The sequence below is a fragment of the Pinus tabuliformis genome, chromosome 8 (assembly GCF_031772625.1).
Source record: "Pinus tabuliformis cultivar Carrire ecotype Pingquan chromosome 8, CPIR1, whole genome shotgun sequence".
NCBI classification, from domain to species: domain Eukaryota; kingdom Viridiplantae; phylum Streptophyta; class Pinopsida; order Pinales; family Pinaceae; genus Pinus; species Pinus tabuliformis.
Genome location: NC_142294.1, coordinates 349,168,688 through 349,312,866, shown reverse-complemented (window position 1 = coordinate 349,312,866; position 144,179 = coordinate 349,168,688).

Genomic DNA, 144,179 nt, shown 5'->3' with positions numbered 1-144,179 from the left:
ATGCAGAAGGTTACAACCTTCTCTCGTTCTCCAACTTCTACTAGAAGGGAGCTACAACCCCCTAGCTCTTGTGCTAGCCAATATGTTTACTAGTACGTAGGTGCCAACCTACAGAAAACTCTTCTCTTCCACCAGGGACCATGTTTCATGAATTTTTAGACTGGATGCTCCTGGCACATATCAAGACATATGAAGACCTTGACTCATCAATAACCCATCATAAATTTAGAAACTCAAACTTCATCAACCAACATGCAGTTAACCTGAAACAATCAGATCACTATCATCAGAACATTGTGCTAAACCCAAAAACCTGTATCAACAATGAGAACCAACTGAAACCTCAAAAATTCATGTGTCAGATTGTATATGCTACTTCAATGAAGAAAAACTTGTGTGTATACGCTACTTCAATGAAGAAAAACCTGTGCGTATATGCTACTTCAATGAAGAAAAACCTATGTGTATACAACCAATCAAGTATCAACCTCCTTATGCATTAAGATTTACATTCAGATCTAAGAATACTTCATTGACAGACAACAGTAAAATAGAAGCATCAATAAATCAGCAATACTGATCTGATAGATCAGTCATCTATGATCATCAAGCCTTTCTTTTGTATATGCTACTTGAAAGAACATAACCTGCATGTATACGCTCTTTTGCCGAGAGAAACTTGCGTACAGATCTGCAAATATTGACTCAGAACTTTGCTGCAATTCCAGACTTAAGACAAACCCAGATCATGATAGATAATGTAAAACATCAAATCTAGCCTCAACCAATATCAGATCATTGAAGAATAAGTCGTTTCAGGTCTCATGATCCTGATCAAATATTGAACTCAAGGTGCACATAAATATTTCAGATCTAGTCCCAAACATAACCCTACAACATAAAATATACTTTAGATTGAAGTATTTCTTAGAATCTTTTTCTCTTGCATGTCTGGCCTTATGACCCTCTCTTCTTTATATAGTTTTTGGCCTTTCTCAATACCATGGACTGAATCCACTTAGGACCAATACCTTGGATCAAATACCACAGACCGAATACCTCGAACTAAATACCTAGGGTCAATATCATGGTCCAAAGATACCTTGGACCAAATACCTCAGACCAAAACCATGGTTTTCAACATGTACGTGCTTTGCCTTCTGTGGGAGTGCATGTGTACATTATACGCTATTTCTGTTCTAAGTACCTGCGTGTATATGCTGCTTGGACTAAGTGAACCTGTGTGTATCTCTTAAACTTCTCTTACATCATCTTCTTCCTTCAACTTCTTTATTCTGATCAATAGACCTTAGTTCCATCTTCCTGATCCTCTGTACCACTACCCTATTGCCTCTGAATATTCCTGTTAGCCTCTTATCAAAACTGAGTTGACCTGTAGAGTTGCCATCAAGGACAATACTTGTATCATAATGCCAACAAAATTAAGTTTAATGAGGTTATTTCAAGAGTGTTGTGTTTAGTTCGAGATCCCACACTAGGTAGAAGGTCTTTCTTTTTGCAAAGGCTTATGTGAGATTTATAAGGGAAAAGATGAATTGTATATTACTTATTAAAGGTATAACATTTTCCTTGAGCTATAAGGGTTGAGATCCATTTTTACCAAAGATTTTTATTTTTGCAAAGACTCATGTGAGATTTATAAGCGAAAAGGTAAATTGTATATTACTTATTAAAGGTATATCATTTTCCTTGAGCTATAAGGGTTGAGATCCCTTTTTACCAAAGATTTAACTCTTCTCTAAAAGAAATATTTCATTAAAATTTTGTAATTTAAGATTTGAATATATTGGTCATTTCAAGGGGTATGAGCATTATAGTGTGAAATTCTAAAAGTATTATAGAAGTGAAGAGGTATTTTTCTTTGCAAAATGAGATCATTGAAGACTTGTAAAAAAATTGTGAAAGAAAGTATGTTGAAGCTCTCTCTTTGAATATCATTGTGATTGCAAGAGAGAAATCCTTTAACAATTTTTTTTTTCTCTTTGCATCTTACCCTACACCACCCAAAATTGAATAAGGGGTCTAACAACTTATGCGATTGTGTACAATTTTGGATGTGTGATACCCTATTTAAAATCTAGTTTTACTTTTTATCTTGGTGGCTCTAGAAAGGCTCAAAGATCAAAGTCTTCAAATTTCATCAAAACTAGAACCAGAGTGTATATCTTGTCTTCTTGATTCTGATGGTGTAAGCGACACCTCAATCCGTGTTCATATGCGAAAGTTATGCTCAGTCAAACTAGGAAAAAGTCAAAGTCAAAAGTCAACCAAAGGGTGCCACGTGGCACTCCCACATGCTACCACATGGCAGCCCAATTAGAAGACCAAGTGGACCACATTAGATGATGTGGCAATATCACAAGTCGATGCATGGAATGTAAGTGATAGAATTGGCATATGATGTGGACCAATGAGAACCTGCCACATGGCCCAATCACATGGTGCCACATGGAGCCTCAAATTAGGTGCAAGTGGCCTTGGCATGGTGAAACCTTCATTTTTGTCTTATTCTCATGGTTTGGGGAGTCATTTCAATATGGACATACTTATACCATATATTATATGGTTTGAAAACTATATTAAAACCAAATTTGGCCTTTAAAATCATATTAGAGAAAAATTAAGAGTGCATGGGTTATGAACCCAAAACCTCCCCAAAAACAAGTAACTTTATATGATTATGCCAACCATTATACCAACCAAACACTTTGTCTTATTCACCCTCACACTTTGTTATAAAATTTCATTCAAATGGTTCAAAGAGAACCATGGAGAACACATGAGAGATGAGGGTATAGGCACACTAATGAAGACATGAAACTCGAGAATATTCTAGGAATATTGTTAAAGCATATGTTAGTATTTTAAAGAATATCATCTAAGAGGAATTTTTAAGATTCCCTGGGGGTAGAATTTTGAAGGTGTCAAAATTATGTCGAGTTTATACTCATTTGTACCAATTTTTTGCAAGGAACGTGATGGCGTGATCAGTTTATTCATTTAAGTAGCCAAATTTTAGTCAACCCACGGAAGAGAATATTTGATATTCCTTGGGAGACAATATTTGACCAAGTCAGAAAGGGGTCGATTTTATAGTCATATTTCACGGTTTTTTTGCAAGGAACATGATGATGCAGGTAGTTCCTTCATCTGAGTAGTTGATTTTTAGGTCATCCCCAAACTTAGAGGTATAATATGCATTGTTTCCATGTCTTCATTTGATTTTCATTGAGATGATGATTTGATGTTGAGATTCTTTTTTTCCATTCTGTTGGAGGATCCTTGTATGCCACTTCATGTGAGAGTTTGCTATTTTGTCATGCTAAAGGAGAGATTTTTATGAGTGATATTTCTTATAGAAGAGTGTATCATGGAGAGGCATGCCACTCTAGTTAAGGAATTTCTTCCTTGTATTTACAAAGAACACATCATTGTATTCATCATCGTATTGCATCAATTAATGAAGCGGCCTCCCCAATCTTGACATTGGCCTTAGAGATGTAACCCACACTGGGTGAACTCTCTTATCAACTTGTGTGTGTTCTTTGATTTGATGGTTTTCTTTATGTTTCACCTCCTTCAAAGTATTCACATGTGGTTTTTCATACTATTTCACATGCAATTATGTTGACATCACATAAGTAAAACATCTTGGTTAATTCCAGTAGTTGGGAGAATCTGGATCAAGTTTGGTACCAGAGTGGTCTTCTTGTTGATGAAAATTGTGAGTGTGAATAATAACTAAATATTGAACGTGAAACAAGAAATAAAATGGAGAAGAAAAAATATCATTATGAGGACTTATATAGGATGGAAATAACAGTAGATATAATGTATGCATATTTTGAGGAGAAAATGGCAAAAGAGGAACAGGAGAAAGAGAGAGAAGAGGATAATGCTCCATCTCCATCTTCGAGTGAATATAATTCTTCTTCATATTCTTCTCATCATTCAAATGAAGGGATCAATGAGAGCCTTCAAGCAGAGAATGATGCATTGAGGAGACTTTTACAAGAAGGAGAAGCAAAGATTACAACTTCAATTAAGAGCCATGGAAGAGACCTTGGAAAAGTTGAAGTGCAACAAAGGCTTAATGAAGCCATCATCACATGTTTCAAAATCAACCACTCAGGTAGAAAGTGTTGATAATTCTTCAGTTTCATTTTCACGTGATATTATTTCTGTTTGAAGCCTTAAGGTAGCCATTTTAGGATTTGGGTACACCAAAAGAGAATGCTTGAAGACAACAACAGCAAGGGGGTATTCAGACAAAAAATCCAAGCCATTATTGAAATCATCAAGGAAAGATAATGATGTGACTACATCACACTCTTCCCATGACAGTGCACAGTGCAAAAGGAGAGCTAAGGCAAGCTCTCATTGTCATGCACGTATAAGAGACAGCCAAGTGAGTATAAAAAGTCTTAGTATGCTAATGTTCCTTTTAGTTACATCCATATTGATAATGATGAGAAAATTTTATTACATAGAAAACCATGTAATTTTTTTGGCTTATATAACCATGTAGTTTCCAAGTGTCAGAAAAGAATGGTAGCAAAAAAGAGGACAAGACATGAAATTCCTTCTCCACATTAGGGGAGGAAGAAGGGTAATCAGGTCTGGAGGAAGAATAATTTTTGCAATCATTGTAATAAAAGTGGACATCAAAGAGCCACATGTTGGGACTTCCATCTAGAGCAACATCTCAAGGACAAAGCACCAGTGCAGGAACCAATTGGTAAAGTTGTTCAACAAGAAAAAAAACTACACAAAAATTACCCATTCACTTTGTTGAGTGAGAGATGGTTTTTTTAGAGATAGTGTATTTTCATGGCCGCATTTTGTCAATCACGTTTTGTGACATGATTGTAAAAATGGTGAAGCTTTTGTCATCACTTATGAATTCAACTTGATGATTTTTTTGGCCTTTTTTTGATAGTTTGGGGTATTGGTTTCTATTGTGTTTCTAATGTAAACTTGACCAAAGAGTGTGTTATAAACTCTTGGAAAGTATGGGGTTTTCTTGGGTCATGTTTGGTCTTTTAATTGAACATGTATTTTGTAATATGTACTACAAGTTTGCATAAGAGTACAGGTGTTGGCTCAACACTTATGGCTTCGAAGAACAAAGGTGAAGGAGAAGGAAATGTGGCATGTTAGGGCACTTGTTGTGTTGACAAGGGAGTACAACAGATTGCAAATAGTGTTCATGATTTTGGAGGACCAAAATCTCCTAAGTGGGGAGGAATAATCCAGGTGGCTCCAAAAAGGCTCAAAAATCAAAGTCTTCAAATTTCACAAAAACTAGAACTAGAAATTATAGATCTTCTTCCTAATTCTGACATGTAAACAATGCCTCAATCTGAGTTCGTATGCGAAAGTTATGCTTAGTCAAAGTTTCAGTCAAAATTGGAAAAATTCAAAGTCAAAATTCGACCAAAGAGTGCCACGTGGCGTTCCCACGGGCTACCAAATGGCATCCCAATCAGCAAACCAGGTGGACTGTAATAGGTGATGTGGCAATATCACAAGTCGACATATGGCATGTAGGTGATAGAAGTGCCATATGATGTGGACCATCGAGAGCCTGCCACATTATCCAATCACATGTTGCCACATGGCACCTCAAATTAGCCCCAAGTGGCATTGGCATGGTCCAACCTTCATTTTTGTCTTATTCTCATGGTTTGGGGAGTCGTTACAATATGGACATATGTATACCATATATTATATGGTTTGAAAACTATATTAAAATCAAAATTTGGCTTTAAAATCATATTAAAGAAAAATTGGGAGTCCATGGATTTTGAATCCAAAACCTCCCCAACAACAAGTAACTCAAGATGACTATGCCAATCATTATGCCAACCACACAATTTGTCTTATTCGCCCTCACACTTTGTTATAAATTACCATTCAAATGGTTCAAAGGGAATAATGGAGAATACATGAGAGATGAAGGCATAGGCAGACCAATGAAGACATGAATCTCAAGAATATTCTAGGAATATTGTTAGATCATATGTTAGGGAATATTTTAAATAATATTCTCTAAGAGGAATATTTGAGGAATCTTTAAGATTCCCTAGGGCTATAATTTTGAATGTGTCAAAAATATGTCAAGTTTATACTCATTTGAACCATTTTTTCAAAAGGAACGTGATGACATGATCAGTTTCTTCATCTGAGAAGCCAAATTTTAGTCAACCCGTAGAGGGGAACCTTTGAGATTCCTTGGGAGACTCGATTTGATAGAGTTAGAAAGGGGTTGAGCTTACAGTCATATTTCACGGTTTTTCACAAGGAACGCAATGGTGCAAGTAGTTCCTTCATCCAAGTAGTTTATTTTTAGGTCGTCCCCAGACTTGGAGGTATAAGATGCATTGTTTCCATGTCTTCATTTGATTTTTTCTAAGATGATGACTTGATGTTGAGATCCTTGTTTTCCATTTTGTTGGAGGATCCTTGTATGCCACTTTATGTGAGAGTTTGTTATTTTTCATGCTAGATGAGAACTTTTTATGAGAGATTTCTTATAGAAGAGTTTCTCATGGAGAGGCATGCAACTCTATTTAACGGAGTTCTTCCTTGCATTGAAAAATAACACATCATGTATTCATCATAATCTTGCAGCAATTAGTGAAGTGGCCTCCCCAATATTGACATCGGGCCCAGAGATGTAACCCGCACTGGGTGAACTTCATTATCAACTTGTGTGTGTTCTTTGATTTGATGATCGTCTTTATGTTTCTCTCCTTTAAAGTATGCACATGTCATTTTTCATACTCTTTCACATGCAATTATGTTGACATCACAAAAATAAAAGATCTTGGTTAATTCTGGTAGCTGAGAGACTTTGGATCAATGTTTTCCATTTGTCACAATGCACATGGCATAACAAAGGATTATAATAAAATTGATCATAGAAAGTTTCTTAGATCATTTTACAATAGCCTTTTAAAGTAAAAAATTGAAAAGACTTGTCTGAAATTGAATAAGGAGGCCAAGAGAGTTATCAAATTATATTCTTGTAAAAATCACACTTTTAGGGTGCATGATCAGTAGTGATCAACACCCTAACGTCACATAAAATCAAGTGAGCATGACAATCAAGCGAACATATCAATTACAAATGGGTAAAGGAGGAAAGTGTCTACTAAATGCCACTCGAGAAATTAAAGATTTGCAAGAGTGAAACAATGAATTACATAATAAAATTAAAGTACTTGAGTGAAAATTACAACTAAACCAAACGATAATTGATCAAACCATTAACACACTAGCATCTACAAAATATCTTAAAAGAGAAATATATATGAAGGAACAATTTATTGATGTAATTCAGACTAAATTAAGAGAAAATTAGTATCAAATTAATGATATGATTGATGCAACATTGACAATAAATTTCGATGCAAATTTTTATATAGAATATCTAAAATAGAAGGTTAATGCATCTTGTGATACAAATGAATTCATCTAAAAAATTGATGCAAGTTGTGGCATAGAGGAGCTAATAAAGCTAAGTGATGCAACATGTTCAAAATATCTTATTCAAAAATGTGACGAAATATGTAACACATATGAAATAATGTATATGATCGATGCTTCTCGCGATACAAAATACCTATTGATTACAAATGAGTGACCAAGACAAAATGACAACATCAACAAAAACAACGATAGATTTAAAGATGCAAAAGAACAAAATCAGTAGCTTTCCAAGATGGTTGTTAGACATTGGGAAGAAACATCATTCAACAAAAATAAACATGGATTGGGATACACCAAAGATAAGATCCTGCATATTCCAAATTGCTCTATACAAATTCATTTTGGGAGTGTAGGATTCCATGAGGATGTTCATAATTTTGTTAAAAAGTGTTAGCATTGTAAAAGAGATGGACATTTCAAATTTGAGGCTTTTCCGATTTGAATTTTGTTGGGAATTCATTTCTGGATTCATCGCATAAGAGTTTGGATTATCGATGTTTTGAACATGCTCATGAGGTTCATCATCAAGATGATAATGTTAGAACAAGAATGATCATGCCAAACAATGATAAATAGGAAATGAAAGGGGATTAAGTGAAAAAGAAATTGGCGCAGAAAGAAACATAAAATATGGAAATAAAACATATAAGGAAATTTCCACAAATGTTGATATTAATATTAATAATATTACTAATTAATATTAAGTATAATATTATTAATTATTATTAATAAGTGTTATAGACATTTTTGGGCACTACAACCCCAATCATTAATGTCCATAAAACAAGGGCTCCTAAGTCCCTAAAGGTTTTTTTCCAACCCCTAAAAGAACAAGGTAAACTGATTACAGCATCTCCCTGAAGTTCTCCATGAAAAACTACTCAGAACTGGTCAAAACTGGACCATTTCACCTGCTCCATGGTCAAAGTGCATTGCATCCCACCTGCCTACACATAGTAGGTGTGATGCATGTTGAAAATCCCTTCTATGGGGTGTGATGGGCGAGAGTGTACAAATGGCAGGGTCAATCTGCAAGGTGGAGGATCATGGAATCTTCCAGAAACTTCTCCTGTGACACTTGCCTCTCTGCATTCGCCCAGGGATGAGTAAGAGATCATTAATCTCCAAGTGCAATCAAGAACTATGAGAGAGAGGACACTAATAAAATCTCAAAAGCTGACTCACCCCCCTTGCAAAAATCTATATATGGATCCCTCATCCCAGAGATCTAGAGGCTGGAATTTTGTATCTTGTAAGGAAGTGTTGTTGGTTTCTTGGTGCAATATCATAGTGTTTGGTGATCTAAGCTTTTCATGAGGTGAAGAAGGGCTTTCTTGCTGAGAGGATGATGCTGGGTCAGAACAATTGGTTGTAATCCTCTTTGCTCTTTCTTGATTATTAATAAAGCTATTCAAGTTTTCCTCCACATTCTTGTATGATTTATGATTTATGCATTTGTGTGGTCAATATATATCTGGTCCTAAATTGTTTATGATAGTAGATCTCTGTTCTTGGATAGTGTTATGCTGCTTTGATTCTACAGGTGCTCTTTGAAGCTGGGTAGACAAGGAAGCAAGTGGCAAAGACCTGTCATAAGGGAAAGGAATTGAGCAAGGAACCAACCGCAAGACTGAGGTTGGTATCCTTCTTCTCTCATCTACTTCTCATAAGGGAAAATGAAAGTGGTTTTAGTTTGTTTGTTTCTAAGGTAGTTACCAGCCTTAGTGGGACTAGCAGCTCTGCATAGACACTAGTTTTCCCGATATCAAAATGGCGACTCTGCTGGGGAGCAAATAGGTTATTTGTTTATCTAAATTTTTTTACTTTATAAACCTACAGATGGAGCCTAAAGTCAAGCCAGCTAGCCTTCAAACTGCATTTGCTATGCAAGTGCAAAGTAGATCAATGCTGCTTCAGTCTATCTCTGGGTTTTGTTTATGAATTAAACGATTGATTGACAAGCTCTCTAATTTCCCTTGTGGTGGCTCTAGTAACCTCCTTAGATCTACCCCTGTGATTGATTTATTGATTACCACTTGCTCGGCCTAAATCCTTGAACTGAGCTGCAAACTGTGACCCGGAACCTAGCTAAAGTCTCGTCCCTGGTCCATCGCACTGTCTCATATTTGGAACCTGAATGCATCGCACTTCCCAAGTATAGTAGGTGAGTTGCATTTCAGTTTCCCTGTGCTACAAGTGTGCTGATCAGACCTCTTTTGTTCTTAGATTTTGGCTTCTGTGTTCACTCTTTTCAGCTCTATTCAAGAGTTTTGCTGCTTGTAGTCAGTAAACCTTTGTTGAAACCCCCCTTACTTGTCGTTATTCCGCCTCCATTGTGCAAAGAACTGTAAATGTTTTTATTTATTTTGAGTCATTTTTAGTTCTCCTTTACAAAGAAGTAGCATAATTATACTGTCGTTTCTTGATTTGAAAGTGTCGCAAGTGTCGTTTCCAATCATAGAAGAGAATCTGATTGTTCTTGATAGTCGATTACACTGTTACTCTTGTATTTGATTTGAATTAGTAGTTTTTCAAGTGTCGAAAGCAAGTTTTCAATTCCAAATAACAAAGTGTCGTCATTGTCTTCATTTTTGTTTTGAAAAGAAGCTTGTTAGTAATTGTCTCTTTGAAAAATAATTCAGATTTGCGCTTAGCTTTTATCATTCACACATTAAGAAGGCTGAAAAAAAATACATGCACGTGCATTTGCATTTAGACTGTTTGTTGGTTTGATTTAGGACAATGCATATAGTGTGTGCTCTCTACTCTATGTTGAAAGAAAATCATCTCTCTTTCCTTAGTAGCTAGGATTTTCATTGCAAAAAGAAGATTAAACGACTGTTTATCATCTTAGATTGCATTTTAGGAATTGTACATCTACATCACGCGGTGAACCTGAAAGGCAAATTTTATTAAGCAAGATCAATTGTAAAATAATTTTAATGAACCTAAAAACGCTTTGGAACCTAACGCACAACATATATAAGTCTAGGCTAGAGACGTATTCCGGCATCGTAAAGCCTGGTAACTGTTGTTTTCACTGTTGGTTGGGTGATTCCTCCACTTTGAGACGATAAGTGCCAATATGGACTTGTGCTCCCACGTACCGTCGAATATATTTTGGGAGACCACAATAGGCTATATCCTTTATCCATAGGAAGCCATGTCTGCCGCCCTATCGATCGCAATGCACTGAACACAGCATTCGAGAAGATTGACTGCCGGACCGTAAAAAGTATTCTGTAGTTTTGTGATTGGTTTGGTAATCCCTCTGTCTAGATTTCCAGAGCAGTCTCTTTCGTTCTTTTCAGACTCCTTAAAGGAAAAGGTCCATCTAAGCACTTGTCACTTCAGGCTCATTAAAAATCGAAGGCGACTAGATTCATCTTTTGTTTTTTCTCAACTCTTAAAAATTGAAAAAGCAAGTTGTGTCAAAGCGTCTAAAATTTATTTTAATCAGAATAAACATCACCTTTCCTACGTTAGTCTTAGGTTGAGAAAAATGGAGTCCACCAACCAAGGAGTTCCCCTTGGAGGAAATCCTAGTCCCTTCTCCTCTTGGGGAGATGTTGGTGCACCCCATATGGCGACATTGTCTCTTCCAGGATTGACAATCGGCTTGCCCATACGGCTCTTCTCAACTTTTGTTGTTCAGAACACCGTGATTCCTGAACAATCAAGTCAGCAACTAAACGATACCAGTGTCACCCCCCAACCCTCTACTTCGTCCAATTATTCCTCTCGTCCTTCCGCTTCGCTTGATGAAGCTGGTAAAGCCAAAAATCAAGAAACCGAGAAGAAGAAGGAGAAGAAGAAGAAAGAGAAGTAGAAGGAGCCAAAGGCGAAAAGGGGCGACCAGGAATTGTCTAGCGAAAATCCACACACTGCACCATCCAGGCCTAAATCGCCATGTGTCATTTGCAAAGGAGACCACTATCATCGAGATTTTCCTTGCATCCCTCGGATCTTAAGGGACTAGTCTCCTCGTTTGCACAATCCAGTTTCATCAACCTCTGATGATCATGTTGGAAGTAAACCGTCAATTAGTGAAAGTGAAGCCCCTGGACAAAAAGGAAAATATAAATTTCCTTGTAAATTGTGTGAAGGTGATCACGCCGTCCACCATTGTCCCTTCTTAGATGAAGCTAAAAGAGTTTTGAACGACCGTCCAGTTTCACCATTACGGCTTCCTCCTGGATATAAGAAACTCTTGTCGAGTCCATCACTAGTTGAAAATCTGGCTCACATGCCCTTGTGGTCGGCCTAAGTGTCTATCATTGAAGATAAACCATCTGAATCCACACCAGACGAAAGTCAAAAGGTCGGGGCAACAGTTGACTCGGTCTTGCCTTCAGAGGATCAATCTTCAGATGATACAGTCACCGAAGAGAAAAAGAATGACACCGTTCAAATTCTCTTCCTAAGCACATACTCTGATGAACATGGGGGCACTCTACCCGTTCCTTTACCGCAGGAAGGAAGTTCTTCAGAGTCATATCCAGCCGTCTATTCGGTCCCACCTCCAAGCAACCTGGTTGTTTCCTTTGACTGGAATCTACTAGGCAGACCCCATTTACCGGCTAGTGTACCATTCCGAATCATTGCTCAAATATATAGAATGGTCATGGCCGGTACCATCATAGATGAAGGGGCTTCTGTGAGTATCCTTTCCTCAATTTCTTGGAAATTTCTTGGTTCGCCATCGCTTTTGCCTGAGATGAGAAATCTAACAGGATTTGACAAAGGAACCAGTCGACCGTTAGGGATCCTTCCCAATGTGCCGATAACATTGAGAGGGAAAACCGTTCACATGAACGTAATGGTAGTCCAAGGACCCCTGGATTATAATCTACTCCTTGGACGAGACTATATTTATTGCATGGGAACCACTGTCTCCTCACTTTTTAGAGTAATGTGTTTTCCGCACGAAGGAAGAGTGGTCAAGCTCGTAGACCAGCGTTCATTCCCCGGTTCACACATAGCAAATAGTCATATACCATCTCTGAATGGTCTTTTCATGCAAGGAATGTATCATCAATCCCCAGTCCGTCCACCTGATGAGCGTAAGTGATTTGGAGGAGATGACTGAAACTCGGGGGGCATGCACCCTCGCTTATTTCGACAGGAAAACCTTGGGTCTAGGGTAGGTTTCCACGAAGGATATATGACTGGCTGACACACCCATCCATTTTGGAAAATGGGATTAGACCGGAATAAGATACCTCCGCAAGAAGGTAGGCCTTTCCCGATAGAACAAATGTTTTGTCTGCAAATTGAAGGGTAACCTGAAAAGGTAGGCTTCTCCCGATAAAGCAAATGTTTCGTCTGCAAATTGAGGGGTAACCTCGAAACTCTGCTTCACTATACCTGGGAGCATGCAAACCTTTTGGCGTGCAAGCGAAGAGTGACCATTTATTTTTTAAATTTATAGGTCCTCTAACCCTTTAAACTCGTAGGATTGCTTGTTTCCTAACTTGCATAAAGAAAGGATGCGGGGCAAAGCTTTGAAAAGATGTCGTTTTTATATGAGACATCCTTATTATACGACTGGATCGAGCAGTTTTAACGCGGAATTCAAGCTCGCTAAAAATAAACATAAGCAATGAGCAAATGTTCCTCCAGAGTTTAAGCTCATTAAAAAATGAACCAATTTCCGGTAAATAACCATCGTGAATGTATTATCATCAGCCTTTGAAGCCTTGGTCGTGTTCTCATCATCACCTCCACTCTGTATTGGCTGATCATTCACCTCCACTTGATTGTTTACCCCTTTTGAGGAACAGTTGCGAAGAGTGATCCTATTAGCCATCCTTGTGACACTGCCGTGATTGGAAAATTCCAAACCTTACCTGGAATTAGCTGCTACCCAAATTTATCACTCATTCCTCAAAAACGAGTCTCCTTTAAGCTCTTTTCAACTAACTCGTAAAATATGAAAAGATTGCCGAGCAATGGGCCTCTCCAGCTCGTTAAAGTGACCGGAAGTGCTATCCCTCCTTTAGATTTTAGTCTTTTTGGACCTGAGTGATTATTACACAAAAAGATCGAGTGCTTGTTTTGTTCGGCTCATTAAAATTACTGAAAATTCTTCCCTTTTGTATTATTTTATACTTTTTCGTACTTAAGGGATTATATGACGAGAAAGGATTTTTGGAGTCTTCTTTACGTACCTTTTCAGACTCTCTAAAATTGAAAACGACCGAGTTATCTTTGTCGTTAAACTCGTTAAAACCGAATAGCGACAAACTTGTCCATAATAGACAAGAACGATTTTCACTATCGCTAGGCTCGTCAAAACATAGCGATGGGTTTGCCCAAAGGGAAAATTATAGAACAAGCATATGTTATCCTCCTCAAGCTTGAAAAAAATAAAGAGGTACTGGTCAGCAATGATTGGGAAAAAATTGGGAATAAAACTTAAAGAAACTTTGTTGGTAGCAAGTCGCTCTTGAACATGACACTTTCACTCCGCATCCGAGTCGGGTTGGGTTGTTCCATTCACTGGTCACATTACCATGGTTCCATCACACCATCCATATTTGGGGTTAATGATATCGATCCATCATGTCAGTGTCGCTGATATGTTCAAGAGAAGTCGCTCAAAGAATTCACCTGTGTCTCACCCACTGCAATACATTTACGCTCCATTCTTTCATGACCGCCACCCTGAACCTTATATCACCAGATTGTTTTCACCTCCATTAAAATCATTTTCTCTATTCCATGTCATTGATGTGGGATTCACTAAGGCCCTCCTATGGCGGATCGCTTCTTATCGACATCAGCTCATTATCCAAGAAGTTGATCTAGGAACAACCCTTTCAGTACTTTGAAGCTTGCATGCCTCAATGGCAAGTTTCTCACTTCCGGCGACAGGTTTACATCAATGGCCTTCGACTGAAAGATTTTACATGGTGTTCAATGCCAAGTCCCTTATTCACACCACGTAAATTGTACTGTAGTACCTTGAGGGTCATCATCATTATCGGTGATTCCTCTCGCGCCTGTTAACAGCTTACATCATTGGTTGGTAATCAGGCGATGTCTTTCCATGTTTGACTCCAGAACATCTCTCACATGGATCGACTTGTACTTTGAGTGAAGATCGAACGAGATTGAAGACCCCGGATCTAGTTTCATCCATCCAGGCTACAATATATATTCAGGAAAATAAAGACATCAAATGTACATCATTGCTGCACAGATAATCATCCAATCTAAGGGATGATGGCTCTACCAGAATCATCAGTCTACACTCAAACGATTGTCTGTCTCATGTACATGAAAATGAATTTATAAAGCTGAGCATGGGAATGCCCGCCTCAGCTAGATCATGAAAATATTATGAAGATAATGTATTGTATTGTATCTTATTACAGGTCGCCTTCCAGCTTGAAAAAACTTCGGATCCTCATGATAAATCATTTCACCCGACATCAAAAGATTAACGACCTCATGCTTTAGGGGGCAACTGTTATAGACATTTTTGGGCACTGCAACCCCAATCATTAATGTCCATAAACCAAGGGCTCCTAAGTCCCTAAAGGTGTTGTTCCAACCCCTAAAAGAACAAGGTCAACTGATTACAACATCTCCTAGAAGTTCTCCATGAAAAACTACTCGAAACTGGTCAAACTGGACCATTTAACCTGCTCCATGGTCAAAGTGCGTTGCATCCCATCTGCCTACACATAGTAGGCGCGATGCATGTTGAAAAGCCCTTCTATGGGGTGCGATGGGCGAGAGTGGACAAACGGCAAGGTCAATACGCAAGGTGGAGGATCATGGAATCTTCTAGAAACTTCTCCTGTGACACTTGCCTCTCTGCATTTGCCCAGGGATGAGTAAGAGATCATCATTCTCCAAGTGCAATCAAGAACTATGAGAGAGAGGACATTAATCAAATCTCAAAAGCTGACTCACCCCCCTTCCAAACATCTATATATGGATCCCTCATCCCAGAGATCCAGAGGCTGGAATTTTGTATCTTGTAAGGAAGTGCTGCTGGTTTCTTGGTGCAATATCATAGTGTTGGGTGATCTAAGCTTTTCATGAGGTGAAGAAGGGCTTTCTTGCTAAGAGGATGATGCTGGGTTAGAACAATTGGTTGTAATCCTCTTTGCTCTTTCTTGATTATTAATAAAGCTATTCAATTTTTCCTCCACATTCTTGTATGATTGATGATTTATGCATTTGTGTGGTCAATATATATCTAGTCCTATATTGTTTATGATAGTAGATCTCTATTCTTGGATAGTGTTATGCTGCTTTGATTCTACAGGTGCTCTTTGAAGCTGGGTAGACAAGGTAGCAAGTGGCAAAGACCTGTCAGAAGGGAAAGGAATCCAGTAAGGAACCTAGCGCAAGACTGAGGTTGGTCTCCTTTATTCTTCTCTCATCTACTTCTCATAAAGGAAAATGAAAGTGGTTTTAGTTTGTTTGTTTCTAAGGTAGCTACCAGCCTTAGTGGGACTAGCAGCTCTGCATAGACACTAGTTTTCCCGATAACAATAATTAATATATAATAATAGATGTATTTATTTAATAATGTATTATTTATATTAATATTAATTAATATAATATTGATTAATATTAATATTTATGATATTTATTAATGTATATAGGGTGTATTCTCTAGATATATACTCACATATTAATTAATTAATAATAATAATTAATTAATATATTATAACAAGAAGCATGATAGGAGTATTAATTAATATTAATAATTAATATATATTAATATATGTATTATTTTAATAGTGTATATATGATGTTTTAAAAAATGGGGGCTAGGTGAGGAAAATGACAAATCAAGAAAAGCATAAACTACACACAGAGGAGAAGGAAGAGAAATTGTGACATCCCTGGTCAAAAATCCATGTAATAAAGTTAATAAAAGCAAAATAATAACCATGTGACACGTATTCCAAGCTAAAAGTTGGGCAAAAACATAGTGATGGGGACCACTTGTGATTAATTAATGGCTATGGAAGTTGGCAAATGCAATGGCAAAGGCTTTGGAAAGGCATGAGGCATTTATTGGCATTTTATTTATGAAAATAATGGAAGTTAGGATAAAAGAAAGGTGGACAGTTACAGGTTTCATGTGAGGATGAAAATGAAGGAAAAATAATAGAAAATTGAAGAAAATATAGGTCTCATTAATAAAAAGGCTCCTGAGGATCAATTTGTAGTTTTTTGTTAGTTCAGTTTTGGAGCTCTCCTTTTCTACTCTCTCTCGCTCTCATATTCATGTACACTTAGAGTTTTCTTGGAGCACTCTTGGAGGAGTGTGGAATACTTGGGATTTGGATTAAGAAGGAAAAAGAAGAGCAAGAAAGCACAAGAGCACATCGGGATCAACAATTATAACAGGTTTTTCTTGTAGGTACCGAGTTTAATTTATGATTTCCTTGCTAGTTTTGGCATGCATGTGGTTTCTTGGTTATGATATGTCATTGGCATGGAGGATTTCCTGGATTGATGGTGATTTTTCCTAGCCTTTCCATTTCTTGGATATCCATGGTGTTGTGGGTTTCTTTCCTTCTATTTTCTGGTTGGTTCTCATGTTCCTTTGGTTGTGGGTTGAGTTACTAGTTCCTGGAGCCTTGGTTGGATAAATGCTCTAGAATCCCTCTAACAAATTTGGTTGAGTTACTAGCCCTAGATGCCTTGGTTGGACAAATGCTATGGATCCCTTGGTGGGTTGAGTTACTAGTCCTGGAAGCCCTAGTTTGACAAATTCTCTAGATCCCGGCAGCAGTTGTGGGTTGAGTTACTAGTCCTAGAAGCCTTGGTTGGAACAAATGTTGTAGAACCCTCGAAAACTTGGGTAGAGACCGACCTGCTGATGGTTAGTGATCTCCTATCATGAGGTGGAATCATTGGTTGAGGCTTGAGGTGGTTTGGCCACTAAAAGCCCTAGTTTGGCTTTGTTTGATTTGTTTCATGAGATCCCACATTCATGCTTGGAATATGGCGCGGGGGTGATTTACTGAAAGAGAGATTTGGTTCAACCAAATCTATGTTCGGGTGTTACATGGAAGTCCCTGACTTGGTTAGATTTTCATATGTTAATAAGAGCTCCTTTTCCTTGGTATTTTTATGAGTAATGTGCTTGATATTATGTAGCTTTAATGGTTGTTTCCTCATTGATATATATCTGGTTATTTGTTGGTTATAACTATGTTTTATGAAAATTACGACATATGGCTCTCATCATGTTTTGGTTAGTATATGAAATTTTAGTGAATGAATGACCTAATAGATAACAATGTTGCTAGTGTGAGGATATATCAGTCCTCTTAGATGATTCTCAGATAAGTATGAGACCCCTATGCTAAGATTTGTTGTTGTGACCTGTGGATTACATGTTTGCGATATGTTTTACAAAATGTTTATCATGGATAGTATGGATTAGATCTAGTCCTTATTCAATTGTTTTCATTATTACCCTTGTTTTGATGTTATTTGTCATTTCTAGAAGTTTCATGAAGTTCTGGGCAGTGGCTTGAGTCCTATCCTTGAAAAAGTGGCAGATAATCTGGGGTTCCTGACACAAAACTGCCTGAAAAAGGCCATAGTCACATGGATGCCTTTTTGTGGGAGTGATTGGAGGGTTCTAGTTGCATGCATGCCTTTTCATGGGAGCGATTGAGGCTCTAGGGAAGTGAAAGGGAAATTTTTCTCAGGGATTGGGCACCTAAGGTAATTGGTTGGCTCCTTAAGGTTTTGTAGTTTATGAGGAAGGTTAGTTTGATATTGTCATGTTGGTTCCACTTCCTTAACCATACATTTTTATTTAATCATATCCTAGTAACTCTTCATCACATGTTTACCCTGGTGGACCGATTAGCTTGGGTAAATGTGGGAGGAGAGTTTTAGAGAGTTGCATTAGAGCATGGTTCCATTCTCCTTGTGTGATGTCTGGTTTCCATTCTCCTTAGATGAATGTGTTGTCATGTGTACATGTCGGTTGCATGTGTGTCCTTATCCTTAGTGTCTATGTGCTCATTGTGTATGGATGGTGGTGGTCATGGTTGCTATTGTGATGTCATGCAAAAGTCGATGGTGTTGTTTTCGGGATGTGTTCATCATGAATGCATGTCAATGTTTGTATATATTATGTATTCATGTGCATTGTACATATGTTTTTATGCATGCATGGCCCCTCGTTGGTGTGTAGTTATGGCATAATGTGCCTTAACTAGATGATGAATTAAATGATGTCTATATACTATGATGATTATGATTATACATGTATTGTGCTAATCTAGTTGATCTTGCAGATGAGATATCCTCCCCTAAACTACACTGAGGTACATTGGTTTGTTTATGATTTTGTTTAGCCGACATGATATACATTGAAGGAAGAGAATATAAAATATGACTAGCAAGATGGTAGACTACAGCTCACAAGATTCTCCCTATAGATCAGATGAGCAGCATGGTGAGGGATATTATCCTAACACAGAACACACAAAGAATTTTGAAAGAAAAAATAAGGAGTTGCAAAGAAGATAATGACCAAGTCATTAAATCACAAGAGAGACTTGCAAGGGCACAAGAGAAACAAGTAGAGTTCAATGAAGTGATTCTTCAGAGCTTGTCATAATTTCATAGACAAGGACCGCTTAGAATTAGTCATGGACAGGAGGATAGGACTAATGGAGCATATGGTAGCAGGTCACATGGTGAGCACAGGTTGAAAAGATATGACACGTTTAGAGATGGAATATTCTTGGATACACTTGATAGACAAGACAGTGGACATGAACATTACTCTAGTTTTGGTTCAGACAAGTATCATGGTAATCATCACTATCATCGTTATAGGAGTAGTGACAGGGGATATTTTCCGGATGAGATCAATAAAGAAAAGCCACATACATTTGATGGAGAAATGAAGAAGTCACAGGATGTCGAAGCATGGTTGCTTGGGATGAATATGTTATTCAGGTTGCATGATTACTCAACAAACATGAATGCTAGAATAGCTACATTCAGTCTTAAAGTTAAAGAAAATATTTGGTGGGAAGATCTAAATAAAGTCAAAGGTATTCATGAAGAGGAGTTCACTTGGAGTGAGTTCGAGAGACTATTCAGGAAGAATTATCTATCGAAGAGATACTATGTTAACAGGGAAAAATAATTCTATGAGCTAAAGATGGGATCTATGACCAATGAGGAGTACACTAGCAGATTCTTGGAGCTATTAAGATATGTGCTTTACCTCAAGGAGGTGAAAGTGAAGATTCAGAGATTCATCAGTGGGTTGTTGGTAGAATTCAAAGTAGAATTCAAAGACAAGATTGAGTTTGATGAGCCTGGATCATTGGAGGAAGCCAATAGAAAGCTAAAGCACTGTTATGAACAATCGAAGCACAAATCTGAGACTAAGAAGGACCAGAAAGGTAATGACAAGAATAAAGGGAAATGGGATAAGAAGTGAACAAGACCTCGAGACAGAGGTAACAAATATAATGCAACACCCCCTATGAAGTTCAATGCATCTGTGTTGAGGGACAAAGTACCCTAGGGTTTTGGGTCAACACCCTAACAGAGCGGGGGTTATCTACAGTAAAAAACAAGCATTCCACACAGCCATGATACTTAAATAAGCAAACTATGCGAAGAGGGGTGCACCTGGGGGTCCTTCGTTCGGGTAGATCCAGCCAGGGTCCAAACCCTCTTGGAGTTCCTTTTGATCCTTAGACTTACCAAACAACCAATTCAAAGAATCATAGCAATATATGGACCAAGTATCATATATAAATCAACTTCATAACATATTGAAAGGTAGTTAGTATACAATTGAAATAGTTATTCATACGTAAACCATAACATTAACATCATATGCATGAAGAAGATTGATTTCGAGAACAAGACAAATGTTTCTTTATTGTAGATAACTAAAACAAAGCAAGGAATGATATCACTTGAATCTTCCTCTCGCTGGCCAAGCAGAACTATCCTCTAGAATCTTCCAATCCCAAGTCTTCAAAAGGCTCCTTCCATGACTCATACAAAGATATCTCAACTAGTGAAATGATGTCATAGCTCAAGGAAACAAGGGTTTCCTGTAATGGGGGGAGTGCTGGAAGCACAAGGATCTTCAGACCTGATTAGGGATAATCTCAGCAGAGTAATTTTCTCTCTCCTTTAGGCCTTCCCATTGAAGCCTTTTTATACTTCACCGAAAGTAGTTTTTTAGTTGGGAATTCGTTGGGAACAGTTGGGCAACAGGCACTAATAGGTAATCAACAGGTAAAAACCGTGATCTCTGCCTGAAATTAAGGAGATTTAATTTTTTCAAGTGTTTTAAGACATATACGCAAGTTTGGTATACCCGGACCCACGTACACACGTGTTTATCTCAGGGAAATGTCACGTATAGGGAGTAAAACACTGTTTTTTTAGGAATTTTGACCAGGTGTGGAAGGAGGGGTTTCCCTAGGCCATAAGTGCAGCATCACAAATATCAAGGGTGAGATTTGGAGCTATAACATATGCCCCCTAATATATGAGGTTTGAAGGGGTACATAATGGCCGAAATGTATTAAGTACATGGAAAGGAAACCTTTCAAAAATTGAGAAGGACTTCACCAGATTTCAGCTTGCCAAGCCACAAAAGGAGATCAGAAAGAAACAATGTCTGAGGCGGGCATACCCATGCTCAGAGAAGGTAAAGCATGTCCACATATCAAGTACAAGTGGATCCACTAAGTATATAAGTATAGAAGACTAGAAATACATAATGGATCATCTAATCATGATTGAAAAAGTACACGTTTGAATATGACATATAAGAATGTCAATGATGTTGAAAGATGAAGTTGATCACTGATATCAAAGATTGATCCAATAGTACCAAATGAACATGATGGAATAAGATGATATTAGATTGCAAACTCAGGTACCAACATATAGGATGTTGCCATGAATGACTCCAACATATAAGGTGGAATGGTATCAACTAACAGCGACAGGAGCAACTGTCAAGTGAACCAATGAATGCTGATGCAACCCGAAGTCTTCACCGACCGTCGTGGTACATTTGTACACAATGGGAATAAATGATCTGAGGTTGACCATGTGAGAAATCGTTTGATTACCGGTCATTGATGTATTAATCTGGATTTAAACAAGAATGCAACAAATTACAGAGATAACCATATACACAAAGATGCAGCGGAAATAATACTTCATCTCATTAATGGAAAATACTGAAATATGCTTACAACCAGAAATGGAAATAAACCAGCTAGGGCGATGGTAGCTTATCTCTGAGAAGAGATGTGATGGCTACATGCCTCTGAACTGTGTTACAATGAGGCTCGAAGGCCTATTTATTGTTGAGAAACAATGGAAAAACCCTTAACATTCCACAACCTAACCCTAGGAGATGAAACGCCAAACTGTGGGCCCAGTTTGGGGTAAATTGGTACATCAACTTCCCGGGGTCGTAACTTTGGCATATGATCTTCGTTTGACGCGTACAATAGCTCATTAGAAAGATCTATCCGAGCACTATCATTGTTGGAACAGGCAACATCGGTCCATTACATGGACCCGTGTTGCCCTCGGATTCCCAAAAAACGTCGTTTAGGGCCTCAAAACGGCTCCGAAAGTTCAGGACCCGAAAAACTACTAAAAATAGTAAGTTGTGCTACAATTAAGGAAACTGAAAATGCTGAGAAAGACAATGGTGGGGGTCCAGGTGGACTTGGTAGGTGGCCACCAATATCCACCTGGATCATTCCTCCCCCCTTAGGAAGCAATTGTCCCCATTGCGTTGAGCTCCTCCATGAGATGAGGAAACTTCTACTGAACTTGTTCCCTGGTGAGCCACTTGCCCTGCTGAAGGAGTTGGCCTGCTTTGACAACTCGATACACTTGGATATTCTGTTGGCGAGTGTTCTTGATCTGTGTGTCCATGATTCGATCAATTGCAGCTTGTTCCATGCAATCTGGATTTAATTCTGTGGGTTTGAGCTGTTCTGCAATGTCGGATGTGTCTAGCAATGGTGGAAAGTATGGCCGAAGGCGATCCACATTGAACACTGGGTGCAGGCCAAGGAATGGGGGAATGCTGAGCTCAAATGCATTGTCTCCCATAGCCTTACTAATGGTGTAAGGACCATATCGGAGTGGTCTCAATTTCCGATAGGCTCTAGTAAGGCGTTCCTTTTGCAAATGCAACCAGACTTTGTCGCCCACCTGAAACTTGTGTGGCACCCGATGTTGATCATGTCGCTGCTTGTACTTGGCATTTGATTTCTCAAGAATTTCATGGACCTGCTGGCGAATATGTTGGATGCGCTCAATGAAGCTGGTGGCCTTATCTATTTCGGACTGGACATGAGCTGAATTCATGTGAGTAGCTGCAAGTGGCATGGCCACATCAATGGGGCATAGTGGCTGGAATCCCAAACCCACCTGAAAAGGGCTATGGCCAGTGGAGCTGTGAAGAGCTCGGTTGTAGCTGTGCTGAACATAGGGGAGGCTCTCGTCCCATGTGTGTGGATGCTTTGAGTTATACATGTGCAGAATGTGCACAATCATCCTATTGACAACCTCTGTCTGGCCATCAGTTTGAGGATGGAAGGCTATGGACTTCGTGAGTTTGGTGTCCAGCATTGACCAGAGACTGGACCAAAATGTGCTGAGAAACCGACTGTCCCGATCTGAGATGATAGACTGTGGGATCCCAAAGTGCACCCACACTCGTTCAAAGAAGAGTTTAGCAGTGGCTTCTGCTGTGATATTCTTCTTGCAGGCCACCATAATGGCCATCTTCGAGAACCTGTCGACGACCACAAAAACACAGTCATTTCCATGCTTAGTGGAAGGAAGGCCTGACATGTAATCCATGGAGATGGATTCCCAAGGTCAACTAGGGGTAGGCAACGGGGTGTAGAGGCCTTGCTTCTTAATGGTCGGTTTGGCAATGGCACAGGCAGTACATGATCGGATGTACTTCCCAACATCCTGTCGAAGATTCGGCCAATAGAAATAATTTTGCAGTACTGCCACTGTTTTCTCGACCCCGAAATGCCCAGCAGCCCGACTGTAGTGTGATTCCCAAATCATCTTGGCACGCTCGCTTGAAGGAACACAAAGGTGACCGAGGTGGCATAATAGGGCATCCTGGAGGTGAAAATCTACAACATGCCGACCCTCCAAGAGTGTCTGGTATGTGTGGCCGAATTTTGGGTCGCTTTTGTAGAGAAGTGGCCAATCAGAAGTCTCGTGCCCACAAGAGTTGAGCACGGTGGTTAGCGCCATGATCGGTGGTCGACTGAGGCAATCTGCAACATTATTGGTGCTGCCCTTTTTATACTTGATATTCAAGTGAAACTGTTGCAGGTATGTAGACCACTTCTGATGGCGATCATTCTGCAATTTCCCTTGGGTCTGTATGAACTGCAGGGGTCGGTGGTCTGTGTGGATGACCGTTTCCTTCCCCAAAATGTAATGCTTCCATTGTCGGCAGGCCTGTACAATGGAATACATCTCTTTATCATAAGTGGGGTACTTCCGGACTGTGTCTGAAAGTGTTTCACTGTGATATGCCACTGGATGTCCATGTTGAGTAAGGACTGCCCCAATAGCATAGTCAGAGGCATCTGTCTCGACCTCAAATGGTTGTTGTAAATCTGGTAACGCGAGCACTGGTGCTGTGCAGAGGCGATCCTTCAACTCCCTGAATGCCTTCTGTTGAGATTCAGACCAAAAGAATTTTGCTTTCGCCCCTCCCTTGGTGACTTGACTCAAGGGCCAAGAAATATGAGAAAACCCTAGCACAAACCTGCGGTAGAAGTTGGCAAGACCTAGAAAGCTGCGGAGCTCTGTTAGAGTGGTTGGAGAGGGCCAATCCCGAATGACTTGGACCTTGGTGGATCGACATGCACCCCCTGTTCATCAATGATGTATCCCAGATACTGAACCTCGGTCATGCCAAAAGTGCATTTCTCCAAATTGGCACATAGCTTGTGTTGCCGCAGTGTTTGGAGAACCTGTCGGATGTGGTGGAGGTGCTCTTCCCAACTCTGGCTGAAGATCAGAATGTCATCCAAGTATACTACTACAAAGGAGTTGGTGAATGGCCGCAAGATGTCATCCATTAGCCTCATAAAGGTTGCAGGAGCATTCGTCAATCCGAAAGGCATGACCAACCATTCGAAGAGGCCCTCCTTGGATTTGAAGGCAGTCTTCCACACATCTGAGGGTTCGATTGGTACCTGGTGATATCCTGACTTCAGATCGATCTTGCTGAAATATTTCGCCCCCTTTAGTTGGTCTAGGAGGTCATCAATCCGCGGGATCGGGTACCTATTACGGACAGTGATCTTGTTCAGCGCCCGATAGTCAATACAGAGTCTCCACGTCCCATCCTTCTTCTGTACCAACACGATCGGGCTCCCACAGGGCGATGAACTCGGACGGATGTGACCTTTCTGCAGGAGCTCCTGAATCTGCCTCTTGATTTCATTGTTCTCCAGAACGGAGCACCGATAAATTGGTCCATTGGGTAGCGGCGCACCTGGGGTCAGATCGATGGAGTGCTTGACTTGACAGTGCAGAGGAACCCCTGCCGGGGAGGTGAAGATGTCTTCGTACTCCTCCACAATCTTGTCCATCTGTAGCTGTCATGCAGAGGGACCCAGTTTGGAGGCCGCGGCCACTGTCTTCTTCTTCCCTTGAGGGCGTATCATCAGGAAAACAAATTTCCTGGTTTTGGAAATGATCTTACTGCATTGTTTTGCAGTAATCAAAGAGATGGCGGCAGGTGGTGCTACCTCTGGTATCCTGAACAACTTATTTTCCAATGTAATAATAACAGCACGGGGCCTTGATTCATACACAGCATGTCGCTTCCACAAGTATGGTTGTCCTAGTAATACATCACAAACTTCAAGGGGAGCAATGTCACACAATACCTCATCCGTGAAGGGCTTGATGTTGTATGGAAGGCGACACTGCTGGCTCACGCGAAGATCTCGCCCTTGGTGAAGCCACCCAATGGTGTATGGTTGTGGATGTGCTGTGGTCGGTAAGCCCAACCGCTTCACGACCTCTGCCGAAATGAGGTTCTTTTGACTCCCGCTATCAACAATGAACTGTATCGGGGAGCCCTTTACCCACATCTGGGAGTGGAAGAGACGCTCCTCCTCCTCTGGATCTTCGGGTTCATTTTTCTGGATCTTTGTGGTAGCAACAGTGGCGCTGGGATCCGCATCAATGATATGCTTCCCTTTTTCATACCCCTTATCGGGTTCTGACTCAGAGTCGGAACATGCATCTGATTCTGAAACCTTTAGCTCAGCCACCAGTGACTGCTTGGCCCGACACTCACTTGTGTTGTGAGTGGAGCTCTTATGGAACTCGCACCATTTTCCAGTGTCCTTTCTCGGCTTCGCGACGTTGTTCTTTGCTTGCAGCTTCGGCTGGTTGTCTTGGGCTGTCCCGCCTTGGCTTTGTCCTTTGTTCTGTGGTTTAGGGGCACCTTTCCCCTGCTTTGGATTCGCAGATCCAAAGTCTCGCTTCTTTTGTTTAAACTTCTGCTCGACCTTGACGGCATATCGGTATGCTGCGCCGAGCGAGGGGATGTTTAGGAATTGTATTTCTTCCTGGATGTACTTGTGTAGGCAGCCACGGTATTTGAGTATCAAATGTTGCTCTGAATCCTTGATACCCAACTTTGTGCGAAGGGTATGGAAAAGATTGGTGAACTCCGGCACGTCTTGGTCCCTTCCCTGCCGCAGCGTGGTCCACTTTATGTATTCATCCTCATAGCTTCCGACAGGGTAGTACTACTCCTTGATGGCATCCCGGAACGAATCCCAGGTGGGTGCGGCTGAAAATAGTGAGCCAGTACTTTCATCCTTCTGCTCGCAGTAGGTTTCCCACCAGTCCTTGACGTGGGGGGCTGCTTTGAGAAGAGAAAAAACAATCCTTTCCCGACTCGAAAATTCATGAACAGAGAAATAACCCTCTAGCAGATTTAACCATTTATCTACGACATCAGCGTCTATCTGACCCTCGAATATGGGGATTTCAAAATTAACTTGTACCTTAAAGGGTGTGGCGTTTCTAGAGGAGCTGTTGGAAGCTGATGCGCCGCTTCTGGGTAGCCGCTGAAGGATCTGGGCAAAGCTGTCCATCGTCGCGTTCCGTTGTCGCTTGAGGGTTTCTTCGAGCAAGATTTTGATGGGATCTCCTGCCCCCTCGTCTTTCTTCTTGTCCGCCATGGGAGGCCGTCAGGATTTGCGAGGCTGGTCTTGCAAAGGTTCAACTAGTTCAAGCCCTAAATCCTTATATCCCGACCTTGTTGGGGACATGCAAAGAAAAACAGAGAAAAAGCAGACTGCTCTGATACCACTAATCCGGATTTAAACAGGAACGCAACAAATTACAGAGATAACCATATACACAAAGATGCAACAGAAATAATACTTCATCTCATTAATGGAAAATACTGAAATATGCTTACAACCAGAAATGGAAATAAACCAGCTAGGGCGATGGTAACTTATCTCTGAGAAGAGATGTGATGGCTACATGCCTCTGAACTGTGTTACAATGAGGCTTGAAGGCCTATTTATTGTTGAGAAACAATGGAAAAACCCTTAACATTCCACAACCTAACCCTAGGAGATGAAACGCCAAACAATGGGCCCCGTTTGGGGTAAATTGGTACATCAACTTCTTGGGGTCGTAACTTTGGCATATGATCTCCGTTTGACGCGTACAATAGCTCATTAGAAAGATCTATCCGAGGGCCTCAAAAACGGCTCAGGAGGTTCAAGACCCGAAAAATTGCTAAAAATAGTAAGTTGTGCTACAATTAAGGAAACTGAAAATGCTGAGAAAGACAATGGTGGGGGTCCAGGTGGACTTGGCAGGTGGCCACCAATATCCACCTGGATCATGTATATCGTTAACAAACGTGAGACTACTCACCGATAATGATAATGAGAGTCATGGTACCCAGTACAATATAACAAGTGCGAATAGATGAGCTGAAGTCGAACACCTGTAAGAATCTATCAATCAAGAGACAATGATGGTTTCCCACTGCCAATAGCGAAGGATCTACCACTGATGACTACAAACCCCAAGGTACTGCCAAATGGACTCTGGACCTTTGCCCCAAAGCAATGAGTCATAGTCAATGGGGAAAGATCCACTAGAAGGAAGGCATTAAGGCATCCTTCACCAATCTAGCACGAGTGTAACCTGTAGGCCAATAATGTGGAAGGAATTAGACGAAAAAGATGTAGTAACCCGACCGAAGTACGTTTGTAACGTACACAAGATGTGGCTAGCGCACGACAGAAACCCTCTGAACCAACCAATAATGAAAGCTGACACAGAGGCGAGGTATCCACCAATAGGGTCAAATGGAAACTAAGGTACTGCACGAATCCCAATGTGTGATAGTGTACACTGATGTCGAACACAAGAGAAACCACTCAGTCAAAGACCCATGATACTGATTGATGCTGAGCACAAGGAGGCCTATCAATAATGAAAATAGGGCCAGGGTGTGGCTCTAGGCCTGTCCTCAGAGCAAGATATCGTCATCGATAAGGACAAGACCCACCAGCAAGAAGTCAATGGAGACCTTCTTAAACTGGCACAAGTAAAGGACCAATATAACTGATGTGATGATAGACAAGGCACTGACAACCAGGGATGGACGACTGAAAAATGAGTCAAGCGACACCGCAGAAAGGCCAACTCAGGCTAACTTCCCTTGAACAAAGGCATGACTCAATGATGACCATGTAGCAGCATATGATGAATCTGTATAAGTTCGTCATGTAGGAGGCACGAACGAACTCTCCATATGATTGGAAGAGATAACCAATCAGAGGAGAACTAACTCAATAACAAGGTTAAGGTGTACCTAAGTCAAACTAAATCCCGCCCAAATGGAGGAGACTTTGTTTTGAGTGCTTTGTTCAAGGGTGACACGAATGACTCTAGCTGCCAACAATAAATGGAAAAATTGTCCCGTTCCCACTCTTTTTTTGGAATATATCATTTTTTTGTCTTTTTCTTTAAGCTGGAAAAAGAATAAAAGAATTCTATAATACAATGGAAAGAATGAGTGTCGATGAAATAGATGATATAGTTCTTGGGATTGGAACAATCCTACGCTCAATGCAGGGAGGCAAAAAACTCAAAGGTATGTTTCTTCCACGGGTCATAAGGTGTCAAGTTGCAAAATTTAAGGGATTAAAAGTTTGATTTTGCAGATGACATGGTCAAAAAGTGGCTTAAACATGAGTCCAAGTGAAGCCGGCTCAAGGCCAAAAGGTGCAAATGGTCAAAATGCAATGCAATAGTACAACTCAACACGAAGGAGCCTCTAGAGTATAAGGCCAGAATGAAGCGAAGAAGCAAAGAGGAGTGAGTCTTCATCGCATAAGTCATGGCGGGACTACAGAGGACTCCTGAGCCTACTCAAATCAAAGTAGCATGGGCAAAAAATGTCAGTGAGGTGCTAATTACAATTCCCATGAAAAGGATGGCTCTACCATCATGCCATGGTTTAAAAAATCGGCGAGTGAAGATGGTTTACGAACCATAACACGATGGGATCAACCCTATGGCAAGTGTATCGACAATTGGAGGTTAGTATGCAAAATGCAACGGAAAAATGGCTTCCCTAACCTATATGCCAGTGAGAAAATGATACCTGCCATGGCGGGTCTACAATCATGGAACTGACTCGAAACTGTCAAAAAAGTGTCCAAAATGTCTTGAAAATCAAACCATTCTCGACATTCCAAGCTCCCAAGTTAAAAGTTACATGAGACCAAACAAAATCAAGTTTTGAAAAAATTTGACATTTTCAAAGCTTATAAAATAGTTTTTTTACTCACCATTGTTACCATTTGAGTTGAGAGCACAAGGAGTGGAGAAAAAGAAGCAAGCTTTGCCATTTGCCGAATTCAACCGTTCAAATCTTCCCAAAATCACCAAGTAACCTTGTATTAATTTGTGATTGGTTTTAATAATTTTAATTCAAGTTTCACTATTGAATTTATGCCAAAAATTTTGTCGCGGCATATATGTGGGTTGGCTATATGCAACCTACATATACACAAGCCCTAGACGTGACTGTGTATAAAATAGACCCGCATATACGCCATTTAGATTTCAAAACAAAAAATTAATGGTCCAAACTTGTTTTTTCTCAAGATGCCAATCACCTGGAGGGAAAGGGAGCATGCCACTGTTGATGATGAGGTCATGAATGATCAACAGGCCTTGGATGCCTTAAGAGGATGCGGTTTGCTAAAGTTTTTCAAAATGCCAAATATGAAGGAAAATACTCGCTTTCTTGAAATGCTCATTCACTACTGGAGCATCAAGGATGACTCATTCATGATTGATCAAATGCCACTAAGGATAGAGATTGAGGATATCAATTTTATCACGGGCCTTTCCCATAGGGGAGAGGTAGTACATTCCACAGGCCAATCATGAGGTAGCCTCTCTATCGAGGATTATGTGCATATATAATACTCGGGCCATCCAGAGAAGATTGAAAGCCAAATTCCAATCAAGCACGTAGAGAGTTTTCCATTGAGGATCATCCTCTTCACTATAGCCAGAGTGAATGGATCAACCTCCTTACACCAGGCTTCACGACTTTCCATGAGCTTGGCAGTATACTGTCTCACCATAGTTTTTGATTGGTGTACTCCTCTTCTCACCAACTTGAAGAGCTAGCTAACATATATCAAGAAGGGCCAAACCAAAAACTTTGGGTATGGAACAATCTTGTACTTCTTGTTTTCTGAGAAGGTCCTAGTGCTATGCCCTAGAGTACCAGCTTCGATCAGTAGCCTGTGAGATCCATGGATGGGCAAGTGGGCTGATCTGATGACATGACTAAGAGGTGGGGACGTACCATGGACTGCTTTTGACAATGATTTCTTCTCCTGGTGGGAGCAGCAGATCATCGTAGTAGATGATTACCCCTATGCCAGCTTGGACTTCCGAGGAGATCCAGATCTAGCATTACCACCAGCTGCGGCATGGGGAAATATAGGTAACAAATGTTTTTGATTTTATGATTTTATGATTTTTCAAATATTAAAATGAACTTTGAAAAATATTTTTGATGGGATTCAAATGACTAATGTAATGATCATATTCCAGATATTGGGCCAGTACGACCAGATGGATTCCCACGGCATGGACGTCGCAGCCGAGGTGCCGAAGAGGCAGCTGCCGATACAGAGCGACTCCTACACACAGTTCAGCGACACTTGGTGAGACTAACTCACCGAGTACTGATGGAGGCTGTAGAGGATCTCCCTATACACATGCAGTGTCACATGGTTGGAATTCCATGAGACTGGGTTCGAACTCTTAGGCGTGTGGCCAAAGCAGTAGTCGCATACTTAGCCGCTCATCCTGAGCTGGGGCATTAGATGTATTGGACATGATTATGGGCATTTGAGTCCCAATTTTTGTATATTATTTTGGACACACCTATGTACACTTGGGATGTTTTATGATATATATATATATATATATATATATATATATATATATATATATATATATATATATATATATATATATATATATATATATATATATATATGTAGTTAAAATTTTTTGATGCTTGATTTTATTGTGATGAATGAATGATGTGCCAGTCTAAAGCTTGATTAGCGATAGAATCTACTAACCAATTATGATATCTTGGAATGTGAAAATAAGTAATGTAAGTAAATGATCTTTGCAACACCCTCACTCTTAAATATTGGCGATATAAACATGGGTCTCTAACCTGATAAATGTTATTTAATTGAGACACTATCAGCTACAAATCAAGATATACTACTAACGAATCAATTTCATAAGAAATAGCTTCAGATAGTAGATTAATGGCAGAAATATACTCAGCCATATTATTTGATGCAGGACCAATTCATACCCCCCTTGACACCATCAACTGACCAGTTCGATAGTAGATCACCCAAGCTACGGAAGCAAGGTTCCGAGTGTGCCAACTAGCACAATCGGCGAATCCAAAATAGACCAAGGCATCCATCAACACCTACCACAGCAGATCAAAAAGTGTTGATATCAAAAACTCCCGATGAGATATGTACAAAAATACAAAATATACAAAGAAGCCATTGCCTAACTGCTAAGAAACGTTCTTCTTAAGGTAAAGCCTATCAGGGGGCTCTGCCAGCTTGCTCCTAGAGATGTTTATAGGTACAGTCATCGAGCCAACCAATATATTACCTTTGGCAGAAAAGTGTGTTGGAGCCAAAGGAACCGTACAAACATTTCTAGTAGACAAATTGGGGGACCTAGACTTGACTTCATGCAAAGGAGGATGAAAATACGAACGATGATGTAAATCTCCCACTGGTTGATCTACAGCTATCATTGCTTTGAATATTTCTTCGTCGGGTGGAAAAACAATATCCAAGCAATCCAAAGCAGAAGTGGAATCAGGGGTTTGAGAATGAGCCACATCACCATCTAACTCTTTTTCCCAAGAAGGAGCGAGATGGTCATCCATAGCGTTATTGATAAATTCATATCCAAGCTCTACCACAGACATAGGAGATTTTATTCCACCCACTTTCCTTTCATCTAATGTGGTCATAGAAGAAGGCCAAGATCCGAAACATAGTGAGTTTGAACAAACTCTTTCCGTACAGGCTCCTTGGAGGATGAAATTGTTTCTATTCTAGCAATAGGAGAGGGAAGATCAAACATACCCATCAATGAAGAATACATCCCAAATCCCAGATTCTCAGTAGGTGGATGGGGGTTATCCACCATCGGAAGAATAGAATCCGAAGTTGCATGAGGATCAACTAGAGAATAATCCAATTGATCAACCTTAACAATTTTACCCTCATGAGGAAAGCAAAGGACACAGAATGCAGTCGAAACAACGATATACATTTCATAAATCCAATTTCATCCTAAGAGGACATTGTAATCTAGGTTGGCATCAATGATTTCTACTTCAACGTTAACGACCTTTCCTCCAACACATATCAGAAAGGTCGGGATAATCCCGTGTGGCCTATGAGAATGAACATCAAACATTGTCAAGAGGGTGGGTGAAGGAACAGCCGAAGGAGATCCGATGACATTCCAACATGACATAGACATGACACATGTGGAAGCTCCCTCATCTATAACCGTCCGAAAAATATTAGTTTTCCGGTAAGTAGACTTTATCTAGAAAGCCATATGATGAGGAAGTCTCTTTTTGACATTATGCATACCAAAAGTGAGAGCTAAAGAATTTTTTGGATCGACTGCCCCTATCACCGAAAACAAAGCACTTTGCTAAGTTGGACATGACTGGAGTACCTCTAAAGCCAACATCGTGCATGGACTCTGAGCCAGATCCTCCACAATGGAATAATTCTGAGCTACCCTAGCATTAGGGTTGATAGTAGCACGCTTGGCAGAATCTTTTGGTATCCGAGGTATATTCTCGATAAAGGGTCGCTCAATATGAAGTGGGTCGACAATTCCGGGAGCAGATTTGTCCTTAGATGTTTCATTTTCACCAAATCATGTGATCGAGTGGCCACGTTAATGTTAGAACCCATCATGAAAACATTTGACGATTTATCCCCTTCCTGGTTGCCCCCTGCAGAGGTACCAGGATTTGAATTTGCACCAGCAAGCAGCTGCTACTGTTATAGACATTTTTGTGCCTTACAGCTCCAAGCATGAAATGTCCATAAACTAAGGGCTCCTAAGTCCTTAAAAGTGTTTTTATAACTCCTAAAGGAACAAGGTCAACAAATTACAGCTTCTCCCAGAAGTTCTCCACTAGAAACTGCTCAAAACTAGTCAAATCAGGATCATTTCAGCTGCTCCACTAGCTAGCTGCGTTGCAAAGCACCCAAATACACTAGCTAAGTGCATTGCAATGCACCTAGATGCACTACCAGGGTGCATTGAGTGGGAAATGACAAGTGGCAGAGTCATTCCACGAGGTGGATAGACAATGGAAGCTTCCAGAATCTTCTCCAATGACACTTGCCTCACTGAATTCGACCAGTGATGAGTAAGAGGCTCTCAGTCTCCAAGTGGAAGCAAGAACTGACAGAGAGAAGCCACTAATCAATTCATGAGCTGACTCATCCTCTTTGTATACATCTATATATGGATCCCTCATCCAAGAGATCCAGAGGCTGGAATATTGTGCATTAAAGAGAATTGTTGTTGGTTTTGAGATAGATATCAGAGTATTGGGTGATTTATGCTTTGTTGGAGGTGAAGAGGGGATTCTCTACTGGGAGGTTGATGCTGGATCAGGAATCATCGGTTGTAACTCCTCCTGGATCTTCTTGTTATATCAATAAAACTATTGAGTTTCTCCTACATGCTTGTGTATCATTGATGTTTGTTACATTTGTATGTTTAGCTTAAATCTGATCCTAAGCTTTTTATGAGTATGAACCCATGTCTTTGTATAGTTTCCTTCTTCTATGATCTTACAGGTATTTGGTGAAGCTGGGCAAGTAAGGGAGCAGGTAGCTGGGAGATGTCAAAGAGAAGAGAGATTGGATCAAAGGACTAGCGCAAGACACAGGTTGGTTCATCCTATTTCTCTTTGTTTATAGTTCATAAAGGAGAATACAAAAGTAGTTTTCTCTGTTTGTTTCTAAGGTCACTGTCACACCTTAGTGGGTTAGGGTCATTCTGAATAGAAACTTTTCCCGTTAACAAAATGGCGACTCAACTGGGGACGATCGTCTAGTTGGTTTGTTTGTGTTTCTCTTGTTGTTTGTTTCATAAACTTAGAAGTAGCAAATCGAACTGCATTTGCCATTAACAAATGCAAAGTAGACATATTCTGCTTCAATCCATTCACTGGATCTATTTATGATTCGAACAGCTGATTCACAAATGATCTGATTTCCCTTTGTGATAGCTCTTAAACCTTCATTAAATCTACCCTCTGATTATGCATTACTGATTGCTTTTACTCAGCCAAAAACCATAGATTAAACTGCAAACCGTGACCCAGAACCCAGATAGAATTCTCGTTTCTGCCCCAGCGCAGGTACTGTGAAGAGTTCCTGCATTTCAGCGCAGTTCCTGAGAGGGCAACCTGTGTTGCAATCCAGTTTCTCTGTGTAGCAGGTGCGTTGATCAGCCTAGCCTTGTGCAGCTGAGGTTCTTTGCTCAATTTTTTCAGTTTTGTCTCTGATTTTTGCAGCCTGTGATCAGTGTGTGTATCTGTTTGAAAACCCCTTTTCTTTGCTAATATTTCGCCTCAGTTGTATAAAAGAAACTGTAGATGTTTTTGTGTGTTTGTTACGTCATTTGCAGTTTTCCATTGCAAAAGTAGAATAGTCATACTGTCGTCCTTTGATTTAGATCTGTCACAAGTGTCGATTTTGATCATAGGAGAAAGTTTATTTGCTGTTGACAGTCGATTATGCTTTTACTTTTGCCTTTGGCTTGAATTTGTGAATTTCTAGTGTCGAAACAAGTGTTTATTTCAAAATCATAAAGTGTCGTAATCGTCTCTACCTTTTGATTTCGAAAAGAAGCTTGTTTGTGTTTTTCACTTGAAAGCGAATTCAGATTTGTACAACGACTTTCTTTTTAGGCATCAATATTAAGAAAGTGAAAAACAAAACACATGCATGTGCATTTGCATATTGACAGTCTATTTGGCTTGATTTAGGAAAAGTGCATTTACAGTGTGCTCTTTGCTCTTTGCGAAAAGATTGTGTCTTTCTTTTCCCTTTTAGCTAGGATTTTCATTGCTGAAAAGAGATAAAAGCTTGTTTATCATCTTTAGATTGCATTTTAGGAATTATATATACATCTCGTGGTGATCCCAAAAGGAAAACTTCATAAGAAAGATCAACCTAAAATAAATTCAACGAACTTAACAATGCTTTGTAACTTAACGCACAACATTTAGAGGTCTAGGCTAGAGACGTATTCCGGCATCGTAAAGCCTGGTAACTATTGTCCTCATTGATGGTTGGGTGATTCCTCCACTTTGAGACGATAAGTGCCAGTACGGACTTGTGCTCCCACGTACCGTCGAGTATATATTGGGAGACCCCTATAGGCTTAAAACCTTTTATCCATAGGAAGCCGTGTCGGCCGCCCTACTGATCGCAATGCACCGAACACAACATTCGGGAAGATTGACTGTCGTACCGTAAAAAGTATTCTGCAGTTTTGCGATTGGTTTGGTAATCCCTCTACCTAGACCTCCAGAGTAGTCCCTTTTGTTCCTTTTCAGACTCCTTAACGGAAAAGGTCCATCTGAGCACTTGTCACTTCAGGCTCATTAAAAATCAAAGGAGACTAGAGTCATCTTTTGTTTTTTCTCGACTCTTTAAAACTGAAAAAACAAGTTGTGTCAAAGTGTGTTAAAATTTATTTTAAACGGAATATTCATCCCCTTTTCCTACGTTGATCTTTGGGTTGAGAAAATGGAGCCTACCAACCAAGGAATTCCCCTTGGTGGAAATCCTAGTCCCTTCTCCTCTTGGGGAGATGTTGGTGTGCCCCATATGGCCACATTGTCACTTCCAGGACTGACAATTGGCTTGCCAGTATGGCTCTTCTCAACCAATGTCATTCAGAACACCACTATTCCTGAACAATCGAATCAGCAATTAGACAAGTCCAGAGTTACCCACCAGCCTTCTACCTCCTCTAATTCTTCCTCTCCTCCTTCCTCTTCGCTTGATGGAACTGGTAAAGCTAACAGCCAAGTTCCTAAGGAGAAGAAGGGAAAGAAGAAGAAAGAGAAAAAGAAGAAGGAGCCAAAGGCGAATGGGGGAAAACAAGTGTCGTCTAATGAAAACCCACACATAGCACCGACCAGGCCTAAATCGCCATGTGTCATTTGCAAAGGAGACCACTTTCACAGAGATTGTCCTTGCATCCCCCGGATACTAAGGGACTGGTCTCCTCGTTTGCACAATCTGGTGTCATCAACCTCTGGAGATCATGTTGAAAGCACACCGTCAACTAGTGAGAGTGAAGCCCCGGAAAAAAAGGGAAAACCAGATTTTCATTGTAAATTGTGCGAAGGCGACCATGCCCTCCACCGTTGTCCCTTCTTAGACGAGGCTAAAAGAGTTTCGGATGATCATCCGGTTTCACCATTACGACTTCCTCCTGGATATAAAAGACTCTTGCCGAGTCCGTCACTAGTTGAGAATCCAGCTGGCCCGCTCAAGTGGTCAGCTGAAGCGTCTATCATTGAGGATAAACCAACTGAATCCATACTAGATGAAAGTCAAAAGGTAGAGGCGGCAGTTGACCCGGTCTTGCCTTCAGAGGTTTTATCTTCGGATGATACAGTCACTGAAGAGAACAAGGATGACACCGTCCAAATTCTCTTCATCAACACAGACTCCGACGAACATGGGGGCAATCCACCCGTTCCTTTACCGCAGGAAGGAAGTTCGTCAGAGCCATACCCGGCCGTCTACTCGGTCCCACCTCCAAGCAACCTAGTTGTCTCCTTCGATTGGAATCAACTAGGCAGACCCCGCCTACCAGCAAGTGTACCATTCCGAATTATCGTTCAAATATATAGAATGGTCATGGCTGATACCATCATTGATGAGGGGGCTTCTGTGAGTATCCTTTCCTCTATTTCTTGGAAAGCGCTTGGTTCGTCATCGTTGTTGCCTGAGATGAGAAATCTAACAGGCTTTGATAAAGGAACCAGTCGACCTTTAGGGATCCTTCCCGATGTGCCCATAACATTGAGAGGGAAGACAGTTCGCATGAACGTCATGGTCGTTCAAGGACCCTTGGATTATAACCTACTCCTTGGACAAGACTATATTTATTGCATGGGAGCCATCGTCTCCTCACTCTTTAGAGTAATGTGTTTTCCGCACGAAGGAAGAGTGGTCAAGCTCGTGGACCAGCTTTCATTTCCCGGATCACGCATAACAAATAGTCATATACCATCCCTAAATGGTCTCTTCACGCAAGAAATGTCTCAATCCCCAGTCCGTCCTCCCGATAAGCACGAGTAATTCGGAGGGATGTGACTGAAACCCAGGGGGCATGCGTCCTGGTCTGCTTCGGCAGGAAAACTTCGGGTATAGGGTAGGTTTCCGCGGGAGAATATGACTAGTCTATACCCCGTCCGTCGGTGGAAGAGGGGTTATTCTAGAATAAGATTCTCTTGTCAAAGTTATGTGAGTTGGCTGATGGAGTCACTCACCTTTGTTTATCTCGGTAGACATCGCCGAAGAAGTGTTTTTTTTGCTGTGTGAATAGAACAATCTTTGGGTAACCTGTAAGAGGTAGGCCTCTCTCGGTAAAACAAATGTTTTGGTGGACTAAAGTAGGGGTAACTTTGAAACTCTATTTTATACCTGGGGGCATGCAAACCTTTTGGCATGCAAGCAAGGGGAGGCTATTTATTTTTTAAATTTTTAGGACCTCTAACCCTTTAAACTCGTAGGATTAGTCGTCACCAAACTTGCATAAAGAAAGGATGTGGGGAAAAAATCTAAAAGTTGTTGTTTTAATATGAGACATTCTTATCATATGACTGGATTAATCGATCAGTTTTAGCACATAGTTCAAGCTCGTTAAAAAATAAACATAAGACCGAGCAAATGTTTCCACCCGCGTTTAAGCTCGTTAAAAAATGAACTATCCCCCGGTAAATAACCACCGTGAATGAAGCATTTCAGCCATTAAAGCCTTGGTCGTGTTTGCACCGTCACCTCCACTTTTCCATTGGCCGATCATTCACCTCCATTTGATTGTTTACCCATTTTGAGGAACAGCTGCGAAGAGTGATTTCACTAGCCATCCTTGTGACACTGCCGTGATTGGAAGATTCCAAACCTTACCTGGAATCAGCTGCTACCCATTTTGTCACTCATTCCTCAAAAGACGAGTCTTCTTTAAGCTCTTTTCATCTGACTCGTAAAATATGAAAAGATTGCCGAGTTTTGGCCTTCCAGCTCGTTAAAGCGACAGGAAGTGCTATCCCTCCTCTATATTTTAATCTTTTTGGACATGAGGGATTATTGCACAAAAAGATCGAGCGCTTGTTTTGTTCGGCTCGTTAAAACTATCGAAAATTCATCCCTTTTGTATTGTTTTATACTTTTTCGGACTTAAGGGATTAGATGACGAAAAAGGAATTCCAGAGTTACCTTTACGTACCTCTTCAGACTCTCTAAAAATGAAAAGGACCGAGTTATCTTTGTTGTTAGACTCGTTAAAAAGATTAAATAGCGACAAACTTGTCTTTAGGCGAGAATGAGTTTCACTATCGCTAGGCTCGTTAAAACATAGCGATGGGTTTGCCCGAAGGGCAAATTATAGAACAAGCATATGTTATCCTCCTCAAGCTTGACAAAAATAAAGAGGTACTGGTCAGCAATGACTGGGGAAAAATTGGGAAGAAAACTCAAAGAAACTTTTTTGGTAGCAAGTCGCTCTTGAACATGACACTTCCACTCCGTGCCTGAGTCGGGTTGGATTGTTTCATTCACCAGTCACATCACCATGGTCACGCCATACCAACCAAATTTGGGGTAAATGCTATCAATCCATCACATAAGTGTCGCCGACATGTTCAAGAGAAGTCATCCAGAGAAGTCACCTTTGTCCCATCCACTACCATACATTATACTTCATTCCTTCATGACCGCCACCCTGAACCATATATCATCAGATCATTTTCACCTCCATCAAAATCATTTGCTCCATTCCATGTCATTGATGTGGGATTCATTAAGGCCCTCCTTTGACAGATCGCTTCTTGTCGACATCAGCTCATTATCCAAGAAGTTGATCTAGGAACACCCCATTCAGTACTTTGAAGCTTGCATGCCTCAATGGCAAGTTTCTCACTTCCGGCGACAGGTATACATCAATGACCTTCGACCGAAATATTTTGCGTGGTGTTCGACGCCAAGTCCTTTATTCACACCACGTGAATTGTACTGCAGTACCTTGAGGGTCATTATCATTATCGGTGATTCCTCTCATGCTTGTTAACAGTTTACATCATTGACTGGTAATCAAGCGATGTCTTTCCATGTTCGACTTCAAAACATTTCTCACATGGATCGACTTGTACTTCGAGTGAAGATCAGACGAGATCAAAGACCCCAGATCTAGTTTCATCCATCTGGGCTGTGATATATATTCAAGAAAAATAAAGACATTGAAATGTACAACATTGCAGCACAGATAATCATCCTACCAAAAGGATGATGACTCTATCAGAATCATCAGTCTACCATCAGACGATTGTCTGTCCTATGTACATGAAAATGAATTTATAAAGTTGAGATTGGGAATGCCCGCCTCAGCTAGATCATGAAAACAGTATGAAGATAATGTATTGTATTATATCTTATTACAGGTCTCCTCCCAGCATTGAAAGAACTTCGGATCCTCCTAATAAAGCATTTCACCTGATAAACGGCCTCATACTTTAGGGGGCAACTGTTATAGACATGTTTGTGTCTTACAGCTCCAAGCATGAAATGTCCATAAACTAAGGGCTCCTAAGTCCTTAAAAGTGTTGTTATAACTCCTAAAGGAACAAGGTCAACAAATTACAACTTCTCCCAGAAGTTCTCCACCAGAAACTGCTCAGAACTAGTCAAATCAGGATCATTTCAGCTGCTCCACTAGCTAGCTGCGTTGCAAATCACCCAAATACACTAGCTAAGTGCGTTGCAATGCACCTAGATGCACTACCAGGGTGCGTTGAGCGGGAAATGACAAGTGGCAGAGTCATTCCACGAGTTGGAGAGACAATAGAAGCTTCCGGAATCTTCTCCAATGACACTTGCCTCACTGAATTCGACCAGTGATGAGTAAGAGGCTCTCAGTCTCCAAGTGGAAGCAAAAACTGACAAAGAGAAGCCACTAATCAATTCATGAGCTGACTCATCCTCTTTGCATACATCTATATATGGATCCCTCATCCAAGAGATCCAGAGGCTGGAATATTGTACATTGCAGAGCATTGTTGTTGGTTTTGAGATAGATATCAGAGTATTGGGTGATTTATGCTTTATTGGAGGTGAAGAGGGGCTTCTCTGCTGGGAGGTTGATGCTGGATCAGGTATCATCGGTTGTAACTCCTCCTGGATCTTCTTATTATATCAATAAAACTATTTGAGTTTCTCCTACATGCTTGTGTATCATTGATGTTTGTTACATTTGTATGTTTAGCTTAAATCTGATCCTAAGCTTTTTATGAGTATGAACCCATGTGTTTGTATAGTTTCCTTCTTCTGTGATCTTGCAGGTATTTGGTGAAGCTGGGCAAGTAAGGGAGCAGGTAGTTGGGAGCTGTCAAAGAGAAGAGAGATTGGATCAAAGGACTAGCACAAGACACAGGTTGGTTCATCCTATTTCTCTTTGTTTATAGTTCATAAAGGAGAATACAAAAGTAGTTTTCTCTGTTTCTTTTTAAGGTCACTGTCACACCTTAGTGGGTTAGGGTCGTTCTGAATAGACACTTTTCCCATTAACAGCTACCCTTGGGGGAAAGGGTTGGTTAACACAAATTGAGAGCTAGAAGTCCCTTGCTACCCTAACAAGCGCTGAGCATCTTGAATTTTTGGGCAAAGATGAGTCAAATGGTCTCTACTGCATAGCTTGCATGGAAACTTGACTTTCTTTCTAGTCTCATTTCCACCCCCACTAGCATTATTGCCAAGTTTATTTGCATCAGCCTTCCCATCTTTGCTCTTTTTCTTACCTCGTCCTTTCTTCTTTCCATTGGAATTTTTATTTCCTTTGGGGTTGGAAGATTGGACGGCGTTGATGAAAGAGGGTTGAGAAGGTGAAGGGTTAGAAGATGTGACCTGATTGGTAGGAGCAGTTTGTTAAGACAACTGCTGCAATTGGCTCAATAGGTTCACTGCATTGGTGTTTATGGATCCAACAATACCATCTGCATGGGGACCTGGCTTCGACTTGGCTCTATCAACCTTAGTCCTAGGAGCATCAGGCAAGATTTTCTAAAGAATCCCAGACTGAGAGTAAATCAATTCTAACTATTGGGCCCGAAAAATAGTTTACTCTTCAGAATAGACTCCAAACAGAGAGACATCCTTGTAAATCTCAAGTTGTAACGATTTCAAGAAACATTCAAGACGGTATTCAGGCAGAATTTCAGCTTTAATGAGCCTCTTTCTCCATATCTATTCTTGAATATGATTAGAAATGTGAGTTGCCATATCCTGACGGAAATTGGCCAGAAGTTTAGTTCTGACATCATAACGAATGGGCAACTAGAAATGGTTTAGAAAAATGTTAGCCAAATCGGCGAAAGATGTAAAGCTGCCCCCTGGCAACTCTATGTACCACTTGGCCACATTTCCAGTTAAGGTGCATTGAAAAAGTCTCAACCTAACTGAGTCATCGATGAGGGAGTTTGATGAGCACCACAAATGGAATGTGGTTACATGGTCGCCTCAGTCTTCACCACCCTTCCCCTCTAACTTTGGAATGTTTGATGGGAGTTTTGTTGGGACCGGAGGCCAGGCTAGATTGTATCTGATTAGATCATTTGTTAATTTCGTGAGATCTAGCAAATTCAACGTTACTAGCAAAGGAAGCCTAGGAGTACCTTGGGGATTCCACCCAGATTGGGTGGAGTTCCCAAAGTTTTGAAAAGATTGGCCTGGATTTTGAAAGGTACCAGGCTGCCCGAAGTAACTAGCAGAACCCACTGAACCAAAAGGTGACCCTTGTGGTCCAACAAAAGTCAGAGTTTGACCAACTCCAACCGAAGCACCTCCAAAACCAGTGAAGTTCCCTCCTAAAGCATTATAAGGAGTCGATAAACCTTGATAAGCATTCCAAGTGGTAGCTAAAGGAGGAATACTTCGAAACAAACTAACTGTGGAGTATGGTGTATTCCCTTGTTGGCCATAAAACAGTTTCCTAATTCCTATGCCACTAACTACAGGGTTAGTCCAACCTTGAAAGGGATTACTACCTTGACCTATAGAAGAAAAAGGCATAGATCCTATTGTCGGGTTGGAATGTGGTATATGACCACTTCCAAAAGAAAAACCATGGAATTAACTCGATCCACTCATCATGGATGTGGAGGCACTAAATGGAACTGACGGAATACCCTATGACTGGGTGCCAAACGAGAAGAATCTAGAACTGGATGCATGTGCTTGGGAACTTCCACTCGTCAACGAAATGGAAGTAGACCCAAACAAAGATGTGCTAGCAGTACACCCAAATAAAGATGTAGAAGGTATGGAAATTGTTCCTCCCCCTTGTACTGATATATGAGTTTGCGTGCCTGTAGCTCTCGCAGTAGATGCCATGCTCCCAACAGTGGTCATCGAAGGGATGTGTGTGATGTGACCTAGACTTGAAGGTCTATGTGTCGGATTCCCAACGTATACTACTACGTTCGGATGGTCAGGAGGCAAAGGAGAATTCAGAGCCACTAACGACTCTGAGAGTTCTTCTACCTCAATGTTATCTTCCGACTGGAAGAGGACTTGAGAGAGAACTGGAGTGTTCCTCTCTAGCTTTGTGGTAGTACAAGGCCTGTCTTGTACACGAATGCCCCCCAAACGGAGGATCAATCCCCAATGCATCAGCTGCCACTGGGTGAAAACCACTGGCAGTATTACCTCTACACCTTCTAGGAGAAGGCTCTAAACTTGGTGGTGAAAGACCACGAAGTCTTCGAGACTGTCTAGGTGATTGGTCAGCCACTTTGAATTTTTTATTAAGATCTAATTAAAGAATCAAGAAAAAATGAAATCTAGGCCAGCTAAGAGCACAGAGCACACATTAAAAAAAGTCCCTAAAATATATCAGCCAGTCAAACAACTTTCAAGTATTTCCACTCCGGGTGATGAGGACCGGACACCAAAATACAAGAAAGTGAAGTAGGGCCCTTTCAAAGATAGTCTGGGATAATGACAGCCCAAGCCTACCAGCGAAGGTATCAGAGAAAGTTATGTTGACCTCTAAACAATAGCCTATGTTGGTGCAAGCCCCCAAGTTTCGCAAGGGTTCCCTCCAAAAGTACTGCTAAGAGTGATACAACATCGACCTTAGGTGCCACGGGATTCCCCTCCACAGCCACCTGTTTAGATCCCTAGGAGAAGCAACTAAATCCAGGCGGAACAGTCTTGAGGTAAGATCCGACAAGTAGGAGAGGGGGTATCTCTCTTCCTTATCTTCAAAAACCCTCGTGATTAACTCCCAGATCTGGAGTTTTCCTACCCAAAAAGTGATTTTATCGCATGAAACCTGCGAATGAGGCATTTTTATCATATTTGTTCAACCATTATCTGAGAATATCTCAAAGCTTGCATGTTGATCATTGGAAGTCAGACATAGCTGGGCTAGACTAAATGTTTTGATGCCTGGCTTTGATGCTTGTCTTGGGTAATTGGATTAGATACGGGTTCTATAAATACTTCTCATTCTCAGAATCAAAACTTTATACTTCCCCCCCCTTTGCTTCTGCTTTCAAACTGCTTGCTAGACAACTTGCTTATATCTGGCATGCATGCGGGGATGTTTCAAAACTTATAGTAAATATATGTAACACCATCAGGTGTTTGAGACTTATGGACCCCCACCCACCTGGGTTAATGTCCAAGGCACACAAAGTTAAGCTAGAAGTATTCTTTGCTATAAAAACAAGGATTCAAGCCTTTTTGCATCCAGATATCAGTGTCACTCAAATGGTCCTCATTGAGATCTTTCCCACAAACGATGTAGAAATATAGCATGCCAGAGTCAACTTCCTACGGATGATTGTAGCTATGAAATTTGTAGCACCAAGAGTGGATTCTGTAGCCTTTGCATGTGTGTTATTTGCAGTAAATTTGACTTTGAAGTGAATACTTGCCAATGGGTGGTTTATGATACTTGTTCCCACTTGACACACACAAATTATGCAATCCGTGTTAGAAAAATAATCTTCAATCCGTGTGGGTTGTGATACTTGTTCCCACTTGACACACACAGATTCTGCAATCCATGTCAGACAAATAAGCATGGGTACCAGTCTTAAGGGTGGTACAGTGTCATCTGAAATGATTTTCAAGTGTAGGGCCTTTAAGAGGATATCAGAACTATTAGGGTGGGTGAAGGATGTGTTTCAGCATTGTGCCCTGATTGGGACAGGGAAGCTCTCATGAAGGAATTTTATTGTGTTTAGAGAATATTTCATGGAAGTGAGGACTTTAGTGGAATAAAACTATTTTGGAAGTCTGAAGAATTATTGGAAAGTCTGAAGACTAGGGATGTTGATGAGGCTACATTTCCAAAGTGACACAACATATATTTCAATGTTTAGTTTCTCCCAACACATGGCAATTTTTTTTGTTATATAAATTCTTTTGATGCACAATATTCAATTGGTAAGCTTACTTTTCCATCTAAATTCTCTATTTTCTTTCCTTGCATTTTGGTTATGTCATGCTTATAAACTCATGTAACAAGTCTTAGGCATCTTGGACCAACCAAAGGAGTTACAAAAATATTGTTTAGAATTGTTAATTGAATTTGCTACTTGTCTGTGTGGTTATAAGACAAGGTGGGTTGAACCTTGTAGTAAAACACCACCTTTTGAACTTAAATGCTAAATAAAACCTTTATTTTAAAAGAAATTGCACTTCACAATGATATTTATATTTTTTTAAGCTTGTTGTACTTTTACAAGCATGGGGATAATTTCTTTTGTGACTTCCTTCCCTCCAAATATTCATGCATGCCATTTGTGGGTTTGTAATAGATGCTAAGGATTTTATGCAGCAAGTTGTTGGATACAATGTGTGGAGACTACAACATGATGATCCCCAATTACCGCTATCCTGCCTTGAAATTCTCCCTTTTCTAATGTGAAATATTTTTCACTATTTTAAACTCTTGGGATTTCATTGATGCAAAGAAAGAAATTTGAACTGTGATTGTTTTCCCATTCCACTTAAAATGATATTTCCCATTACACTATTTTGGTTTTCCAAATAGCGACGGATAATATATTACAAATACACTGACAAACACAAAATTTCTCCATTAGAAAATAAATGTTTGGTGCCAAACCTTTCCAACATAAAAAATAAATTAGTAGAAATCTTTCTTTTCATGTATTTCAATTGAAAACATACCAGGTAATGAAGATTGGAATTGAAAAGATGGTAGATGCACACTGTCCAAAAAGTCATCAATTTGATGGTGCTTTCCATGACCTTTCATAGAAGATAAAATAAGTTGTTCTTCTTTCCACCATTCCCTGAGAATTCTAAATTTAAGAGCAAGCATTTTCTCCCTGAAGTTTAAAAAATGCTTCCATTCGGCAATATTTTCTTCCATTTGATTTCTATATCTTTCATGTACCACAACATTTTGTTTTCATAGTGACATCTATGAAACTTCATAAGACAATAACCAAGTGCCACCAGCAGAATTTGTAGGCAAAGGCATTGAGTTAAACAGTACTGAACTTCCCACTTTAGAACTCAATTGAAACATTTCCCTAGAGTTATTTTTTATAGAAGAATGTGAATTTGAATCTTCAGCTATTAGTGATTGGCTTTCCATGGCCACATATATGAAGTTTGGAAAGTTTTTGTATGTGTTGGTCAATGTTTGAAAAATCGGACTTGAACTAATATTATTTCAATGACTCGATTTACCACAAAATATATACGACTCCAAACCATTGAAACAGGATATGAAAAACTCTACTCATGGCACATACATATACCATGTAAGGCTAAATATATCAAAAAAAATTGGCACTGAGTCCAATATATATCACCAACAATGAGATTCTAAATGGCCTCCATAAGCTTTAGAGTCTCAAAAACATGCTACAACCATCTCCTTTTGGCCTAGCCTTGTCTTCAAATTTTGCATGCTGGTTTTGCAATTCAAATCTAATATGTCCAATCTCCTCTAATGGGGCCATGCATAGGAATCTTGGCCTCTTATACTATTCAAGTGTTCGTTAATTCTATGAATTCCCACTCCCTTGCCCTTCTTAATGCATTTCTTGCAATATTTGCAATAAATTTTCACATCATCCAGACTAGCATGGATCCATGTAGGATCTTTGACTCTAAGGGTGTAAACCATGATAAAATTCCAATCTGCGGTTTGAAAGAGAAAATTAGATTTCTGAAATCCAAGTAGCATAATTCTAGACCTGTGCAAATTAAAAATTCTAAGTCAAGTTCAAAACAGGGACAGATTTCAGATGATTTGCATTTGTAATTTAAAGAGGCACATATTTTAATTTTGAAGAGAATATTAAAAATAGGGACAGATTTCAAAGTATATACATTTGCAATTTAAAGAGAGGGAAAACATGCCTCGAAATGAAAATAATGGGCAATGGGCACAAGAATTTGGTCCACAACTCCTCCAAGCTTCAAGATACACTATAGCCTCTTGATTAAGCTACCTAAATCCATTGCAAACAACCTCAAACAAATGCCAAACTATCACCAAGCTCAAGCATCATATTTCTCTTCGAGATTTCAGCTCTACTCCAAAACTTGAAATGCTCACAAATGCTCTGTGAGAAAGGTGTCAGACAAATAGAGAGGTAGGATGCCTCTTTATAGAAATTTGATCAATTTAATGCTTCTTCTTTTTTTAGTTTTTTAATTAAATAGTGACTTTTTTTCTTGGATTCTGTATGGGGTCATCATGCATTTACTTGGCTGAGTAGGTTTTATTTGGTACCAAACTGGCCTATCGAGCCAAGTCGGACCAAGTTTTATAACAATAATGTTGGGCCCTTGTCCATTGTCTCGCAATATACTCAAAAGAAACTAATACTAAGTATAGTTGGCTTGTTGTCCACTAAATATAACAGAAGCAAGACATGCCAGTGTTGTATATAGCTTGGCTACTAGCCACTAAATCCTATACTATTAGAACAATAGAAATAAAATATATAAACTAAACCCTCATAGAGAGGGGGACCTAAGATTCTTCATGTTATTCATTCACTTCAAGGAAATGGGATGGTGGATGTCTTCTCCAGCCTCGTGGTCTTCCCTTTGTCTCTCATCCCTAGATTTTGGAGCAAGCTTTGAACCTTGGAGGGCTTTCAACAAGTAGTATTCATCATTGAATTGTTGTAGCTTTCCTTTGATACCATTCAATAGGGGGTTCTTCTTTGAGGTTGATTCCATGTGACAGGTTATCATTTCTTTGGCATGCTATTATAGATATATGGTCAAAGAGGGTTGTTCTTCTTATTTCTTGAAAACTCTGCATTGGGGATGATGTGAGACAAGTCCTTTTCTATATGCTTGTTGTTGGTAGAAACTTTTTATCCATTAACCTACTCCTCTAATTTGCCAAGATTATGAACTGCATTGTATTTGTGCCACTTATTGAAACCTTGTGCTATACATTGAGACTCACCTTTTTTCATTTGGTTCCAGTTCTTTCAACAAAATCTTCTTGAATTCTTATCTTTAGTGAATTTATATCCGTAAATTCTTTGGCCTAAACATATCTTTGAATCTATAATAAATAAATCTTGTCAATATTTTCTTTTCAATTATTAAGTTATATGTATCATGTTTTATAAATGTAAAATTTAAAATATTTATTATTTGATATATGTTATATTGAAAAAATTATATGTAAGTTTTTATATAGGTATATTTGAATTTAATGGTGAATTTTTTGAATTTTTTTATGGGGTGATTTTTTTTTGAATTTGATGTTCAAACATGAACACAAACCAAGTAACTATGATTCTGGGGAAATGTACAAGGTGAAGTGTGCTATTGATGATAGTGTTGACTACCCTTCCACATCTCTTCTCTACTAGAGCTTTATGAGTCAAGCTTGTGGTATCATGGGTTTAGTGCAATAACATTAAACCTTAGTCGAAATAGGCTTCAATCTTCCTAGTCACTTTGACTTTACCAAAAAACCATTTTGGATCACTCAACCTGAGTAATTAGTGATCTGCCCATTCTATACATGCAAACCTTGAAGATGGGGTGTAACTCTTACAACAACCTTGGGATTTCACCATTGTCTAATGCATGCTAATTTATGGAATCTATCTGATCAAGCATCATTTATATGAAAATCTTGGTTGAGTATCATACTTGGGATTTCACCATTTTCTGATGCATGGTATTGGGTGGAATCCATTTGATCAAACATCATTTATATGTAGGTCCTGGTTGAGTTTTATTCCTGTGTCTCCAATGGATTCAGGAAAGGAAAGCAGGAGCCTAATGGCATGAATTCCATTGTCTTTCTATGGCATAAGGTTTGGAGTGTGGTTTACAACATTCTCTTGTGTGGATATATTCACATGACTATTCTTGAATGTTTCAACAATATGAGAAATAAACCAATATCCAAATTTAAAGACAAAAAATATCATTCAGCCAACAATGAAGCTTTCAAGACCTTGCCAAATTTTTAAAATACGACACCCTAGAGTCAAGGTAACGATAATGTGGATTCCTTTAAAACATTGTTCGTTCAGAACGCCTATCTATATACGAATATATGCATTTATGTTAGTTTAATACTAACAAAAAGATATAATGCTTAGAAGATCCATGACATTTAAGCAGATATGTGCTATGAAATATTTGATTGGCTTCAAGGAATTGCACAACAAATGTATTGATCAAGAAAAACAAACAATGTTTTAGAAGTTTGAATTGGTATTGAAACCGGTCAAGGGTAAGACTGGACTAGAACCATCTAATAAACTAGTGACTCTAATCATTTATGAAGGATTTGGGCTGTGTGATTCTCTTAGAGCCCATAAATAGTCATTTACTAGAGTTTGAGCCCATACGCATCATTAAGGGCATTATGTTCCATGTAATACATAGTAGTCTTCTACCCTTTCATTGTTCAATTTGATAAATGCTTGTAGGCAGCAAACCATGTGTACCAAGTTTGAATTTATATGGATTATCTAGTAGCCAATTGTTGAGGTCAACACCCATAAGTGGTTTTCGAAAAAAACTTTAGCATACTCTCAGAATTCATGGTAAGCTGACAAGTGGCATAGTGGTTTGATATCTGAAATACATGAATGACATGATAAGAATAATAGTGCAGCTTCGAGGTTATGCATGGCTATTCATCCTAATTGGTATGGTTTCCAAAAGTGTCTTTAGTATAATTTGCAACAACAAATTCACAAATTATTGGATCTATTTTGACGTTGATATCCATTCATCACAAAGAATGCAATCCATTTGCTAGAGTCATTTCTTATATGGAGGAACAAGAAGTTATTTGTCTTTCTAGTCTAGTACTTCTAACATTGATGTCCCAAGTGGAATTTTACACATTTATTACATACATGGCTACTTATTTGGGAGAAAGCACACTTTTAGCGCACTAGGTCATTGTTTGGATCTATTCCATGTGCACCATCTATGGAGAACCTTTGGCAAAAACAATTCAAGTATTCATGCCTAACTTGACTTCTAATGTTAACTACAACATAAGAAAGGCACAATAATTGCTTCACTCACTAATCTTGATTGGAACAACATTTGGCTTTTCATTTGTCTCTATGTTCACAGGTCCGTACTCAAAGGTTTAATTAATGCCCAATGTTGCAAACTACTCAACTTGGACAAGCATCACAAGGAAATTCCTCACCCCACAATCTTTCCGTCCCTGACGTATCAAGTAGAAACATTTGGCATGTGAAGGGTTAATTGTTGTAGGTGGAGTTGTGATTGAAACAAGACTGCAAGCTAAGGAATATTGGAGCAATAATATCAAATTAGATGTTTCCCAATATGAACTCTCTCACCTCTCAAAGAGTATGACATGATGATATTGGTCACTTTCGTAGTTCTCCTAAACAAAAGCTTGAATTCTGGATCATTGATTTTGGGTTGTAATGCATTACACCAAAGTTTGTTAAGTTCCATTTTGCGCAATTGATTTTCTTTGGAAAATGCTTAGTGTGAAAACTTGACTATGGTTAGTGCCAGTGGTGTCATGGAAGTAGGCAAAGAAGGTGCTACTAACATTGCAGTGGGAAATTTACAGTCTGCATTTCCATTCCCATTGGTGGAATGCCTAGAAAAACACTAGGCATGCCCCATCTTTCATCTTCTAATTTGCAACAAACCAGTAGCAGTAGTCTTGTAGAAAATTTCATTAGCATTGACATTCAACAGGCCAAATGGGAAGGTGTTTTGTTTGAAAATAATGGCAATGTTGGAGAATCATATAATTATGGAAATAATGTAGCTAATCATCTTTTCCTTATAACAGAAGCAACTTCTAGTGCCCTAAAAATTTTAGTGCCACCTTCACTCCTTCTAGTTAAAACACAACCAGATTCTAATTCTATGGATCACTATAGTAACACTCCAAGTGTCATTTGTTTATTTGATGATTACTAGAGCTATTGTAAAATATTTGTTGTTGATTACTTTTGCAGCTAATGCTAGAAATCCTCCAAAGATTTTAAGTAAATATACATTTTTTTTATTGCTTGCTAGAAAATCCTATTTGTTAGACTAAGAAAGTGGATAGAGATGTTGGAATTCCAAATTGCTAACAAGTTCTATGTGAGGTAGCTACCAAAATTCTATATTCAGGTTTTATAGTTATTGGTAAAGTGTTGTTACAAACACATTGTCACCAGGAAATTGAATCATTTCAGTTTTCGTGGATTAATCAAACGAAGCACCTCAACTTTGATGTTGATGTTGGGAACATGAGTGGATGTAGCACTAAAAGGCTGTTAAGAAAGTTTATCCCTAGCCAACAAGGCTCGGTATTGTATGTGCAATCCCAAAGGCCTTAGAAACAACAAAGACTAAAAAGTTGTTGAAGGTATTTTAGCTGTAATGACCATTTAAAGTTCTATAAGTTCAAAACATATTTTCCCTACATATTAAGACTCCGAGTAGTACTAGATCTTATATTTAATGAAGAATTATGGAGCATCATTACAAGGAATACTTAATTAGGAACTATTGCATATGGAAGGAAATAAGGCTTACTGTGTAAGAATGGGGATTGAATAATTGTACTCAAAGGAAGGAACAGATGAAGGAAAGTCTAGAATTGATATTTTTTTGTGGATACTAAAAGAAGGCCTGCCAAAACCTCCTCACTTACATGGACATTAAGCTCACTTTGTTTTGCAAATGATGAAACACTAATTGGTTTCGCTGTAGGTCATTTAGAAGAGCCCTTGAAATGGCGAAAGTCAAGCGAGAGGATGTTGACTTGGTTTTGATGTGTATGTCTACTCTAAATGATCTTTTTGGTGGTGCTCCCTAAGTAAGTATCATATGATATTTATTCGATCTATAGCTGAATAATTATCGTTAACTTTGCTGACACTTTAATGTATTTGTACTTCATATTTTTTTGTTTTCCCGTGTTTTAGCTTGGTTCAAATTGTTTGAGTTAATTTTTTCCATAATATGGGAGCTACTTGGACTAGAGATATTATGCTATATCGTTAGCATTTTTATGGGAATTTATTAGTTATAGAATCTATATCATGATGGTATCATATTTTATTGATGTTATAGCAGTTAACATGGAGTTTAGATGCATTTCATTGAGTGGCAAACAATTATTTTTTATCATGTATTGATTGGCTTGGTGAGCAATTGCATTTGTCTAGGCTAATCTCAATTCAGAGGTGTTGGATTTTCAAATTATACAATTCACAATTTTGTTGATATCAAAACTCCTCGTATTGTTGTGTTTTTTGTTCTGAGATGATGTTTGTAGCCAACATTTGGGCTTTGTTGTGACAATATTTGTGTATAATTTGATATAAGGGTATGCCTTTAAATTTTAAACTCATGAACTTTGTTGCATTGATTAAAAGAGAAGAATCTGCCTAACCTAAAAATGAACTATAGTGACATTGAAGTTAAATGTGAAGTTCTATGTGCATTTATTCGTTAACTTGTTAATGTTAGTTTCTATTGTAGGGAATTGCTTTGATGTTGGGTTTTTTTTTTTAATTGCCATTTCAATGGCTAGAAATGTGTCTTGAATTCATGTAACTATTTCCTTGGGGTGTGTTGAAATTCCTTGTAAATAGGCACATGGGGGAGCAGGTAAATGCAGATTTGATCAAGCTTATTCTTAAAGGAATAGAAAGGGATATGGTGAGAAACTGGAGGCCAATCATTTTACTTAATGTTTCATACAATGTCAAGGTTTGATCTATCATCATGTTCAAGGTTTGTTCTCAATGTCTATTCTACCCTTATGTGCTACGATGTTGGTCACTTCATTAACACTGTTATTTGGTCTTGCCAGTCTTCAAGACACCTATTTTGATATGGACATTTGGATGCTGCTTACAAAAATATTTTTATGAATTTTGATGTTCTCGTGCCGATATGGTCTTCAAAATTATCAATAGTCAATGGTGGTTATGACTTATCAAATTATCAATTATAATACATGGATGGCTAATAGTAACATGCATTAGAATTTTCTTTTTTGGTTTTGGTTATAAACTTGTAGTTTTACTCTTATCATTCTTGAATGATTTTGATAATTAACTATTTTTTTTAATTGTCTCTTTATATATATTACAAAAATATTTTTGTACTTGCCATTTTCCTACTATATTTGGATCGTGACTTTTCAAAAATTTGGCAAATCTATGACCAAATCCCTATTTGTATCTTGCTGAACTTAGATTGTAATTTATCTTTGCATCATGTCACCATCTAGCCATGCATTCCCAAGCAACTTCCTTCATTTGTTATCAATTGTTGGCTAAGAACTAAGGGTGTTGTTGCCTGTTAGATACAAAGATTGATTCAACTCTTTGCCTATTAAGATTGTGTTCTTTGTGCCATAATCACCCTCATGTTTTGGAGGGATTGGGATTATAAAGGTATCCCTAGTAGGATGAGTAGTGGAGTCTTCAGAAATATGGTTTTCATTATCATGTTCACTTTCATTTGTTCCTATTTCTTCTTGCATATATTCCGCCTAATGTTATAGCTTTTAATAGCAGCTTGCATGTCAGATTATAATTTGGCTGAGTTTTAGATAAATATTGAATTTCCCCTAGTATATTTTCTAGGTGTTGTTTCGACTCTCAGTCTATGTATAACCAACACCCCACCAATTTCCATGGGACAATAGTTGCATACCATTCATCCCCAACTATTTTACAATGGTTCCATGTAGGATCCTTTTTATGTTTGGGATCCATGGCATTTTTTCTACCACATAAATAATTTGCAAATAAAGCCTTACATTTAATTTCTAGATTTTTTAACAAACTCTCTTAAGAGAAATAGGGTTTGAAGAATATTTGTAAATGCCTTTACAAGTTCCAAGTCTTCACTCTCAGTCAGTTCTAGGAGCAGATCTAAATCAATTTCAAGAATAGATTGAATCAAGATCTGGAATCGGCAAAAGAGTAGCTCCAAAAACCAGTGTTGCAAACATTGTGATTATCATGGTCCTGGTATTATTGCAATGTCACAAATTTTAACCCAGAACGATATTATTGTCAATAAACTGTGCAGTGTTTTCATTCTCGAAAGTAACATGATAATATTGTAAATATCTTGATATTATAATGAGATGCATGAAATTATTTTCCCTACTCATCGATGGAGGGGCATAATGTCAATTATTTGTGTTTTTGAATAATTTTGTATTTTTTTAAATTTGCCTATATTTTGTGATATCTTCCTGATGTTGTCAATATTTTCTTTTCCCGATTCTTGGTGATATTTTTGCTAACATGATGTTTACAACATTACCAAAAACACAAGAAGCACCCCAATCAAATTGATGAGCCCCAATTTTTGGTACAATTTGGGCTCATTTGGCCTACTTACCTTGCTCAACCATTCATCTTTTATCACTTATGCATTCATTTCTTAGTATATTCGTGTTATTTGTAGGAAGAAGGGCAGGCATTATATCTATGTGGCTAATACATGATGATTTCAGGTTTTTGGCATTAAAGAGAGCAAAAGACCACGCAAATGGAGACAAGGAGACAGCAAAGGTGACATTGCGGGTTCATAGGGAGGTTGTCCACAGTCTTGATGACCTTCCTCGTGATTTTCACCTTAACTCCGAGCTCCAACAGCTCTCCCCACCGAGCTTAAAGGCAGCCAACAGATTCTACAGGATCAGCAGTTTGACTTTCAATTGGACAGCCAAGCTCCATGAATGGAGGAAGCCAGCTTGATCTTCATTGTGTATAAATATGAAGGCCATAGCCTTTGATAGGAGCTTTTTGAACTTTTGAACTAATATTGTAATTTCTGAGCACGAGCTACAGCTCGGTGTTTGTTTTTGTAAGCCAGTTTTGGCATGACATTAGACTCTTGATTATGAATAAAGGCAAGAAGATTTGGATCTAATTCTGAGCTTTTAAGGGAGCTATAGCTCTCAGGTTAGGGCCCAACCTAAGAGCAATAGACCTCCTCTTCTTTGTAGTGTTATTTGCCTTTCTTTTCAGCACTTTGTTTCTTTGTTTTGACATGCATTTCAAGAACACAGTCTGTTGATTTGATTTCTTTAATGAGATTGAGTAGGATTAGCTCATGGTTAAATCGATTTCAGTTGCTTAGATTAGAATAGGAGGATTGTAATTCATTGGAGCTCCAAGAAAAGGTTGATAGTGCCTTCACTGCCATCTCTGTTTAGAGATTGGGGTGCAGTCTGTACCAACCACCAAAAAAAAAACAGTTTTTTTACTTTTATGCAAGCTCCAACACAGTCATTTTAATCATAGATCCATCCATGCACTCTGATCTTGAGCCATACTTCTTCATTCCAACTCCATGCACGACTTCTCTTCACGATTTAGATTGATGTTCATTGGTTTAATAGCACAGGTAGCACAGGTTAATGGATTCTCGTTTTTGGTGCAAGACATAAGCAATTTGTTTTATTTACACTGATCAGTATCATTCCATTTCCTTCTTCTTCTTCTTAACCACGCCTAAAGCCACCTACTTGACCTCTGTTCAGATCGTTTACCTTCCAACTCTTCCATTGCCCATGTAGCTCCATTTTCTTGACCTTTCGTTGCTTCCATCCTTCTATCTGCCCACCAACTTCGTGCACTCTTTCTCCATCTTATTTCTCTGCCCCTGAGCCATCACAAGCTCCATCTCCATCTTACCTATCCACCCATACCGCTCCATCACTTCACCATCACCCAAAACTCCCACGGTAGAACATCCTGTAGAAGTTAGCAGACTTCCTGTAGAATTCCTGAGTTTCCTGTAGGATCCCCTGCAGACATCCTGTAGAAGCCTGCAAACTCGGTTGCCGAGCACCTGAACGTTGTGGACTTCTGTGGACTGATGCTAGGGATCCCCTGGGACCTCTCCTAGCCCTCCTGACCTTTCCCAAGCTTTCTCTCCCTTCGCACCACCTCTGCACAACCAAACCCTAATAAGAAACAAAATCATAATCACTCCAACCACTTAAGCAAAAATACATAAACAATGTTCTTTTCAATGGAAGTAGTTTAAGTTCATGCATTTCACATCACTAGCAGTAATGGCATCATTCTTAGAAACTTGCACTCCCACCATTGCATCATAGAGATTAAGCTAGTCAGATTAGGGTTTACTAGGGTTTCCATGTTTTGGTTGGCTTTCAGTTCATTTTTGCAAAGTAGATTAATTTCCTTTGAGATAGCCTTCGTCCATCATTTAGAAAGATTCTTCTGAGAGCATATAGAAGTTGGCTTGAGCCCTAGCGGACTTGTGCCAGCTGACCAAGTGACAGCTGCGACAAGAGCTAGTACTTGTGCATACAGCACCGTCGCTTCCAAGTTTGTACGAACTACCGGGTTGATAAAATTAGAGATAGGAAGCCCCAAGAGTTGTAGCATTATTGCTACAATACTGGAGCCCACCATCTTTTTGGCGCCGTTGCCGGGGAAGCGTCATAGTATTAGTAATTGTTGCTTTTCTTCTATTTTCTTACTCTTGCCTTCTGCTAAGTAGTTTATTTCACTTCCATTCTGCAAAAGTAGCATAGACATTTCCTGCTTTCATAGATTAGCATTTCCTGCTTTCATAGACTAGCGTTTCCTGCTTTCATAGATTAGCATTTCATTTCTGCAAGCGTAGATTAGTGTTTCAATTCTGCAAGCGTAGACTAGCATTTCCATTCCTGCAATTTCATTTGAGCAAAGTAGATTAGTTCTTTCCTGCTTTCAGTTTAATTCTGCATCTTTATAGTTAGTTGTAGATCAATCTGTTTCAGTTTTGCAGGCACCACAGAAAAACAAAAGCAATAAAAAAAAAGTCTTTCCATTTCATGCCTCGTAGGAATCGAGATAAAACAGGCAAATTCTTACCCAACACCCCACCACATCACTGAGTCACCCTTCTCTCTTCTTCGGTGACAGTGATCCAGAAGAACCTATAGGTGAACCTCCTGAGATATACAAAGATCCTATAGTAGAAGAAGAATTAGAAACCATCCCATCTGAAGCTATGGCCGACAATAGAAGAGAAGATGAGAGAATAGAAGGTGCCTTCCCCATCCGATAGACCAATGGAGAGATGAAAATGAAGAACATTAGCCCCTCTGCCTTACCTCACTTCCATGGACTGACTACTGAAGATCCTGATACCTTCCTATTTGAGTTTGTTGTCCTTTGTAGAACCTATGACTATACTGAAGATGAGCAAAAGCTGAAACTCTTCCCTTCAACTCTCAAGGATGCAGCATTACGCTGGTTCATGGGCTTACCTGGGAATAGTATCACCACTTGGGCTCAGATGCAGCAAGCTTTCAATACCAAGTACAGGGATTACTGTAGGTCCAAGGAAACCAAGGGAGAAATCTTTCGGATGACCATGGGAAATGATGAGTCCTTAGAGGATTATGAGGAGAGGTTCCAACTTAGCTATAAGCGGGCCAGGTGCACACTTGACCCTGAATCCCTCAAGTTGGTCTTGCTCCAAGGAGTCCCTGAAGACCTCTTAGATACCCTTCACATGTTAGCTGGGGGGGACATTTACCAACTGCCTTATGAGGACATCAAGACTGTGTTTAGAAACCACTCCAGGGCAGCACGGAAACGAGGTAGAGGAAACCTCCTCTCAACTAGTGTCCCTTTCTCCAAACATGAGCTTGCAAATCAATTAGAAGATCTTAAGAGTGAGGTGAGACAGACCATTGCCATGCAGCTGGACACATTCAGGATCCAGCAGAAGAAAGAAGAAGCTGAGAGAGCCTTGGCTGTCTTCTGCCCTAGGTGCACAAGGAGACACCCTAAGAACGAATGCCCATTGCATTCGGTTGAAGTATGTTTCGTTTGTGAGGAGGACCATCCCACAAATCAGTGTCCAACCTTACCTGGGTTTAAAGCCATGTACCAAGGGACAGAAGCTCCCACTGAACCTCTCTATTACCTCAACCAAAGGAGGCCACAAGGACCTAGAACTTACCAGCAGGGGATGCAAGGGGCACCTCAAGCTTATTACAGCCCCAACCAATCGACTCCTATGCCTTCCTGGGGTTCCCCTGCTCATCCTTCCTGGTCCATGCCTCCTCCATGGTCTTATCCACCTCAGTACCCTACTCAACCTACTTCTCATTCATATCATTCACATGCCCAGCCACAGCCTCAGTGGAATGCACCTCAGTCGGGGTGGAGGCCCCAGTACAATACTCCTCCCGCCATTTTGCCTCCACCACCAGTTCAACCTCAGCCATTACCTCCTGCTCCTCCAAGGCAACCTCAAATGCCTGCTCAACCGAACCCAAACCCCAACAATAGACAGGCCCAGCAGGTATACACTGGGGAAACCTCATGCCCTACCTATGCTGTGGAGATCCAGGAGATCAATCTTCGATCTGGAAAGACTCTACCGGATCGCCAACCTCCTCCCCCAGAGGATGAGGAAGATAAACAGGAAAGTGAACCAAAGGCTATTCCACCCTTTCCTGAGAGACTAACAGCCACTACACAACCCAACCCAGAGGAGGATGAGCTTCTGGGTGAGCTCAAGCAGTTGTGTGTAAAAATACCACTTCTCCAAGCCATCAAGGATGTGCCAATATACAACAAACTGGTTAAGGAAAAGTGTTTCAAACACCCAGGCAGGCGGAAGAAAGATGCTTCAACCATCAATGTCATAGGACAACTGTCTGACCTTATGTTAGGACAAGTCATCTGCCCAAAGTACCTAGATCCTGGAAGTCCTGTAGTAGATGTCCACATCAATGGCACCATCATACCACACACCTTGATTGATCTGGGGGCTGCCATTAATGTGATGACCAGGGATACCATGCTCAAACTCAATCTTCAGGGTTCCTTAAGGAAGACCTGACAGTACTGCAATTAGCAGATCGCTCCACTGTGACTCCCGAAGGGATTGTGGAGGATGTCTTGGTCTCTATCGACTCTTGGGAATACCATGCAGATTTCTTGGTTCTGCAACCCAAGGCAAAGCTTACTGGATATCCTCTCATTTTGGGAAGGCCTTGGTTAGCCACTGCAGATGCTTACATAAGTTGCCGTGCAGGAAATATGACCATCAAAAATGGTCCTATGTCCAAGCAGCTAGTCCAATACCCTCCTGCCCAACCCTCCTTAGAGCATGACTTACCACTCTGGTTGGAGGAAGGAGAGGAAGACGAGGTGTGCTCAGCACCTCTGTGCACCCTAGATACCACTAGAAGAGACCCCCCAACCGAGGATGATTTGATCGAGACCTTGATCCAGAATCCACCTTCCAGTGCATTATCCTTAGAGAAATTGGTGGAGGATGCCCAAGCTAGCACCTTAGTGGATCTTTGTACAACCAACCCTGTCACTCCCAGAGTCAAGACTGTGGAGTTCGGCCCTGAGAGAACGTTAAAGATCAGCTCCTCCCTATCTCCTTCCCAGGAAAAGGAGCTGTCTAGCCTGTTGGCCAGTCACCTAGATGCTTTTGCTTGGAGCTATAAGGAGATGAAAGGAGTCCATCCTTCGGTCTGTACCCATCACATATACATCAAAGAGGATTGTAAGCCAGTTAGGCAACCCCAGAGGAGAATGAATCCAGCCCTTAAGGACATTGTCAAGGAAGAATTGCAAAAACTGTTGGATGCCGGATTCATCTACCCATCTCAGATAGTGAATGGGTGTCCCCTCTGGTGTTGGTTCCCAAGAAAAATGGGAAATGGAGAATCTTTGTGGACTACCGAGAACTGAACAAAGCTACCAAGAAAGACCATTTCTCTCTACCTTTCATAGATCAAGTGTTGGATGGACTGGCAGGAAAGAAGTTCTTCTCTTTCCTGGATGGGTTTAGCGGGTACAACCAAATCCAAATCAGCCCGGAAGACCAAGATAAGACCACCTTCACTTGTCCTTGGGGCACCTTTGCCTACCGAGTCCTTCCCTTTGGGCTATGCAATGCTCCTGCTACCTTCCAGAGAGCTGTCTTAAGCATCTTGTCGGAGCTGGTCCATGATGCAGTGGAAATCTATATGGATGACTTTACTCCTTATGGGGCCAACTTCCAGGAAGCATTGTCCAATCTAGGAAAAGTCCTAACCAAATGCATTGAGATGAACTTGTCCCTTAGTCCTGAAAAATGTGAATTCCTAATGACTGAAGGGACCGTGCTAGGCCATACCATTTCTTGCCAAGGGTTACAGGTGGATCCTAACAAAACTGCTCTCATCAAGAAGGTTCCACCTCCTCAAAAGGTAAGGGATGTTCGGAGTTTCTTGGGATTAGCAGGATATTACCGGAGATTCATTAAAGACTTCAGCAAGCTAGCCTCACCATTGTTTGGCCTGTTGGCAAAAGATGTGGAGTTTAAATGGACTGACGATTGTCAGAGGGCTTTGAATGAATTGAAGGACAAGTTGGTGTCAGCCCCAATCTTGAGAGGTCCAAACTGGGCCCTACCTTTCCACATCCACACGGATGCCTCGAACAAAGCCATAGGTGTAGCTTTAGGACAAGTTGAGCAAAAACTCCCATATGCCATTTACTTTGTTAGCAAAAACTTGTCCAAAGCTGAGCTGAATTACACTGTAACCGAGAAAGAATTCTTGGTTGTGTTCCATGCACTGAACAAGTTCTGACATTATATTACTGGCTATCAAACCTTTGTACATACAGACCATGCTGCAATTAGATATTTAATGAATAAACCAGATGTGAATGCTCGTATTATTAGATGGTTACTTTTATTGCAGCAGTTTGATTTGACCATTGTTGACAAACCAGGTAGAGAAAATGTTGTTGCTGACTTTTTATCTAGATTGGATTTGTCTGCAGATGAGGATGGAACAGTGGATGACCAGATGCCCGATGAACATCTGTTTGCTATTTCAGTACTCTCTCCATGGTTTGCTGATATAGCAAACTACCTTGTTTCAGCACAGTTCCCTCCGCACCTATCTTCAAGAGAGAAGAGCAGAATCATCAGAAAAAGTGCCTCATTTACTTGGATCGGGGGCAACCTGTTCAAGCTTGGCCCCGATCAGATCTTAAGGCGTTGTGTAAGGGAGGAGGAAGTCTTTGATATCCTCCTCGCCTGTCATGATGGGCCTTGTGGAGGACATTTTGCAGCAAAGAGAACTGCCTTCAAAATCCTGCAGGCAGGCTACTATTGGCCCACACTTCATCAAGATGTCAGAAGATATGTCAGCCAGTGTGACCAATGCCAAAGAATGGGGAAACCGACCCAAAGGGATGAGATGCCTCTCCAACCTCAGGTGACTCTTGAGCCATTTGAGAAGTGGGGTATGGACTTTGTGGGCCCAATCAACCCTCCTTCAAGGCAAAGGTCTTACATCATTGTGTGCACTGACTACCTGACAAAGTGGGCAGAGACCAAAGCAATCAAAGCAGCAACAGAAGAAAAGGTGGCCGAGTTCCTAAGAGAAAACATCTTCTATAAGTTTGGCTATCCAAGAGAGCTGGTCACCGATCAAGGGAGCCAGTTCACCTCCAACCTGGTTGAAGATCTACTAGCTCATCACAAGATCAAGCATAGGACTTCCACCCCCTATCACCCTCAAGCAAATGGGCAGGTGGAAGTCACCAATAGAGCATTAGAAGGGATCTTGACTAAGGTGGTGAGCAGCAGCAAAAAGGACTGGGCAGATCGTCTGGTTGAAGCCACATGGGCTTACAACACCACTTGGAAGACCACCACCGGCTTCACACCTTATGAGCTAGTCTATGGGAAGAAAGCTTTGCTGTCCATTGAATTTGAATACAACACGTTGAGGATGGCAGCTCAGCCGGACCTAGATCTCAGCCATGCACAACAAGAAAGGTTATTGCAGCTGAATGGACTCGATGAGCACCGAATGCAGGCCCTCCTTCACTCAGAAGTGGTTCAACTTCAGAGAAAGGTGTGGCATGACCAACATCTCCATGACAAGCAATTTCAGCCAGGAGATTGGGCTTTGTTGTATGACTCCAGATACCAAGATTTCAAGGGGAAGCTGAGAACCAGATGGCTAGGGCCATATTCAGTGGAAAAATGTCATGACAATGGATCTGTTCTTATTCGGACCATTGATGAGGAAGCCATCCTGTTACACTAAAAAATGTCACCTTGACTACTTACAGTTAGTATGGCTCAAATCAACAGTCATGCTACCCTCTTAGGCAAGTCTTATGCCTCTGTTATCCATCTCAAACTCAAAGAAGAGAGAAAGTCTTGTAAAAACTATGTTTATCTCTGGGGTCGCAGGTTCTCTCTAGCCTTACCTGCGGGGACGCTGACCATGTTCACAAAATCTGCGTCCATGGACGCTCTGTATGTTAAGGGACAGGTGCGTCCCTCTGTAAAAGGCAAAATGCGCGAGTTTTATCTTGAAAAAGTTACTTGTGGTTACTTCTAGAACATTCTAGAGGTCGGTTTGATGAAATGGATGCGCCTCCAGTTGGTTCATGTATCTCTATTAAGGGGGAACTTATCCCATCAATAAGGGAGCTATCCCACCCAAAGAGGGGGATGATCCCATTGATAGTGGACCTGAATAACCTCTTTACAGCACTATAAATAAAGACATTGAGCCAGAAGGAGAAGAGGTTGGAGCTATACATTTTCTTTGGGTAAATGCTGCAGGATTTAGGTCTTCCATTAGAGCCTTTGTGAGGAGAGATTGTCTTCACTAGATTCTACTTGGGAGAGGGTGAGCTTTGTCAAAGTAGAGGAAAACCCTTGATGGACCCTGGGAGGAACTTGCACAACACCAAGGCCAGGTTGTAAGAGTTTCTTTGTTTCGTTATTAATACAAACTGGTTTATTTTTCTCAATAGCTTGTGTTAATGAGTTATTTCATGTGTTCCTTGGTCTGCATGTTGAATATATGTTTTATTATATGAAATGCAAGTGCTTGGTAATTGTTTGATTGTTTGTGGTTGCAGGAATTGACTTGAAGGAGGAGCTCATCCGGATCGTCAAGAACGGACCTCAACAACAGCGTTTTGGAATAAGGTAAGCCTAAACACTTGTAGTTTTCATGTTGTAAAAGGTGTATTTAGAGAAAGATCACTCCATTTTGTCTTGTTTGTCATTAGAATGTCTTAGACTTCTAGGAAGGTCAGTCGTGTCCGCACCCTTGACCAATTCCGTGTGACACATCCCCATGCTTGTCAATGGGCATCGATTGAAGATATACAGGAAGCCTCTCTCAAGACAAGAGTTCATCAAAACTATGGAGAAGGCAGTGTTGGTCATAGAGAAGGGTTCTGCCTCTGCTTTGGGCATACCCTGAAGAATCTAAAAAAAATAAATAAATAAATAAATAATAAAGATCCTTGGGTGAAAACCTTTCTGAGGCGCCCAAGGCAGGTGGTAGGGGTGAAAACCTCATTGAGGCGGCCCTATTGTCTTTCAAAAAAAAAAAAAAGAGATTGGAAAAAGATCCTTGAGTGAAAAACTCTTTGAGGCGCTTAAGGCAGATGGCAATGGTGAAAACCTCAATGAGGCGCCCCTGTTATCTTTCAAAAAAAAAAAAGAGAAAAAAAAGAAAAAGGGAAAAAAAAGAAAAAAAACAAGGTCAGCAGATTCATTATGTAAAATTGCATGCAGGTTGCAGGTGTTCTATGAGGAGAGGAAGCCTCTCAACTCAGAGCTCAGGATCCTTATCATGTTGTTAGGAGACCTCACCAGCACCTCCTCTAAGAATACTCATTTTCTCCAAGGTATGTGCAATTTTATTACAGCTTGAGTCTTCTACAGGAAGACGCAGATTTTCTACAGGAAGATGCAGATTTTCTACAGGAAGGTGCAGACTCTCTACAGGAAATGCAACCTTTCTACAGGAAGCTCTGTATTTCTACAGGAAACTTCCTGTAGAAGCCCAGGACGGTCCAGAATCCATGTTATGAGAAGATCTAACGACTGAGGATCGGTTTGGACACATGCAATCTATTGTTATCTCCCTTGCACATTGTTGTCACCTCGTCCTGCCATCCTTGTCGACATGCAACGAAGTTACCTGCACCAGCAAAGCAGATCGATGAGTTCTCAAGAAAAAGCAAATTTTAAATGAAAAAAACGCTGGAGATCTCACACCATATTCATCCCAGTCATCCAGAAGCTCCGGGAGCGTGATCGTGAGGCCAGATCCTTCGTCATGCAGCATGCACCCAAGGAGGAAGAACTGTTACAAGACATCCCGCGGGAGTCCTGTAACAGTTAAGCCCGCTAGAGTGGATACCATTCACAGCGCCGGCCATATGCAATGAAACGCGGGCGCATGCAACCAAAGCATCCAATCCATCGTCGGCAGCCTGTAAACATGGACCTCCGGGCCTGTGTAAGTTCGCCAGCAGCAGGTAAATCCACTCATCAGCGTCCAAAAAACCGAAACATCGTGTGCAGACGCGTAGGTAAGTGTCTCGACCCTTCCTTCCATCAGATTGCATGAATTTTACTTTGAATTGATTTCAAAGTGTAAAGGTGAATGGGTTGAGCGGCCGTATGGCCATTTGGCTGGCCACGTCGGCGAGTTAATGGTCTAGTTGGATGTTTGGGTGGTGGCCATGACAAAAAGAATGGGCAGCACGCACGTGAGAGCAATCCCGTCTGAAAAAAAAAAACGAGTTTAACAGAAGAGGCGGCGGCAGATCTGCGGGAATTGATGCGGCAGCAAGTGAACGCGCAGTTGAATGATGGGATGACGTCGCCCAAAGGTCCGACGGGGACAGCTCACCCCCGCGCCACGGATTCCGTCGATTCAAAATCTAATCGGCTAGATTGCCCTCATGCATTTATCAACCACCGTTTTGAACTCGAGTGGCTATCCTGATCTTTCTGCAGTTCGATACGCCGAGCCTTTGGCTATCAGAATGCTTGTGAAGCACACCCAGAGCGCAGACCAACTGCAGTCTTTCCCGAAAATCGCGCGTTGCTTCTACATGAATGCTGTTTCTACAGGAACGCAGTTTCTACAGGAAGGTGGGTGCCTCACGTAAAAAGGTGCCAGATTAAAAAGGTAACCCTGAACTCTTCATGCAACTGGTTTCTAAAGGTGGCAGAATCGTCGTCCACAGTCTGGTCATAGAAAAGTGGTGAAATTGTTGTCTGTTGTGCCTATACTGTCATTCTACAGGATGTCAGGGTAATTAAACTGTGTTAAGTTCCTCAGGGATAAGTTTTGTGGATTATGTGCATGACAGAAGCGTAATCCTACGCTCTGTCTCAGTAGACCAAATTTCTTCCACAATCACCACCTCTGGTTAAGGAAACTATTTTATCATGCGGTTTATTAGACGAGAACCCACTAATTCAACCAAGTTAAGGGAAAACCAGGAGGTGGTGGAGCTCTTCACACGGGTTCAATGGATATCTTTTTGTGACAAATTGCAGGGTTACGACAATGAAGTGGCAGAAGAATTTTTGCAGGCTCTGAGGCCGAAATCCAAGACACTGGCCACAGTGAACTTCAGGGGCCTAAGCCTCAAGCTCACCCCGCAATATATCAGTCGAATTACTGAACTTCCAATGGGTTTGCCATGGGATAAGGAAGAAAGGAAGTTGAGCCAGCAGGCCAAGAAAGAATTCTTTCCACCTGAGGAGGAATTCTCGGAGGACAAAAATGGGGTGCGAAGAACCAGCTTGTTGCCACCATGGAATGAAGTTAGCCTGCAAATCATGAAGTATATAACCTGTGAAGGCCGTTTCAGCATCGTGTACGCGTATCACTTTCGGTTTCTCACTGAATTGAGGCACCGGATTGATCTTCCTGTAGAAGAGAAACTGAGCATTCCTTATTTCCTGCTACAGTCTCTAATTGAGTGTGCCACAAAGTTAAAAGAAGACATACCAGATCAGGCAGCCCACCATGGGTTGATCAAACTTCTTGTGGAGGATGCGCTTCATTCATATAAGGTTCCCCTCTCATGGGAATCATTCAGAAATTTGACAAGAGATGGAGACATAAGGATGTTGACTGAAGAAACGGGTTCCTCCAGCAGTGAGGAAAAAGAAGCAGTGGCCGCGGAAAAGAAAGAAACAGGCCAGAAGACCCCGACCACAGTGCAGAAGAAAGAACAAAAGAAGAAGCATGAGGAAAAGGATGACAAGGAAAAAGGTGACACACCCATCTTTTCAGCAAGAGAAAAGAGGTTGCAGAGCAGAACGGACAAAGATGAGATGGTCCACATTAGCCCAAGTACCTCATCATCACCCGCAACCCAACCAAAAAGCAAAACCCATGAAGCAAAGCAAGCCAAGGTGGCGACACCTGTGTCTATAGGAAAGCAGAAACAGGCTTCTACAGGAAGCCTGAAAATCATTGAAAAAGGGGCTTCTATAGGAAGCCCGAAAATTACCAAAACAGGGGCTTCTACAGGAAGCCCGAAATTGGCTAAAACAGGGTCTTCTATAGGAAGCCCTGAAAAGGTGAAACCCAAGGAGAAGAAGGCGGACATTCTAGCAAGGGAGGCAGTAGCTATACTAGCTAGCCTCAGCACGCCACCTAAGCCAAAAGAAAAGAGAAAGAGGGAGACCCCTCTATACTTTAAAGCTCGAAGAAGTGTTAGGATAAAGAAGGGCAAGCCACAGCCTCCGTCCAGCAGCCCGATTGTCATCGAAGATACCCCTGCTTCTCCCAAGGAAAATTCCCCCTCAAGGATAACAGTCACCTATGAGAAGGGGAGTCCAAAGAAAAATATGTGGCAAGAAAGGTTAGACCTGTTGACTGAAAAAGCTCGGCTACAGGAGGCTGAAAATGTTCTACAGGACACTCTGGCCCGGCTACAGGAAACGGAGAAGAGGGAAGGAGAAGGACCCTCATCACCACCAAGGGAGGGTGAGGTAGAGCCACCTAAAGAGGCAGAAGGAGTACATATACCAGAGCCCAGCCCTCAGCCTAGTCTGAGTTCATACTACACCTTTTTAGAGGCGGGCAAAATCATACCGCAGAAATTTACTGTACCCCTATTTTTTGCATTGGAGGAAGAAAGAGTCCGTACCCACACATGGATGCAGATCGCCAAGTCAAAGGGTGTGGCAGACATAGCTCCCTTACAAGAGCAACTCAAGGAGGTTAGGAGTGAATTCACCATGGCTAAAAATGTGGCTAATTGCCAACGTGTGCTTCTACAGGAAGAAAAATAGAAGCTGAGATTGCAGCTACAGGAGCTAAGGGCAGGGGCAGGTACATCCTCCAAAGACACCACAGAAGAACAAAAAGGAAAAAAGGAGCTGACCACCAGTCTTGAGGAGCTAATGACACTTCTACAGGAAGCAGAACAGCAAGCACAAATTGAAGTACAAGCTCTAAAAGAACAGCTGCAGCAAAAGGAAGCACAATTGGCCTGCATGGCCAGCTGGGCCATGGAGGCAATACAGTGTAGACAACCTGCAAAATCCTATGGTTTGTACTTAAAAGATCAATGGCTGCAGTTCCAAATAAATACCTTGGCACAACGAGGTATTTCTCAGATCCAAAACCCACAGCAATTTTCTCAATTGTGCAGTACTAGTTCGTCAGAAGACAAAGCCAAATTAGCAGAGTTCTACCTCCACAATTTGGCTTTGCCTAATGAAGTCTCCTGGGATCCCAATATTGCCTTGGGTGATATGCAATTGATGGCGTTCGCTTCATGGTTGAACCATGAGGATCAAAGAGCAGCTGAAGCAAAATCGGTCATGAACCGAGAATTGAGCGAGCCACTGTTCATTCGAGCAGAACCAGAGGATCCGGTTGCACTCATCTCAGCACACCAACAGTTGTCTACTGATCCCACAGCTTCCTTGAGATTTATGGACCAACAGGCCCAAGCCATAGCTCATTTTGAAGACATGGAAAGACTGTTAGGAGAAAGTGCTGCCCAAGCATGCACACGCAGATGGAATACCTTGGCACACAGTTTGAAAATCCGAGAGTACCATACCCCAACTCGGATGAGGGAAGCTTTGGTAAGGGTAGACCTTTACAAGAAATCCATGCAAAGCCTCCAGGCCAGCTGGATTGGCCTTAAACTCAGCCCACCACTACTGCTAGGGTTGACTGAAGGCAACACAGAGGAGGATGACAGTGAACAATGGGAAGAGGTGAACAGGAAAGCTGGGTTTCATATCAGCAAGGAAAACACTACCACAGAGGCTTGGGATGTAAGGGAAGCAGTAAAAGCAATGAAGGATGAAGATTTGGACTAAGTTGCTCAAGGATGAGCAAATATTTTAGTTGGGGGGTGATGATGAGCCCCAATTTTTGGTACAATTTGGGCTCATTTGGCCTACTTACCTTGCTCAACCATTCATCTTTTATCACTTATGCATTCATTTCTTAGTATATTCGTGTTATTTGTAGGAAGAAGGGCAGGCATTATATCTATGTGGCTAATACATGATGATTTCAGGTTTTTGGCATTAAAGAGAGCAAAAGACCACGCAAATGGAGACAAGGAGACAACAAAGGTGACATTGCGGGTTCATAGGGAGGTTGTCCACAGTCTTGATGACCTTCCTCGTGATTTTCACCTTAACTCCGAGCTCCAACAGCTCTCCCCACCGAGCTTAAAGGCAGCCAACGGATTCTACAGGATCAGCAGTTTAACTTTCAGTTGGACAGCCAAGCTCCACGAATGGAGGAAGCCAGCTTGATCTTCATTGTGTATAAATATGAAGGCCGTAGCCTTTGATAGGAGCTTTTTGAAATTTTGAACTAATATTGTAATTTCTGAGCACGAGCTACAGCTCGGTGTTTGTTTTTGTAAGCCAGTTTTGGCATGACATTAGACTCTTGATTATGAATAAAGGCAAGAAGATTTGGATCTAATTCTGAGCTTTTAAGGGAGCTATAGCTCTCAGGTTAGGGCCCAACCTGAGAGCAATAGACCTCCTCTTCTTTGTAGTGTTATTTGCCTTTCTTTTCAGCACTTTGTTTCTTTGTTTTGACATGCATTTCAAGAACACAGTCTGCTGATTTGATTTCTTTAATGAGATTGAGTAGGATTAGCTCATGGTTAAATCGCTTTCAGTTGCTTAGATTAGAATAGGAGGATTGTAATTCATTGGAGCTCCAAGAAAAGGTTGATAGTGCCTTCACTGCCATCTTTGTTTAGAGATTGGGGTGCAGTCTGTACCAACCACAAAAAAAAACGCAGTTTTTTTACTTTTATGCAAGCTACAACACAGTCATTTTAATCATAGATCCATCCATGCACTCTGATCTTGAGCCATACTTCTTCATTCCAACTCCATGCACGACTTCTCTTCACGATTTACATTGTTGTTCATTGGTTTAATAGCACAGGTAGCACAGGTTAATGGATTCTCGTTTTTGGTGCAAGACATAAGCAATTAGTTTTATTTACACTGCTCAGTATCATTCCATTTCCTTCTTCTTCTTCTTAACCACACCTAAAGCCACCTACTCGACCTCTGTTCAGATCGTTTACCTTCCAACTCTTCCATTGCCCACGTAGCTCCATTTTCTTGACCTTTCGTTGCTTCCATCCTTCTATCCGCCCACCAACTTCGTGCACTCTTTCTCCATCTTATTTCTCTTCCCCTGAGCCATCACAAGCTCCATCTCCATCTTACCTATCCACCCATACCGCTCCATCACTTCACCATCACCCAAAACTACCACGGTAGAACATCCTGTAGAAGTTAGCAGACTTCCTGTAGAATTCCTGAGTTTCCTGTAGGATCCCCTCCAGACATCCTGTAGAAGCCTACAAACTCGGTTGCCGAGCACCTGAACATTGTGGACTTCTGTGGACTGATGCTGGGGATCCCCTGGGACCTCTCCTAGCCCTCCTGACCTTTCCCAAGCTTTCTCTCCCTTCGCACCACCTCTACACATCCAAACCCTAATAAGAAACAAAATCATAATCACTCCAACCACTTAAGCAAAAATACATAAACAATGTTCTTTTCAATGGAAGTAGTTTAAGTTCATGCATTTCACATCACTAGCAGTAATGGCATCATTCTTAGACACTTGCACTCCCACCATTGCATCATAGAGATTAAGCTAGTCAGATTAGGGTTTACTAGGGTTTCCATGTTTTGGTTGGCTTTCAGTTCATTTTTGAAAAGTAGATTAATTTCCTTTGAGATAGCCTTCGTCCATCATTTAGAAAGCTTCTTCTGAGAGCATATAGAAGTTGGCTTGAGCCCTAGCGGACTTGTGCCAGCCGACCAAGTGACAGCTGCGACAAGAGCTAGTACTTGTGCATACAGCACCGTCGCTTCCAAGTTTGTACGAACTACCGGGTTGATAAAATTAGAGATAGGAAGCCCCAGGAGTTGTAGCATTATTGCTACAATACTGGAGCCCACCACAAATCTTAAAACCAATACTCCAAGTATTAATTCAATTCAGGTTTAGTGATAAATCCAAGAAACTCCCCAATCAAATCTTGAGTGCTCCAAATCATTGGATAAAACTCTCTGAATCAGACTGAGAAGAACTATGAATCAGCACAAGAATATTGTTGAATCAATGCTCTTTTCTACTCAAATGATCAATGAGAAGGTTGTGAAGCAAATATAGGGGGAATGATTAAATAGATGGGAAATGGGGTTTATTGCAGTTTTAGGATTTTTTGTAGGTTTATTTTTTCCTTTTTCTGGGGTTGGGGCTACAATGGTACAAAATTGGTCAAACTGTCCAGTTTGATTGGTTTTTTCCTGAACTAGAAGTTTTGGGAAAAACTGATCAATTCTAGTTTCATGGGTGAGTTCTGACTGGAAATGCTCAAAGTAGTACTAGAACTAGTTGCTTCTAGTTTGGATTGTCCATTTTCAAATTTCAACAACACTGAGTTGAACATGGATTTAAAGATGTTAACTACAAGTTGATGATAAACTGGTTGACATTATCCTTTGTTATTCTTGCGCCATCCCCCCCAAAAAAAAATATCATACCCACTGTTTTGGTTTTTTGGGGAGTAAGGAAATGTCCCTTTGTGCGATGGATTTCATTGGGGATGAAGGGACTTACTGGCCATACCTGAGACATTCCCTGGAAAATTTCAGGGACATTCTTGTATATAAGTTCTCTTAGATAGGGTAAGTCTTGTATATAACTACTCTTATTAAAATTATTTTGTTGCATCTGGAGGAATTTAAAGATGTGCAAATTTCTGACTTAAAGCATATGATTGTTATCATAGTTTAGTCTGTGGCTTCTCACAAATAGTCTGTATTGCCTTGTGAAAATCTATGAGTCAAAGTTGATCATTCTATCATATTTTAGTATGTTATTCCTTGTAATTAGTTTATAGTGCCTTGTCATAATATATGCAAAGCATCCTTATTTTCCACATGCTAAGCATCCCTATTTTCCTTATTTTATTAGCTTGCTTCTTAGTGACTGAAGAGACTTTTTTATAACAACATCACTGTGAATATCCTCTATCCTTTTGGAGCATACCCATATTTACCATTTAGCAACCTATTCATGATTTTGTTTGAGTTGAGTCTCACAGCAGTTCAAAATCTGATCAAAAAATCATTAGGGAAATAACCTATAAGACGTATAAAAAAGAAGCTTGTAATTTTTTTTTCATTCCCTAAACAGACTTTGTTGTTCCCTTTTTAAAGTTGAATTTTTTCTTGGACAGTGAAACCCTAATAGCTGAGAGTTGCCACTTTCCAGCATATCCAAAGAGGTTTTCAATACCTTTGTAGATCAAATAGGGCATGTCTAGATCACCATATATAAAATTATATTATAGAATTTTATATATGGTGATATAGACATGCCCTATTTGATCTGCAAAGGTATTGAAAACCTCTTTGCATATTGCATAAAGACAGAAAATTACAAATGGTTGAAACAATTGATACTAGATGGAGGTTAGAACACAAGCAAACTATAAGCAGACCATAACCAAGATGAGAAAGTGAGCATATTTTTCATATGACTAACTAGACTAACTGATACAACATATGGAATATCACAGTTAAGCAGATTCTATTTTAATCATTCAGCATAATTTGATGGTCCTCTAACCCACATGTCCCATCGTCAATAAACCACACTTCAATCAATATTTAGGTTTAATGTTTTGAATTTTCAACAAATGAGCTTCCTTCAATGTTGTGGGCCTTGTGACTGAGGCTACATTTGTTACCTATGAAAGGTAGAAACCAATTTCAAATGTATTTACACAGACTTAATCAAAGAACTTTATTGTAAGAGTTTCTCATTGGGATGCATTTTGCAATCACTTGCATGATTTGGTGTCTTCAAAACTTGTTCTTGTATGCATGTGTGTATTATGTTTTTAAAAAATTGCCAATTCTCTATTAGTAGTATTTTCTTCTCACATATGTAATAAAATGGTACCACAAAGTATTCCATATATATCGATAATTATGTTGGTATATGAACATCTTTCTGCAACTACATTCCTATTGGGTTTGAATGAAAATTTCATGCAGTAGCCACCACAAAGTGGATTTCCTGATGATATCCAAATGACAAGTAATTGATATTAATGATTGTGCATGTGTTGATTTTATGGAAATATACAATTTTTCAAGTTTTTAAATGAGATCCAACCAAGGGTCTGTAAAATATTCTGTTTTCAACTCTCAAAAGTTCCAATTTTTTTGGATTTCATGTTATTGTTCGGATTAAGTGTTTGCATGCTGATAACCTATGTCTTTAGGACATAAACTTTTTTCTCCTTAACCAGATTAAATTGGTACTTTTTGTGTCAATTTATATCATTTTAACAAATATAGTGTACTGTGTAGATTTTAGATATTTTTTTGTAAAGTTTTTCATTAATTATTCATACTCATGATTCTATATTAGAAAAAAATGCAACTTTGATATCAAGTGCAAAGTGAGGTGGGTTGTATAAAAGCCTTGGCTTTCAACATTACAGCTTCTTGTAATGGCTATGTGTTGGGTCTTGTAACAACTACATGTTTCCTAAAAGGTGAGTTGTTGTGTCTATTCTGATTGCTGATAAATCCAATTTTTTTATATTATTCATTTACTTATGGTTAGTATTCTTGGAACAATGACAGGTGGTATATTTAAAATTGTTTTGGTTATTGGAGTAGATGTTCTTTCTAGATATGTTGATTGGACAGACCAGAGCTCTTGCGTTCTTTTTGGGGATGGAGTTGGTGTTATGCTGTTACAGGTAGAAATCCTTTTTTAGCCTTGCAAATTAAATTACCTTTACAAAATTCTCACTTCTTTGACTACAGTATCTCCCATATTTATTAATCCCTTTCTATTGTTAAACATGATTTTATACCTTTTTATTTATATGTAAACTAAAAACTTCTTAAGTATTTGACATAACCTTTCAAGTGTTGATATTTTTACCTTGTTATCGCTATAATCTTACACACTAGAATACATAATTAGATGTTATATTGATTAGCTCATTGTGGTTGTCACAATAGTTGTTAGGGCTGAAACATCAACCATTCTGAAATAATGGCTACTTGCAAAGTCTGCACAATTTGCATGATGACAAACTTATAATTTTCAAAGCTCTTTCCTAAAACTATTTTCTTGAGCAAATTTGTCTTTTTTACTTTAGGTATTGTAGATTGCTACTGTGTGACATATGCTATGATATAATTGCCTGGATAAATAGACAGAAGTGTTGTATAAAATAGTCTTTTTTACATCTAAAGAAACAATATTTCCAAATATAAAGTTTATTAATTAAGAACATCTTTTAGACTTCTTTGTTAAGTTATGATTATATTTCGATAGGGGATTTTGTGTACATTGATATTGTGTTGCCTCTTTGGTTTCTGTTAGGTAACAATGGTTAATAAGGAATGTGTTCTTGAGCAGTAGACATACATCTTATTCTACAATCGACAGGAAACTCCATGGTTTTCAGGCATGGAAACAAAAACACAGATGTCAGTGGGATATCCAAAGTCCGTGTTAGATGAATTTAATACTAGTGATGATTTTGATTCCCTTTCAGATAAAGAATGTCACGACTCGAATTCCAATAAATAGAAGCAGCTCAAGAATGAAGGTGAAGCTATTTCTTTCTATCCAAGTTAATTTCTTTTATTGTTGGTTGTTGTCATGTTTTGAGTGTGGACTTGTGAAATTCCAAATTGCATGTTGGTTTATGTAAAGGGGAAAGATATATATATATATATATATATATATATATATATATATATATATATACATACATATATATACATACATATATATACATATATATATACATATATATATACATATATATATATGTCGTTCATGGTTTCTGGACATTCGCGTTACATAGACACAGAGGTTTAGATATCATTCAGATATCTAAACACCAAACAACAACAACATTGATATTTTCCTTTCATTCAACCTATAACATATTGAATTTGTCTTCATCATTGTTCTTCTTCCATATTCTATCCACTTATGACATTTCCTTTGCAATATTTGGTGCATTTACTAGTTATGGGTCATTTATAGATTATAAATGTCTTCAGAGTTTCACTTCTAATTGAGTATTCAGCTGAACATATTGATTCTCTTATACATAATTATTTTTCCCTCCACCCACTTTTTATAACTTCCATAACCATTAGGTAGAGACCTGCAGCTTTGATGTTGCTTTGCTTGTTTAGTAAAATATTGTCAAGACTTTAATTTATTGAAATTTGTAGAATTTACAATTTATGAAGTTTCAAATTTTTAAAAGTCTAATTCTTTAAAGGGTGCTAGCTCAATGGAAGAGTACCTTATTTACAAGCAGGAGGTTAGTGGTTCGATTCCATCGTGCCCTAACATCCATATGGAATGGCGATGATGATTTTTTGGTGATGGAGGCTCTTTTGACCATCAACAATGAGCGTTGGTGACATTTTTCGACCCTCACCAAAATATGAAATGGTGATGGTCAACGAATACCACCATATATATGCATCAATAGTAACAACCCTCAAATGTCCATAACCATAAATCTTTGTTGTTGATATGAAATGGTGGCGGTCGATGTTCATCATTATAGTCATTATTTGTGACGAACCTTGAATGTCACCACAGCATCTATACTTTTGGCAATGTGACTTTTGGTGACTGTCATTAAACGTCACCATATATATGCACCAATAGTGATGGCCATGAAAGATCCATCAAAACAAATCATTGGTGTTCATATGAAATGGTGACAATCACTATCCGTAATTATAATCAATATTTGTAACGAACCTTGAATGTCACCATAACACCTATACTTTTGGCGACACCACCTTTGGTGACGTTCAGTTTTTGGTGACGGAGGCTATGGTTTGTCACCATTGCTCATATGAAATAGTGAGGGTTGCTATCTGATACGGATCTTGGGGGGAGGCCCCCAAGATCTTAAAAATTGAAATGGATCTTGGGGGAGAGGCCCCCAAGATCTAAAAAATTGAAATGCCAAAATAAAAAGAGGAGAATGCTCAATAAACAAAACCACAAAGAAATTTTTTATTAAAATGGAGAATAACTATAAGAGCTACATTGTGGCAGACAAAACTATCCTTTTACAAAATGCGACTTGTTACTTATAGCTTTTTTCAATTACAATACAACGGGTCAATTCCATGGGAGAATGAATACCATGGGTGGATGTTACAATACCATGGGTCAATTCCATGGATGAATGAATACCATGGGTGGATGTCACAATACCATGGGCAAATACCATGGGTGAATGAATACCATGGATGGATGCCGCTTACAATACCATGGGTGAGTAATTACCATGGGTAGATGCCACTTACAATATCATGGGTGGATGAATACCATGGGTTGATTCCATTTTCCATTCGGATCATTCCTCCCTCCTTAAGAAACAATGGTCCCCATTACGTGAATTTCCCTCCTGCGAAGCCTTTGTTGAATATGAAGAGCCACTGAAGAGAAGGATTTTATGTGGTTAACCCATAACCATCATGAACAAAAATCTGAGGATAGAGATACCGTGTAATGCTTGTGACCAACTGTGATACAGACAGTGTGCGGCCTAGCAAATGGACTTCAATGAAGTGTGGGTTTATGGATGACCCATAACCATGATCAACGAAGATCCATGGATAGATATACCATGTAATGCTTGTAACCAACTGTGACACTCATAGTGTGCGGCCTAGAAAATTGACTTCAATGAAGTGTGGGTTTTTGGATGACCCATAACCATGAAAAATGAAGATCTAAGGATAGAGATACCCTGTAATGCTTGTGACCAACTTTGATACTAACAGTGTGCGGCCTAGCAAATGGACTTTGATGACAAGGATTTTGTGCGGTTGACCCATAACCATGATGTTGGTTGTTGATGAAATAGAAGGTTCCTACATAAACTTGGGTGGGAGGGCACATCTCCAAAGAACCCAAGCCAAATGTTGCTATGCTGAAACTGATGAATGTGAAGTAGGTGCATACTAAAGTGGGGTGGGAGGACATGTCTCCAAAGGGAACCCGCTCTGTGTTATATACCTAGGGGGGATAATATGGGGTACCAAGGGAGGTACCCAAGGTAATAATGTAATAATGGGATGGTCCATAGTAATAAATAAGGTGGTTAACCCATATCATGTAAGGGACCACAAGTAGTTATTAATTATGTAATGGGCCCACGGTATTAGTTGATGGTATGAGGGAACCATGGCAATGACCCATGGTATTGTATGTATGAGGCCTATATAGAGGCTAGAGACTCCATGTGAAGGAAGATTGTCAAGGATTATTATATGAACAAGCATATGGCTTGTGGAGTATTCTCTTTCCTTAAGGAGTGAATGTATGGTGTTGCCCTACCATAAGGGTTTTGATCAATAAAGAATCATTTCATATTATTTTTGGGTTTAATTGCATTGCCTTATATTTTCATATCAGATCTATAATATTCCAGGTTAGATCCATAACAAGTGGTATCAGAGCTATAACAAGTGGTATCAGAGCACTTTCTTGGGCCAACAGTGGAGAATTTTTTTTTATTTTTTGCAAGATTTCGCGGGCGGCAAGTTTGCAGGTCAGATCTATATATTTTGGTGTAAGATCTATAAAATATAATTGTATATATGTATTCTTTGTGAAAAAATAGCCAATTTCAAAAAAACAATCGGTTGAATTGAAGTCTGAATGAAGGAGATGTCGCTGATCTAAAAATCAATGGGGTTGTAGACAATTTTTCAAGGCAGCGAATTTGCGGCACAGATCTCGACATCTTGGTGCAAGATCTGAAAAATCTAATTGCAGATCTGGATTCTTTGTGAAAAAATACCCTATTTCAAAAAAAACATCAGTCGAATCGGAGTCTGGATGAGGGAGATATCGATGATTTAAAATCAGCGCTTTTTTGCAGAAATTGTGGTGACGGTGGGTGAGTAGCAGCGCCAATCTAAAATTCTAGTGTCTGGATCAGGATTTCTATCACATGGGCAGATGCAGAATGGTTGTTCCATTTCTAAAAATAGGTCATAATATGAATTCTGAGCAATATTGACAGAATTGTGGCCATTTAAAATTTTCGCCAATTTTTTTTGTGATGGCGGGTCAAGATTGGAGTTTGAGGGACTTGTATAAATTTGATGGCTCTCATCCAACCAAATGGCTAGCACAAATGGAGAAATTTTTTAGTTTGAATTACATCATGGATGATGAGACTCAGCTGAGAATGGGAAAAATGTACTTGGACAATGAAAGATGGCAATGGTGGCAAAAACATCGACATTGCTATCAAAGGCCCTTGACTTGGGACATATTCACAAAAGCTATTATGGACCACTTTGACCGTAAAACTAATCTTGTGGAAAAGCTCACACAGATAGACACACAACCTAGCAAAGATTTTATTTTTACATAAAAGAAGGAAACCAAGGAACCTAAAGGGTTATTTTCTGCTAGTATCTCCTTATTGCAGGTTCATGGATTGATGCAGAAAGAGAAGATCATTGTTTCTATAAATCCTAGTTGCAAGCATAATTTCATCAATGTTAATTTGGCAAAAAAATTGCAAGTTCCAGCAAAACAAATTTAAAATACACAAGTTGATGATGAGGATGTTCAAATTTATAAGGATTTGAAGCTTTCTATGGATAAGTATGTGTTGCATGGTGATTTTTATACTTCAGAGATGGATAATATGGATGTTGTTTTGGGATATCCTTGGATGGAATCTGCGGGTACTATCAATATTAATGTGCAGAAAAAATTCCTGAAGCTCTGGTATAAAAAGAAGAAAATTACATTACAGGATATTTCCATCAATAAACAAGTAGAGTACATGGAGGCTGAAGCAAAAGATGTTCCAGGGACTGACATATCAGATGATGAGCCTTTGATGATCGATAATCAAACGTAAATAGAGGCTGAAGCAGAAAAGGTTACAGGTACATCAGATGAGGGCTCAGTGGTTGAAGTCATATTGGAAAAGAAGACACCACAACAGGGTGAATTAAAGAAAAAGACAGAAGAGCTGCCATGGTCAACTTCCATCTCAAGTGAGCGAGGCACCAGCGAGATCGAGGGTGCACCTTTCTCTTGGATGGCTAGATGCACGTGCATGGTACCAGTGGACTACTCTTTTGAGTAGATCTTATTATTTGTGTTCTTCCCATGTTTCGGGGACAAAACATGCTAAGGGGGGTGGAATGTTATATACCTAGGGGGGATAATATGGGGTACCAAGGGAGGTACCCAAGGTAATAATGTAATAATGGGATGGGCCATAGTAATAAATAACGTGGTTACCCATATCATGTAAGGGATCACAAGTAGTTATTAATAATGTAATGGGCCCATGGTATTAGTTGATGGTATGAGGGAACCATGGTAATGATCCATGGTATTGTATGTATGAGGCCTATATAGAGGCTAGAGACTCCATGTGAAGGAAGATTGTCAAGGATTATTGTATGAACAAGCATATGGCTTGTGGAGTGTTCTCCTTCCTTAAGGAGTGAATGTATGGTGTTGCCCTACCATAAGGGTTTTGATCAATAAAGAATCATTTCAGATTATTTCTAGGTTTAATTGCATTATTTTATATTTTCTTATCAGATCTATAATATTCCGGGTTAGATCCATAACACTCTGAATGTTGCTCTAGAATTAAAATGGACATAATTCGGTCAATATAACTCATAATATTTATTATAACTTGTTTTTAGAAAGAGAGGGGCCATTTTGCATCTTCCCATGTGTTGGAAATTATTATCTAGACACTCTAGAATCTCAAATTCACACTACAACTTTTCCGTCGTCACAAAAGTTCTGAAAAATAGTTGATTTTAAATCAGTGATATCTCCTACATCCGAACTCCGATTCAACCCTTTTTCTTTCAAATTGAGTGATTTTTCGAGAGGAACTCAAATCTAAAATCACTTTTCTGAAATTCTGCACCAAAATTTCATAAACAAATAGGAGATCTGCCATGCACAAATTTCCGTCAGAAACATTTCCACAACATAGCTGATTTTAAATCAGTGATATCTCCCTCATCCGAACTCTGATTCAGCCGATTTTTTTTTTGAATTTGGGTATTTTTCACAAGGAATCCAAATATGTTATTATTTTTTTTATAAATTTTGCACCAAAAATTTCATATCTGATCTGCAAACTTGCTGCCCCAAAACATTCTTGCAAAAAAATGAAAAAAGAAAAATTGTTCTCGTTTGGCCCAAGAAAATGCTCTCAGGACATAGAACATGCCTGAAGTTTGTTGAATATTGCTGCAAAATTTGAAACTGAAATATGTATCAAACCCTCATTCCCATGGGATCATAACCTACTCTGATACCATTGATCCTGAAATATGCATCAAACCCTCATTCCCATGGGATCATAACCTACTCTGATACCACTAATCCGGATCTTGGGGGGAGGCCCCCAAGATCTAAAAAATTGAAATGGATCTTGGGGGAAAGGCTTCCAAGATCTAAAAATTGAAATGGATCTTGGGGGAGAGGCCCCCAAGATCTGAAAAATTGAAATTCCAGAAGAAAAAGAGGAGAATGCCCAATAAACAAAACCACAAAGAAATTCTTTATTAAAACAGAGAATAACTGTAAGAGCTACATTGTGGCAGACAAAACTGTCCTTTTACAAAATGCGACTTGTTACTTATATCCTTTTTCGGTTACAATGCCACTTACAATACCATGGCTGGATAATTACCATGGGTAGATGCCACTTCCAATACCATGTGTAAATTCCATGGGTGGATGAATAACATGGGTGGATGAATACCATGGTTTGATGCCATTTTCCATTTGGATCACTATCCATCATTATAAATCATTATTGATGACGAATTTTGAATGTCACTACAAGACCTATACTTTTGGTGATGCCACCTTTGGTAACGTTTATTTTTTGGTGATGGAGGCTATGGTCTATCACCATTGCTCATATGAAATAGTGACAGTTGCTATCTATCATTATAAATCATTATTGGTGATGGATTTTGAATGTCACTACAACACCTATAATTTTGGCGACGTTCAATTTTTGGTGACGAGGGCTCTTTTGACCATCACCAATGAGCTTATGGTGACACTTTTCACCCCTCACCAATGTCCTTTTTTCTTCTAATGTCAACTTGAATACCTAACTGTTGCTTCATCCTTTACTACACCTCCAAATACATCAGCTATCTCATCTTTTCTTCCACCACCTCCATTAGTGTCATCATCTTTACCTACACATCCCCTTGTGGTATCTCCACCACCTCCAGCAATCATGGCCCAATTTTAACCTCTTATGTTGCCTACTCAACTTGCTGCTCTACCCCAGAACTATGGCCAAAGACTCCCTCTATTTGATGGAAGCTCAGAAATCACAGCCCAGCATCATGCTGATAACTTGGTATATTTTATCGATCTGGAAGAAATTGATGAAGATGATGCTAAAATGAGAATTATAGATCAGATTTTTTCTGGAGATGTGAAGAAATGGTTTCGCAGCATGGCTACCAATTCTATCAATAGCTCACAGTGGTTGATAGATTTGTTCTTAGCACGATGGAAAGAGAAGAAAAATCCAGTGTAGATTTTGGCTGAGTACAATTCAATGAAAAGAAATCGAAATGAGATAGTCCAAGAGTTCACAATAAGGTTCAATATGGTATATAATTCTATTCCTGACGATATGAAGCCTCCACCTAGTCTATCACTTCTCCACTACCTTGATGCCTTCGAACCAGACATGGAATATCAACTTAGGGAGATATACCCTGCAAATCTTGAAGAAATGTAGCGAAATGCAGTAAGTGTCGAAGCTAATCTACTCATCAAGAAATATAAATCAAAGCCTGAGACGTTTGAGAAGAAAGTTGTTTTTAAAGAAGATCCATCATCATCTTTAGATGTAAAGTTTGACACTCTGACCAAAACCATGGAAAGAATGATGGACAGAATGTCCATAACAAATCGACAAGCGGAAACTTCAGTAAGGAATCCAAATTTTTGAGGCCAACATCAACATTTCAAAAATAAACAGAAAGAGCAGCGAAATCAAGATCCTTAAGGACAATTAAGAGCTCCATTTCAGTAGAATTACAGCAAAGGGCAAGAAGAAGATGAAGAGGAGATTGTAGAAGAAAATCATTTCTTTGATGAACATGAGCTGCCCACTTTTCTAATGGAGGAAGATCAGTTTTCTAAATAATATTTTGTACCAAGCAATCAACAACTTGTACTTGCAAGTGATGATCTATGGGTTGTGCAAACTAAAGAATACCAAAGAGGATATCAGAATTCTCTTAGTCATTTGCACAAACAGTACAACTTAAGAAAGAGAAATGTACATGTCACATTGAACCAAAAGAGGAAAAGTGCACAGAAAGGTACATAGAAAAGAAACAACTCCTGCAAATTAGAATAAACAAAAGGAGATTGTCATACTAAGCCGGGATAAAACCAATGAATCCTCTACCAACAATGTGAGAAAAGACAAGGAGGTTCAAAGTGAAAGTCATAAGAAGGAGTCTCAAGTCAAAGGGCAGATTGAAAAGAAGGACATCACTACAAAAGAGGTAGAAAAACAATCTAATCTATTTAATTTAGAGAATGAAATTTCTAAGTTGAAAGTTTCAATTCCTCTAACTGAATTAGTGAAGAATGATAAGTACAAGTTTTAGATTGCTAAAATTTTGAAGGTAGACCAAATGTCAGACATGGTAAATGTTGTTGGTGATGAGCCTGTAATTTTGTTTGGTCCAGCCTTAGAGGGAAGTCTTGAAGATAGTGAAATCCCACCTTTTTATCTTAGTTTCAAACTTTATGACTTTATCCTCCATAACGCCATGCTAGACTCTGGTGCCTCACATAATCTTATGCCAAAATTCATCATGGACAAACTACGACTAAGTATCACCTGACCTTATCATGATCTCTATTCATTTGATTTAGGAAGAGTGAAATGTCTTGGCCTTATCAAAGATTTAATAGTGTCCCTGGACCAAATTCCGGCCAAGAATGTTCTGATGGATGTAGTGGTCACTGATATTCCTCCTCGCTTTGGTATGTTGCTTTCACAGTCTTGGGGGGAAGCTAAAAGGCACTTTACAACTTGACTTTTCATATGCTACTATTCGAGTATTTGGGAAACTCAGAAAACTATATTGGAAAAGAAGATGAAATTCATGATTAGTAGCAAGGAAAAAGCCAATAAACCATCCCATACATGTTGTACATACTAATCTAGATTCTTTCATTTTTTATAGTGATATGATATCAATAAATGATGATAGTCATCTTGTAAAAATTTCAAAAGTTTCAGATGTTATAAGTAGTGTGCAGAAAGTTGTGATTGCTGAAGTAAAAGAGAATAATGAAGAATGTTTGCAGCCAGTTAGTTCTTTTGAAAGGATTATTGAGCTAGTGCAGAAAATAGAGTGTGTTGAGACAGTGAGTCACCCTCCAAAATATTAAATAGTACAACCTTCACAAGTTCTTTTTCCAAATGAAGAAAATGGTCTTTGGACTATGGAGTTTGATGGTGCATTGAGAAAAGAAGGAGTTGTAGTTGGTGTCTGGATTCATGGTCCATTGCATCATTCATGTAAAATCCCACGCAATGTAAGAATGAATTCTTATAGGTTAGCTTTTGATTTCTCAAATAATGAGGCAGAATATGAAGCACTGATTGTTGGCCTCAAAATTCTGAAAAGGTTGGGAGCAAAGAAAATTTCTCTTTATGGTGACTCTGAGTTGGTAATCAAACAAGTGCAAGGGGAATACCAAGACAAGCATCCAAGAATGAGAACTTTTTGCAATTCTACCCTTGACATCCTCAAAACGTTTTTAGAATATACCTTGTCTGTAATTCCTAGAACTCAGAATGTTATAGCTTATTATCTTGCTACTGTAGCTAGTATGGTAAAGATTCCCATTCACTCCAATCAGAAGTATTCAATTCATGTTAAACATCGCCCAGCTATTCCTGATAATATGATATTTTGGCAAGTGTTTTGGGATGACAAACGAATCAATAATTTTCTGTAGATGGAAGGCGAATTCCAGAATTCTCACATTGAAGATGCACCTAACATGAATGATGCATATTTTGAAGCAACTGAGATTGAAATACTACAACTGAAGAACAATAACATTCCAAGAGGTCTTGTACCTTTGTAAGAGTTGTTTGATTGAGATGATGTCGCCAAAAATCCCACCATGGTCCCCACAAAGAAAGGTGTTGAAGATGTGAACATTGGTGTAGCCGACAAGCCTAAGATGGTCAAATTTTCAAAATCCTTATCTCCTGAGATGAAAAGTAAGTACATAGATTTAATGATATAATTTCTGATGTATTTTCTTGGGATTATTTAGATTTGAAGGTCTATGACAAGAATATCATTCAACACACTATTCTGGTCAAGCCTGATCAAAATCCATTTCACCAAAAACTAAGGAGGATTAATCCTAAGTTGTTGACATCAATTGAGAAAGAGGTAAATAGGCTTGATAATTCAGGTATCATAGTTCCTATTCATTTTCTGAATGGATGTCAAATCTAGTGCCAATAAGAAATAATACTGGGGAGATTCGTCTTTGCATTGATTTAAAAAATTTAAACAAAGTGTCCTTGAAGGACAATTATCCCCTGCCAAAGATAGATCATATTCTTCATAGGGTAGTTGGGTCTTCTGGGATGTCATTTCTTGATGGATATTCCTAGTACAATCAGATTTTGGTACATAAAGATGATCAGCTGAAAAACAACCTTCACAACACCATGGGGTACATTCATGCATGCCAAGATGCCATTTGGATTAAAGAATGCAGGAGCGACTTTTCAGCAGGCTATGGACATCATTTTCGCTAATGAAAAGGATTTATTTCTAGTAAATTATTTAGATGATCTCATGATTCTTTCCAAATATGATGAGGATCATTTACATCATTTGAGAATTGTTTTTTAGAAATGCAGAAAATTTGGTATATCACTTAATCCAAAGAAGAGCTTATTTGGAATGGAAGAAAGTAAGTTGTTGGGACATATTATCTCCAAGGATGGAATTCGCATTGATCCTGCATGGGTTCAATCCATTTAGCATTTATATTTCCCAAGGAACAAGAAAGAAATTCAATCTTTTAATGGGAAAATCAATTTTTTGAGCAGATTCATCCCCAACCTCGTTGAACATTTGAAAGAGATGGCATACATGCTGAAAAAGGATAGTGAGGTAAAATGGTCTTTAGATGCTAAGAAATCTTTCCATGTAGTTAAATTTTCATTATCTACTGATCCTACTTTGATTAGTCCAAATTATACTTCAGATTTCATCTTATTTTCATTCACCTCTGAGTATACATTGGCAGCGGTCCTAATGCAAAAGAAAGATCAGAAAAATGAAAAGCCTATAGTGTTCTTCAATTGAACAATAAGATATGTAGCACTTAAATACAACATAATTGGGAAGCAGACTTTGCCATTGGTGAAAGCTCTCAAAGATTTTCAAGTTTATATTATGCATTCTCATATCATTGCTTATGTTCCCACAGTAGTTGTAAAAGAAATTATTGTGCAAACAGATCATGAAGGCAGGCAGGGAAAATGGATTGCAGCCATGCTAGAGTATGATTTGGAGATAAAGCCCACAAATCTCATCAAGGGACAAGGTTTTTCTAAGATCATGGTTGAATCTAATTTGCATGCATTAGATATCAATTTGATTGTTGCACTTTCTGAAGAAGAAGAAGAAGACTCACACTTACAAGTGTCTGATATGTTCATTTCATCCCCATGGTATTCTAACATTGTATATGTGTTGCAACATTCAAATCCTCCTACGAAAGTACCCAAAGGTAAAACTAGATCTTTAAAGTTGAAAGCTTCAAAATATTGTATCCTTGATGGTGTTTTATTTTGGAAAGACCCTAGTGGTGTGTTGTTGAACTGTTTGGTAGAAAATGAAGCAAAGGATGTAATGAGAGATTTTCATAAAGGAGACTGTGTTGTTCATTACTTCTGGAAGACTACAGGAAACAAGATTTTGAGAGTCGGTTTCTATTGGCCCACTCTTTTTTATGATGTATATAAAATAGTGATGAGCTATCATGAATCTCAGGTTTTCCAAGGAAAAAGAAAGCTTTTTCCATTACCCTTGCAGCTCATTTCAATCAAAGCTCCTTTCCAAAGATGGGGTCTTGACTTCATTGGCGAGATCCATCTTTCATCATTAGCACAACACAAATGGATATTGATAGCCACGGACTATTTTACAAAATGGATTGAAGAAATCCCAACTAGACAAGCTACTAATTCAACTATACAAGCTACTGATTCAACTAGACAAGCTACTGATTCAACTAGACAAGCTACTGATTCTGTTATCATTCAGTTTATTGAATCTAATATCTTGTCTAGATTTGGATGCCTGAAAACGATAATCACTAATAATTCTACCACTTTCAATTCAAAGAGGCTGGTAGAGTTTTGTGCAAAGTATCATATTGTATTGGGACATTCCACTGCTTCTCGTCCACAAGGGAATGGTCTGGTCGAATCATCCAGCAAATCCTTGATCAACATCACCAAGAAAGTTTTAGAAGTCAATAAGAAGAGCTGGCACAAAAATCTCATTAATGCTTTATGGGAAGACAGAGTTAGTACTAAGAAATCAATAGGTATATCTCCTTTTCGATTGGTGTATGGGGTTGATATAGTTTTTCCTTCATCTCTTGTTATTTCGGTCATGAAAATTTTGCAGGAATTGGAAAGCGAAACAAATGATATGCAGTGAAGGATAAATCATATGATCCATTTACACCAAACAAGGGAGGAAGTTTTTAAAAACACTTCTAAACTTCAAGAAAGAATCAAGAAGATCTATGATCGCAAGACAAAAGAAGACAATTTCAATTTAGGAGATGTAGTTCTTCGGTGGGATGCGAGGAATGAAGAAAAAGGAAAACATGGCAAGTTTGAAAACTTATGAAAAGGACCATCCCAGATCTCAGCTTTCAGAGGAAAGAATTTTTTTCTATTGGAGGAGATGAATAGGGAAAATTATTTAGGAGGAGCAATCAATGGTAGGCTTCTCAAGCACTACCATACTTGAAAAAATTTTGCAAATTCTCACCATCTTCGTATATACCAATTTTTTTTTTATGTTCAAGTGTCAAGTGGCTATCATAGGATTTTAAAGCCCGAAGAGAAGGCCATAAGGTTTCTTTTATTAGTTACTGATTTCATTTTTCTCTTAGAGTCAAGTCAATTTAGTTTGTCAAAGTCAGTAAGTCAGTCAATCTTCAGTCTAAGTTAAGTCCATAGCATTTTGACTCCATACCTCAATGGATAAGGCTACCTGGTCTATGGTGTTCTTGACACCTCCAAGGAGATGCCATCCCCAGTTGGAGCCAATTTTATTGTCAGTCTTCACATCCTGTCACCGACGATCAAATGTGCTTTTACATAGCTATTTTTAGGGCTTCTAATCAAATTTTTAGTTTCAAAAAGTTTTTCAATAAAAAAATTATCACCGGCTAGGAAGATTAGTCTCTACTATTCCTTTTAATATCATGGTCAAAAGAAACTACTTTGGTCAAGTCAATTCATCATTAGTAGAGTCCCATATTCATTTTTGTTCATAATCCACCTAATAAGTCATCATTAGGTCATCATTAGGTCACCACTAGGTTACTAGGTGTAATTCTGGAAAATTGGTCTTTTTTACCATTTAAATTCATAATTAGGAGGAATAGTAGAGATTAGTTTGGTAGCTAAGGTTTGAAGGTTTTCATTCTCTCAAATGAAATATCATCATAAAATCATAAAAAATAAAGTGTCAAATCCAAGTGTAATCTGTTTGGTGGGTCCACTATTATGATACAAAGGGAAAATCAATTTTCTCCATCTATAAATCTCACCACTCACTCTCATTCATTCTTCATTTTCCTGTTTCACTTTCCAAAACTCCATTTCATTCCACCAAGGTGTCTCTATCATGCCAAGAAGGTTTGTTTCATCCAAAAACTGATTTCTGAAATTGTGCTACGCAAATGACTCTATCTCTGCTATGCATATATCAGGTTGTAGCTGCATCATTTCTCCAAGAGTGTGAGCCCTCTGTGGTGGTTTACTCCATCATGATGAAATTATTCTACTATTGAAATAGGTTGGTGATCTATCTTAGGTTTTAAACTCCTTTCATTTCCCTTATCTATGCTCATTTGTCTCATGTTTACTTCCTAGGGTTTTGAAAGCAATTAGCAAGGTTTTCACCTTTCTCTTGTTAAATTTGCTGCTAAAACTCATATCTAAGTGCTTCTATACCATCATCTATCCTAAATACACTCACCCAAACACCTCCCATAAAACCCACTCACAAAATTCATCAATTCTACCTAAACCCTAGACAAACTGCACTCTTTTTTGACAATAGGACTATGTTTTCTTGGTTTGGGAACCTTCCACTCACCCAAATCCAATAATTACACTTTCCCTAGCTTCCTAAACTCCCCCACCAGCCCCCAAATTTTCTTGGAATTTTCTCACATCCCTATCCCCCTAATTTTCCCCAAAATCCCTCACAGCTCTTGAAAATACCACGTTTTCCCACGGTCAAAACCCTAATTCCTATCCTAAGAGCTAAGTGCTTAGATGGAGTATGAAACCTCATATCAAAGTAAGCATAGAGGAGGACATGTCGTTGGACATAAACCTACATCAACTCATGAGGTCTTATCATCTCCCTTCATTAAGGAATATTTTGAAGATGCAAGCTGCCTTACATTCTGTGAGAGGGTCGAAGAATTGAAGTATCATGACAAATTAACTAGTGCTTTTTCCACTAAACTTAAAAGGGACAAGGTGACCATAGCAAGGTTTCAAATCACTATTTCAAGGAAACTTATCTCTACAGCAATAGGGATTCTAGACACTGGAGAGATCTAGTTCAAAAGACAAGACCTTCACCTTCAAAACTACAAAATGTGCCTAAAAACACAATACAAGGCAGATCCAACATATATTTTTCCATTCAGACATTTGTTGGATAGGTACACCCCTTTCATGAAAATGATAATGAGGTATTTCACATGTGAAGGCAGGTATTCAAGGATTTATAAATATCACATGAAACTTCTGATGCATTTCACCGGTGTACAGCAAATCAACTTGTCCTATTACTTGTACAAAATTTTGGTCAAAATGGCAAAAAGGGTACAAAAGCAAGGGGAGAATCACTACACTTGTTTGTTTCATCATGGCCTAGTGAAAGTGTTAGTTTGTCATCAATTAGCAACAGGAAATATGTCTTGGGACCATTTTCCAAGTTCATATTTTCATCCATCTTCTTCAACTAGGTATAGTGATGAAACACCACCTGTTAGGGTCGGTCTAGTTATCCCTCCGTCAGAGATCAAAGCTCTTTTGCATTTCATGATTAGGTGTCCCATCAGTTTTGATCAGTTGCATTTCGTTAGGCATGCCATAACTCTGATGGAGCGGTTTGTGTCACTCATTCCCCTCGTCCTTGGCACTGTTGGTTCAGGCCTGTTTATTAAAATAAGTCTTCAAATGTCATTTGCAATCATGTTTTAAATTTTGAGGTCTTAGGTCTAGGGTTGAGTCAATTTTGTCTTGAAAAGTCTTAGAAGACTAGCAGGCCAGAGGGATGTCTTTGATAGAACATCACTTCAATAATTTTCATCATTGTACAGCTGAATTAGGACTTCTCTTCAAAACTCTGTTTTAAAGATAAGTCGCCATCTCATTTTTGTAAAAATTGTAAAAATTTTCAGTTCTTCAATCGTTCAAGTGCAGCCTTGGTCTTCTTTGCCAGAGCATATCAGAGCTATCCCTGCAAAAAATTATCAGTGAAAATCATTATTTCAGCCAATTTTAAAGGGGAAACCAAAAAGGTCAAATCCTATTAATTTTCAAAAAGTGTCAACAACCAAACATAAGAAAATGGGTTTTGGGTTAAGCAAAAATCAACAAGGAGTCTATATGAAGATATTTCTCCTCATTTGCAACCCATTCCACATTCCAAGAGCAAAGAGCATTTTTCTAAGGCGATTTTGTGAGTTTGTGAGCAAATCGGGCCGTTTCCAGGGCGCGCTATGCATCAGGTTGGACGCGTGATGCACTAGTGGCGCGCTATGCATCAGGCAACAATTTTCAATGCAATTTTACATGCGTGAGGCGCATCAGGAGTGCGCGGCGCGTTGGGTGAGGCACGCGGCGCATTGAAGTTTATGCCCAGACTTTGCCCGAAACACATTCAAACACCTATTCTCATGCATCAAATCACAGGTAGGCTTTTATCCACGGCTCATTCTTGGTTTTGAAAGGTTTATGTAAAGAAATTATGCTATATTTTTCATGAAAAACCAAGTGTAAAAACCCTCCTTGTCCATTAAATTTGTTGTAAGGATTTAAACGCCAAGATTGCTGTAGGTTTTTTAAAAATAAATGCTGCCAAGGTTTTCCTATTTCCTTTGTTTCCCACCCCCTATATTCACCAATATTTTCCCAAATAATTCCTCATAAAACCCTATACTATCCTCCCTGAAATCCTAACCGCTCCCTTCTACTACAAACATATTTTCCCTACCCTACCTCATCCCAAACCCTAAAACTTCAAGATTTCCATGCCCCTTCCCTTCCCTAAATTCCTTGTTTTATTTCCATTATCCCCATTTCCCTAATGTTTCCCCTTTCCTAACAATTCCCTTGTATATTTTTGTCCCCTTGGTCGCAGCATTTTGAGAAAAAGAAAAAGTCTACAGTCAATTTTGTACACAGTTGTATATCAGCATATATATATTCGAGCTACCTTGTTTTTAAAGAACATGTTAGAGACCGAGTCAGCTTATGAGCAGGATTATGATAGTGATTCTACACCAGAGGTAAGTGTGCCAAGGAGGTATCACAAAGGTGGCAAAGGTGGTCGGCATGTCAGGGAGGAGCCTACTTCTTTGGCTCAATTGCAAGCTTGTCCACTTGCAATGGACTTTTTTCGGTATCAATCATGTTTTGAATACTGTGAGCGGATCTCACAACTCCAGCATCATCGGGAACTAGTCCATTTATTTGTTCTACATTTGCAGGATGGTCATGTAAACCTTGCCGGAGTGAATTTCACCTTGTCACCCGAGATTATTGCTCAGGCCACTGGGATACCAAATGTAGGGGAGGAATGGAGCAAAAGCCAGCAGTTAGACAGATTTCACTATGAGCCATATATTAAACCCGGGTATATAAGACACTTGACTGCAGTTTTTCCTTTCAGATTCCTAAGGTATGAGTATGCACCATTGATGAAACTCATCATTCGATATTTCAGTTGCGAGGGCAGATTCTCACGTCCCTATTTATACCATGTCCATTTGTTAATGCATTTTACCAGGGTACGTATGATGAACATTCCATTTTTCATGTGTCGCAACATAGAGAGGATGGTGCCTTTAGTACAAAGGAATAGCCCAGCACATCAACATAAGAGCATCTATCATTATGCATTGATTAAAATTGTAGTGATGCATCAGTTGGCACAGCAGGGCATTACTTGGGAAGATTTCATCTCCCATGATTACTTTGCACCATTACAGCCACCTCCCGAGATAGTTCATGATGAGGGAGGACCTTCACACCAGCCAGACATTCCCGAGACTGAGCATATAAGTGCTCCTCCATATGTGACATACCAGCGAGGTCACAGGGCATTATTTGCATCTACACGACGAGTACTATCTCCACCTAGGGTGGAAGGGGTCTCGTTGACTTCATCAGCACAGCGAGTGTTATCTCCACCTCGTGTGGAAGGGGCCTCGCTTTCGACAGCAGCACCGCAGGTACAGGATATGGGCAAGAAGCCCAAGCATGAGGAGGGACCTTCAGGTGAGCCATCCAGTTTTGCTACTATTCATGATGAGACAGCTTCAAAATCAGAGAAGACCCAATATATCAGGTATCTAGAGCAGCGGAATAAATAGCTTGAGGACCAGCACATGATCATAGAGCTACAGAACATCCGTGAGAATCGCCAAGCTGCCCAACATAGAGAAATTGAGTTCACCTCTCTAGAGCGATAGGTAAATGAGGATTGAGAGGCTAATCTCGAGGGGGTCAACATCTACTTGGAGGAATGGCTGAAAAGGGCCGATAGAGATCATGCATTATTGAAACACATGGTTATGCATTACAAGGTCTGGAACCTGGTTTGCAAGGCGCGAATTAGGAGTCTTAAGGCAAAATTGAGGAAAATGGTCAAGAAGCAAAAACGACAAAAGGAGCTTGATCGTCTTCGAATTTTGGCCGAAGCCTCTTTGACTGAGCATAGTACTTGATTGGGGACCCCCAGCCCAAATTTCAACAAGTTTGGGGAAAATTTTGTCAATTTTGAAATTTTTGTGTAAAAAACAGGTTTTTTGGCTCAACGCATAGCGCGCCGCGCGCTACCCATAAGATTGGGAGGTCCAAATCACGAAAGGTTTGCATTTTTGGATTTTTCATGATGAAATACACCTGCTCAGCTACTGCCAAGGCATTTCATCAAGGTTTGGGTCCCCAAAAGGTCAAAAAACATGCAAAAAATGACCTCACTACCCCTTTTTGGACACACAGGAAGAAGTCTTGGGAGAATGAACTTTTGGAGGGGTAAATGGACATCAAATTGGAAAATTCCACTTGGGTTGGAAAGTAGACGTCCAGAGATTTCCAAAAAGCCAACCTGAGCTCAATTTGGATGTCGGGAAGTGCCCCAAAAGTAGGTGGAAAGGCGCGCGGTGCATAGGGCTCAGGCGCGCGGCGCATCAGGGTGTTTTGGCACAATTTTCATCTTCAGCTCAGGAAACGTAGCCAGTTTGACCAGTTTTGACTTGTGATGGGATTTTTCACCCTTCTTGATGTAATTAATGGAACTTTATGTTGAATTGACACTTATTTACCTATTCTAGATGATTTATTCATAAAATAGCAAAAAAAGTAATGAATGAATTGGTTTCCTAGCTTATAGAGGCAAGTTGTTTTGACTGCCTAGATTGTAGTGCTTTGTTTAGAATTGGTTGAAACAGCTCCTAGGATGTTGAGCTCGACCCCTAGAGGCAAGGGAATGTGTTAGCTTGCCTATATTATGCATTTTCTTAGTCATTTTCAGGGTTGGACTCTTGGGAATAGCTTGATACACTATTGTACATATTTTATCTGCATTTTTGGCAAAGGAGAGACCAGGGTTTTGCAGCACTATTTGGGATTCATGTGGCCTTATGTGTTGATGGTGTGTTTCTCTCAGTACTTGTAAGTTGTGTATGTGTATCACTTTCCTTATTTAATCTTCTGCAATTAAACAAATGAAGTGTTAAGGTACAATCCATAAATTTGCTATGCTATCCCTTTAAGTTTGTTTAATTTTCCATGTTTTCTTCAGTTTAAGGAGAATCCTTGAGACTTCCTTGCTCTCCTTAGCTCCTCACCTGTTAGGTCTATTCATTCAATCATTTTGAAGGCATCAAAACAATCGCCTATCTTGCCCCAAGTAGACCTATGCAAAAGTTGTGCCTCATCCCCACACCCAAAATTGTCTTTCCCTTGAATTCAACAAAACTTCAAAAAATAAATTCCATAGTCCTTGTACTTCATACCTAGCCTAAAATTAGTCATCAATTCAGTCATCTCGAGCCTCTTTGATTACCTTTTGCCGAGATTGACCGGAGAGAGCCCTCTCCTGTCCTCGTAGGGCTAGCTACGAGGCTGAGCATGGTTTGATGTGGCCTCGAGTTTTGCCTTCCTCAGCCTGAGGCAAATTCGAACGCTAACACCACCTACAAGCTCACCAATGTGGCAAGAGATTGCTTCTTCAAGTAGATCAACCAAGAGGAAAGATAGGGCAGAAGGGTCTCAGACTTATTCCAGAGGTGATAGGCTTGCGTCTGCTCAAGGGATTGTTGAAGGGGCCAAGCCTACAATAGGTAAAGAGACAGTTTTCTAACAACACGAGGAGTCATCTCATCCAGGTACACATGTGTCATTTATGGAGAAAGAACAAGAGGGCAGAGTTAAATATCACATTATCAGAGATAAGGAGGTTGAAATCAAAAGATTGGGAGGAAAATTGATAGAGGAAAATTCTCTAATAACATGCCTGCAATAAGAGAATATGCAACTAAAGGTGAACCAAATGATTCAAGACAAACAAGCAGCAATCTCAAGGAAAGAAGATACAAAGGGCAAAGTAGTGGTTGAAATAGAAGTGTAAAAATGTAAGGGAAAGACAATTTCATTAGGGAGACCAAGAACTAGAGCAGCTAAAACGGCCCTTGAGCTAGAAAGAGAGGTTTCCCACCAAAAGAACAGATTTTGGTAGATGACCTAATCACTAGAAATATCAATGAAGATAATGTTTATTGGCTTGGTAAGGTAAATGGACACCTGGAGCATCTCCTCAAGAAGGTAAACATGAAAAAATACTTGCAGAGGCATATGGCTATGCACTACTATACCAGAAACAAAATATATCAAGTTAGGATCAAGCATTTGAAGAGAAAACTCAAGGAAAACCTAATTAGTCAAAGGGACAAACACAGGCTTGATTTACTTGTTGAAGCCTCACTCATGGCATAGCATATCCTATTTTACCCTCACTTAGAAATTTTGAGGAAATTTGGAGAAAATTTTGTCATTTCCATAATTTTGGTCATTTTTTACTATTTTAAAAACAAATGAAATTCTATAAGTGTAGCACCTTAGCACTACACTTTCATCTCAGAGAACTAAATGATGAAAACTTTTTATCCCTAGATAGATTTTTCCCTAAGGATCTCAAAAATCCACTTTTAGAAGCAGGTCAGCAAACTGGTGAAGAGAAAAAATCAAAAAAGGAGTGAAAAAGACATGTTCTGCCACTATTCTAGAATAGGGGCTGCGATTATAGAGTTACCTTGGGAGAATCGATTTTTGAAGGCCTTGCCATGCTCCATTTTCAAAAATTCGACTTACTCTAGAAACTAGACAGAAAATTCTAGTTGACTATTCTCTTAATTTTCAAATTTGACTTCCAGAAGACCTCAAAAATCGGCCTGCAAGGTGGAGCTATGCTTATAGCATAATGCGCTACACTTATAGTCAAATGCACTACGCTTATGCTTGTAGCTAACCTTTTCACTTCAAATTTCGCTAGATTTTAGTTTTATGATGTAATTTGTATAATTTTAAGACTTGATGATGTAATTATTGAGTTAATATGCATGATATATTGTTTTAGTATTTAATTAAGTCTCATAAAGGTAGCAAAACTCAATTTGAAGTCTAAAAGAAGAGTTTGCGTTTGCCCTTCTTACTCTCTCTGGTTTGTTGAGAGATTCTTAGTAATTGTTCCACCACCTAAGGATTTGACCCCTAAAGGTGGGGAGATGGTTTTTTTGAGTCTATATGTATGATTTCTCATTCAGTGAGAAGGGTTGGACATTTGTGGAGAGGCTTGTACCTTATGTTTTCTTATTGCTAATCAAGGAGTAGTTGCAGCTATATTTCAGGAATACTTGTTCAGTGAGACTATGGTGTTATTTTTATTTCATATCAGTTCTTAATTGATGAAATCATCTCTCTTTACATGTGTTGTCTTATTCTTATGGTTTTCCTTGTTCTCATATAGGCAGAATACTTAGATTTAAGCTTTGTTTATGTGGGAAATCATGATTGTGTCTCTCTTCTTCTAGAATTAATGAATTCATGTTTATACATGCTCATTATGTTTTCTCAAACTCTCAGACCTATACTACATTGACTAAATCCTAAGTTCATCATAACACACTGATATCTACCTCCTTTTTATGCTTGTCATTGCACACTTGATAACTTGACCTAATTGCTTGTTCTCATCCCTAGTCAAGCAAACCTAAAAACCCTAAATTTTCAAATACAAAAACAATACTTATACATCTAGCCATAAATCCATTTATTTTCCAGTTATACATTGAAAAATCCTTAGAGAGATCCCTCTCTGGTTTAGTAGGGATAGCTAATGAATTGAAAGTGGCTCGAGGTTACTTCTTTCGATCACCTCCTCAGCCTAGGGACATTGTAGAGGATAACATGTTGGACTCTAGAGCCTCGCATAAACTCATGCCCTTAGTTGTGATGGAACAACTTGGTTTATAGATCACGAGACCTTACAAGGACCTATACTCCTTCGACTCTAAGAGGGTAAAATTCTTGGGAATGATAAAAGACCTGGTGGTGAATCTAGCTCATATCTCTATGAAGAGCATAGTGATGGATATAGTAGTTGTCGATATCCCTTCTTGATTTGGCGTGCTCCTATCTAGGTCTTGGGGTTCCAAGGTGGGGGGTTCTATCAAGTTAGATCTAACTTATGCCACTATTCCCACTTTTGGAGGCAAAGAAATGAGGTTGTATAGAGAGTCAAGGTTCATAAAAACAGTGACCCAAGCGAAAGGTTCCAAGAATTCTCCTGTGTATGGGAAATAAAGTGATCTCTAACAATGCAGTTAGATGACCAACACAAAGTTAAAGGCAAAGGATTTAAATTATACTTTGATGGGGTGAATTCCAAAGAGGGAAATGGAGCAGGAGTATTGTTGGTATCCCCTAAGGGTAGCTTGATACCCCTCTCGTTTAAACTAGAATTTGAGGCAACCAATAATGTGGCAAAGTATGAGGCACTTCTCCTTGGACTACAAACAATAAGGAATATGAATACGGAATGCTTAACTGTATATGGAGACTCTGAGATGATTATAATGTAGATCAAAAATCAGTGTCAATCTAAGCACCCCAGATTGAGGACTTACCAGAATGAGGTATGGGACTTAATTGATAACTTCCTCTTGGACTTTAATATTCAATTTCTGCCTAGGGAAGGAAACAGAATGGCTAATTCCCTTGCTGTAGCAGCAAGCAATTTCAAACCTCCTCAAAATCTACTTCTCAGGTATGAGGTGGATGTCAGACATAGACCCTCTATACATGATAATGTGAAGTACTGGCAGGTGTCCGAAGACGATGAATAGATCAAACACTTTATAGAAGTAGTTGGGGAATTCACTAGCTCAACTATTAACCAAGAAGAGGAAAACGAGGCAGACCAAGGACCAACTTCGTGGGAAGACATAATGGCTGGACATAAAATTTTACAATTGAAAGGGAATACCATTCCTCATGGGCTAGTTCCATTGGAAAGATTATTTAATAAGAATGATGTGGCTTCCAAACCAACAACTCTGGAGATAGATGAACAGGTAGAAGATTGTAATATTGGCTCAGAAGATGAACCCCAGATGGTTAGACTATCAAAAGGGATCCCCTCGCAATATAAGAAAAGGTATTTAAATCTCTTCAAAATCTATAAGGATGTTTTTTCTTGGTCTTATGAGGATTTAAAAAAATTTGACACTAACATTATACATCATAATATTCCTTTAAAGTGTGGAATGAAACCATGCAAACAGAAGATCAGGTAGATTAATCCCCCCTTACTCCCCTCTATTGAAAAACAAGTGAGGAAACTTCTATAGGATAAAACCATAGTGCCTTTAAGGTACTCGGAATGTGTGGAAAACATAGTCCCAGTCCGGAAAAAGAATGGGGAAATAAGGTTATGTGTAGATTTCTAGAACCTTAACAAGGCATCGTTGAAAGATAATTACCCATTGCCTAAGATGGATTACATATTTCAGAAGTTGGTTGAATTGACTAGAATGTTCATGATGGATGGGTTCTCTAGTTATAGCTAAGTGGTGGTCCACCTAGATGATCAGAAGAAAACTACTTTCACCACCCCTTGCGGAACTTTCATGTATGCTTGCATGCCTTTCGGTCTTATTAATGTAGGGGCCACGTTTCAAAGAGCTATGGATATAACTTTTGTAGGGGAACAAGACAAGTTCGTAGTGGTATATTTGGATGATATCACAGTCTTCTCTAAGACTGATCCAGGTGAATATTGGTGGCCACCCGCCTATTCCACTTGGACCCCCACCATTGTTTCTTTCAGTTTTTCAATTTCCTTATTTGTAGCACAATTTGCTATTTTTGGCAGTTTTTCGGGTCTTGAACTTCCAGAGTCGTTTTGAGGCCCTAAACGACTTTTTTTAGGAAAATTGGGAGAAACATGGGTTGTTTATTGATGTTTCTCACTCAAAAGTTGTATTCCTCAGATAGATATTTCTAGTGAGGTATTGTTCACATCAAACGGAGATCGTATGCCAAAGTTACGACCCTAGGAAGTTGATGTACCAATTTACCCAAATGGGGCCCATAGTTTGGCGCTTCATCTCCTAGGATTTGGTTTTTGGATGTTTAGGGTTTTCCATTGTTTCTCAATGATAAATAGGCCTTAAAGCCTCATTGTAACACAGTTCGGAGGCATGTATCCACCACATCTCTTCTTAGAGATAAGCTACCCTCACCCAAGCTAGTCTTATTTCCATTATGTTTGTAAGCATATTTCAGTATTTGATATTAATGAAATGAAGTGTTTTTTCTACTACATCTTTGTATTTATGGTTATATCTATAAATTGTTGTGTTCCTTTTTAAATCCAGATCAAAGACCAATGAAGAACACATCCAACATTTGAAACTCACCTTTGAGAAGTGTAGGAGGTATGGGCTATCTTTAAATCCCAAGAAATCTCGGTTTGCATTGAGTGAGGGGAAACGACTAGAACACATAGTAGCACAAGAAGGAGTGAAAATAAGTCCTATGTTAGTAGAATCTATCAGTCGCATTCCCCTACCCAGAAACAAGAAAGAGATCCAAGTCTTTTTGGGGAGAATCAATTTTTTGAGAAGGTTCATACCCAACTATGTAGAAATAGTGAAGGGTATTGTAGATATGCTAAAAAAGGAAAATGAAGTTAAATGGAGCCATGTATCTTAGGAATCTTTTGCTAGAATTAAAGAAGCTTTTGATGAAGCACCAGTACTAGTCAATCTTGACTACTCAACACCTTTCTATATTTTTTCTTTCGCTTCTCCACATACTATTGTTGCAGTTTTGCTACAAAAACATAAAGATGGTTATGATCATCCCATTGCCTTCTTCAGCCAAGTTATGAGGGATGTTGGGTTGAAATACAATATCTTGTAAAAATAGGCCTACACACTAGTCAAAGCTTTAAAGGCATTTTGAGTATATGTACTACAATGAGAAATTACAGCATATGTTCCAACAAAAGCAACCAAGGATATTCTGGTGCAAGGGGACAGTGAAGGAAAAAGGGGTAGATGGATCACTAAGATCCAGGAATATGAGTTAGATATAAAACCTACTAAGCTCATAAAATTCCTAGGTCTGACCAAGATTTTATCAGAATCTAACTGCCAATCTTTGGGGATAAACCTAATAATAAAGGGAGGCGGAGAAAAAGTTTAGCAGAATGGGATCAAATCCTCAGAGAAAAAGATGTGTGCTAAATATGAAGGGTCACCCTGGTATAACAATATCATCCATTATCTCTTATTCCTGAGGTGCCCACTAGGGCTGGATAAATCTAAGTACAGAATGTTGAGATTGCAAGCTCAAAATTATATTGTATCTAGTGGTCAACTCTATTGGAAGGACCCAGTGGGAGTTTCGCTATTATGCTTGGTAGAAGGCAAGACTCATAAGGTGATTAAATAATTTCATGGAGGAATTTGTGGAGGCCATTACATCTGGAAGACCACAGCTCACAAAATCCTCAAGGCAGGATTCTACTAGCCTGTGCTCTTTGGAGAAGTTCATTCACAAGTTAGATCATGTCAAAAGTGTCAAGTCTTTGCTAAGAAGCAAAAACATTCCCCTCTCCCCTTGATCCCATTACATGTGGAAGAACCCTTCAGACAGTGGGGACTAGATTTCATAGGTGAGATAAGTCTACCTTCCCCCAAAACAAGTGGATATTAACGACCACAAATTATTTCATGAAGTGGGTAGAGGCCATCCCAGTTTATGGAGGAGAACATATTATCACATTTTGGTTTCCCTACCAATTTTATCACTAACAATTCTCAAGTATTCAAATCCACAAAATTCATCAGCTTCTGTTAGAGGTTCAATATCATCATCAAACACTCCGCTACCTACTATCCTCAAGGAAACAGTTTAGCTGAATCCCCAAATAAAACTGTAGCGAGAGTGATGAAGAAGACCATCACTGAGAATCAGATAAAATAGGACACTCAATTGAATTTTTCCCTCTTGGCTAACCGAGTGACTCCTAAATGATCCACTGGAAAATTACCTTTCGAGCTAGTATATGGTAAGGCTGCAATCTTCCCATCCAATTAGAAATGCCAGTGGAAAAGTTATTGCAAGAAGCAGAGGAAGAACCAAATTCTTTGACACGAAGGATAAACCAATTGGTCAAACTTCATTAAAACATGGAACAAGTGGGGGTTAAATTGGCAAACTACAAACAGAAGATGAAATCCCTATTTGACAAAAATTCCAACAATCGACCTTTACAACAAAGATATTTGGTTCTCCGATAAGACGTCCAAAGGGAAGACAAAGTTAAACATACAAAATTTGATACACTATGGTTTGCCCCTTTCAAAATTTCAAAGGAGAAAGGAAATACTATGTATCTACTCGAAAATCTGGAAGGAGAATTATCAGAGTTGCCAGTAAATAGTCAGTTCCTCAAACTCTATTTTTAGAATTAAAGGTACCCATCTTTCACACATTGTAAATACCGGAGTGTACATTGTAATTATCATATGAAATTTCCAGTTTTCTGCTAAAAATTTCGATTTCATAAAATTTTTGTTTGTTTAAAAAGACTCCATGCCCAAGAGAGAAGTTCCCAAACTGCAGGTTCTTGACGCATTGCAATCTAATACCCCATCCCTAGGGGAGCCAATGTTATCACCAGATAGCACTAAGGCCTCTTCATATAAATGAGATGAGATGTTGTCTACATAAAGGTGCCAAGAAAGGTTCGAAGCAAGCACCTTAACCTACAAAAGTTAAGAATCACGTGTCCACAGGCAGATAATACGATGATCCAAACTCAGGTAACAAGTTAAGTTTTAAGCAAAAGATGCGGGAGAAGATATGGTTTAAAAGATTATGCACTTAAAGGTCTATCTCCTTTCCCGCCCGCAATCTACATATGATCGCATCCAAGTGCAGTTCCCGCAGCAAAGTTACAAGTGGCTTAACACTGCCACATATCCTCGGCGTTGAATAAGTCAATGCCCGATGAATAGCCCTGATCAATTCTGGCCCATGATAAATCATTCCTCCACACTGCAATGCATTTTGCTGAAACAAGTAGGGACCACCCGACAAGTTGTCTCCTCTTATTCGGTGCTGAAATATTCAGGTATCAGGTATGATGGTGATGTCTACGCAAATGGTCAAAGGTAAAGTTGTTTTTTGATTATATGAGTTCATTCCTTATCCTCCCAAGCCAGCCAGTAACCATCACATGTCGTCCCCTCACTCCTTCGTCTCTCGCCACCTGGGCACACATCCTTGTCTTTGCATAAAGCACATAAAACCCAAACTTCATTACCCGAAAACGATTCTTCATCTTGGTCAAAGAATCTCTCAAATCAAAAAATGTGCAGGAGCCTTCTATACACTCTCCCAAAGATCACGGGTGCCCTCCCAAATCGCTTCCATTCCCTTGCGGGCTCTAGGTAACCCGACATCTCCCAGCCTCCTTATTTTCTTGTTTTGTTTTATTCAAAGGGATGAAACATGTGGCCCCTGTAACCCCCAAAACTCATGAGGTCAAGAACCCTAGTGCTAGCCTTCTAACCAACACTCAGGCCCATAGTGCTAACCCTGTCTGCCCCTTTTCTCTTGCCGACCTTCCTTATGAGATATTCTCATACCACGTGAAGAGTGAAGACCCATTTAGAGTTGTGGCTTCTGGGTTATATTACCAAATTTCTCCCCTAGTTCATCATCTCCCTAAATTCATGACCTGGTTGTTATATTCCTGCCAAACTGAGAAGAACCATTTTGTTTCTCCTTCAGGAAGCGTAATCCTTGAGATAACCCCTCTTTTACTTTAAAGAGCTCTGTATTTCCCCACATCTTCCTCAATGTGCACCTTCACTGATTCAACCCTAGATGGCCATTTTACAGCACTCCCTGCGAGAGAACTGCAGTCCTTCCTAGAGAAAATTCTCGTTGTCTAAGCCAAAACCCTGTCTTCAGATATTCAACTCCCATTAGCCCTTTTTAAACCTATTGTTCAACCAATCATAGCCATTATCACCGGTCCTTTAGGAGGACATGCCACTATGAAATTAAGAAGGGTGGCTCTCAGGTGTTTACATAAGATCAAACAACCTAGATGCCAGTTAAACATCCCATAATACCTCTCAACCTCCATTCGCTTCCAACTTAGCTATCTCAAAGCTACTTCTTTCTTCTATTACTATTCACTATTGCTTTATTTGTTTCTCTATACTCACATTGAAGAATTCCAATGCCTTCACTTGGATGTGTTCACCCCCGATAAAGAGAGAAATTCCATCTTCGACTGGAATGTCTCCATAAGAAAGAGGTCATGATTGGGAGGTTATTCTCAATTCCTCTCATCCTTCATGGCTATTGCCTATCAAATCATTCATGGAGCCCCACCCCCCAAAATCGTCCCTAAGCAAAAAGAACTCCTCCAACTCCATGAGAAAGTTTCCATTGGAGACTGGTATCTCTATGAGGACTATACAGAGATTTGGGTTTACAGGTGTGAGCTTCCTCCTTATCATTTTCCAGTGTTCCTACAAATGAGGGTGTTCACGCTCGACTTTATCAGGAAAATCCTCAATGTGGACCTGTTCCACTTTGTACCGGCCAAGAATGGTTACATCTTTAAAATGGGACAGTTGGTAGGTCCTTTTGTGATAGACACCAGGAAATCCTTCAAAATAGTTGAATCTATGCTCGAAGCCATGGAATTCAAGAAAGGTCAAATATGGCAGTACGATCCTCGGGGTCTCCTTTCTTGGAGAAGGGAAAATATTAAAGCCTCAATTTATGTGCATGATCCTAAGCCTAAGGTTGAATGGAAAGATAAATTTGATTCCTGACCTCTTAATACAAACATGGATACTGAGTCTCTAATCAGCATGGACAAGACACAAAGAGAAGTGCTAACTCCTCAGGGATAGTTGACATGGAAGAAGGACTAGCTCATAAAAGGGCCAAAATTCAAGGGCAAGGACAAGAACATGAAAATGAACAATAACAAGAAGGGGAAGAACCAAGCATCCAGCTCCAGAAGCAAGTGTCCGAGAACCCAGGCTTTCAGGTTACTTTGGAAATAACTCTAGAAGTTTCCACAACATCCTCGACTAAGGTAGCCATCCCAGAGTCTGAGGAAAGTCTTTATGTAGGAGGAACAGGTTGGGCACAGGGTAGGAACGTCCAAGTGAGAAACAAAAGGGAAAAGGAGAAGCTACATCAAGACATGACCTCACAAGTCACCCCTTGACACACTCGGTTATTATCTGCAATGGATCTAGAGAAGGAAGAGATGAAAATCAAGTTGAAGCACCCATCTATCCAAACCCTACCTTAGGTTCCAAGTTTGAGCACCTAGATGTGTCTCTCAATTTGACCAGTATACCTCTGCTGAACAAGGTCAATCTACATAGGCAAGTAGGAGAAATGATGTACAATAACATCAATAAGAATCAAATGACTATTGATCAGGCCCAAGACTAAATATATAAGATCGTCGAGAATGTAAAAGTTGAGAAGATCAAGTCTCATGCTCTCTTCAAACAAAAGGAGTATTGTTGGCTTGTTGGGGCCCGACCCAGGTTTGGAGGTGATTTAGCCAAACAAATCCTGGTACTACTAGCCCTTTCGGCAACAGTCCGTGGAGCGTGGATTGAGGTCTCACCCGAAGTAGTATGGGAGGGTGCTAGAACTAGGTTTCCGCACCATAGAGATGTCTGATGTTTTCAAGTGGTTCGCGGTTCGACCCTGCACGCACGTCGCTACGCGCACTTACCCATACCTCACAGTCTAAAATGTTGCCTTCATGTAGCCCTACTTGGGGGCCGAACAATTTTCTTACCCAAGTCCTTACTAGCAACCCGATATTAGTTGATTAACTTAGCTATCTGTATACTTTTAGTTATACTTAACAATATTCACAATTCATACAAGTGCGCACAGTGAATAAACAATATAATTGCAAATGATATCAAACATGTAATACTCAGAACAGATGCACAGAATTGGTAACAAAACCTTTCTTTATTAATCTCTTTTCCGGTTACAGACTCTACTCTACGCTGCACACTCAGCTGCACGGGTCCACACACTCAGTTGCGGACTCTACTAGGCCTCTTCACACTCAGCTGCAGAGCCTCTTCCTACTACTATGACCCAGGACACACTTAGACATTTGCTCTCAACTTCTATCTCATACCTCTTTCTTCCTTTATTCGCTATCTTTTACACTTATAGATTCGATCTATTTATACAATCCCATGGTCCACGGACCATGGGTAGGCTAAAATTACATTCAACACTTAGGGAAGACAACCCTATGACTCTAACATACACTTCGCGCCCGCAATTTGTGGAGCTTTACAATAATATCACTCAAAACATTGGCTTTGAGCCCCAAAACATGTTGTGGGGGTATTCCATGCCCAACAAGTATTATAAAGAGCCGATCATGAAAATGGGACTGGATCTTGCAAATGAAGTAGTAGTGGCACCAGTAACAAAGGAAACAAAGATGGAGAACGTAATCTTGAGAAGGAAAATAAAGATTATTGGAGGTCAGCATGTTCAAACCCCTAAGCTAATCCAAAGTGAAAAGGAAAAGGAGGTGGTAACACGGGAATTGAATGCAAGCAAAGAAAGAGTTGAATCCCTGCAATGGATGGTGGATGATTTATAGAACTGGATCGATTCTCATGTTTGTACTGTAGTTGTCCAAGACGATCCTAAAAACCCCACTGATCACCTTACTAAGGCATTAACAGAACTAAAAATTTCTGAGAATGAGTTGGGGAGAGTTCAAAGGGAGTTGGATGCAGCCAAAGCCCAGGTGACCCAGAAAGAGAGACAACTCCAAGCAGAAAATTAGAACATTGACAAGCTCACAACAGAGTTGCATAGTGAAAATCAAGAGATCAAGGAGTTGAAGTCCAAACTAAAATGAAAAATGGCACTAATAGAAGCCAGGAAAGGGGTGTGGGACAAGCTCATCTAGGAAATTGATCAATGCTAGGAGAAATTAGCTCTGATACATGATAAAAAGAAGCTCTGCAAGGAATATTCTCCTTCTCTTGAAAGTGACAAGCAAACCAATATTAACAACTCCCAATATGCTAAGAAGTACATTCAGTTTTTGACAGAGATAATAATCAAGGAGCTCAGGCCACTCGATATATCGAATAGAATGGAAATAGTAGCTAAGATTTCTAAAGTTATCTCTAAAGAGGAAGCAAGGGCTAAGGCAAAACAAATTCTGGCCAAGATACAGAAAGAGCTGTCAAGCTTTGATGTCACGTTCAATCAGCTTCTGAAGACCGGTTTACCTAACTCGTGGGGAGAAAATGGAGAACTGCTCACACAGGAGGTGTATAATCATAAATTGACTAGGTTAAGAGTAGGATAGGTGAAACTCCTGAAAGAACGACAGTCCTTTAAAGAACAACCATTACCAACTTATTAGAGAAATAATTTAACCTTCTCGAGATGGTTAAAAGTATCTCTTAGTGCAAATTGGATTATGCAAGGGTGATCAATCTTCGACTCCTCTACCGACAATTCAATTCTATTCCACCTACTCCTCCAGCCGTGTGGGAACGATGCAAGCAGTTTGTCAATCCTCCTATGCTTCAAATGGTTCACCCACGGGGTTCTGCGGCTTCCCACCATGCATCCACTTCATCTCATTGACCATGAATATCATGTTTATTTTTCCAATGATGGCCTTTGATTTTACTTTTTAGTTGTTTTTACCTTATGTTTGTTATGCTTTTAACAAGACGTTCTATTATGGTTAAGAGAGTGGTGCCTTTGCACATGCTCAAATTTTGATTCGTGACTTTTGTAATGATGATAAAGATCAAGAAGGAATATCTTCTTAATGGCCTATGCTTCAAATGTTTTTTGGTGTATATACATTCCTTAAAAGGGAAAACAGGTTCAGAATCTGAAATAAGAAACTCTATATTATTTTGGAGAATGTATGACTTTGAGATATGTATCTTTCAAAATGTTAATGAAATCATGGTGATTCCTCATTCTAGTACTACAGTATGTTATCTCTCTATTTAAATTCCATTATGTTCATTTTTCCTCTTTGATTTCACGTTATTGTAGCTGCCAGAAGTGTTTCATGTGTTCTCACACATTCATTTGTATTAATGTGTTAATTCCTATGTTTGTATGAATCTTCAAAACTAAATATTTAAATTGCACTCCGTGAATCATAGCACCCATTTCTCACTAATCCATTATGTCTTTCTTAACTCAGATAAGTATACACTAGGAGAAAATGGTGCAATTAGTGACTAGGTGACTAAAAAAGTTAGTCACCATAACGTTTCCAAGTGAAATACTACAAAAAATTAGCAATATTAAGAGACTCAACTAAAACCGACTAACACAAATGACTATTTTAGTAACTAGTTAAATATACAACTAGCTAATAAGTAATACTACTAAAAATGACTAACATAAATGACTAATTTAGTCTAGGAAAAAAAATATGACTACCTAACAAAAACTACAATAATATGAATTCGTCGTTTATGTTAGTCATTTTAATTGCGTCACTTCAACAATCTAAACTTAAAATTCATAAGGGATTCAAAGGTTGTTTTAGATTGGGTGAAAGGTTATACTTCCTTGTACACTTCTTTATTGGATCAAAGGATGATTAAAACTATGGAACTTATTAGAATATTTAGGGTCGTATCATTTGATCACATTCATAGGGAATCAAATTTAAAGGTTGATAAATTATCTAAAAGGGGAGTGGGCCAACACCTCCTTTTGCAACACGACATGACCACCTATATATGTTGCAACAAGCTTTCCAACTTATTTAGTTGGTTGCACATATATTTCACATTTCTTCTTCGTCTTGCACAGTTGTAGTGCTAAGGAGAGGGTATGAACTTTGATCAAAGAATGTGCAATTAGTACCACTACCAAATTGCCTTCATGCAACTTGCATGATGATAAATGGATGAAATTTGAATTTTACAAACGTGTAAGTAGTCCAAATTGAACTTTCTTGTCTTCATTGTCCTTAGTAACAACGACAAGTTTGAATATTTCCTTTATTTATCATCACAAACACATAACTCTTTGTTGTCCCAAACATAGTTAATATTGTTGGTGTATGATCTCTTAATTGTGGAATGGTCTCTTGATGATGATAACGAACTCTCAATCTCCAATGCTCATGAATACAATGAATGAATGATCTAATGCCTTACTTGTATAGACAATTTATGATTCATTTTCTATTTTTATTGTGCCATTGTATATATGCTTCACTAGCATCTCATGCTATATGGTTAATTGAGCAAGCTTTATCTTTCATTTTTCAAGTATAATTTGGTTGCATGAATAAGTATAGTTGTGTAATTAAGCTTTTGTGACCCATAATGAATTAAACAAAGTCTTTCAGTAGAAATCACATGAGAGAATTTTTTGGTCGACGTGTTTCAAACCAACAAGTGTAGTTCATCATCAGGACCAGATGAAGAGGCAGACCATGGCAAAGGCTTAAATAGAGAGCAATGTAGAGACATAATTTCAAGTAACTGCTATATTTGAACAATTTTGTTTAAATTATAATATTAATTTATTAATATATTAAAAACAAATATTATTAAGTAACGACTATATTAAACGGCTAGTTTTTGAAAAATATTTTTAAAATGATATTATTTCATTAATTTATTGAAAATATTAATAGGTAACGGCTATATTAAATGGCTAATTTTTGAAAAATAATATTTAAATTAATTTATTAAAACCAAATATTACTAGTTCTTGAAAAATAATATTTAAATAATGATATTACTTTATTAATTTATTAAAATATTAATATGTAACGACTATATTAAACGGCTAGTTTTTGAAAAAATATTTAAATAATGATATTATTTCATTAATTTATTAAAGATATTAATAGGTAACGGCTATATTAAACAGCTAGTTTTTGAAAAATAATATTTAAATTTATTAAAACCAAATATTACTAGTTCTTGAAAAACAATATTTAAATAATGATATTAGTTTATTAATTTATTAAAATATTAATATGTAACGGCTATATTAAACAACTATTTTTTGAAAAATAATATTTAAATTAATTTATTAAAACCAAATATTATTAGTTTTTGAAAAATAATATTTAAACTCTTATATTAGTTTATTAATTTATTAAAAAAATAGTAATAAGTAATTGTTATATTAAACAACAAGGATCCTAAGGAAGCATAAGGTGGCTTCAACCTTTCGGCCTTTAAGTACCATACGGAGCTCCCTTAGATCTGTAAAAGACCCAGTGGACCCCAAGAATATGAAGGGTGTTTACATTATCCCGTGCTCTTGTGGGACTCCCTACATTAGTGAGACTGGTCGCTCGATTAATCAAAGGATTCGTGAGCATTCTGCTGACATCAAGCATGGCAGGACCCACTCCTCTACTTTGGCGGAGCATGTAGATAAATCTAAGCATCACATCTGCATTGAGGAGGCCCAAGTCGTTGCTAAGGTTAGTCATTTTCATCATCGAAAATTGAGAGAGGCCCTAGAAATTGAAAAAAGACCCAATAATTTGAATAAAGATGATGGTTGGAATATTAGTAGAAGTTGGGTCCTTGTCTTGTCCTCCTAGTTTTTTTTTTTAATCTATGTAGGTATTGGCATCCTTTTTATAGTATTTGTTGTTGATTTATTCTTCATTAGAGTTTATTTTCTTGATCCTTCATGTTTTTATGTATTTTATCACCCTATTCGTTCTTAACTCCTTTTAGTATTTTTGTTATTTGTTTAATGGGCCTAAGCCCCATATTTTATTGTTGACCCCGTTTTATTTATTGATTATTTTTCTTTAGATATATATATGTGTGTGTGTGTGTGTGTGTGTGTGTGTGTGTGTGTGTGTGTGTGTGTGTGTCTGTGTCTGTGTCTGTGTGTCTGTGTCTGTGTTTCTGTTTTTATTTATTTCTATTTATTTATTTTTATTATATATATATATATAGACTTGTGTATATTTTTGTTTTATTTTATTTATTTTTCCATTAATTATTTTAATTTATTTTATTTTATTTCCATTAGTTATTTTATTTATCAAATGATCTTGTCTCGATTAGGGTCTTTACTCGTTTTTATAATTTTTGACTCCCCTCCTTGAAAGTTTGACTTTGATTATTTATTCATTTATTTTAAAAACTAGCTATTTAATATAGCAGTTACTTATTAATATTTTTTTAATAAATTAATAAACTGATATCATAGTTTAAATATTATTTTTCAAAAACTAGTTGTTTAATATAGCCGTTACATCCCCGGCTACGGGTGTTAATTAGCGCAATGAATGAGGAGGCGACCTTATTAAATGGCAAGTGGCCGCTCGCTCCAGCCAAATGGACCGAAGCCTTGAGAAGCCATCACCTAGGTCTGGCCAACAGTTATGCGAGCATTAATGGTAGGGGGAGAACAGCTGGTTGCAGAGGTATATTGGTCGTTCGCCTTGGTTTTCCGATGAGAGGTGTTCCGTTGGAAGGTGCGGGAAGCGCCATTGTCTGTTGGAAGCTCTGTATGGTCTCAATTGTGAATGGTGCGTTCGGCTCTTGGATGACTGCACCGTGGGTGCATGAGCCAAGACTCAGACCTCGGCCCTCGGCTACAGAGGCCCTGGTCTCAACCCTGGATTGTCAGAGAATTTACGGCTCTATGCTATGGTTCAGTGTATTGAGTGTCATTCTGCTCTTTTTAAGCAAATTCTCTGAGCGCCTTCGACCTCCAGAAGCTCTGAGTGTCACGGTGTTTCAGTTCCTCTGCGCCCTTGTTAGAGATTTGGCCCTTCGGCGCTTTGGTCATACCTGGTTCTGGTCTGCTCAGCTCTCTGGGAGCAATTTACCCCGTGCAGCTCCTAAAAAGGCTCGGCTTTCGACCTATGTGGTAAGCATTGCTATTCGAATTCGTGTTCCATTACCTGTTTGTCATCTGTTGTATAAGTTGTTGCACGGGTTTAGAATCCTCGGTGGCGCAAAGCACTCGCGGCCTCTGGCAGAATTGGTTATTTGTTGATTACAGGATGCCGCATGAGAGGTTACGTGGTGCTTGCAGGCGGGGAGGTTCAAGAGGCGGTGCCAGAGGTCGGGCTTCATCGCCACGTTCCTCGGCATCCTTCGACTCCCCGTCGGAGGAGATTAGCTCACCAGGAGCTCGAAGAGGGCGCGGAAGAGGCAGAAGGCGGGGAAGAGCCGCGGTGTGTCCGTTTGGTTCGCACCCATCAACCCGCTTCAGGTTCCCGTGTGCTCTGGACAACGCAATCTACTATGTTTCAGTGCGCATTGAAAAATGTGACCATGCAGATAGACCAGAAGCCCCAGCAGAGCCTCGACCACCCTCGCCTGTTCAGGGTCCGTGATTACAGCCTGCGGAAGCCTCGGGTGCGGTGGCGGGGAATAGAGCGGGAACAAGCGAGCCTGCGAAGGACGACGCGCCATACACAGACTCGAGTGCTTCAGACCCATATGCCTGTACAGTGGTGGAGGAGCAACTAGATCCATATGCATGTCCAGTGGTGGAGAAGCAACCATCCACCTCCGTGGATGCCTAGGCACGTTGCATGGTCGTTCTGTGTGTTATGGAAACACTTTGTTCAGTCTCAGGATGTCGAAGTAGCAGCTACAGTAAATAATGGGAGTCATTCTGTGATAGTTTTCGGGTCGCACCACTCAGTTTTTTGTATGTCGATTATAATGTCTGTGTCTGTCATGTCGGGTTTTTTGAATGTGGGATTTGCAAGGTCTGTAAACTCCTCCCTCGCCTCGGCAGGGAGTGGAAGTATAGCACCTAGGTCCAGTTCTCTGTTGGTTCTAGCTTGGGGTTAGCGGACAGTTTCATAGTCCCTCTTTTTCTCCGGCTCAGTTTCAGTCTCAGAATGTCAAACTGTTCATGTAGCCAACTCTTTGTGGCGGATGTAACTCTCTCTGTAATCTTTTTTGTACTATAATAGAATTAGCATGATTTACAAAAAAAAATATAGCCGTTACATATTAATATTTTAATAAATTAATAAACTAATATCACAGTTTAAATATTATTTTTAAAAAACTAATTTTTTGTTTTAATAAATTAATTTAAATATTATTTTTCAAAAACTAGCTGTTTAATGTAGCCGTTACATATTAATATTTTAATAAATTAATAAACTAATATCATTATTTAAATATTATTTTTCAAGAACTAGTAACATTTGGTTTTAATAAATTAATTTAAATATTATTTTTCAAAAACTAGTAGTTTAATATAGCCGTTACCTATTAATATTTTTAATAAATTAATGAAATAATATCATTATTTAAATATTTTTTCAAAAAGTAGCCCTTTAATATAGCCGTTACATATTAATATTTTAATAAATTAATAAACTAATATCATTATTTAAATATTATTTTTCAAGAACTAGTAATATTTGACTTTAATAAATTAATTTAAATATTATTTTTCAAAAACTAGTCGTTACTTAATAATATTTGTTTTTAATATATTAATAAATTAATATTATAATTTAAACAAAATTTTTCAAATATAGTCGTTATTTGAAATTATGTCTCTACATTGCTCTCTATTTAAGCCTTTGCCATGGTCTGCCTCTTCATCTAGTCTTGATGATGAACCACACTTGTTGGTTCGAAACACATCAGCCAAAAAATTCTCTCATGTGATTTCTACCGAAAGACTTTGTTTAGTTCATGGTTTGTTTGACTATTCCCACACTTATCCCTGACCTTTTACTTTGAGAGTGAGTAGTTTCAAATCACTAGTCTTTGTTAAGGAACTTCCTTTCATTACTCAATGACCTAGCTTAGCTCAATATTTAAGGATTCCCCCATAGATAAGGATATCCTCTTGTAGTCTAAAGAGTGAAAGAAGGCCACCAAGGTGACATTGGGTGGCTTGCTTGATGGGTGGGGTCAAGACCTGTTTTTTTCTATGAGAGTGTTTGAGTGGAGATACAATTTAGAAAATGCTTACAACAAAATTAGTTTCCTTTATTTCCATCACTTAAACTACTTCCAATAAAATCATGTGCTTTTAATAAAATCTAATTTTGATAAATAATTAATTCAATAAAATTTAAAAATAAGATTATTATTATTATTGTTATTTTTTTTTATATGAAAGAATAGACAACTATAGCATGTTTGTACTTAAGGATCGATTCTATCCACTACCACAATCACCTCCAAGTGTACCAACATTGCCTTACACATGGCACACTGAGCTAATCAAAGTTTAAACCAATAACATCATAAGAAATGCCTTAACAACCCATTCTATCATCAACTAATCTACACCATGGGGAAAATTAAAAATAACTTTTAATATTAAAAAATATAGCCAATTTATTTTATTTGAAAATCAATTTTAACATCTAATTTGAGGAAACTCCGTAAAATAAAATTTAATGTGAAAAATGTTAAGCAAAATAAAGTTGGGGTAAATTATAAAAATAAAAATAAGTAAAGTGAAATATAAAATTAATAATTCAATCATATTACTCCTAATTTACCAAGTGTTAGAGACATAAAATCTCTTCATATACAAACCTTTTTTAAAGTGAAAAGTGATTTTTTCCCCTCTGCCCTGTGTAAATCCAAAATTAAGATAGATCCAAGCTAGTTTTATATCAATTTATGTAATTGAAAGTAAAGAATTATTATTTTAATGAAAAGTTACTTTCAAAAATATTTGTAATTTCCTCAATTTTAAAATAAAGCCAGCCTAGTTCCATCTTAACTCTGCATCTATCAAGCGATAAGAGGGATCACATCTCTTGAGGTGCAAACCTATTTTTGAGTGAAAAAACTTGAGGAAAGGTTTGTACCTTGAGATATTTGATCCCTCTCGGTGCTTGACAGATCTAGAGTTAAGATGGATCTAGGTTGGTTTTAGTCATGTGCGGCCAAAGAAAATATAACGAACATATGATTAATTTTATCAATAATATGTAAATTCATCTCATATTAATATAATCATCTTAAATATGCTAATATGTCTCAGATTAATATATTTTTTTTAATTTTAAATTTGCTAAGTTGCCTCAGTTTGTTGTGATGATAATAACTTTAATGATGAAAAATGATGAAATATAAATTTTGAATGTAAAGGGACAATGTAATAATGTTCAATCATAGAAAATGTGAATAATAAGAATATAGTCAATTACAAATAGTCTTCATTGTGGTTAATCTAAAACTATTTTCTTCTATTATTCTTATTGTCACCCTTTTTACTTTTGTCATCTTTTCATATTGATTGTCATATTTTCATATCGATTATATGAAAAGGATAGGTTAGGCCATAAACCATTTAAATCTTTAGCTCAATCTATTGTAGTTAACATCATTCCTTGTCTCTCCTTCTCTCCAATATTAATAGGTTGAATTACTATAATACAAAAATAAATGTACATTGTCAATATTTTTTGTGCTTAAACTGAAATCAATGCACAATGTTAATCCAATCACTGTAAAATTAATGTACCATCATACATCCAATTACATCAAAACAAAAATCGACATTTACACTGAAATTAATGAATCTAATGCAAACAATTAAATAAGATTAGAAAACAACATTTACACTAAAATCAATGCATCTAATGAAAGGAATCAAATAATATTAGAAATCAACATTTACACTCAAATCAATTCATCTAGTGCACGTAAGAAAATTGGATTATAAACCAACATCTACATTGAAATTAATGCATCTAGTGCAAGTAAGAAAACATGATTATAAAGCAACATCTACACTGAAATCAATGCATCTAATGCAAGAAATCAAATAGGATTAGAAATGACCATCTACATTGAAATCAATGCATTTAGTGCAATCAATCAAATAAGATTAAAAATCACCATCTACACTGAAATCAATGCGTCTAGTGCAAGCAATCAAACATGATTAGAAATCAACATATACATTGAAATCAATGCATCTAGTGGAAGCAATCAAATAGGAATAGAAATCACCATCTACATTGAAATCAATGCATTTAGTGAAAGCAATCAAATAGGATTATAAATCATCTACATTGAAATTAATGCATCTAGTGAAAGCAATCAAATATCATTAGAAATCAACATCTACACTAAAATCAATGCATCTAGTGCAAGCAATCAAATTGGATTAGAAATCACCATCTACACTGAAATCAATGTATCTAGTGCAAGAAATATTCTTCCCTCCCCCCCCCCCCCCCCCATATATATCTATATCTCCCTCCATCTCTCCTTATTTTCCACTCTATCTCAACCCCCCAAACACACATGTTATTTCACTTCATATATATCAATCTCTTTGTCCCTCCCTCCCTCTCTCCATCTCTCTCTTCTTTCCTCTCTTCACTTTCCATCTATATCTCTATCTACATTTTCCTCTCTATATCACCACCAAAACATACACTCTATTTATTCAATCTATCTACCTATCCCTCCCTCCTCCTCCTCCTCTCTCTCTCTCTCTCTCTCTCTCTCTCTCTCTCTCTCTCTCTCCTACTTCTATCTCTCTTCCCTACTTCTTTCCTCTCTCGCTCTCTCTCCATCCTCTTTATCACTCCCTCTTTCTCTCTCGCCACCTTTCTCTATATATTTCTTTCTTCTTACCTCTCTCTCTCCCCCTCCAACTCCATCTCTATTTCCCTCCCTCACTCCACTCTCTCACATCCTCTCTCTCTCTCTCTCTCTCTCTCTTAATCTTTAGCCTCCAACTCTGTTACTATTTCCCTTCCTCTCTCCTTCTCTCCCCCATTCTCTCCATCTCTCCTTCTTTGTCTTTATCTCAACTACAAACATACACACTCTCTCTCCATATCCCCATTATTACTCCCTCTCTCTATCTGCTTCTCACTCTCTATGTATTTCTTCTTCCCTCCCTCTCTCCCCCTCCAACTCCATCTCCCTATCCATCCCTCTCTCCTCCTCTCTCCCTCCCTCTCTCCTCCTCTCTCTCAAATCTTCTCTCTCGTACTTCCTCTTTCTCCCTTTCTCTCCTACCTCCCTCTCTCTTCCCCCATCACTCTCTCTCTATCTCTATCTCTCTCTCTCTCTCTCTCTCTATCTCTCTCTAATCCTCTCTCTTACCCCATCACTCTCCTTCTCTCTCTCAAGTATTATCTCTCATACTTCCTCTCTCTCACTCTCTAACTCTCTCTATATCTCTCTACCCTCTCTCTCTACCCTCTCTCTCTCCCTCTCTGACTCTCTCTATCTCTCTATACCCTCTCTCTCTCTACCCTCTCTCTCTCCCTTTCTTTTCCCTCCAATCCTATCTCTTCCCCCATACCTCTCTCTCTCTCTACCTATGTTACTATATACCTCCCTCTCTCCTTATGTCTCCTTCTCTCCCCCCTTCTCTCTATCTCTCCTTATTTATCTCTTTATCTCACCCCTAAACATACACTCTTTCTCTCCATCTCTCCCTTTCCATTCCCTCTCTCTCCACTTCTCACTCTCTATGTCTTTCTTCTTCCCTCTTATCCCTCTCCAACTCCATATATCTATCCCTCCCTCTCTCCTCGTCTCTCTCATCCTTTCTCTCTCTCCCTTTCTCTCTCTCCCTTTCTCTCCTACGTTTATCTCTCTTCCCCCGTCTCTCTCTCTCTCTCTCTCTCTCTCTCTCTCTAACCTCCAATCCTCTCACTATCTCCCTCCCACTCTCCTATCTCTTCCCCCTCCATCTTTGTGTCTCCCTCTCCCTCTTTTACCCTTATCTACATCTCTCTCTTTTTATTCCTACTCTCCCATCTCCTTTAGTTTATCTCCATCTCTCCTTTGTCACTCCCCCTATCTCACCACCTCTATAACTTTATGTCTTTGTTCTTACCTCCCATATATATAGAGTTAATATATATCATGATATATTAATATATATTATAATATAACAAATTTAATATTGGATTAAAACAAAGTTATTATATTTCATAATATCAATATAATGATATATTAATATGAATATTAGATTTAATAATAATAATAATAATATGGTTAATAGTATTTTTTGCATGGTATTAATAATAATCTGGCCTATGGTATTTTTCCCATAGGCTTCACCTAAATAAAACCTAGTTTTTGAGTTTTCATAAATATAAAGAGGTTAATGGAGTAAAGATAAAAAGAAGTTTTATTTATTTACCATACCTATACTTTATTTATATTTTTTTTTATTTTCCATACAATTGGAGTAAAAAAAAAATCTTATTTATTTACCATATGTCTAGTTTATTTATATTTTTTTATTTACCATAACTCTTTTTTTTTACTATTAGTAAACCTCTTTATATTTTAAATTTTTGTTGTCTTTATACATAATAATAATTAGATTGATTTTTAAATAAGGCCGACACTAGATTTACAATGTTAAATGTTAAATATTAACGTTTACGTTTAGTTTATGTTTACATTTACATTTAAGTTTACAAGTTTACACATGAGATCTACCTTGCCGAGGCAATAATTATTTTATTTTTAATCTGAAATTACAAATAACTTTGAAAAGTACATATAAATTACTAGAAACAATTTTATATTAATTAAAATAAAATAAATTTCAAATAATTGAAAGTTAAAATAACATTATTTGAATAAAAAGTTGCTTTCTATTTTCAAAAAGAGTAAAGAGATCTGTAATTATTTTATTTAAACTTTGAATTACACCAAATTTAATAATTTAATAATTTAAAGTGTTGTAAATTTGGAGTTTTGGGTGATTTTTCCCTAAACAGTAGGGGTTATAGATCATCTTGCCTTGATAATTTTCAATATAAAGGCATTGTTTTACATCTGGCACTATTTCTACCAGGGTAAAACCTATCCAAATCTCTGGGAAGATGAAACTGATCCAGATCGTGTGACTCAATTTTCAATGGATTCATGTGTTTGGTGCCCCTAAAAACTGTCAAAGTGATTTGAGAAAGAGATATGTAGTGAACTGCAGAAACCTAGAAAAAAAACTAGTAGGTTTTTAGATTTGAAGTTCCTTGTAATGGAGACATGGTGGGTGCTTTAGATATTGGTTACATCTTTGGCAGTTCGAACAGTTACCGACGAATACCTTCGGATCAGATGCTAGATTACTCTCACATTGTTGTTGAGCTAAATGATTGATCCAATCGTTACACACTATGGCAAAGGTCAACTATCTTGTTTCTTGGTTGATCGAGATACTATGCTAGATCTTGATCTGGTGAGTATCTCTTAACAAAGTGTGAAAAAACATTTTTTAATTAATTTTAGATTTTCTAGAGTATTTCTATATTAATTTTTTATTTTTATTAGATTAAGTTTTTCATCTATATTTGGAAGATGACAGTGGATGGTTCCAAACTTAGATTTGATATTTTTTAATTATTTAAAACATATTTATTTGATTTTTCTGGAGCTTCTCTACATTATTTATTTCTCTTGGGAGATCAGATCTTCCATATATGTCTTCAAAACTTGGACCCAAAAAACCATTATCCTTTTTCTGTTAAATGTGTTATTTTTTTTGTTGAATTCAAATTGCAGATATCAGCAGACATGGTTGTGAATGAAAATTTAGAAGCCATGGCCAAACACATAGGAAAGCATGGCATAAAGGTTTATCAGGTTGCTTGTTCAGTGGTAAATGCCATAACAATTCAAGAATTTTTAAAAATAATATTTGAACATTTTAAATGTAATCCCTACATTGATCTCAAAGGAAACCTAGTAAAATTGTTGAAGCAATTGACCTGCATTAATACTATGGAGAATTATGGGCAGGCTTTGAGCACAATGGTTAGTTCACAAAACAAGTAAATTGTAACGATACTCTGTGTTTATTGCTCGAAATTTTGATGACTATAAGTGGAATTTGAAAAGTTAAAAATTTACTCATGTAAATTTTACTTTGCATATAATTCACCAAGGAAAGCATGGCATAAAGGTTTATCAGGTTGCTTCTTCAGTGGTAAATCCCATAAAAATTCAAGAATTAAAAAAATATATATATTTGAACATTTTAAATGTAATCCCTACATTGATCGCAAAGGAAACCCAGTAAAATTGTTAGAGCAATTGACCTATGTAAATACTATGGAGAATTATGGGTTGGCTCTGGACATAGCGGTTAGTTCACGAAAGAAATAGTTGTAACGATACTTTGTGTTTATTGCTTGAAATTTTGTTGACTATAAGTGGAATTTGAAAAGTTAAAAATTTACTCATGTAAATTTTACTTTGCATATAGTCTTTGTTCAAGGAGTAGATTCGTTATTTAATCTAAGGAATTATTGATTCACCATATATATATATATATATATATATATATATATATATATATATATATATATATATAATCATTGCAAACTGATAGTCATATTGCAGAAAGCGTGGTTATCAAGATCATTTACAAAATATATGTTACATCAATTGAAGCACCTAGAAACAATCTACAAGCCATATGCATTCTACGAAGGAAGGTGAATTATGTGCAATGGAGATGAAATACAAATTTATTGGTGTTGTATTGTTTTAAACATTTTGATTGGTAATCAAGCGCCATACATTAATAATGTTTTTAATATATTTGTGCAAATTCGATACAATTTTGAAAAATTGAAGAGTTCTCTAAAGATGAACAAGACAATTTCGGATTTGATGTGAAGATGAACGAGACAATTTCGGATTTGATGTTAAGATTATCGAGTGGAAAAATTACATGGGAAATATTCATATTCCCTTACTTTGAATATATCTTAAATAAGTGAATATGTATTAGTGTATCACAATGGTTGCAATGGCCATGAAGAAATCAATTTTCACTTCACTAGGTTCACTATTTTTGGGCGAGTGGTGGGGGCTGTTGGAGCAGAAAGTTGTCCAGATATAAATGGAGGTCGTGCCAATGTGAGCATTGAACTTGTTTCCACCAAAAATGATCTCATTAATGATGTGTTTACGTTGCACATTTACAAATATTACTCCAAAGAAATATAGGTTGGTTGCTTCCCATCATGAATACATAAACTTCATCAATCGTTGAGCAGTATACAAATAACAGGTCATATCAAATCCCAGTACATTTTTTTTCAAAAATGAAATGCCATGATATTTTTCTCTCTTTGCCTTTTTTTGATACACAGAATAAGTTTGGATATTCCTTAAGGATGAGTGTCTAGAGGACACAGTAGCCCTCCATGAAATCAAACGTGAAGAAGTGGAAAGAGTGGGCTCTGTGAGCAAATTGTTAAAAAGAGGAAGAAGATACAAGTTCATACATAATGTCGATCTTAGCTAGGATGGCACTACACATGAGGTACAATGATTGAGGTTTATAGAGTATATTTTCTATAATATTCTCTTTTAAATATGTGATTCTCATGTTCTCTTAACAATTGTCCAAAGAGGCTCTTCAGAGATGGAGTTGGGCTTTGGAAATCTAGTAGTAGATGACTTCTTTTATGTCCCAAGTTATGATATGGATGGCTTATTTGTTTCTTAGGGAAACCCTATTTTAGATGTTCATGTATACCTTAATTCATATGATGTCCATGAGGTGAAGTGCCCTCAAAGAAGCTACTTGGCCAAATCAAGCACTTTGTCATGCAATATCTGATGCATATGGGAAATTTGCTTTTAATTTTATTCCATGTGGAAAATAAAGGTTGTTTCCATTCTACAAGGGTGAGAATACAATATTTGATGTTTCACTTCCATCTATAGAGGTTCTTGTTGAGCATAGTCATGTTAATATATCTCAGCGATTTCAAGTCACAGGTTTCTCAGTTGGAGGACTTGTGGTGATTTCTGAAGGAGTTTGTTTTGAAGGTGTTAAGATATTAATTGATGGAAGATAAAGAGCTACAATAGATGTATAGGGATATTACAAAATTGATCATGCAACATAAACACGCTACACAATCAAGGCTAAGAAGGATCACTTCGAGTTTAACAGTTTGGAGAATTTCATGGTTGTGCCAAACATGGCTTCAATCCCAAAGATAGAAGCAACACATTATAATATTTATGGTTCCCTAAAATTAGTGACAAATGGATATTATGGCATGCATCAGGTTGGATTGACACATGGGCCAAACAATGTTAAGCCTCAACTAAAGAGGATTGATGATATGGGAAACTTCTGCTTTGAGGTTCAACCATGTTAATATTGAATATCCCCATTCACCACAATAGTAGAACGTGATTTTGGTCTTCAATTTTCACCATCACATATTGATGTGACAGTAACTAGACCAATGTTTGGAATTGAATTTATAAATTCCCTTTTTTATTTCCGTGGATCGGTAATATGTAAGGAAGGATGTGACTCCTCGGTTTCTATATCACTTACTTCTCTAGCTGTTGAATTGAAGGTTTAGAGAATATTAACTCTTTAAGTTTAACAAATGAGAGCAGTGACTTCATATTTGAGAAAGTCCTACCTGGTGCATTGTGTCTTAAGGTAAAACATGGACCTTCGTTTGATTTGTTAGATTGGGATGATGAGTGGTGTTGCGAGAGAAAGGTTATTGATGTCAATGTTAGTGTTTCTGAACATTCAAAGGTAGTGTTTATCCAAAAATACTATTGGTTGTGTATTATTTCTACTAATCATGTGGCTTCTTACATCATAAAACCAATCAAAAAACCAATGAATTTGTTGATTAAGAAAGGATGGTAGAAAATCTGCTTAGAAGCTTCTTGTGTGCACATGCTTCATTTCTTGAACTCGTGCATTTTCTTTGGAATGTCTTCATTAGAATTCAATGTATTGAACCATAAGCCTATATATTTGACTGGTGAAAAATATCTACTAAGTGGTGAAATACATGTTGATTCAAGTTCTTATCCCAAAGCAAATGAGTTGCCTCGAAGCATTATTGTAGACATATGGAAAAAAGAGGTTGCATTTATAGATATGATCAATAATGTCAAACTTGTTTCAAGAGCTAATGGACCAAGCAATATTTTTGTATATCAGCACACTCACTAGGCCAATCTTGAAGATGAAATGGTCTTTTTTCTGAGAGATAAAAGGAATGCTAGTGAGAAAAATAGTTTTGAAAAGGTCTTGTTTTATCCAAGAAGTCGACATGTTGATGTTAAAACTAATGGGTGCCGACCTGTTATTCCTTCTTTTTTGGGGTGCCTAGGAAAGTACATTCAGGGTCAGTGCTGCCAGCAATCCCAGGTGTTGACATTAAAATAATTGTTCAAAATGGCAGTAGAAATGGTCTTCTGAAAAAGGGTGACTTGGTTCTTCAAACTTCGACAGGATCAGATGGCCTGTTTTTGGGTGGTTCTTTATATGATGATACTGAGTACTATGTTGAAGCTTCCAAGGGATATCATTTAAAAGAACTTGCATAGGACCCTGTTTGAAGCTTAATTTTATGCTCATCCAATTTGATCATATGCCCCACTCGACTAGCCAAACCATAAAGAATATTTGATCATCAGTATTCGATCTTCTGTGCACGCCCCGCATTTGTGGTCCTTAGTAGAGGAATCACTGAATTTGCATCAAACAACCACTAGATATGGAAAAAACATCTTCAATCGCATCGCTACAAACTACTACCATGTAAGTATGGATTTTACTATTACTTTCAAAAATTTACAATGAAACCAGTGTAAATGCAGGTTGTATGTGGATAAAATATAAGCCACTGTAAATGCAAGCTATCTTGTATGTATGCAGGGGCATACATGATAAAATATTTGAGAGTGAATGGGATACTATTTCAAGAGCTTTCATGCTCTATCTTGAGACTTAATATGCAACGTGGAAGTAATTTGACCATACTAGAAATGGACTCATATCTTGATAATGCATACAATTTATTTGTGGATATATTGATTGAGATGATGGGGAGCTTTAAATCATTAAAGGAGTTGGTCATATGTGTTGTTCCTTTTCTTAAAGAAATATGTGTCTTCTCAATTTGTTGTTTGAGAGGCTTCCTAATCTCCGATGTTTGTTAATGGGTGACAACTTTATCTTGGTAAAAACAAAATTTTTGCTTTTCTTTTACATGTGCAATGAACAACATGTTTCAATGTTTAAGAATGTTTGCATTTTCTACTTAGTTGTCAGGTATAGCATAAAAAAAAATTATACAAAGCATATATTGATGTAGCTTAGGTTGACTATTATGTTTTGGTTCATTATTATGTCATGTTTGCAGATTCAGTATATCCAATAGATATGAAACAAAACCAAGTAATGAATTTTTTTCATATCTATTCCTTAATGAAAATCTACACTACCTAAATTAAAAATGTTAACCTACTATAAGATGTGAAAAGACCATAAAATTCTTCCATGGTTTTTTTCCATGATGTTCATAATGAATATTTATGTCTTTTACCTCGTAAATGAGTGCAGAGTTGGCTTATTCTGGTTTTGAAATGAAATGCAGGAACTTTCAAAATATCCCATACCTCGGTGTCTTAGATCCCCAATCTCTCATCTCCATATATATAGGTTTATGTAGACATAACTGAATTTCATGATAGGAAAATCAATGTATTAGTGTTACAGGTTAATTTGGGCACATCAACCACGACTTCCAGATCAGTACTATTAGGGTCCATCAATCCCTAATTTATTTGTTTTCATTCCCTAATGAGGTCAACCTAAATCATGCTTGCCTCCCAAGAGTTTCCATGACACCATTCATCCAAAAAGTGTCCCTAAGGAGATCAACGCAAGTAGCCTTCTATCAGGCTGCATTGCAATGCAGGAACTGCACTGACTGGGTGCGTTGTAGTGCGCTTAGCCTTTTTTTCACCTGTGTTGAGTGAGTTTCAACTAATTTTTTAAATGAATCCATTGGATTCCTCATCCAATTGATACTTCTAGAAGTTTCCAAGTTGGTTGAGCTCGCATTTGGATAAGGAAGAGGATGAATGAACCTCAATCCATTATCCCTTCCTCCATGGAACCACTTCCCAAATTTGGTAGAGCATTCGTGAAGGCCATTAAAGGCTTAACCTCCTCCATTCAGATATAAATTGACCAAGAATTCAAAGGCTGGTCTAGGTTGGAATTTCTTGAGCTAAGGAGATGTTGTTTGAGTGAGATTAGTAAGAGTATTGTAATGATGTTGAATGGTTGTTTCATTAGTAGAGAAGGGATTGAGCTGGAAGGAAGACACTGAATCAAGCATGAACATTCATGGGTTGTAATATTTCCTTTTATCAATAAAGAATTCAAATATTTTTCCATTCATGTTCTTATATGATGTATATCGTATTCTGAATTCTATGATATGTTTAATTAATAGATCTTTATTGTACGCTTTGATGGGTTTCTATCTTAGCTTGTGTGCAGGTACTTTCTAAGCGGGTTAAGTACAGAAAGGAGCGACAAGATCAATCAATAGAGAGATGGAGCAAGCGAAAGCTACAAGTTGGTTTCTTTTCTTACCTCTCTTATCTGTTGATTAAAGAAAAGGTAGTGAATTACTTTGTCTGTTGTTTCTAGACTAGCTACTAAGTCTAGAGGGTTAGGCGTTTGTTAAAACACTAAATTTGCCCAGAACAAATTGGTGACCATATTAGAGATCATTTTAACCCTTTTAGTAGCTTATCAACCTCCTAAGACATTTCTACAAACTATAGTCGTTGATTGGATTTCAGTCTTCTTTCATTGAAAATTGATTCGAAACCGTGTCAAAATTGCCTTTAGAATAGCTTACTGTCACCATCGCAGTCCAATGAAGGACACAGTGCACTACAATGCACTTCTTGCATAGGTCCAATGCGCTTCAGTGCACTGTCCCTAATTGTTGCCTGCGCTGATCCCTTGAGGGTCAGTTTCCCATCTAGGAACTAAAAGTTTTCTACTAATTTTCTCTTGTTTGAATGAGTTGCTGAATGTCAATGATGTTTTGTCTCTGAAAACAGTTTTTATCTCCTTATTCGACCTAGTTTAGTCTAGATTATTGGATGTATTTTATGTATTTGTTTATAATTTGCAATCCACTACCGAAAGGTATTTTTGATCGATTGTTTTGTCGAAAATGAAGTGTTGTAAAGTCTTCCTTCATAAATAATCAATTGATCCATCTGCGCATTTGATTTGTATTTTCATCTAAAGTGTCAAAAATCTTCATTTCTTTAAAATCGAAAGTGTCGTACCATCCTCCTTTCCCTTTAAAAGAAATTGTCATAAATCGTCATTTTTTATGAAAAGAGTTCTAAATCATATGTGCATTAGTTTTTCTTATTGAATCATTCACATTAAGAGAAACTGAAAAGAAATACATCCAATTTTCATTTTAGATTTTGAGTTTGTGTGTTCAAAAGGAGTGGTTTAGGTAATTGCATTAGTTTTTGCTCTTTGTTTCTTGTTCAAAAAGTACTTGTATGCTATATCCCTCATAGCTAGGATTTTCATTGTTGAAAATAAATGGAAAGAGTACTTCTCATTCTAGTTGCATTCTTAGGAATTTTGAAAAACATATCGTGGTGAACCCTCAAAGGAAAATTTTAAGCAAGATCAACCTAAAATTTACATCAATTAATCTAATAAAGCATTGGAACTTAACAAAAACATCTAGAGGTCTAGGCTAGAGATGTGTTCCAGTGTCTTTAAACCTAGTGGTTGTTGTTTTCACTGAGGTTGGGTGATTCCTCCTGTCTGATTTGATAAGTGCTAGTACAGACTTGTGCTCCCTGTACCATCGAGTATATGGTGGGAGACCCCAATAGGTTTCAATCCTTTATCCATAGGAAGCTAAGTCTGCCGCCTTACTGATCGCAACACACCGAACACAACATTCAGGAAGATTCACTGTCGTGCATAAAGTCCTTGGTCATTTCGCTTTCATTTATCACCAAGGTGTATATTGCAATTTTGCAATTAGTCTGGTAAACCCTATTGTCTATAATCTCCAGAGCAGTCACTTTCGTTCCTTTTCAACTCTTTAAAATAAAAGGATCATCTAAGCACTTGTCCTTTCGGGCTCATTAAACATCGAAAATGACTAGAGTCATCTTTTGTTTTTTCTCGACTCTTTAAAAATGAAAAAGCAAAGTTGTGTTCCAATGTCGTATAAATTAATTGATTGCGAATAACATCCTTATTCCTTAGTTGATTTTAAGTTGATAGAAACCATCAGCAATTCTGGAGGAAAATAAACCTCCACTCCGTCATTCGAGGAGAGTTACGAGCAAACCACCCTTACCACCGGAAGAGACTCTTATTTAGTCAAGTCAGACTCATCAAACTGAGTCTGGTACATCAAGAGTTTCTAGTACTTCATCTGAATTACTAGAGCCGCCTATCATGGCTAGTACTAAGCCTCCAATTACTCCAACCATTTCTGGTACATCTGTTACACAAGAAGAAGTTACTCAACTACCTGAGGCCACTATAATGGAAACAAGTGAAAAAGTAACTGAAGTTGATCCACAACCTGAAGTTAATCAACCAGAAATTACTTCAAAACTTGAACCAGTTCAATTGGAATTCTATCCAGAACCTATAGTAGTTGAAACCGAAGACATTTCTGAACCAGAAGTTGTTCACGAACCTTCCCTTGAAACTGAAGTTCTTTTACCCAAACATCTGGACTTTGACCTTGAACATTCCGAAGTTGTTACTGAAATACCTCAGTCATCTGTAGTTCCTGAAACTTCATCTTTAACACTAGAAGTCTTTTTTAGACCTGACGATGAAATCCTTCCACCTAGATTAATTGTTGTAGAGGAAGAAATTGAGGAATATTCTACCCCTGGGACTCCACATCATTTTGGACCTGGTTTGTTTCTTTATTCTCAATCTCCTCCTCGTTCTACTATTCCAATTTTTATTGTTGCCTTTGAAATACCACTTGAGTCATTAGGTCAACTTTTGGGTTAGTTAACCATGGAAGAACAACCACAAACATCCCAGACTACTTCATCTGATGCAGCTGCGGCAAAATCCTTTGTTGCTACTTCTTCAATGTTTTCTACCACACTTGAGTCACATTTATATGGACAGCCGTCCATCTCGGCTAGTTACCAGTCTATGTCTGGAATCCACTCAGGGGTTTCTTCTTTGCCATGGTCATCACCCATGTCATCATCAGGAATTTTACCTGGTTCTTCTTATCAAGGACAACAGTTTGATCCTACTTACCAATACCAGTATCAAACCGGGAAATTCAGTGAACAAAGACCCGTATATCCTCTTAACACTGGAATGCCACCATATGGTCAACAATATGCCTATTCAACGCATCCTCCCTATCAAGGAGGACAACACTATGGTTATGTCCCGTTATATTCAGGTCAACCTGAAATCAGAGTCTATTAGTGGTATCCAACTATGCCACCACAACCAAGGCTTGTGTACCCAACACAACCTATGCAAATTGAGCTGACTATTTCGACTATACCTATCATAACTATTGAACCATAGATATAAGCTCAACCTATTGTATCTCAACCTGCACAAGTTAGTTTTGCTACCTCGCAACCACAAGTTTCGAGTCAGCAAACCCAAACTTCTCAGGCTGTTATGCAACAACCGCTTGCTTCCGGGGTACAATTACCTCAGGTTAGTGTGCCATTATCTGGAGCAACTCAAGTTGCTACTGGTTTATTTTATCCTCAGCCTAGTCAAATTGGCATTGGGGGGAAATATTAGACTTCACAATCAGTACCCCAACAACCTTGGCAGCCACAGTATCAACAACCTCCTTTTCAAAATGTCCAACCTCAGTATGTGCCTGCTTTTCAAGCCCAACCTGGGCAAGGACAATATCAAGCGTATCAGGGCCTTGTGTACCAAGCCCAACCCAGTTATAGACAATTTCAAGGTTAGCCTGGTTTTAATCCATATACCGGTTATGTCCAATTGCCATATTAAGGTTATCTGCCTTATGTGGGTATGCAAAGGCCTATCACACAGGAAATTCCATCTTATCCCGGATATGCTCAACCTGATTTGAATCGGTGGTTGCCATTTGTGGAAACTTTAGAATTACCATATTTGAACTGACTTACAAATGATCCAATTTGATATGCACCATGGTGGTCGGTAATTCCTCATAAGTTTCCTTCCAATATTCCAAAGTTTAATGGAAATCCCAGAGAAGACCCGTCAAATCATGTCATTACTTTTCATTTATGGTGTTCTTCGAAATCCTTGAATGATGATTCGGTAAGACTCCGTCTTTTCCAAAGAATGCTCACTGGTTTGGCTGCTAAGTGGTACATTGAATTGTCGAGAGCTTCTTTTAATAATTTCACCAATTTAGCCACTACCTTTTTGACCCACTTCCAGTTACCCATCAGATATGAAACTGGAATGGAACTTTTGACCAACTTTAAACAAACGAATTCTACTCACATATCAGATCATATTCATGAGTGGCGTCATCGTCTTCGAATGGTTAAAACGTATGTTCCTAATCATCTTCTGGCTGAGTGGTTCAATAAGTCCTTATTGCCATCTATCATCGAGGATGTGGCTAAAGGTGGAGTTGTTACAAAAGAGCAAGTGATTGCTCGTGCCCAATACTTGGATTTAATTTACACACAATCTGGCACACTCTATGACAAAATTCCACATGCACCATGCCTAAATCAATCCATTCCACCTCCACCATCGAGTAGGGACTCTCATGCTGGCGACGATGTGATCGGTTCCTCGAGCACGCAAATGGTAAGTAAGCCATCTCGTCAATTACTTTCCATTTTGAATCAAACTGTAAATGCATCTTAAATTCTTTCTTCCGAGATTAATGACATGTCATCTAATGAGGGTAAGAATCAAAAGCAACCAGGAAGCAAGAAGAAAGGGAAAAATAAAAAGAAAATTGAAAACCCTCCTCAAGAGAAATCATCTGATTCCTCTAATTTGGGAAAGAAACCTCGTTATCCATGTCTGATATGTAATGACGAGCACTTTACAAGAGATTTTCCTCACCGCTCGGAAGTTTCTAAGCTGTTAAAAACTTCTATCGCATCTGTAGTGTTGACAGATCCGTTTCCAAACCCGGATACCAATTTGGTTGCAATAGAAAATGCTTCCACATCTTAGGTATTAATGTTATCCATCTCAAAACCTAAAGATGAAATTTTGGTTCAGACACATAATAAAGATTATGGTAATCCACCTTCGTCATCAAATAATCAGGCCACTGATCAACCTGGTTCTTCGACTTCGACCACATCAGAAAATGTTCCACTACCCATTGCATCAGAGTTAACAATAAAGCCACTGAAGGGAGTTGTGCACAAATCAACATTTAACCCTCGAGCTCGAGCTGCTCAAAATTACAACAGAGTAGAAGATCTCACTCAGTCTCCTTCTGCTACGTCGACGCTTGAGGTGTTGCAAAATGGCCCCTCCCAGAAGCAGGCTTTACTATCAGCAATAGGTGGAGTATATCCAACGGATTCTAATTTTGTGGTTTTTAATCACTCAGGATATATGCCATAGTTACTAGCACAATTAGCTTTTCTAATTCAGATTAAATATCTCAACAAAATATTCATCGAACTATCATATATGAGGGAGCTTCTACCTATATTGTGTCAATGAGCTGCTGGAAAACATTGGGGTCACCTACGTTGTCAAGATGACCAACCACATTGAAAGCTTTTGATGGAAGAACATATACTTCATGTGGGATTTTGAATAATTTGCAATTAGAGCTAGGGGACAAAACAATAACTGTTGAGGTTGAGGTGGTTGACAGACCCCTTGACTACAACATTTTACTTGGATGACCATGGGTTTATGCTATGGTTGCTATTGTTTCCACGTACTTTCATACAATTGCATTTCCTCATAAAGGTGGAATAACAGTTATTGACCAAACCTCATTTTTTTCCTCTAGTTCTCAAGTTATGGGAAGCATTCCATTTGTTAACGGACCACCACTTTCACTTCAATCTGTTGGTGTAGGTCTTTTCAAAGATCCTTCCCTAATGGGTACTTTTACACTTCCTTCACCATCTCAGATTTCGGAAGTTGTGAGAGTCAAGACATGTAATATGTTATCCTCTACTTCATCTGACTTAAAGAGGATCACCAATAGTATTGAATACGAAAGTTTTACTAAGGTTATGCCGCTAAGCCCTATCGAGCTTGCATAGCAATCAATTTTTCTTGCTTGTGCAGCATTTCCAAATCCACATTCACTGATTGAATGGGTAGATCGTTCACTTGAATATGGTACTTCTTCGGATCCTTTTGCTTGTATATATTCTACAGATGAAGGAATCATCCAATCAATGATGATAGGAGAAGAACCATGGGAAGATTATCATCATCGCTCCCATCTTTCATATTCCAGCGAAAATTACTCAAATGAACTAGTAAACCCTTCAATTGTAGATTTTTTTTCGAATTCTGATAGAATAGACTCAGTAGATTCTGAGTGTAATTTGTCTAACATAGAAGAAACCATTTCTATAGACATTTTGACCAAGCCTAACATTGTAGAAAACATTCATGTCAGAAAATCCTATTCTCCTTTGGAACTCGATAACTACCATGCTCTGTTTCATGAATTCAAAGATATATTTGCATGGTCTTATGAGGAGATGCCAGGCATTGATTCAAGCATTGTTGAACATCAAATCAAAATGTACCCTGATGTCAAACCAGTATGACAACGGCTTTGACCTGTACATACAAAGAAAGTTGCTGCTATTAAGATAGAGGTTGGAAAAATTTTGCGTGCTGGCTTCATTTACCCTGTACCTCTTACCAATTAGGTGTCAAACATTGTTCCCGTGATGAAAAAACAAGGAACAATTCGAGTGTGTGTTGATTACCGGGATGTAAATAAAGCATGTCCAAAAGACAATTATCCTACACCCTTCATCGACCAGATTATTGATGAATGTGTCGGATGTGAAATCTTTTCATTCATGGATGGATTTTCCAGCTACAATCAAATCAATATCTGCCCACAGGATCAGTCAAAAACTGCATTTATTTGTCCATGGGGCACATTGGCTTATAGAAAGTTACCTTTTGGTTTGAAGAATGTAGGGGATACATTTCAGAGGGCAATGAACTATGCCTTCCATGACATTAAGAACATTGTACAACCATATCTTGATGATTTACCTGCTCATTCACGAAAGCGGACTGATCACCCGCAACATCTTAGAGCAATATTTTTGCGGTGTCGACACTACAAAATAAGGCTCAATCCGGAAAAATGTGTGTTTTGTGTTGGCTCTAGTCAATTGCTTGGATTCATGGTCTCAAAAGACGGAATTCGACTCGATCCAACTAAGGTTCAGACAATACTTGACTTGCCTATGCCTTCAAATTTATTAGAGTTACAGAAACTTCAAGTGAAGGCAAACTTTCTGAGGAGGTTCATTCCAAACTATGCTAAAATGGCTAAAGGTTTTACTCATCTATTGAAGAAAGGGGTACCCTTCCATTGGGATTAGGTTGCGCAAGCTTCCTTTAGTGCTCCTAAAGATTCCTTGATTAGAGCATCATTAATGTATGCCCCAAACTATCAACAAGACTATTACCTATATCTCGCCGCTGCAGATACAACCATTGGAATGGTTTTAGTCCAAGAAGAAGATGGAATAGAACATCCAGTATATTATTTGAGTCATAATCTCAATGATACAAAAAGGAAATATTCTTATGTTGAAAAGTTAGCTTTGGCAGCCGTTCAAGCTGTGCAGAGGTTTCGTCACTATATCCTCCTGTGTAAAACTACAATTATCTCCGATTGCAACCCTATGACATATATTTTGTCATGTCAATTGTTGGGGGGCAAATATTCGAAGTGGATAGTTATATTGCAGGAATTTGACTTGGAATTCATTAAGTCTAAGTCAAAGAAATTTCTCGTATTTGCCAAACTACTTTCGAATCTTCCCTCATCCTCCAACTATTTAACATCAAAAACATCAACCTTGGATGAGTCTCTATTTCTAATTTCGTCAAGTGATCCATGGTATGGGGATATATTGATCTATCTCCACACCCAATACCAAGCTAAAAATTATCTAATCGTTGGTGACACACTTTATTGCCGTGGTATCAATACAATTTTACGTAGGTGTCTCACTCATGAGGAGGTTGAGAAAGCTTTGAATGAATTTCATTCAGGTGCTTGTGGTGGAAATCTATCCGGATATGCTACAACACAGGGAATTATTCGTGTTGGTTACTTTTGGCCAAAAATATTCAAAGATTGCATAATTGCTGTCAGAAGTTGTCATGTATGTCAAATATTCGATCAGAAAACTAGATTACCTCCTGCACCCTTGCATCCACTAGTCGTTGTTGGACCATGTTACACAAAAATATCGTCACCATGATTATTTGCAGTCAGTATGGGTCTATCATTACTTGTACTGTCCTCCTAAGAAAGTCTCAGACCTTAGTTCTTCAAATCAAGCTTTGGAAATGAGAGAAAGACATTAAAAATAAATGTAACTCTGGTTCCGCACTTTCTCTCATGGTCACCTACGGTCCCACACCTTCTTTGTACAAAAACTGTGGACCTGCCCGCTCTGTCCCTAACGGTTTAGGTGCGGACCCCTGTGAAAGTCAAAAGGCGCAAGTTTTATCTTAAAAAACTCACTTTGGGTTAATTCTAGAGGTTTCTAGAAGGAATTTTGACGTGGATTGTTCGCTTTGAGGTGGTTCATGCATCCCAAAAGAGAAGGAGTTAATCCCTTGATGAGAGGAGCTATCCCTTTGAAGGAGGGATTTATCCCTTTGAAGGAGGACCTAGTAACCTCCCTCCATTGCACTATAAATACAGGCATTGGGATGGTTGCTGGGGAGGTTAGAAGCTGAACATTTTTTAGGGTAAATGCTGGTGAAATCAAGACTTCCTAGTTGAGCTTAAGAGGAGAGATCACACATCTTTTTGGCTTCATTGGGGAGTGAGTGAAACTTGTCAAAGTAGAGGAGACTTCTTGCTGGACCCTGGGAGGAGCTTGTACAGCGTCAAGGCAAAGGTTGTAAATTTCTTCTTCTTTTGAATTAATACATTCAAACTCATTTTTCTCAACAAGTATCTTATCTTATTTGTTTCATGGACTCCTTGACTTTCATGTTAAATATGTTTTATGCAATTGGCTTTTCAGGTGCTATTTAATTTGTTTGCCTTGTTTGTGTTTGCAGATTCGCGAAAAGGAGCTCATTTGGATCAAAGGAGCGAGGGCATCCACAAGCTAGCATTGGACCTAAGGTAGGCCCTAAAAACACTTGTTTGCTATTGTTTATCAAAGCATATTTAGAGAAAGATAGTGTCTGGTTGGTTTGCTTGTCATTAGGTCTTCTTTAGATTCTAGGAAGGTCTATCTTGTCCGCAAGATCGACTTATTCCGCGTGAAAAAATGGTGACCATACTGGGGACTTGATTGTTTTCCTTGTTTTTACTTTGACCTGAGAAACTCTATTTTTGTTTCTATTTTTGGATTTTTGTGTGTAAAAGTGGGTAGAGTTTGTAGATCCAAGGTTATTTTTCATTTTTCATAGCTTTGGGAGAGGACCGCACCCTAGCTGTTTGACACAGTGCGTACTTACCTGCAGCTTGGCTTTTAGCACAGAGCGAGACCGTACCTGTGCCAACTGAGGGCCTGCGGACCCTGTCAAAATTTTGAAAACCCTAAGATTTCCTCTGTTAGTCAGCTTAGTTGTCTTTAGAAATTGTTATCCACTGCCCAGACCTACATATAACTTGTCAGAAGCTTTCCTTTGATTTATTTCGTTAGTGTTAGGGTATTAGGTGAAATTCCTAGGAGTTTTGCTTGTTGGATTTGTTTTTCATTTTGGTTGTGTAGTGGCTCTGAGCTTAGAAGCTGTAGGGACTTCAAATCACCTTAGTGTCTACCAGCTTTCTTATGAGTCTGACCATTTATGAAATCTCCCCTTGTTTGAGGAATCTGCTTTGAGTTTTCTCTTTACAAAACTTCGAAAAGCTTGTGTTTGAGAGTTTGGATTTTCATTTTCAAAAAGAAAATGAAATTTGTTGTTCTTGACTTATTTGTGATTCTGCATAAATTGGTCCTTAGCTTATATCTAGCTAAGTAAAACATCCTTAAAAAAGAATTTTAGTAGGCTTTGACTTCAAATAGGTTTTTATAATTTGCAGATCTCAAAGTTAGTCATTTTCATTAGTTTTGAGTGTTTTATAAAAAATATAAAAAAAATCTCTTTTGAAAAAAGTTTGTTTTTTGTAGTGATTGAGTGTTTTGAAACGAAAAAGGGAAATTTTTGTGAAATAACTAGTTGTCTCGTTTTGAGTGCTTTGGAAAGGAAAAGCTCTTCTTTTAATTTGTTTAATTGAGAAAGATTTGTGTTTACAAAGTATTTGCATTCTCAAACTCTTTCTTAGTTTAGAAGTTCATCGAAGAGAAAAAGATTGTTTAGATCATCTTAGGTGCATTTTTAGTGATTTTGAGTCAAGTCTTCATACCACGAGTTTCATCTCCGCACCTTTGGACTTAAACAAAAACCACTAAAATTAACGCTTAAAGTAAAATTCACCTAGTAACATTTTTATTTCTAGGGCTCTGATACACCAACTTAGCTTAGGCTAGTGTCTTGGAGTAGGAGAGTAATTAACTCTCCAAGACAGTAAAAACAAACAAGTAGTTGTATCTTGTGGTAGGGAAGAAATCCAATTGTTGCATTTATGCTCTGGGAAAGCTCCTCTTAAAGGAGAAGCACGAGATCGTGTCCAAACCAGTGTGGGAATCAATCCTTCCTCATTGGGAACGACGCCAGATATTCACGTATTAAAAATGGTAAACCTCGGATTAACCATTGTCGAGGAGCCTGGGGTCACTTTTTGGTAAACCTTGGATTATGTCAAGGAGCCTTCAAGGGGGTTGAGCTTGCTACTATGCCCTTGCGTGCGTATCGGATCGTAGACCGTTCCCCCAGGTGTATTTGTCTCAGTTGGTAACCTTAGTGGCCATATTCTTTAGGACTCTTCCTGAGGTGACAGTGGTGGGAAGATCCCACTGTACCTGGAGCAGACGTCAGCTAGACTCACTTGGATTTTCTGGGGGGTTCTCTTCACTCGAGACAGTTAAGTGGAGGAACTTGTGCCAATCTATTCATTAAGCAGGTTGCCGGGGTAACTGTTCCAACCGCCATTTCTGTATTGAACTCTGCGACGTTGGATTTCATCACCAACTAGTGTTTTCAGTCTGGAAAGTTACTGTTTGTGTGTGTTTGTTCTCCTAGATTCTTTAGGCGTGTGATTCAAATTTGTTTGGTTCTTTAGAGACTTTAGGTGCTTTTTATTGAGATTTTACTTTGTTTGTGTGTGAAGTAGTTAAAAGTTTTCAACTGTGGCTAAACTACCAAGACAGTCCCGTAGACTTCGGGGCCAGTCTCCTGAGTTTGTAAACGTGGCTGAGTTACTGAGGAAGTCCCGTAGACTTCGGGGCCAACCTCCTGAGGAAGTATCGAGCCAACTTGAAGGCTTAAAAGTCCTCGTAACTCCTAGAGACAGTAGAGTTGGGTCACCTGAAGAAGGAGAATCTTCTTTGATAGTACATCCTGATTTTCAACCATTAGTAGCGGATTATAATCCGCAGTCAGTGTCTGTTTCCGAAATTGCTGGTAACTTTTCATCTACTAGTGATATAGGTGAAGAACCCGAAATATCCGAACCTGAAAGTGAATTTGCTGCTACTCCGGCATCGGGGTTTGTTTCTCCAACTTTTAGTGGTCCTGGTTCACCTAGGGTAGAAAGAGTAATCACCCAAGATCTTCCTTCTGGACTTATTGCTATTGAAGAACTTGCTCCAGAAGAAGAAGTAGGCATCCCTATCCCTGAAAATCAACCTGTTATTGAGCTAAGGGAGCGTGAATCAATTTTTTATAGTCCTCCTAGGAGTAGTTCTTGGTATCTTTCTTTGACTAATTTTCTAGAAAACTCAGGGTTAAGTTTTTCACCACCTCGTGCTCCTTATCACCCAACACCTATAGGTTTTTATACTCCCGTCAATATGGCAGGACAGTCATCCATGTTTACTCAATCGCCCGAATCTTTTTTGTACGGCGGTCCTTATGTTCCCTCCGGGTCTCAGTCACTTTCTGGTACTTTTTCGGGAGCATCTCATCAACCCATTGAGCAAGGGTTATTAATTGGAAACAATGGTACTAAGTCGTTGAGCGTAGAAGACATTCTTATGATGTCAGGTTCTATTCCCAATCCTCAACCTCCAGGTGGCCAGTTACCGCCTGGGAGGCAGCCTCAATTAACGACTGGGGCGCAACCTCAAGGTACACAATTTGCATCTGGGGGGCAACCTCAAGGACAGTACATAACTATGGGACAGTACGTTCCTCAAGTTCAACCCCAAACTCAATATGTACCCCAAGGTAAACCCCAGTATCAATTTATACCTCAAGGTCAACCCCAGTACAGTCCGGTTAATCCTGGTTTTCCAGGAGGATACAATATCCCGAACGCCATTCCCATTCCTAGTTATCCTGGATATCCTCCTCCTGGGGCTGGTCTCATGACCCAGAGTTTTAGGGATCCTAATCGGCAGTTATCGTTTATCGCAACTTTGGACTTACCTGACTTGTCGCGCCTAACGAACAATCCCATTAATTATCTTCCGTTTTGGCCGCCAATGCCGAATAAGTTGCCCAGTGGCATTCCCAAGTTCGAAGGTAAATCAGGAGAGGACCCATCGAACCATGTGATGACTTACCACCTCTGGTGTGCGTCTAACTCCATCACATATGATTCAATCCATATTATATTTTTCCAGTGCACTCTAATTGGTCTTGCGGCCAAGTGGTACATTGAGTTACTGCGAGGCACTTTTTATAATTTTAGTCAGTTAGCTACCTCGTTTTTAACTCATTTTCAGTTGCCAGTCTGATATGACAATGGCACGGAATTGTTAACTTCGCTAAAACAATCAACATCCACTTACATTTCAGATCATATTCATGAGTGGAGACGTCGACGTCGTTTAGTGAAGGTATTTATTCCGGATCAAATCTTGGCTGAGTGGTTTGTAAAATCTTTGTTGCCAAAGATCACTGAAGATGTTGCTAAAGCCAGAGTTGTTACTAAGGAGCAAGTCATTGCTCAAGCACAGTACCTTGACTTGGTCTATACTCAGTCGGGTACGTTACACGAAAAAATCCCCAATCTTCCCAAGCAAAATCAAATCACTGCAGCTCCTTCGGGATCTCATGCCGCCGATGGTATGATTGGCACGGTTAACACTAAAAATAAGAAGAAATCTTCCAAGAATTCTTCTCCCATTATAACCTTGCCTGATTCCCCAACAGGAGATTCTTCTACAGAGATTTCCACCGATATTCACGTTGTAGAGTCATCTACAGCCAAATCAAAATCCAGTGGGAAGAAGAAAGGAAAGAAGAAGAATAAAACGAACAAAATTTCAAAGGAGAAACCTGAAAAGGCAGAATCCAATGATGAAAAGCGCAAACCTCGTTATCCTTGTCTCATTTGTGATGATGAACATTTTACAAGAGACTGCCCTCATTGTGCAGAGTTTGCGAAAATTATCAAGGGTTCCCAAACACCTACTGTTTTGAAGGATCCTTTTCCGGCTTAAGACAGTAAGATGATAGGTTCATCCTCGATTGCCAATGAAGAACCCATACTGATGATGTCCCATGTTAGGATTGTGACTCGATCGCAAGATTATGGTAGTAAGAGTCCTGTTGATGGTAAAGAAGCAGAATCTTCTCATTCTAATCCATCAACCTCAGCTCCCAGTTCTGATCCACTACAGATCGAGAAACCTAATCCAGACTTGGTAATCAAACCACCCGCCAAGGGTATACTTCGAAAGTCAGCTTTCAATCCACATGCGAGAGCGGCTCAGAATTATAACATTGTTTAGGATTTAGCTGTTTCACCCTCAGCAATGTCGGCTTTGGAAGTGCTGCAATCATGCCCAGCACAACGTAAATTACTTTTGTCGGCTATAGGAGCTGTTGATGTTCAGGACCCGAACCTAATAATTTTCGATCTAGAAAATAGTACACCGTGGTTGCCTCATCAAATGGATTTCCAGATTCCAGTGATAGTCAAAAACAGGCCTATTCATCAGACTGTAATTGATGAGGGAGTCTCAACGTGTATTATGTCGATACAGTGTTGGAGATTGCTTGGTTCTCCTTCACTAAATCAATCCCCGACAATTCTAAAGGCCTTTGATGGCTGTGGGTTTCATCTGTTTGGCATTCTACAGGATTTTCCTATAGGGGTTGAAGGAAAAACCATTAGTCTAGATGTGGAGGTGGTTGATGCCCCTCTAGATTACAGCCTTCTCTTGGGTCGAAGTTGGTCTTACGCTATGACAACGGTCGTTTCATCGGTCTTTCGAGTAATAAAGTTTCCACACAATGGAAAGATCGTAACAATAGACTAGCTGGCTTACTTTTCATCCGACCCAGCCTCTTCGGAGAGTATTCAGCATGTTGGTAAAACGACTATCCCATATAAGGATGTTGGAGTAGGATTAGTTAAAGATGCCGGTTTACTGGGAACTTTTCCTTTTCCTCCAATCAACGCATCATCTTCATTTGCAACCATTCATATGATTACTTCAGACACCATTATTTATGATGATCCTTGGATCGTCCCTTCTAAATCTGAGATAGACTCGTTTGGTAATGCCATGCCTTTGAGTCCATATGGAATTGCCTATGAAGTCGTGCAGTCTTTTGCCAACCCATGTTCAACCGAAAATGACTTAATGAATGTGGTTCGTGAGGAATCACTTTTCACATCAACCTCAAATTTAACTACGTTTTCTGAACTTGTTCACTCTGATGAGAAAATTCGTGAAATCCTATGTGTAGATGATTTACCATGGGAAGATCTCCATCACAGATCTTCCTTTTTACCTGAGGATGATCGTTTTGAAAATGATTTCTCATCAATTTTTACAACTAAATATGTCAAGGAACCTTAGAATCCAATGAAACATCCTGATTCAGAGTTAAATTTGGGAACCATCTCTCGAACTATTCCTATTGACATTTCGGTTAAGCCCGGAATTGTTGAGAACATTCATATAGGTGCCTCGTGTATAGATGATGAAATTCAATTATATAAGGCCCTATTTCAAGAATTCCGCGACGTGTTTGCCTGGTCCTATGAGGAAATGCCAGGAATTGATCCCGCGATTGTTGTTCATGAAATCAAGACTTACCCGGACGCCAAACCCGTCCGGCAACGTTTGCGTCAGATTCACCCACGAAAAGTTGCTGCAATTAAAGCAGAAGTTGAAAAATTATTGAAAGCAGGTTTCATTTATCCAATCCCGTTAACGGATTGGGTATCGAATATTGTTCTGGTTAACAAAAATCAGGGAACAATAAGAATATGCATCGACTATAGGGACATTAATCGTGCCTGTCCAAAGGACAATTACCCAACTCCCTATATCGATCAAATCATTGATGATTGTGCCGGCAGCGAAATATTCTCCTTTATGGACGGTTTTTCTGGATACAATCAAATCGACATTCTACCTGCCGATCAACCAAAAACGGCTTTCATTTGTCCATGGGGGACATTTGCTTATTGCAAATTACCTTTTCGGCTTAAGAATGCCAGAGAAACTTTTCAAATGGCGATGTCTTATGCATTTCGTGACATTAAGCACATTGTGCAACCCTATCTCGATGACTTGCCTGCTCATTCATTACATCGAGCTGATCACCTCGTCCATTTACGATCAATCTTTATGAGGTGTAGGCATTATCGTATTCAGTTGAACCCACACAAATGTGTCTTCTGTATAGAAACTGGTCGATTGCTGGGGTTTGTAGTTTCGAAAGCCGGCATTCACGTTGATCCCTCAAAGGTCGAAGCTATCATCAAATTGCCTCCTCCTTCGAGTCTTCACCAACTCCAAAGTTTGCAAGGGAAAGAAAAATTTTTAAGACGATTCATTCCTAACTATGCCAAGGTTACAAAGGGTTTTACCCAGTTGTTGAAGCAAAACACTCAATTCTATTGGGATGAGATAGCTCAGAAATCTTTTGATGCACTCAAACACGCGTTGACCCATGCACCGTTGTTGCATCCTCCCAACTACAACCAGGATTACTTCTTGTATCTCGCCGCCTCTCATTCCACCATTGGAATGGTCTTAGTTCAGGAAGATGAATCAGGAACTGAACATGTGATATATTACCTTAGTCGAACTTTAAATCCAACTGAGCTAAAATACTCACATGTGGAGAAATTGGCATTGGCAGCCGTTCAAGCTGTCCAACGTTTTCGTCACTACATTCTACTACGTAAAATTATGGTAATTTCGAATTGCAACTTGACCAAGAAATTGCTAGGGGGCAAGTACTCTAAATAGATCGTTATCCTGCAAGATTTCGACTTGGAATTTGAGAAATCTAAGTCTAAGAAATCTTTAGTTTTTGCGGAGTTAATGTGTGACTTCCCGCGTGCTGACACGGAAACTGTGGCGGAGGAGCCCATTACGGATGAATCCTTGTTTCTAATCAGCACTTTAGATCCGTGGTATGGGGATATCATCGTTTATCTCCTAACCTAATCCTTTCCCCCAGAAATTTCAAGGTCAGAACGTCAAAAAATTCGATTCCAGTCCCAACAATTCAGGATTATTGGAGATACTCTTTATCGTTGTGGGGCAGATTCTGTTTTTCGATGTTGCTGAACTCACGAGGAAGCTGAAAGGGTTCTAAATGACTGTCACTCTGGAGCGTGTGGCGGTCATATGTCTGGGTTTGCCACAGCCCAAAAGATATTGCGTGCTGGCTACTTCTGGCCGTCTTTATTTAAAGATTGTATTACGGCGGTCCGAAAATGCCACAATTGCCAGATTTTTTATCGTAAAATGCGCGCTCCACCTGCTCCTCTCCACCCTATAATTGTCGTTGGTCCTTTTGCCAAATGGGGTATCTATTTTATTACATGTAACCCTCACTCGGCTGGGGGGCATGCGTATATCATCCTTGCGGTAGATTATTTTACTATGTGGGCCAAGGCGATGCCTACATTTGAGGCAGACGGCAAGACAGCTGCAATTTTTGTGTTCAATCATATAATTGCTAGGTTTGGTGTCCCGCAAGCAATAATCACTGATCATGGGCGTCATTTTCGAAACGTTATGATGACCGAACTTACAGGCCAGCTTGGTTTACGTCACGATAGTTCAACCCCTTATTATCCACAAGCGAATGGTATGGTTGAGTCCATCAACAAAGTTTTAGTTATCATGATCCGACGAATCATTGGGATCCATCGGTTGAATTGGCACAACATGCTATTTTCAGCGCTTTGGGCGTACCGAACTTCAGTAAAAACATCAACAGGGTTCACTCCTTTCCAACTAGTTTATGGTTTGGAAGCCGTGTTACCCATTGAATGCGAAATCCCGTCACTGCAAATGGCCATCGAGTTACTTCCAGCCACTTCCGAAGAGGAAAAGCATTTTTTATACTTGGCTCAATTAGATGAGAATCAACGTGATGCTGCATTGGCAATCGAGACTCACGCAAAACGAATGAAATCTCAGTATGATCGAAATGTGACCCCTCGAAATTTTTCAGAAGGAGATCTAGTCTTAGTTTATGATCAAGCTAATGATAAATTAGGCGCTAGAAAATTCGTTCCTATGTGGCATGCTCCTTATGTTGTCAAGCAAAAGCTAGCGAAAGGGGCTTATGAATTGGTAGAATTTGATGGGGACTCTTTGGGTAAACCCAGAAATGGCCTTTACTTGAAGAGGTATTATGCTTAAAAGAATGGGTATGGAGATTTTTAGTTATGATAGTTTTTTCTTTCTAACTGGTGCGTTTTAGTTTAAACAGTGTGCTTAGCTTAGAGAGTGTTTTTTCATCATTATTCCTACTTATCTTGGTTTTACTCTTGATATTGAAGATGTCGATGCCTCTCCAAACATACATTGGTTTCGCTGATGGTGCTTGTTGTAATACACGGAACATCTCTTCCGCAGCTTGGGTTATCTATTCGCCCTCTGACGAGTTAGTATCTATGCACGGGGTAAGCCTCGATCAAACAATGAACAACATTGCCGAGTATAGTGCAGTGATTGAGTTATTATCTAAATCTATTTCATTCAGGATTCGGAGTTTGGTAGTGAGGTTAGATTCTGAACTCGTTGTATTGCAGCTTGATAGAGTGTATGCCATTAGAAATCCAGTGTTATTAAGATTATTTTTGAGAGTGCGTCTCTTGGAATGTGAATTTGATTATATTGAATATCAGCATATTCCAAGGTCTTTAAATACATTAGCAGATGAAATTGCTTCTCGAATGTTAAATAGACATTTGCAATAATCATACAGGTAAATTTAAAACCATTCCATAACATGATTTACAAGATAAGCCGGTAATAGGATATATATATATATATATATAGGAGTGTGTCAAAAAATACATCATCCTCGATCATAAGTTTAAAAACACCTTATGATCGGCAAAAATGATAAGTACAAAAAATAAAAATGTCATATGTGCCCACAATAGGCGATCATCTTATCACTGGTGATGATCTCTATAAGAAACCACTGCACGGGCCACCTTGCAAAGGAACCTCCTAAAAGGTCCCGAGACTCCAATCACATAGCGCTGAAGTCGACGAGGAATGTCGTCTATAGTGGTCTCAGGAATATCTCCTGTCAAGCGCTCGAGATGACCCTCCAACTCAGCCAAAACCCCTGTTGATTTGTCCTGTGGGGCTGGCGCGGGTGCAACTGGTTGCCTCCTCTCGTAAGGCCGGAGAGCGGCTAGTCACTGTGGACCCACATCTGCATTTGAAATTTTTACTATCAATTTTGAGAAGATGAAAAAATAACAAAAAATTAAAATAGAAAAATGTTGAAAAGGATTTTACCTGACTCGTCCCACTGCTCTCCTGGTGGAAGAACCATGTCTGGGTCATAACGAAAATCTATCCCAGCGTAAGGGAAGTCTTGAATAGAAAAGACCTCGTTTTCCAGCCATTGGAAATACTCAGGTTTGAATCGAGCAACCTCTGTCCTCTCGTCCGGGTGACGAGCCATGACTGCGACCCATCGTATCTGTTTGGGCTCTCGAGGAACCCCAGCTCCAACAGTAAGGTGTTGTGGGATCAGCATAGGAACCCTCTCCAGGCCAAAACTCATGACTAAAGCCCCATAACTAAAGGTCTTTAGTCGTCCGTTCTTGGCCCTGGTCAGTTGGCCTTTCACATTGGCCAACACGGCATCGTACCAGTTGAAGATGGTGCCTCGAAAGCAATCAACTGCCATACGCATCTGGGATCTGGTGGCAATATGTAATGTGGCAGCTCCGCAAAGTCTGGTGACAGTGAATGCAATCACCATGAGCTCAGGACGAGATATTGTCTTTATGTCTATCCCTTTGTCTCTAGCCTGGCTGTTGCAGTACTCTAGACGGAGGCTATCGACAGACTGGCCACCTGGCCTAGTCCCATGCAGAGTCAAGTCTTCACCTCTCTTAGGCAAACCAGTCAAGAAATATATGTCCGCCAGCTCGATTTCGAGCTGGTGGCCACCGATGAAAAAGCACTGGTCCTGTATGCTCCATCTATCAACCAGCCACTGTAAGAAATCCACCTGAGCCCTCATGCCAGGAATGGCCCAGAATTTGTACAATCCGCACGCCCTCAAAGCATCAAGTGAAGGCTGATGATTCCATGCGGCAGCATCCACGTCCTCATGCTCTCGTTCACGCCAATCTAGCATGATGTACTCTCTGCATCAAGTATAAAGACAAATTAAAATGCTAGAAAATATTTTGTGTGGTCCTTTTTTGAGAATTTTTGGGTTCAAAACCCTTGCGGCGGGGACCGCACCCTAGAGGTTAGACATAGTGCGTGGTACCGCACTTTGTCTACACGGAAGGTGCGGACCCCAAGCTTTTTCCCAATGGAGAAAAATTCGGGGTCCGCAGGCCCGCAATGGTAAACCTGTGAGCCCCCGCGCGCGGGTTTTGCACCTAAAAACCCTCCCAAAAATGAAATAAAGGACTAAAACAAAAAATTAAACGGTTAAAAATGAAGAGTGGGATGATGTGGATTACCTGGAGAAGACGGCGTTCGATTCCGATGGTTGGATTTTCCGCAATCTTCACGGGAAGTTTTCTGAGCAAAAGCACTATTTTCTCACCCAAACTCAAACGGTAAAAATGAATTGACAAAGGCCCTTTTTATAAGTTTTTTGAGTAAATAAATTGCAAATTTGTTTATGTTTCACTTTGAAAAGGTATTTTGCGACATTTTTATCCATTTCAAACAGGTATGAGTAATGTTTGTGTTTTTGTGCAGAATAAAGGATTATTCAAGCAAAATCTATCATTTTCGACGAAAAAACATGTAGAGTCATCTTTAAGCTCTTTTCTGACTCCTAAAACATGAAAAGATCGCCGAGTGTTTCTTTTGAACTCGTTAAAACGGAATTAAAAGACGGTCCACTTATAGCTCTTTTCTGACCGTAAAAAAATGAAAAGATCGCCGGATTTTTGTCATTTCAAATTCGATATCGGTCATAAAACGACGTGTCATTGATTGCTTTTTTACTTTTTCAGGTCAAAGGCACTAATGACGAAAAGTACTCCTTGGTCGTAAAAGATCAAGCGGTTCTCTCAAGTATTATTTTATACTTTTTCAGGCTTGGGAGACACAAATTTACGAAAAAGGTCAACCCTGGAGTATTCTTAAGTTTTTTCAGACTCTCTAAAATTGAAAAACGTCGAGTTTCTCCTATACTGGACTCGTTAAAAATTTCACAGTAAAGGACCTGTTCAATTACAAACAGGAACGAACCACTCCTTCTTAGGGTTCGAATTTAAACTAAGTTGGACTCATCCGAAGGATGAGCTTATAATCAAGCAAATGTTATCCTCCTCAAGCTTGTCAAAAATAAAGAGGTACTTGCCAGAAATGATGGGGGAAAAGAGATAAAAATGAGCCTGTTTGTCATACTTTGTAACCACTCTTGAACATGACACTTTTATTCACCTGGGTTGGGAAATCCTTCGCCTAACAGTTGATCAAACCACATTGAAAGTCTTCAGCCGGTTTCTGGGTATTAAATTTGGGTCAATTGTCACCAAGCCATCTGTCGTATCGTTATGTGTTCAAGAGGTCACTTCCAATAATCCATTCATCTGCAAAATATCTGTCATCCATCTTGACCATCCCTGAGTCAGTCCTTGCAACTAAATTTCTTCAACTTGATCTATGATTTCGTGTTGTGGGCTTGCCTACGACGGATCGCTTTCTATCGACATCAGCTCATTATCTAGAAAGATGATCTAGGAATCGTCAGTACCTTGAAGTCTGCATGCCTCAATGGCAGGTTTCTCGCCTTTGATGACAGTTTACATCATTGAATTTCGATCAAAGGATTCCATGACATGTTCGACATCAACACATTCATTCGCATGGATAGAATCGTACTATTTCGGGAAGTAGGAATGAAGACCCTGGATCTAGTTTCCACAATCCAGGCTGCGAGGAATTTTGTATTCATTATATAATGGACTATTCATAAACAGATGGCTGCGTCCATACTGTGTCCACAT